This window comes from Ovis canadensis, chromosome 7 (assembly GCF_042477335.2).
Source record: "Ovis canadensis isolate MfBH-ARS-UI-01 breed Bighorn chromosome 7, ARS-UI_OviCan_v2, whole genome shotgun sequence".
Lineage (NCBI taxonomy): Eukaryota > Metazoa > Chordata > Mammalia > Artiodactyla > Bovidae > Ovis > Ovis canadensis.
In genome coordinates, this window is record NC_091251.1 from 73,002,803 (window position 1) to 73,146,981 (window position 144,179).

General features: G+C 40.9%; 1 protein-coding gene across 21 annotated transcripts; it reads right to left on the bottom strand.

Moving 5' to 3' along the window:
• Positions 1-28,592: 28,592 nt before the first annotated feature.
• On the bottom strand, positions 28,593-85,760 carry SEMA6D (semaphorin 6D). Of its 21 annotated transcripts, none has more exons than XM_069596628.1 (20): positions 85,275-85,604; positions 84,189-84,381; positions 43,460-43,623; positions 42,952-43,063; positions 42,324-42,384; positions 42,151-42,213; positions 41,941-42,042; positions 41,617-41,707; positions 40,605-40,724; positions 39,843-39,931; positions 38,905-39,122; positions 38,675-38,806; positions 38,226-38,381; positions 37,965-38,138; positions 36,811-36,951; positions 36,638-36,715; positions 36,116-36,177; positions 35,696-35,752; positions 34,051-34,218; positions 28,593-32,317 (listed from the first exon to the last, which is right to left on the bottom strand). In XM_069596628.1, exons 3-20 carry the CDS (start codon positions 43,566-43,568, stop codon positions 31,029-31,031), a joined length of 3,222 nt encoding a protein of 1,073 aa, XP_069452729.1. In that variant the 5' UTR covers positions 43,569-43,623; positions 84,189-84,381; positions 85,275-85,604; the 3' UTR covers positions 28,593-31,028. The 21 variants fall into 21 exon arrangements, with proteins under 21 accessions (XP_069452729.1, XP_069452733.1, XP_069452732.1 ...); XM_069596632.1 differs by having other exon boundaries at positions 34,063-34,218; positions 85,275-85,464; XM_069596631.1 differs by lacking the exon at positions 84,189-84,381 and having other exon boundaries at positions 34,063-34,218; positions 85,275-85,760.
• Between the last annotated feature and the right edge of the window lie 58,419 nt (positions 85,761-144,179).

A 144,179-nucleotide genomic window follows, 5' to 3' on the forward strand; every position in this document is an offset into this window, starting at 1 on the left:
CATACACACACAAAATGGTAATTATGTGAGGTGATACAAGTATTAACTAACCTTACTGTGGTAATCATTTCACAATATATACATGTATCAACTCATCACCTTAAACTTCCACTGTTATATGTCAATTACATCTCAATAAAGGTGGAAAATTTATTTAACGATTTAGGGATGGTCTGTGTGTTGAATTTCTGTCTGCACAATGATACATGATCTTTCATTGCAACATGTTCTTTGGTTTTTATTTTCACTTCAGAAGCTAGATTAAGTTTCATCATCTTATTTGAGAGATTTAGTCTCAGGAAAAGAGGTAATTGAAGTGATTATTAATATTTTTCTTTCCTATAAAATGTATATACATATACATTGTATAAGGCTGCCCACATATTTGCAGTATCTCAATGTGTCTTCTCTTGAAACATTTAATCATAAGATCATTTTAAAGATTACTTTTAAGCAGTTTTTTCTCTTCTCAGTGCTATAGTTGTCCTCAAATAGATCTAAATAGTACAAATTGCTTTTACCTTTATGAAAAAAAAATCTTAAAAAGGAGAAAAGGAAAAGAAAAGAAACATAGTATTGCTTTAAACACATTAGAAACCATTATTACTATTAGAAGTTTCACCTCATTAAAGGACATTAAGTTACGCTACAATTCAAATTGAAGTTTAAATGAGATCATTGAATAGCTTCTCTTTAACAATTTCTTCCCTTCTTACTAGTACCATTCCTGGTGAAACGTATTATTCACATTTCTGAGAAATAAACTGAAGGAAGGAACTAGCACATGATGATCACAAATGATGCTTCTATGAAGGATGTCCTTGCCTCTCAAGTTTCAGGCTTACTGTTCAAACACTTAGAACCCAAGGGGAAAAAGGACTGGGCTGTTCAGCCCCAGTTTCTAGCCTGAAGCCGGACTGTCCTGTGGATGCCTGAGGACCTCTACAAAAGCCTGTAACTGGAGCTCAGGAGTACCTGCGATTTACCTCTCCCTACTGGGACTGAAATGCAGACTGTGTAAGTGGAGAACTAAGGTAGATGGAGTGGAATGACGATTATTTTACACGTCTTCCATTGTTTTCACCTTTCCTTTTGCTAAGTCGGCTGTCAGTAGTTAGTGGATGTTTTAATTTAACTCTGTTTCTTCATTAAAAAAAAAAAAATCCTACCTGTATAACATGCCCATCTCAGGCTTCACCACTCAGTAAGGACAGACTGAGTTTTAATACCCAAATCTTAATGGCTCCAAGCCCCTCACATACTTAACTGCCCACCCCACTCCACTCCAACCCTAGGGTAACTGGTCCTGTGGCTCATCACCACTGGTTTCGAAACTTCTAATCTGTATTTCACAGGTGTTCTGTATCCCTGCCTTGATGTTTCTGGGGAGGGACTATTCTGATGCTAGAATACAGCTGCTGTCTCTGTGGCCGTCCTGCAGGAATTGAAAATAAACTGTTCATCAGGTCAGGGCGAGTGGAACACTACCTCCTGACTGGGTGCCAGGGATCCTTGTCACCGCTCCGCAGAGTCAGAAGCTGAGGGTGGGGCCAGGAAAACTGAGGGTGGAAAACAGGATTTCCTGCAGAAAGTCAGCTTGTGCCTCAAAATACCACAGCAATTAGTGTTCCGGCTCTTTCCTCCTCCAGGTGTGGGGGTGTGAGCCTAGATCAGCAGCCCCCAGGCCAGCAGAGACACAGTTCTGATGGGGGAACTCGGCTTGCCTCCCTACAGTACCGAGGATCGCCTTACCTGACTGAGGTTGACGTGGGTGCCGGACGTGCTCAGGGCAGCACTTTGGAAGTCAAGGGAGAGAATGACTTCATTTATAGTTTGTAAGAGAGTAAGGTACCCACAGCAAGATTGCATGAGCAGCCCTCAAGTACTTAGAAAATATGCTTTTAATGTATAAACACACACAGAGATAACATAATTGGATATGACAAAATGGAGATGGGGGCAAATTCTTTGACAGGCTTCCTAAGGAGAGGTGGGCTGTTTGTCCTCCCCCGACTGCTCCCCGTGGCTCTGGCTGGCCTGTGCTTAACAAGGAGAATGAGGACTGTGGAAGTGAATCTATGCTGGATCTGGCCCTGGCTTTTAAAAGAATTGGCAGCCTCTGCCTTGACCTCCTGGAGCCCGGCCCCATTACCTAAGAAATCCGAGCACCTTGCTTGAGAAGCCTGGTGCAGAGGCCCTGGGACTTCACGGAAAGGGAAACGGCCCAGCCATGCCTGCCAACGCTCCAGGCATGTGGCCCCTCCAGGTGAAGCCAGTCACCAGCTGAATGCCATGAAGTGACCCCGGTCAACTTGGCACATGGCAGAGACGCCAACCAATTCCTGGCCTATGTAAAACAGTCATTACTTTTAAGCGGGGGGATACTCTCTTACATAGGAATAGATTCCTGGGTTCCCAGATAAGGACAAATTTTCCAGGATCATCTGAGCTGTGTTCAGATCTCTACTCCCTTTCAAGATACTCTGCCCTGTTCCGTGTCTATCCTTCCTCACCAGACTCCTTCCACTGGCTGCAGACCTTCTGGGGCCCTCAGATACACAGTCATCATGACACCAACCAGGGTTCACCAGGGAAATTTCACCCTTTCCCCTACGAGTCACAACTACTATGTATAAAGAGAGATCCTCAAAGCATTGGAGACCCAGCTACTGTCCAGATAGGATACCCACTTATACTTACCATACTAGTTGTCATGAAAGTGAAAGTGTAGTTGCTCGGTCATGTCCGACTCTTTGAGACCCCATGGACTGTAGCCCACTAGGTTCCTCTGTCCATGGGATTTCCCAGGCAAGAATACTGGAGTGGATAGCCATTTCCTTCTCCAAGGGATCTTCCTGACCCAGGGATTGAACCTGGGTCTCTTGCATTGCAGGCAGATTCTTTATAGTCTGAGCCACAAGGGAAGCCCCCTAGTTGTCATGGTTGCTATTTAAAAATTTTTTTTCTTTTTTTAAGGAAGATGAACATGAAACACGAGGAAAAAAGTAAATATTTACAATTCTTTTTCTTCCTAGTTTTTGAGTAGAAAGAAATATTCAAAGTCAGAAAGGTCATGAAAAATCTGGGTGCTTGAACGCTTTCCTATTTGTACCTGGTAATCATTATGTTGTTTTCTCTTCCCCAAACATCAAGTCCTGAGGCCTGTGCTACATTTCAGGATATAAATCCAAATGTTCTCAATTATTATTCTCTGTTAGAGCCATTTCCCCCTCATTTTCTCTTTCTCTTCGCCTGCTAAAATTAGCTTTCCTAGCTGGAATCTGTAGCTCACTCAGTATGTTGCTTTAACTATGAATCAGATGCCAGGAACACCTTTGCAGTCTGGTTCCCAGGGTGTCGGCACTGATGTGCAGTGCCAGGGCATCAGTGTGGTGTTCAGTGATGCATGGTTCTTTCTATTCTAAGGGGCTACATTTGGCTGTTTATAGAACAGCAAAACACAGCCGAGGCTTTACCTGATGACAGAATGAATGTGGGGGAGATGCTTCTAGATTCTGATGGTCACACTCAGGGATCAGCTGAGTTTGCAGGCGGTCTACAGCACCAGTAATTTACTGGATCCTGAACCCCTAAATGGCCTTTTCATTCAATTTGGGCACAAAGAGACCTCCTCTTAGCTGGCTAAAAGCAAGGAGGGTTCAGGAATTTGATGTGCCAAAGTTACCCTGTTCCATTTATTAAGGCATCTTTCTTTGCTGATCCTCTCATGTCAAGTTGTAGGATATTTGTGAAAAGCACAAAAAGAAATCAAGTCTGAGAAAGAAATGAATGGTTTAGTTAGGACTTGTTGCTTCAAGTTATAGGAAAACTAGGGTGACCGTATGATTTATTATCCACACTTTGAGAGTGAAAGGAGGCACTGCTGATAATTAGTCCAGGACAACATGTATCAACTCAAACTGTCCTGGGCAAATGGGCCACCTTCCTATCCTTAAAATACCTCAACTTGAGTTGTCTTGAGCAATGCAACGTATTCACTGGCCACATAATGAGAACTGCAGAGATTGGTGGACTTTGAAGTAGCCCAACCAGTTTCTTCTGATGTCTCCACTCTTCCTTCTGGATGGCAGCTTTATCTTGAAGCTGGTTCTTCGGTGGTCATAGGATGAGTTCCCGGAGTGACTGGGGCTCCAGGCTGTTGCGTTCACAACAAACAACAGGGAGGGCACTTCTGGACTGAGGCTTACAAGTGAGGATTTTGAGGTTCAGACACTAGGGTCATGTGCCCACCACTTATAAATGCTGTGGCCCAGGAAATGAAATTCTTTGATTGGTTTCCACCAACAGAGGTCCACCGTTGGGGCTGTGAGTGGGTCACTTTTTCTTAGTACTGGGACCATTTGGGATTGAATGGCTTTTTTGCTTTTCATTAAGATTTGGGTGATTTGGGGTCTTCCTTGGTGGCCCATTGGTTAAGATCCGTGCTCCCAATATAGAGGGCCTAGGTTTGATCCCTGGTCAGGGAGCTAGATTCTGCATGTTACAGCTAAACATTCTGCAAGTGGCAATGAAGATCCTGTGTGCCCCAACTAAGACCCAGAGCAGTCAAATATACAATTTTTAAAAAATCTGGGTGATTTTAAGGAAAGAAAAGGGGATGCATACTGGACTATAGCAGTAAGCTTCAGTTGTGTTGGAAACAAACCTGAAATTTAACAAAGTGACATTTTGTGCTGTGGGTAGTTAAGAGGGAGAGGTTCTAGATGTAAACCCTACTAGCCATGTGACGTTGGACAAGTTATTTAACTTAAATCTCATTTCCCCAATTCAGAAAATGAGATAATAATGGTATCTGACTTCTGTGGCTGTTACAGGATTAAATGTGATAATATAACCAATTTGCTAGTGACATTGTCAGGCACATAGTAAGTGCTTAAAGACTAGCTTCTGCTGTAATGGTCATTAAAGTGACTCTTCAGAGGGATGTTCATGGGAATTTGTAAAGAAATGCTAAGATATCAACAAAAGAGAAGTCCACTTACTTGGCTGAGAAAGAAATAATGAAGGTGAAAAATAGGAGCTGAAGGAAGCACCAGAGTGAGGACGGCATGTGGGAAAGGGAAAGTTAAAGCATGGCCCCAAATAAGAAGAGGAAGAAAATCGGGTTTCAGAGACTTTTCAATGTTTCCCATCCAAGGTCAATCTGTCATCCTTAAACATTATAACAGACTCTTATAAAAGCCTTTTCCAGTGCTTCATGGTCAAGAAATTCTCCATTATATTCAAGATAAATCCCTCCGGTTGTCACATAAGCCCATTTTATGTCTTCACACAGGATAAAACATGGGTAAAGGTTTAACAGACATGGAAGGCTAAGATGGAGCTTTAGAGATGCTGTAGAGAAAAGTGACAAGGCTTAGTGACATCCATTTTTTAGTGACAGGGAGAAAGGGTAGTGTCAGATGCATGCCTGTGATAGTGGGCATGAAAGACGAGGGAGACAATGGTATCTGTGATGACGAGCGAGCAGGGTGAGGTTGGTCTTCTAGATAAGGAGTTGGATTTATAAGTATATGGTTGTGGTATTAACAGGGCTTTGATAGTAAAATCAAAATGGTGCCAGAATAGTAAAAAAGACATTTTCTTTTTCTTTCTGTACCTTGCTAGATAAATAGGTGGTTAAAAAAGAGAGGAGGAGGAAAATATCAACAATAAGAACTTTTAGCAATCTGTACACATCCTGGCAAGGCTTATAAATTAGAAAATTATCAAAGGTGGGCATTAGTAAGTCCGACTTTTTGGTGTGGGAGGATGGAGGGGGTTGGTGCCTTTTTTTTGCTTCTTGGGGACTTCGGTAACAAAAGTGGTACTTTTTTGCACCTGTCAATGACGATCAAGTGAAACTTCTGCCTTAGAAATTCGGTTTCCAGTCATTTTAGGTTTTGTTTCTCTATGGACTTTCTGGGATATGAGTCATTTGTATTTTAGAAGAAGTTATATTTTCCTATGAATGATTTCAATGAAAGGCCAACCTAAGTTATCCAAATTTTGGCTATTAATGTAATTGCATTAAATGTAATTTCTCCAAAAATTAAGTATATTTTCAGTATAAAAATTATCTGAGGTTTTATAAGTTCTTAATTTAGTTTGCTATTTACATAGCATCTGGTCATCATTTTCCATCAAAAATAATAAAGAATAAAGACCTTCCCCAGAAGTTTGTACTTTGACTTGGAAGTAGAACCATATAGCCATATAATTGTAGACAATTTAAATCCCAAAGAGAATTTTGTCCCATGAAAAAGAAAGAATATAAAAAGAATTTGTATTTTTTTCTTCTGTTATGCTCTCCCAGCATGTTTTGCTTGTGTCACTAACTAGGAAATTTTCTTATATACCTATCTCAATCTCCATTATCAGACTGAGGGCAAACAATGTGCTCTTTTACAAACAGTAGTTGCTCAAAAAATGATTGCAAATGAAGGATGAATGATTCTATCATACTTGAGAAAATCAATTCAGAGTCATGAAATTTTTAATGAGATGCATTGAAATATTTTATGTATTGATACAAACTTAAGGACATAGTAAAGTTGCATTTTATATCTTAAAATAAATCTGGTCCTAATTTACTAATATGTTTAAGAATTTAATTCTTAACCACTTGACCTACTACTGTCCAATAGTCTCAATTATTTAACAACTTAAACTGACACTTAATAAGTATGTAAATGGAAAGCATCCTAACGTGATGCAGGTATCTTCCTAAGTGCCAATTATATGCCTCAACATTCCCTTCAATTTGGATGTGTTAGTAAGAATCTAATTATACTGGTTTATAGCTGATGGAATTACAGAAGAAGATTTCTCTCCTACATACTTATTAGACCTCAATAAGTGTTCCTTTGCAATCTGTTGCTATTCAATTACCAAGTAATAACTGTCTTAATGAATCTAATTGAAATGCTTATTTCAGACTCCTATCACACACAAAGAAGGAGGCTTCATGGAGTGCTTACCCTGGATGGGGCCTGACTTGTTTATTCAGAAAGAAGTGACTTCCTTGGGAAGAGGTTCACAAGGCTAAAGCTTTAGTAGTTTCAAGGGCATTTACTTCTCCATCGTTCACTATCGTAAAACTTAAAGCCCTCCTTTAAACCTTGCTACTCAAGCCCATGCCTACATGAACATTCACAAAATCTTCAGCTTGCATTTTCACTTCTGAAGTGTTGGTTTAGCTTTTTTCAATGAAGTCAGAATAATAATAAAAATGTAAATACCAATAGCTACTATGCACAGGGTACTCCTAGTGCCAGGGCTGCCTAAACACTTTACATATAGGAACTCATTTAATCTCCACAAACTCCCTAAGAGGTATATATATTGTTATTGTACCCATTTAACAAATGAGGAAATCCAGGATGGTTTATTTTTTGCAGAAGGGCAAATTTGCACAGCTTGTTGTTGTTGTTCAGTCGCTAAGTTATGTCCTACCCTTTGCAATCCCATGGACAGCAGCATGCCAGGCTTTCCTGCCCTTCACTATCTCCAGGAGTTTGCTCAGATTCATGTGCATTGAGTCAGTGATGCTATCTAACCATCTCATTCTCTGTTGTCCCCTTTTCCTCTTGCCTTTAATCTTTCCCAGCATAGGCTAATAAATGCCAGTGATTGTGAAACAACCCCAGGTCAGCTGGCTCCACTGCACAAACTCACAAAAGCAAAACTTGAAATAAATGTTAGAGCTTGGTTGATGTAACCTCTTGTTACTCAGGAAATTGAGGGTTCAGCCTCATGCAGCAAAGAGTCTATATCCTGACCTCCATTCCTGTGCTCTCAACCTAAACTATGTTGCATTGTTTAAAAACAACTAAGTAGTTGCAAAACAAAAATAACAACAAAACCCCTTGGGTTAAATATTCTCCCTCCATCTTGCTATAATTTTTGTTTGGATCAGCAACTGGGTTTTAAAACATTTATCTCAGGGTGATGATAGAATTTGTTTGAAAGAATGTAAGAGCACAACCCGAAACATACCATGGTGTTTATTTTCCTTAAAGAAGAAATTTGTATTTATTGATCCAAAGAGGAATGGGAGGTTAATTCAGGGAATTGCACGTCACTGATAATTCACAATTCCTATGCAAGTCTGTGAGGCTGCCCCATTGAATCCACGCTTGTAGAACTGGCTTGGCCACAGAGCTGCTGGCACATGTGTGCTATGCCCAGAGACTCGCTGAAGGTCAAGTTAATCTCAGCAGGATGTGGTCCTTTTCAGGACCACATAATCCTTCTCTGTCCTCATAATCAGAAGGACAGGTCCTTCTCTGTCCTCATAATCACAGTGATGGGCAGCTGTCCCACAACAGGGTCCAGCTTGGGGACACACACTGCATGGATTTTCTCCAAAAACGGCAGTGTGTTCAGGACTCATCACAGTGATCGCCAGGATTTCTGCTGGGACAACATCTCTATAGAATTTACAAAGATTTTAGATATACACACAAAAACTGTTCGGTAAGAATAAGAGCAACACTTTAAATAAATTATCTAGGTTTGCTGAAGCAGCATCTTATACGCAGTTTTCGTCCTTCACCTGTGGTCCATCTCAGTGGTGACTGGCATCACTGCAACAGTCACGAGCAGCCAGAAACAGGACTTCTCAGGCCTGTTCCTGGCCCGCGTTGTCATCTATGCAGTACTCTTCTATTTTAGTCTGTGGTGTTTTCCTCCAGATGTCCATGCTTGTCCATTCTGATTCCAGGGGCTTGCTTTAATCAGGAAGTGCGTAGGGAACAAGTGTCCTCATATTTACACAGTGAACACAGCACCAAAATTACAAAGACTTATATAGTAACAACTTCTTTTCTAGGAAAAGAAAATGGCACAATAGGAGTAAAATATTTACCCTCTTGAGGAGGCCCTGAGTTCCTCAAGCCAGCCAATGGAATCACTCTTGATTTCCATTAATGTGCCAAGCATGGTCTAGTTTCCCTGGCTCAAGGTCTTACAACCTATAGATTTTGGAAAGCTCGCAGGACTGTCCTTACAATGATGTCCGTGGGAAATTCACAGTGGGCAACAGGGAACACAATGGAGAAATGAGAGTTTAACTGAATCCTGTCTTTCTGAATAGAAAAAGCTCAGAACAGGGCTTCATATAGACCTTTAGTAGACAGGGATCAGTTCTGTGCCAGAGAGAGTGGTTTATGAAACAAAATTAAAGAATTGCCAAGAAGTTAAGTACAAAACTGATATTTTTTTTCAAAACTGATTTTTCAGGCAAATGACTACTTTATATATAGAAGCATATGAATTTGAAATTTTTCATTTGAAATTTTAAAATATTTTAAATGTGAAATTGTGTAGGTGTGTACTATAGTAACAAGCAGTAAATTTAGGAGAGTACGTGGAAAACAATTTTTTTTTCATAAGGGAATAGATTGTATAGTATTTACAGAACATGTGCTATAATCTGTGTTCTTATTTTTTTTTTTTTTTTTTTGAGATTGTGGGCTGTTTGGTTTTGAAGTCTTACAAAGATTATTTATTTATTAAACGTGACCATTTTTACTTTGTTGTTGCATTAGGGTACATGGTGTCAACCATCTTTGGACTGTTCACACTATTTTGTGAGTTACCAGAGGACCCCAATCTTAAATGCAATCTAGGGAGTGACTGATCAGGTTTGCGTATGCTGTTTCTGAGCTGCTCCTTTATAAGCGGTCCCCAGGCAGTTGCCCTGGAGAATTTCAATGTGTCTTTTCCCATTGTCTCTCTGGGTCTCTCTCTTCCTCTCTGTGTCTCTCTGTAACACCCTCTGTATCTTTCTTTTCTTTTGCTTCTTCTTGGCTCTTTAATTTCCTTCATAAAAATGTCAGAATTAATTTGAGAGACTCCCTACTTTTGGTCCAAAGAGTTGACAGGGATAGGATTTAATGATCTAAACTCTGGATTTGAAGATCCTGATGCAAACAGAAAGGAAATCCCAGGCTACTAGGAGAGACACAGAGTGTAAAGGGAGCCTGGGCTGAAGGAAGCGACTTTCTCTCACTCATTCAGCACATACTTACTGAGTATCATGTCTATTCCAAGGGTAAAGCCATGAATGAAAGGAAATCTTGCCTCTATGGAGCATACATTCTGGCTGGATAAGACAAGAATATAAAGCACCAACAATTAACAGAATATATGATAGTGAAGAGTATTATGAAGGGGATGAAAAGTACCATTAGGGCTTGGGAGGAAGAGGTTATTCCAAGTAGGTGAGGTTGTGAGCGTCCCAGGTGTCACTAGTAGTAAAGAATCCTGCCAATGCAGGAGATGTAAGAGAGGCAGGTTTAATCCCTAGGTTGAGAAGATTCCCTAGAGTAGGGAATGACACCCCATTCTAGCATTCTTGCCTAGAAAATTCCATGGACAGAGAAGCCTGGTGGGCTACAGTCAATGGGGCCCCAAAGAGTTGGACATGACTGAGAGAGCACAAGGCTTCATGTAAGAAGGTAAGACTTGAATTGAGACCTTACAAGCTGTGCAGCTTTAGATAAATTACTTAACCTTCCTGAATCTCTCAAGGATAAAATTAAAGTACTCAGCTCTTAGTTTATTGTAAGGACAGAGGAGAGGAAATATATATATATATATATATGTGGTTCAATAGATAGTAGCTGTTATTGTCATTGATAAAATCTGTGTCAATTAGGGCCCAAGCAAGAAATCAACAATACACTCAAATTAGGATTATTGGAGTTGAGTTGAATAGAAGAAGAATTCATAAAATTCTTTTGTAGGGAAATGAGTGTAATACCTGGCATCTAATAATAACAGATAGCATTTCTCATCTCTTGACCCAGGAGAGAGAACAGAGTGCAGTTACTGGCACTTGGAGGCGGAGAGAGAGACGTGGGGCAGGCAACCGGGCTGAGCACAAACCTTCAGTTTCTTGGCTTTGAGACATCTGAGGCTGCATTATGCCCTTGTGGGTCAGCTGGTAAAGAATTTCCCTGCAATACGGGAGACCTGGGTTCGATCCCTGGGTTGGGAAGATCCCCTGGAGAAGGGAAAGGCTACCCACTCCAGTATTTTGGCCTAGAGAATTCTATGGGCTGTATAATCATGGGATTGCAAGGAGTTGGACATGCCTGAACAACTTTCACTCCACTACGTGCAGGGCTAGGTTAGGCATTGTCCCGGATTACAAAGATGCACTAGATATGGAGCCTGCCATCAACAGGCTTCCAGTCAAAAAAGTGGGAAATGACTGCACACATGCAGTTTGGCTGCAGCATAGAAAGCAAGAAGGGCCATAAAGGAGGTTCAGAGAATGACTAAGGGGTCCTCTGGTCAGATTACTTCCAGCCAACAGATCAGGGGAAATTCCACGGAGGAGGTGGCTGTGTCTGCCCTGGACCTTTTAAAGGAGGCCCAAGTTTCACACATGCACTTGTGATGTGCTGGGAAAACCCTGCGTGTGCAGAAACTAGGAAGTTTAGCTCAGCTAGAGCCTCTGGCATGTGAAAGGGATGTAGATTTTGTCATGTCTGTGCATCTGTCCTCCTGATGTTCTTTCTTCTTTCAAGCTATGCTTCCCCTTCCCTCTCTCATTGACTTTCTCATTTTGCTCTTGTCCTCCTTTATAAGAGAAGGATTTGGGTGGAAGGGCAAATGGGAGTGAAGAGGGGCTCTATGAGGTAACTGAAAGGGATGCTTAGCCTGGAGTCCCCAGCCTCTAACAGCCTATTCCAGAGATTACATGACAGGGTGGGAACTGATGGAGAAGAACAGCATTGAAACATGTAAAACAGATGGACCAGTGAGAATTCAAAGCATTAAGCAGGGCACCCAAACCTGATGCTCTGGGACAACCTAGAGGGATAGGGTGGGGAGGAGTTGGGAGCAAGATTCAGGATGGGGGGATACATGTATTCCTATGGCTGATTCATATCAATGTATGGTGAAAACCACCACAATATTGTAAGGTAATTATAGTCCAATTAAAATAAATTAATTGATTTTAAATTAAAAAACAAAAACAAAATAACCCCAGAGAAAAGGCTGTTTACTCTATCCCTTAAACCCCTTTCTCCTGCTTCTCTCTGCATCTTACAAGAACCAAAAGCAGAAAACATGGGAAACAGAAGGGAAATAGATTTTAGAGACTGTTAGCATGGGCTTTGTCCTGCAATCTGCCACCCCCAGTTTCTGTGAAAACCTGTTTCATTTCACACCCTTACCATATGCACCCCCAGCCTTGTACTTGACTCAGGTACTTCTCATAGGCTGCAGGGCAGTGGTACTTTCCAATGTGCTGTACAATTCCTCAACTAGAGGCTCTTCTGCACAGGACTGCACTGCTTAGGGAAAGATGGATAAACTGTTCTGGACCTTTATGTGTTGGTTTTCTGTTTCTTCGTTCACCATGGAAGCCCACTTAAAGTGGAAAATTTAAGCTCAGAGCATCCCCACTGGTTTCTTCAGGTGCTTTCATACTGCTCAGCGGTGGACACTCACTAAACATCCATTGAACAGATGAATGTTTGCAAAAAGGTACCTGGGTTGGAAAGCTATCATAATTATCACACTGTGTGAACTCTAACTGCCATTAAAATTTTTATTCCTGGCCCCAAGTAAGCCTTGAATCCACTGACAGGGAGTGGGAGACAGAGGACAATATTTGAATCTCTGGCAACTGGAAGACTATATATGGTCCATAATGATGCTCAATGAATTCTTGTTTGACTAAATGAATGACTAAATTACTGAATGAACAATACTGGTTTCTAGGACTTTCCTGACAGTCCAGTGGTTAAGACTCAGCACTTCCACTGTAGGCGCCACAGGTTTGATTGCTGGTCAGGGAAGTTCCCCAGGCCGAGTGGTGTGGCCAAAAAGGAAAAGAGACGGAAAAAAAAAAAGTGTCTAAACAATACTGGCACGTAAGCATGACTTAGGGAAATGAATGGAGAAAATGAAGACCCATCATTGAAGACATATGGGGAAGGGCTTGTATACAACAATAAGAAACTTGGGCTTTATTACTTATTCTTTTTGTTAAGGTAATGACTGAAGCTTTTTGAGCAATCAGGGAGTAATTTAGTGATCAAAGTTGTTTTAGAAAGATCATACTAATGGTTAGATAGAAGACCTGTGCAAAGTCTGATGTGTAACTAAGCTTTTGTTGCTTTCAAAAAGTGAGTCTCACTCTTGGGACTCTATGGCTTGAAACGAGCTAGAATAGCCTCTTCGAGAGAGAGACAGGGAGAGAGAGAGATCCTGTTACAACAGAGGTCCACTCATCACAGACATCCCGGCTGAGGTCCAAGGTATGTGAGGCCATCAGAGACCAGCCAGCATCACAACCAGCTCCACCAGCTGATAGACTCAGATGCATGAGAAAGCCCAGCCAACATTGTGTGGAGCAGAGGCAAGAAGTCCTGACTGAGTCCTCCCCAAATTGCCAACCTATACAGTGGTGGAACATAATCATTGCTGTCAGCCATTAAATGTGAGATGTTGTGGCAGACAGAATTTTAAAGACAGTCCCCCCAAGATTTTAATTCTCTTCCTATTCAATCACATATAGTATATAGGTGCTGTTGTGAAGGGATTTTGCAAATATAAGGAAAGCCCCAAGCCAGGAATTTCCCTCGTAGTCCATTGGTTAGGAATCTGCCTGCCCATGTAGGGGACACGAGTTCGATCCCTGGTCTGGGAGGATCCCTCATGCCGAGGAGGAGCTAAGCCCATGTGCCACAACGAATGAAGCCTGCATACCTAGAGCCTGTGCTTCACAAGAGAAGCCACTATAATGAGAAGCCCACTCACAGCAACGAAGAGCAGGCTCTGCTCCCCACAACTAGAGAAAGCCTGCACACAGCAATGAAGATCCAGCACAGCCAAAAGCAAAAAATAAATAAAATGTAAATTAAAAAAAGAGAGATTGTATCTTAAAAATTAAAAAGCCCCAAGTCAGTTGATCCTGTGGTAGGAACCTGATGCAATCATTTGAAGTGCTGAAGTGACCACTTTAAATGCAGTGAGTTTTCTCCGGTTTTTCTTAAAGATAGAGGAGGCTACATAACAGAGAATGTCTGTGGCTCCAGCTGACAGCCGGCACGGGAGCTGGGACCTCTGCTGTACAACCAAAGCTGAATTCTGCCAACAGCCTGAAAAAGTAGGAAGTAGGTTCTTTCCCGGAGCCTCCAGGTAAGAGCTTAACTCAGCGGAGACCTTACTTACAGCCTTGTAAGACCCTGAGCAGAGAACCCAGTCCAGCGTGCCCACAACACTAACCTACAGCATCACATGCTAATAAGCTTCTGCGTGTATGTTCAGTCACTCAGTCATGTCTGACTCTGCAATTCTGTGGATTGTAACCTGCCATGCTCCTCTGTCCATGGATTTTTCAGATGAGAATAATGGAACAGGTTGCCATTTCCTCCTCCAGGACATCTCCCCAATCCAGGGGGTTGAACCCACGTCTCCTGTGTCTCCTGCAATGGTAGGCAAATTCTTTTGCCACTGAGCCACCTGGGAGGCCCTAATAATCATCTTGTTTGTGCTAATTTGTTATGCAGCAATAGAAGATTAATACGAGTTTATTTTAGATGACGAATACATGTACTAACATTTTCATGACACACAAGAAACACTTACCATAGACCAGGGAATTTTAACTCTGGCTCAACATCAGAATCTTGTGGAGCACCTCTAAATATATCCATGCCTGGGCCCACCCCAGAGATGCTAAAACTTAATTGATTTAATTGTTCTGGGATGTGGCCCAGGTATTGGTATTTTTGAAGAGCTCCCCAGGTAATTCTAATATGCAGCCAGAATTGAAAACCACTAATATAAAACAAATTATGTACGGGCAAAGAGATGGATGAGAGAGATGTCCATCCCATCACCCCTCCACTGTGAGACAGTTGCCTTGAGCATGTTGGTGACTCTTTCAGGTAGGGTGTTTCAGCTGGAAGAAACAACATCCCGTCCACAATGGGGCAACAAGATCATTAGTCTCTCCTTTAATGGGAAATCCAGATATGAGGGGTTTCATAGCTGGTGAGTTCAGTGGCTCTGCATAACTGTCTTTGCTCCGCCATCTTCAGCACGTGGGCTTTGGTCCCAGTTGCTTCATGGTACTAAGGTGGTAGTTCCTGATTGGTACACCACGTATCACTTGCCACCATCCAAAGGAAGTGAATTCTCCCCATGTATTCCCTTCTAGCAGGGAAAGAAAACTTCCCCAAAGCCTTCCCAGACTTTTGCTCAATTCTGTTGGCAAGAATTGGGTTACATTTCCAGGTACTCACTGTCCAAGAGACTGGAAGAGAAATACCCAGCATGTTCAGCCACTGTAGTGGGAAGTGGACTCTCCTAGCAAAATCTCAGTAGGGGACGATGTATAGGTTACTGGGTAGATGACCAACCACCTTGATTCTTTCGTGTACCTCTTTATGCTCATCTAAAGATACATATTCATGTATCTCTATATATAGCTCCTTATGCTCATCTAACGGAGAAGGCAACGGCAGCCCACTCCAGTACTCTTGCCTGGAAAATCCCATGGATGGAGGAGCCTCGTAGGCTGCAGTCCATGGGGTCGCTAAGAGTCGGACAGGACTGAAGCGACTTAGCAGTAGCAGTAGCAGTATGCTCATCTAAAGATACATATTCATGACTCTGTATATACAGGTGTATGCATAAATAGAATTACATCATAGATGGTCTTTACTGTGGTCATTCTTCCTCTCACATTCTACTATTGTTTTTATAATAGTTTTAACTATTTTATTTCAGCCTAACATCAAATGTTGACACCTGATGTTTATCCTTTAGTAATTCCCTCAATGCCTAATATAAATCATCAAAGAATGTATATAGGGAAGTGGGTAGTCATTCTTTATACACCAAAAGAGGATCATATTATAGCAACTCTGTAAGGTATATACAGAGATTTTTTTTTTATTGGTCTCTGAATATTGCCTGTTATTGCCCAAATTTTCTCAGTTTTCCCTCCACACTCTCCTTCAACTTCTATCAAAGAGTCCAGTTAAAATTGAGTACAGGGATTTCCCTGGCCGTCCAGTGGTTAAGACTCCATGCTTCCAATACAAGGAGTGACCATTAGACCCCTGATCAGGGAACTAAGATCCCACATGCTCTGTGGTGTGGTCAAATAAATAAGAAAAATAATTGTTGACTACTTAAAAACAAACGTGAGTATAAATCTTTTAGCCTTTCATGCTGTGTTGTCTGGGATGTCAGGGCAACACAGTTATGAAATAAAGTATTTTCCAACTAATCCACTATCTTTCAACTAGTTGCTTGTGCTTAGAAAAGTTGTCTGGGTCTCGTGATACTCCCATTTAGCTGTTTAGGTCCTTCAGTCTCTTTCTACTTTCCCAGGGAAAGACAGTAATTATTTTTGTCCCTTCTAAGCCGCTGGAAGATGCATTTTCTCCTAGGGGATGATGTTTTGAATTTCCAAAGATGCCATATTTCCTCATGACTTTTGCTACCCGAATGGTAGAAGTTCCCTATTGCAGGCTAGAGAGAAATCCATTCTTTCCAGACTCCCTTTCTTCTTTTCCCATGTCTATTCCAACATGAAAGGGAGTTTCTTCACAAAACTCTAAAATACAACCATTTTGCTGAGTTTTGTCCTGTTTTGTTATGTCATTGTTTTTAGGAGTGATGGCCTCTTCCATTATCTTTTAATCAGATATGAACAAAACCAAACAGTTGTCAAACAAATTTATATATATAATAAACCTGAATCCATTCTGTATTTCTTCTAAATAATTCCCTAAATATAATGATATCTGAGTAAAGGGGAGAAGAAAAAAAGCAAAACATCTGATCCCTGGAAAAGGATAAAACCATTTATAAAAGATTGCAACAGAATTGACTCCTAGACTGCTTCAGTTTCTTGCACTGGACAATAACTTTATCAGACTAGCACCTGAGCAGATTCTAATAAATGTGAATAAGGCCTAGAGCAGCCGGGATCTCAAAAAGTTTTAATCAATGTATTTTTAGTGTGCCCAGGCCACCCATTGTAGGTACTGGAGATTTAGAAATTAAAATGACTCGTTTGAGGTGATTTCATATGTAAAGATGAGAGAAGTATTCTTCTTCTACAGATAGTTCTTCATTCCCTGGCAGTAGGTGGCCAATCTAAAACTAAAAAACTCAAGTCCAGTTATGCGATTGATTTAAATTTTTTCAACAATGGGGGTAATTTTCTCTTCAGTGGTTTCTCTCCCCCTTGTGCATTTGCCAAAGAATGCTCAAACTACTGCACAATTGCACTCATCTCACACGCTAGTAAAGTAGTGTTTAAAATTCTCCAAGCCAGACTTCAACAGTACGAGAACCGTGAACTTTCAGATGTTCAAGCTGGTTTTAGAAAAGGCAGAGGAACCAGAGATCAAATTGCCAATGTCCGCTGGATCATCAAAAAAGCAAGAGAGTTCCAGAAAAACACCTATGTCTGCTTTATTGACTATGCCAAAGCCTTTGACTGTGTGGATCATAATAAACTGTGGAAAATTCTGAAAGAAATGGGAATACCAGACCACCTGACCTGCCTCTTGAGAAACCTATATGCAGGTCAGGAAGCAACAGTTAGAACTGGACATGGAACAACACACTGGTTCCAAATAGGAAAAGGAGTACGTCAAGGCTGTATATTGTCACCCTGCCTATTTAACTTCTATGCAGAGTACATCATGAGACATGTTGGGCTGGAGGAAGCACAAGCTGGAATCAAGATTGCCAGGAGAAATATCAATAACCTCAGATATGCAGATGACACCACCCTTATGGCAGAAAGAGAAGAAGGGCTAAAGAGCCTCTTGATGAAAGTGAAAGAAGAGAGCGAAAAAGTTGGCTTAAAGCTCAACATTCAGAAAACGAAGATCATGGCATCTGGTCCCATCACTTCATGGGAAATAGATGTGGAAACAGTGGAAACAGTGTCAGACTTTATTTTTCTGGGCTCCAAAATCACTGCAGATGGTGATTGCAGCCATGAAATTAAAAGACGCTAACTCCTTGGAAGAAAAGTTATGACCAACCTAGATAGTATATTAAAAAACAGAGACATCTGTATAGTCAAGGCTATGGTTTTTCCAGTGGTCATGTATGGATGTGAGAGTTGGACTATAAAGAAATTGAGTGCCAAAGAATTGATGCTTTTGAACTGTGGTGTTGGAGAAGACTCTTGAGAGTCCCTTGGACTGCAAGGAGATCCAACCAGTCCATCCTAAAGGAGATCAGTCCTGGGTGTTCATTGGAAGGACTGATATTGCAACTCCAATAATTTGGCCACCTGATGCGAAGAGCTGACTCATTTGAAAAGACCCTGATGAGAGCAGGAGGAGAAGGGGACAACAGAGGGTGAGATGGCTGGATGGCATCACCAACTCAAAGGACATGGGTTTGGGTGGACTCCAGGAGTTGGTGATGGACAGGGAAGCCTTGTGCGCTGCAGTTCATGGGGTCACAAAGAGTTGGACACGACTGAGCGACTGAAAACTGTGCATTTTAGGCTTATTTTCAGTGAACAAGAACTTTACACTGAATTGGCTTGGTTGCTGACACACTCGATATAAGTTAGACCATCAGAAATACCAATGAAAAAACATGATACATACAGCTTAAATGCTGATATGGAGGTTGCATTCTATTTTAGCTGGCTATGGTTAAAATTACCCCTCAAAGTTTTTTTTAATCCCTTTAAGGTGATCCATGCTTTATTTATTTATTTATTTATTTTTAATCTTTATTTTACTTTACAATACTGTATTGGTTTTGCCATATATTTACATGAATCCACCACAGGTGTACATGCGTTCCCAAACATGAACCCCCCTCCCACCTCCCTCCCCATAACATCTCTCTGGGTCATCCCTGTGCACCAGCCCCAAGCATGCTGTATCCTGCATCGGACATAGACTGGCGATTTGTTTCTTACATGATAGTATACATGTTTCAATGCCATTTTCCCAAATCATCCCACCCTCTCCCTCTCCCTCTGAGTCCAAAAGTCCGCTCTACACATCTGTGTCTCTTTTGCTGTCTTGCATACAGGGTCATCATTGCCATCTTTCTAAATTCCATATGTATGTGTTAGTATACTGTATTGGTGTTTTTCTTTCTGGCTTACTTCACTCTGTATAATCAGCTCCAGTTTCATCCATCTCATCAGAACTGATTCAAATGTATTCTTTTTAATGGCTGAGTAATACTCCATTGTGCATATGTACCACAGCTTTCTTATCCATTCATCTGCTGATGGACATCTAGTTTGTTTCCATGTCCTGGCTATTATAAACAGTGTTGCGATGAACATTGGGGTACATGTGTCTCTTTCAATTCTGGTTTCCTCGTTGTGTATGCCCAACAGTGGCATTGCTGGGTCATAAGGCAGTTCTATTTGCAATTTTTTAAGGAATCTCCACACTGTTTTCCATAGTGGCTGTACTAGTTTGCATTCCCATCAACAGTGTAGGAGGGTTCCCTTTTTTCCACACCCTCTCCAGCATTTATTGCTTGCAGACTTTTGGATCTCAGACATTCTGACTGGTGTGAAGTGGTACCTCATTGTGGTTTTGATTTGCATTTCTCTAATAATGAGTGATGTTGAGCATCTTTTCAGGTGTTTGTTAGCCATCCGTATGTCTTCTTTGGAGAAATGTCTATTTAGTTCTTTGGCCCATTTTTTGATTGGGTCTTTTATTTTTCTGGAATTGAGCTGCATGAGTTGCTTGTATATTTTTGAGATTAGTTGTTTGTCAGTTGTTTCATTTGCTATTATTTTCTCCCATTCAGAAGGCTGTCTTTTCACTTGCTTATATTTTCCTTTGTTGTGCAGAAGCTTTTAATTTTAATTAGATCCCATTTGTTTATTTTTGCTTTTATTTCTAGAATTCTGGGAGGTGGATCATAGAGGATCCTGCTGTGATTTATGTCGGAGAGTGTTTTGCCTATGTTCTCCTCTAGGAGTTGTATAGTTTCTGGTCTTACATTTAGATCTTTAATCCATTTTGAGTTTATTTTTGTGTGTGGTGTTAGAAAGTGATCTAGTTTCATTCTTTTACAAGTGGTTGACCAGTTTTCCCAGCACCACTTGTTAAAGAGATTGTCTTTACTCCATTGTATATTCTTGCCTCCTTTGTCAAAGATAAGGTGTCCATATGTGTGTGGATTTATGTCTGGGCTTTCTATTTTGTTCCATTGAGCTATATTTCTGTCTTTGTGCCAGTACCATACTGTCTTGATGACTGTGGCTTTGTAGTAGAGCCTGAAGTCAGGCAAGTTGATTCCTCCAGTTCCATTCTTCTTTCTCAAGATTGCTTTGGCTATTTGAGGTTTTTTGTATTTCCCTACAAATCTTGAAATTATTTGTTCTAGTTCTGTGAAAAATATCGCTGGTAGCTTGATAGGGATTGCATTGAATTTGTAGATTGCTTTGGGTAGTATACTCATTTTCACTATATTGATTCTTCTGATCCATGAACATGGTATATTTCTCCATCTATTCGTGTCCTCTTTGATTTATTTCATCAGTGTTTGATAGTTTTCTATATATAGGTCTTTAGTTTCTTTAGGTAGATATATTCCTAAGTATTTTATTCTTTTCGTTGCAGTGGTGAATGGAATTGTTTCCTTAATTTCTTTTTCTACTTTCTCATTATTCGTGTATAGGAATGCAAGGGATTTCTGTGTGTTGATTTTATATCCTGCAACTTTACTATATTCATTGATTAGCTCTAGTAATTTTCCGGTGGAGTCTTTAGGGTTTTTTATGTAGAGGATCATGTCATCTGCAAACAGTGAGAGTTTTACTTCTTCTTTTCCAATTTGGATTCCTTTTCTTTCTTTTTCTGCTCTGATTGCTGTGGCCAAAACTTCCAGAACTATGTTGAATAGTAGTGGTGCAAGTGGACACCCTTGTCTTGTTCCTGACTTTAGGGGACATGCTTTCAATTTTTCACCATTGAGGATAATGTTTGCTGTGGGTTTGTCATAGATAGCTTTTATTATGTTGAGGTATGTTCCTTCTATTTCTGCTTTCTGCAGAGTTTTTATCATAAATGGATGTTGAATTTTGTCAAAGGCCTTCTCTGCATCTATTGAGATAATCATATGGCTTTTATTTTTCAATTTGTTGATGTGGTGAATTACATTGATTGATTTGCAGATATTGAAGAATCCTTGCATCCCTGGGATAAAGCCCACTTGGTCATGGTGTATGATCTTTTTAATGTGTTGTTGGATTCTGATTGCTAGAATTTTGTTGAGGATTTTTGCATCTATGTTCATCAGTGATATTGGCCTGTAGTTTTCTTTTTTTGTAGCATCTTTGTCAGGTTTTGGTATTAGGGTGATGGTGGCCTCATAGAATGAGTTTGGAAGTTTATCTTCCTCTGCAATTTTCTGGAAGAGTTTGAGTAGGATAGGTGTTAGCTCTTCTCGAAATTTTTGGTAGAATTCAGCTGTGAAGCCGTCTGGACCTGGGCTTTTGTTTGCTGGAAGATTTCTGATTACAGTTTCAATTTCCGTGCTTGTGATGGGTCTGTTAAGATTTTCTATTTCTTCCTGGTTCAGTTTTGGAAAGTTGTACTTTTCTAAGAATTTGTCCATTTCTTCCATGTTGTCCATTTTATTGGCATATAATTGCTGATAGTAGTCTCTTATGATCCTTTGTATTTCTGTGTTGTCTGTTGTGATCTCTCCATTTTCATTTCTAATTTTATTGATTTGATTTTTCTCTTTGTTTCTTGATGAGTCTGGTTTGTCAACTTTATTTATGCTTTCAAAGAACCAGCTTTTGGCTTTGTTGATTTTTGCTATGGTCTCTTTTGTTTCTTTTGCATTTATTTCTGCCCTAATTTTTAAGATTTCTTTCCTTCTACTAACTCTGGGGTTCTCCATTTCTTCCTTTTCTAGTTGCTTTAGGTCCATGCTTTAATAGAGAGGAGAGGCAAAGTCAGTTTCTTCAAAGGGAGTACTTGTTGAGAAAATTCACTTTTTTAAAAAAGGGAGGGGTTCAGTCGGAGGGGTGAGTGGGGAATAACAGGGAATTTCGGAAGGGGTGTAGCTTTCCTGACAGCCCTAATTGGCATGCTGTCTCAGAGGAGAGGGTTTTGCTCTACTAATTATTTTGTATTTTCACAAGTTGTCATCACGGTAACAGTCTCATTGTCCTCAGAGCTACCTGTCCTGCCCCGGCCCAGCCTCTCTGCCTGGGCCCCAGGTCTTCCCTTGGAAGCCTCTGTTCTGCCTTTTGTGATTTTCACAGTTTTCATATTCCATCATGTCAGTCTTAGGATCTCCAGCTAAAATAAAAGTACATTGTTTAGACACCTTAGAAACCAAAGCATACTGAGGACAATCATCATGGTGACATCTTCCTCTCAGCTAAATCAAACCTTCATGGAGTTCGTTTCCAGCAGTGGACAGAAGTCACATTTTCTTGAGACCAGATAACTAATCAAAATCAGGGGCTGTCTCCCGGATTTTTTTTTTCTCCTTTTTAAAGTGAACTCATGTGCGTGCATGTGTGCCCAGTCATTCATCCATGTCTCAGTCTCTGCAACCCTATGGACTCTAGCCTGCCAGGCTCCTCTGTCCATGGAGTTTTCCCAGGCCAGAATACTGCAGTGGGTTGCCATTTCCGTCTCTAGGGGATCTTCCCCTCCCAGGGATCTAAACTGCATCTCCTACATCGGCTGGCAGGTGGATTCTTTACCACTGAACCACAGGAAAGCCTAAAGCAAACTTAGCAAAACCTATGTTTGAATGAAGTACCTTTCAAAATATGTTAGTTTTAATGATTGCAACGTTTTTAGTATTTTGTGTATTTCCTTCCAGACTCCCTTCTATATTTATATTTAAAATAATTTGAATTCCATTGCTTTCTTCAGTTAAATATTTTACTATTTTCATTAAATAAATGTATGATAGTTACGTAAATTAATCCAACATCAAGAGTTCAACAGTTTCCACCTTTCTTGAGACGTGTTGCATAGGTAATTGGAAATAATAGATTAGTAAGTCCTGGTATTCAGATGGGCCTATTCAGGGGACAGCCTTCACTTGGGCAGTCTGACCAGGCTGTCATCAAGTCAGGTTGAATTTTAAGGTTTGATTTAAACTTTGTGAATTGCCACAGGTTTTTAACTGACCAGCAAACATCCAGGTTGCCCAGACCAGCGAATGGTCCTGTCTCTCAACCTGTAATATCCTTGAATTTTGGAACCTATCTCAAACTCCAAACACCTGCTAACACCTGAGGTTTTCAAGTTTACAAATGTACCCCAAAGTTCTGTTTCTTTTTTCACACTTTATAAAACTCTCCCAGTCCTTTGGCATGCTCCATTCAGAATGTTAAAGAATCCTCTAATCCCCTAGATGGGGAACCTGATTTGAAAATATGAAGTGATATATACCTTTCTGCTATCATTTACATTTGCAAATGTCTGGCCAGACCCTGCCACCTGAATTAGAATAAAACCCTCAAGACAGTCCCCAAATTTGATGCATCGATAGACATTTTCTATGGGCTTATTGCAGACCTCACAGAAGGCTAGGTAGCTCATATCATCAGAAAACATTCTCCTTCAGGATGAAGTCTGACTCCTCTAGCTCCACCAACCATAGGGAAAAGTGAAAAAATATAACTGTGTTTAACTCCCAATCTACAACCCCAGCTCAATGTAACAAATTCCAAAATGAGAAATAAAGTGAATTCTCTCCAAAGACTCTCTGACAGTCCAGACGTAGGTCTGGCATGATGCCCAGAAACTTAGATGGGTACAATTTGGTCACATCAGGTTAATTTCTTTTAACATCTCTAAACATATCCTCTTTGGTTGCTTTCAGCCTACAGTACTACATCAGCTCAATTCAGGGATTTTTTTCTTTTTCAGAGTAATTGATTTGACATGTTTATTATGATGGCCAAGCATGGGACTGACTGACTAAATGTTTCATTTTTCACTCCATGTTTGGCACATACCCCCGGACACTGTAATTATCCTACCCTTTTTGTCTCTCCTCATTATACGTGAAATGCAGAGAGAGGCCACCCTTTCTGACTGAAAACTGATATCCTCTTTCAGCGCTTTCATGGAGTGTGCTGATTTGCACACAGGGCCTGAGTGTGAAAATACATGAGTTAGCCCTGATTTGTAAACTGGCTGTCATCTATGTTTCCATAGTTGTCACAGCCCCGCTGATCTCAATTTCTGTACCTTGAAAATGGGAAGGACAAATCTTATCCTTTTCCAACATAAAGCATTACTGTTGTTGTTCTAGTCGCTAAATCATGTCAGACTTTTGCGACCCCATGGACAGTAGCCTGTCAGGCTTCTCTGTCCGTGGGATTTCCCAGAAAAGAATACTGGAGTGGGTTGCCATTTCCTCCTCCAGGGGATCTTTCCAACCCAAGGATCAAACCCATGTATCCTGCTTTGCAGGTGGATTCTTTACCACCAAGCCACCCTATTGGACAGCACAGATATAGTATCTCCATCAGTATAGAAAGTTCTGCTGGGCTGGGCTGTCTAACACTGACAAATCTTCCCTCTCACAGCTTCTCTAACTGGCTTTAAGTCAGTCTTTACAGTAACATCAGGTGAATCCATCTCACACAAATGAACAGCAGTCCAAAGTAACAGTGCGTATATAACAAATGACGTATTATCATACTTTTCTTCACCCACACCCAGCACTAGCGGCTAGAATAAGCCAAAGTACATGCTGCAGAGAGATTTATCAATCAATAATCAATACCTAATTTTAAAAAGAATTATATCATGGGACAGAGTCTAGAAATATTCTATTTTCCTTAATATGTGAGTCCCTGTAGATCCATGGTCTGGATATCCAGGATTTGAGTGCCCTCCCCCATCCTCTTATCCCAATTCCTCTGTGAATTAAATATTGATTTTATTATCTGCCGAGTTTCTCCTTGTTTATGACTTCACATCTATTTGATAAAGAATGCAATGTTAGCAGGTATTTAAGTGTTTTGCATGTTATATATGCAAAATGGTAAGCATCAAATATAAACACAAGCTGATTGACTTAAGATGCATTGTTTTCATGCCCTTATTTTATTGCCAATCTCACATATCTCACATCTAACATGGAATAGGCCTCTCACAGTCATAAAAGGCCTACAAACCAAGCTATTGGAAGGGTAATATTTAAGCACAGCATTCATAAAATAGCTAATGGTATTATAGAGTTGACAGATACCATAGAACTGTCAGAGAAATGGATGTTCAACGATCTCCTTTCAAAAATAAGAAAACAAATCAAGAGAGGGAAACTTCCTGTACTGCTGGTGGGAAAGTAAATTGGTACAGCCACTGTGGAGGACAGTATGGAGGTTCTTTAAAAAATTAAAAATAGAGTTACTATAATATTTTGCAATCCCACTTCTGGGTGTATATCCAGAGGAAAAAATGGCCCCAAAAGATAAACGCACTCCAGTGCTCACTGTGGCACTGTTTACAATGGCCAAGATATGGAAGCAACCTAAATGTCCATTGATAAAGGAATGGACAAAGAAGATGTGGTCCATATATACAATGAAATAGTACTCAGCCATTAAAAAGAATGAGATAATGCCATTTGCAGCAAGATGGATGGATCCTGAGATTGTCATACTGAGTGAAGTAAGTCAGACAGAGAAAGAGAAATATTGCATGATATTGCTTATATGTAGAATCTAAAAAAATGATACCAATAAATTTATTTACAAAGTAGAAACAGACTCACAGACTTATAGAATGAACTTATGGTTGCCAATGGGGAAGGGTGGAGGAAGGAATAGGTAGGGAGTTTGGGATGGACATGTATTCACTGTTAATATTTAAAATAGATAACCAAGGCCTACTGTATAGCACAGGGAACTCTGCTCAGTATTATGTAACAATCTAAATGGGAAGATAATTTGAATAAGACTAGATCCATGTATAATTGAATCACTTTGCTATACACCTGAAACTAACACAACATTGTTCGTCAACTGTACTCCAATAAAAAATAAAAAACTAAAGAAAAGAAAGTATAGCGCTGCAGTGACTTGATTAATAGTGGAGCCAGGATATGAATCCAGCTCCCAGACCTGGACCCTGAGCTATTTTGGATGTCTTGTTCTTTGCCCTCCCGTGACAAGGAGAATGAAGGAGAAGAGCTGGGAGGGCAGGAGAAGAAAGTTGGCTTCTCTCGGCAGGAAGGAGTCCTCCTGGCACCTGGCCAGCACTTAGGTGATCCTTGCATGTGAGGCAACATTTCTTCCTAGCCTGAACCAGTGTTTCATTTGTCCTATTTCCCAGAGTAACCTATATGCCAACCAGTGCGATTTCTGGCACCACCACCACTCTGGTATGTCTTGGTTAATTCATTTTATTTGTTTCTTCACAAAGCTTTCTTTATGAAAAGCTCCAAGTTCTCTAACCCCATTTCTTTCAAATGGCATCTAAGCATTTACCTTGAGGATTCATAGATATGATTTAAGGGCTCTGTAAATATCCTGGAAAAAAAAAAAAGAAATTCAGTTCTCAGTCCATACCATTTATAAGTTATCAAAGATGTCCATGATTGAAAAAGGCTAAAATCTGCCATAAAGGGAAAAGAGAAAGATGAACTTTTTAGAACAAAAAAAAAATGCTGTACCCAGGAAAACTGGTATAATGGCCAGGCAGTATGATAAACACCATCTTAATAGAGACAGACAATGGAAATGAAAGAGAATATAATGCTCAAATAGCCAAGGAGAAACAAGGCTGAAGATACATTTCCCTTATTGTCTCTTCCTTCATTCATTTTTCCAGATCCAATGACAGCAGCTACTAACTCACACATGCTAAGAGAACCAAATGGAATCATGATTTTGCCTCCCATTTCAATAACTGAAGAATACATATCTTACTACCGTCTTATTCAACTGAAATGATGGAACTGAGAAACATCCTATACCAAACAGCAATAAATAGTCACAGGAACTTGATTTACCAGTTATAATTTTAGACTAAAATGATATTAAAAATTTCATGTGAGAATACAAATCACAAATTTTAAAAATGCCTGTTGAACTCTTTGACATAAATCACAGCTATATCCTCTTTGACCAACCTCCTAGAGCAATGGAAATAAAAACAGAAATAAACAAGTGGGACCTAATTAAACTTAAAAGCTTTTGCATAGCATAAGAAACTATAAACAAGATGAAAAATCAGCCCTCAGAATGAGAGGAAACAATTGCAAATGAAAGAACTGACAAAGGATTAATCTCCAAAATATACAAGCAGCTCATGCAGTTCAATACCAGAAATACAAACAGTGCTATCAAAGAGTAACCAGAAGACCCGAACAGACATTTCTCTGAAGATGACATATGGATGGCCAGAAAACACATGAAAAGATGCTCAACATTGCTCATTATTAGAGAAATGCAAATCAAAACTACAATGAGATATCACCTCACACTAGTCATAATGGCCATCATCGAAAAATCTACAAACAATTAACACTGGAGAGGGTGTCGAGGAAAAGGAACCCTCTTGTATTGTTGGTGGGAATGTAAACTGATACAGCCACTATGGAGAACAGTATGCAGATAGACTCCTTAAAAATCTAGGAATAAAACTATCATAATATTACCCAGCAATCCCACTACTATGCTTATACCCTGAGAAAGCTGTAACTGAAAAAAACAGGTACCCCGATGTTCATTGCAGCAATATTTACAATAGCCAGGACATGGAAGAAACCAAGGTGAATGAATAAAGAAGATGAAAGTTTGGTACATATAACCATGGAATATTACTTAGCCATAAAAGGGAATGTACTTGAGTCAGTTCTAGTGAGGTGGATGAACCTAGAGCCTGTTACACAAAGTGAAGTTAGAAAGAGAAAAACAAGTAACATATTGACACATACACATGGAAGGTATAAAAATGGTACTGATGAACCTATCTACAGGGCAGGAACAGAGATGCAGACATAGAGAACAGACTTTGGACACTGCAGGGGAAGGAGAGCGTGGGGAAACTAAGAGTAGCTTTGGAACATTTACATCCTCATATGTAAACCAGATACCTAATGGGAAGTTGCTGTGTAAAACGGAGCTCAACCCAGTACTCTGTGGCAAGTTCTGATGGGGGGTGGGGAGAGGTTTGAGAGGGAGGGGATATATGTATACTTATGGCTGATTCACATTGTTGTATGGCAGAAGTCAACACAATTTTGTAAAGCAATTATCCTCCAATTAAAAATAAATTTTCTAAAAAAGTTAAAAAACCCCAAAAACCTGTTGAACTAATAACACGTGGACAAGTTGAGCCACTGGGATGTTGGCCTGAAGAATATGACTGTTAAATAATACAGTTCACCTGGTTTTCTGTATTGTACATTTTTCAGGGGCTCTGATGATCAGTATTAGCCTCTAAGAAGAGCAATGTGTTATAACCATGACTTGGTGGCAAGTATTCTAGGTAAGAATATTTTGGTATATTTTAAAAGCAGCACTCACTGGTGTTGACTGACTTAAAGATATTTAAAAATATGACATCTTATAAACCTCTTCCACATCTACAGGCAGAATATAATGATTTGTATATTTTATTTTGACTTTACATGCGGTGTTAAAAACCCAAAGTACATATTATTTACACATCCACAATACAAGTTTACAAGATATCTATACATGTTAAAGTACTCTATAAAACAGTATAGAGCCACTTCACTTTAGGGTTACTTTTTATGCCGTACCATTAAAAAAGATACAATCTGTGTTTACCTTTGCACAAATGAATAAAGCATTTAAAAATTAAATTAACAGGATAGAGACTAGATTTTATGTTAGAAATCTCAACATAAATACTGATAGAACTCACATTACAAACTACAAGGCAGCACAATGTTACAAAATGTTATCCGGGTTCACATACAGTTACGGTCCCATTTTCCGCACGCCGGGATTAATATTGGCAGGGTGAATTCAAACAGGTTTGTCGGCGGTGGACTGAGTAGTGTTTATCGTTGGTTGGTTTAATTTATTATCAATCTGTATTATTTTAGTTTCAAAGCTGAAGTGTTGCAAAAACAGAAGTTTTAGCTTTTGAGCTTCCAGAGACCTCAGGGAATCATGTTCTTTATAAAACAATATTCTCAAAGGAAAAGAATAACTGCATCCGTATTCTACATTCTGTATAAAAATGCTCTGGTCTTTTGCAACCCATCCTCCCCCAAGTAATAGATATCATCACAGGAAATCAGTTGAACTTATTTGTCTGACTAAGTCAGGAGCATTCCTCTGCCTTGATACTTTCTAGATGAGGTTCAATAAACCGTGGTGTGCAGCGTATTAACTGAAACAGTCGTCAGGGTTGCACATCGTCAACCATAAGTGGCTTCTGCAAAACTACAAATAAATGACTCTATATGGTTTCTGCAGGTGTCACATTACCCGGGAAACCTCATTTGACTTCACATTATCACTGATTCATCCTTAGTGAAAGCAGGAGTGGAATGTTTATCATGGCAAAGGATGTAATGCGGCTATCTGGATGGATTGCTTTACAGTTAATTGTTCTAGGTTGTTGTTACGAGTTTTTTGAAAAGTCTTTTCAGGTGCTGGTTGAAAAACATGTACAACTGGCACTCAGTAAATGATGTGCTATACTGAAAACACTTGACATATTTGAGTACTTCTATCATTCTCATGAATAAGGCACAAAATGCACAGATTCAGGTAAACTCACATGTAATATTTACAGTATACTGTCGTTACCTGCATGACTTAGGAGAAAATTCTCACATCACACAACACAGACAACGTGATTGCACCACTCAGGTGTTCATAGACTGTTTCTGTTAAGCCAATTATGACCCTCTCACATTCCCTTCTTTTGTCTTCTGTTTTGTATGTGAGTGTGGTTCTTTTTTTTTTTTTTCCCCATTTTGGGGTTAGAGGGGAGTTAAAATAAGAGGAATTTTACTACAGGGGAGAAACCAAACACAATAAAAATAAAACCTTGTTAGTGTGTCCAAGGTTAATAGAGTCACTGGGGCTTGGATTCACAGTGGACTGGTGAATTTTACTACTGAAACTGGTGGATAAATCAAGGACACCTCTTAACGTCTCTTATCTCCTTAAGCTGGCAAGACTGTAATAGAAGTTTCAGTGACTAGCAGCACAAAATTACTTAGTACTCTTACATTCTGGCATTGGGTAACATGGAAGTCGAGTTAATCATTTTGACTGTCAAAATCAGCCTTGGTTTTCTTTCTCAAAGCTGAACCCAATGGACTGCTGTGGGAAGAAATTATTGTCTCTTGTTCAGTCATGCGCGATGTAAACAACTCCATAGCACAAAAAGATGCAATGGGCACCTAAACAAACGCTAGTGGGGACAGAACACACATACACTCACACACACTCACACACACACGCACGCATACATGAACACGCAACACAGTTCCTTGGTGGCATGGAAAAAAATGCCACACGTGAAAAAGATGCTACAGTTTGGGTCAAAGACTGAATTTTTAGCAAAATGTTTGGTAATCTACAAGTTCGTTTCTTTGAGACATTACCTTTTTTTTTTTTTTTTTGACATTTGTGCAAGAGGCAAGGTGAATGCATACATATTAAAATGTTCACATTTAATGGGAAGACCACACAAAATGGCAGTCTAAGTTGAACCCATTTTCAAGTATTTGCTCACAGACAGATTCTTCTGAGCACTATATCCGCTCTTTATACTGGTTACAGGCAGGTAGCCCCTCAGAGCCACACATCTCTTTAGCTTCAAACAAAAGAAACAGAATGACCAGCACCTTCCTTTGTTTCCAAGCAAGTACACAGAAGCCTTGCTGCAGTAGCTACATAGGGCAAGTTCTGATGTTGCCAAAGTTAGGAAGAATTTCTTTGGCCACTTGGTTCTCTTGAAATACGAGCAAGTCTCTTTTCTTAACCATATCATCCTCTCAACAACATGGACATGATAAAGCCACACAAGGAAGGGCACACTTGAGGCCTAGTAAGTGTATTTGTTCAGTGGTCTGACGGAGGTGGTTTGAGGAACAAATGAAGGCTTTGGTGGCACGTCCGGTTTTAAGGACGGTGTCCTCTTTAGTCCCGTCCGGGGAAGGGTGCCATTACTGGTGTAGCTGCTCTGTCTGGAGAGGGAAGGCTGTAGGTGAACACTCACTGGTGCTCCCTGAATATAATCCACCTTTGCCCCTGCAGGCGTGGGCATGTACCCTCCACGGTTCATACTAGGCTGTCTAGATAACAAAACACCATTTGGTGAACTTAAGTTTTTAGGCATAGCCGATATAGAGTGCCTCTGGGAGGAATTTTTATGATAACCCCTCTGTCTTTCCAAAGAAGTCATCGGAACTCCAGGAGTGGTGGGAACATCCACTCGCTTGGTTGGGCTATTTCTGGGAAGAGTCGAGGGAGGAGAGTAGAGAGATGCCTCGCGGTTAGGGACCTTGGGCGGGACCTCAGACATAGGTCCCACGGGATCCAGCATTAGGGTCTGGTGGGCCATCTGGATGTCTCCCATGATGGCTTTGGGGTTACTATTTGGGTCATTTAGATGCTTCAGGAGATCATTGAGAGTATTTCTGGAATCCACAGAACGCCGGTGATCTCTTTTACTGGATGACTTTGTAAGAGGGTGGTCAATGTTTTGAAGCTTCTTTTCAGCTTTGTGAGCATTGGAGTTTGAGAAAGAAGTGTTGTAGTCATGGGTAGCATTAGGAAGAACAATGGCACTGGGGATATGCCCGTGACTTAGTGGGGAATGGGGTGGAGGACTCGAAGGAAAAAACTGGGGGGTTTCTTTCCTGGAAGCTCCATGGCCATGGGCCTTTTCTGAGTGGCTCTTCATGGCCTGCAGGGTCTTCTGGTGAAGCACAGGTGTAGACTCAGGAGTGGGGAGAGCAGCCAACTCAGGAGGTTGGCCTCGATGGTCCATGACCATGGATTTTGTATCTCCATTGGGTGGCAGCTCTTTCCGACTGGTCAGCAGGTTACTATATAATTTGGGAGAATCGATATTTTGTTGATATTCCTTGACAGGGCTGTCAAAGAGACCATTCAGCTTGGCAAAACTTCCACTGGAGTCTGTGCATGACTGGGCAGATTCTGCATCTTTATGGATCTTTCTGTTTTTCCGAACAAACATGTCACGGTAACAGTAGACTGCCACACCTGCAATGAACGCACCCAAGACAAAAGCTGCAAAGACACAGGTGATGAGGACATTCATGTGGACCATCTGGTTGGACTCTCCAGACTGGACTTCCCATCGTACACCTGCAATAGACACACAGGAAAAGAGTCTGAGTGAGGAGCTTCTTTAAAACAGTATTTGCCAGCAAATGGCTTGCCTTGAATCAACACTACCTTCACAAGGTCCATATGCTTAGCTTGGAGAGTGAGGTGGACTCCCAAATCACATATTTTTTTTCTTTAATCACAATAGGGTCCCCAGAGACACTTACAATTGCTACAAATAAGGGATAACTCTTCCATTGATCTGTATTATGTATTAGTCTTTTCCCTTCCAATCCCTCTTAAATAGTCGTTATATAACATACAAAATTTTAAGCGTTTCTATCTAAAATTAGGGCTAGAAATTATATATTTCCTAACTGGCCCATTTTAAATTCATAAAATGTTTTTCTTTCTCATGATTTTCTCTTAATTCATAAATCAGGATTAAAGGGCAGCTACTGGGATTAGGGAAATGTAGGAATCCATATAAATACACATTTTGATAAAATAATTAAGCTAAGACAATTATGCTCTTCTTAATTAGCATGAAAATACATAATTTGTTCACAAACTAAAAGCATCTGCTTAGTCACTGTTAGCTACAAATACAACCTTTCCTGTTTGCTTTTTTTTGCATTCCATCTTGGAGTGAAGCACTCTTGAATTGTCTGCTATGAAAAAAATCCAGATAGTCTAAGGAAGTACACTATGTATTAGAGTTAAATGATATTATCCAATTGTTTTGAGATATTTTAGGAAATATTTAAATTAGACTAGAAGAAAAAGAGTGAATTAGTTTGTAATTATTGCTTTTTTTTTAATGCAACCACAGACATTTAGATATGTTAGTTTAAGAGGTATTCAAGTCTGTTACATGCTATAAACACAGCTATCCCAGAATAAGGTAAGTCAGAGTGAACTGAAGATTCTGTTGCTCTAGGTTAGTACTAAGGCCTTCAAACATTAGTTGTTTTTAATCAATGTTGAGGGCAATGGAATTCAGTGGCAATGTGAAAGACAAAGAAAAGTAGAGAGAAATGGAATCATGAAAGAAAACAAAAGAGGAAGAATGATTATAAAGTTGTTTACAATGAAAACATAAAAATCCAAAATCAACAGACGTAAATCATAAATGACAATGCACTGCCATAAAAACTGATTGGAAACCTGATACCACGGTTTAGTAAGCACTAAAGAATAGATTTCCCCACCCCCCAGAGTCATAGATCTAATAAGGTAATTCAACAGGCAGCTATTTGATAACTGCTTCTATTATGGGCCGAAAATGATAGTTCCGGACAAGTGCTCTGTTATGTTTTATAGCTTGTGGTATTTGAACAACTTGGTGCCTGGCATTTATCAATACTTCTCAGATCACATTGTAAACTGGAGCTAAACAAAAGACTGGGAAAGGCTCCTAAATAAAACAGCCAGTATCAGGATATTTGCAATTAATGAGTTTTGTTCTGGGATGTTGCCTGGGTGGCCCTCGGCATTTTCTGATATCCAGCGGGGTCCAGCTTCTTCAGACGGAAGCCAACATGGATTAGATTGTCCGAGTGGTTGTTTCACCAACCCTTTCAGCTTTCCACCTCTGTTGCTGTCAAGGAATGTACTCCACGTAACCACAGAAAACCAGAGCGACCGCGGCCCGTGAAGGCAGTGGTAACAGCAGAGGGGTCTCCGTCTGGGTTCACCTCCACCCACTCCTCAGAGATATTAGGAATCAGGTTTCCACTCAGTGAGAGATGAGTTCCCTGGTGAGGCCTTACCCTTTGGGATACCTGATAAAGGATCAGTAAAATCAGAAGTGTTTGGGTCATCTTGAACTACAAATTTCCGGGAGCTGGTCAGTTTAGGTCTCCAGGTATCAATCACTTTAGGTGTAATTTCTGGGATACTTGCCATTGCGGTAACAGAAGATGAAGATACCTCCATGTCTGTGGTGGCAAACAGATTTTTATTAACGTGGGTAATGCCAGCCCATTGTTTCTGACTGGGTTGTTGTATTTTCAAGTAAAGTTTAAGCAAATTTTATGAGAAAGCCTGTTTTGAGGATTTCATCAAAACACATCTAAGGAGATTATACCAAATCCCTTTCTTGCAAGGGAGAAATAAAAACTAAAAATTAATCATAAAGACACATTACACAGATTTCAAATTTGAAGACACTCAAAATACTCCTACTGAAACTTCTGGGGTGATTAATGACACTCATGGAAAAGGTAATATGAATCCCACAGACTGTGATTTCCTCATCTTTTTGTGGGACAGCATCATTTCATTTCTTTTTTGTGTATTTTTAAAAAATAATTTTGACTCATGGTAAGAAGCTGTATATCTTTCACGGGGGAACCTAGAGTGTAACTTCATCGGAAAGCACCTGGTTGGTTCTGCATAAACACTCGATTTTGGACTTGACAAACAGGCTGTCCTGCTTTAGCACAGACCTCCCGCCCATCTGTAGATTCCTGAGTGCACTGAGGGGTCACTGTCCATAGGGAAGCACTGAAGCTTTCCAGAATGCCCACGGAGTTTTTTTTCCAAAGAGTAAGAAGCAACTCATGCACAAGAAATGGCATTTATGAGCTGATTAAGGATGTCCTGATACATAGGATCTACCATTCTTTTCTCCCCTCTGAGGAATGAAACAGCTAGTGAATTTTACAACCAGTGATAGGATTGGGAGTAGCTTAACCTCTTAGCACATCTATTACTGAGTTCTGCCAAGCAGATTTTCCATCAAAATGGAAGCATATGATTTTAGGCAAAAACTCCAGAGACCCAAATTCAGACTGGTACAAGGGTCACAGATGAAGACTCCAGAACAGATGAAGACAAGGCAGGGGCAGGGAAGCACAGGGAACCCAGTGAACATCTTAATATATCAGAAACCAGCTTCATTCGATGGGGACCTTTTTCACACCACTGAGATCACAACATTCAAAGGTTCCAGGGATTACCACAAACCATTCCAAAAGAGATCTCTAGAATTTATAAATACACATTCTGGGGAAATGTGTATTTGTTTACTAGGTCTTAGGAAAGGTGAGGAGAGAAGGGGAAATAATGAAGTTCTGCCATCCATTAAAAATAGATGGCTGCAGGGAACATTCACGATGCACAGGGGTGAGAGAAGAAAGCTCAGGTGGACGGGCGTGCAGCTGGAATGCAGCCTATGTTAATCCATTGGATTTTTCTTAAAGGATGTGCCTTGGTCAATGATGGACTATCAACATGCTACACAAGGTGAAGTGCTGAGTAAGAAAAAGTCTTTGGGACCATCAGGGGGTTATGAGTCAAAGCACAAAAATGAGGGGCTGCCAAACTGCGCAAAAGGAGGGGAGAAGGGGCTGAAAATGCTGAACTGAAGGAAAGAAAAGGTTTGTTAATTCAAAAAAATGAAAAAAAACTAACCAGATGTTGGACCGCCAAATATTTTGTAATCTGGTGTAGTTGAAGTAGGCAAAATTTCTAAAAGAATTAAAGGAACAAGTAATCAGTAAGAAGTAACCAAAAGAAAGCAAAAATTTACGAATTCCAATTAACTCAAAAAGTCAAAAGAAAGGACTATAAATTAAAAAATGAACCTACTGGTTAGACTACCTTTCTCTAGATTTCCTATGGAATTGTAAATGGCGAAGGAAAAAAAAAAAAAAAGTAAGATTCTTCTTTAACTTATCCCCATGATCAAACAGCTCAGCTTTTGCGAAGTTCAAGTTAAATGCTAGGTGGCATGTGTACTGAGTCATTATAAAAGGCTGATTGTAAAATAATGTTCACGTGCAAATGTGGTCCAAAAGAAGCATCAGGAGGGAAAGGAAGATTCGGTCTTACCGTGGCAGTCCCCTAGATGGGCCGTGTTGCCATATTCTGTGTCTTGCTCAAATCCTCCAGCGCTGTGGTTATGGAAAGCAAACAAGTCTTCAGTTAACAGCCTTCATAGGAACACAAGTGACAACCAGAGCAGAACCAAGAACACAGACAGATTAGTAAGAATGAGCAGAGAGAGAAAAATGGACATTTCAACATAGCTTGCTAAGATGAATATTTGTATTCAACATTTAGTAACTAGAGTGTTTAAGAGAGCAGAAGAGAATTGTTTTCTTTCTCGCCATCTATCCCTTTCCCTTAAGTATTATGCTGTCTACAATCTCCTTTCCCTGTCATAGCTCCAGATTTTGTTTTTCTTTCTCCCATACAACAACAACAAAAACAGAAAAAAGGCAAGAGAGAAAGAAAAGAAAAATGAAAAGTAGTGTTACTGGAATTTTTCTAAAATTCCTAGTTTTTGAGGCCCTGGAGAAGACAGAAGCACATCTGGAGAAGATCTCCGTTACTGTGACGAAGTGTACTTACAGCATCGCTGGGCTCACTCGGCCACAGGCCCCTTGGCTTAACCAGCCACAGTATGGGTCTCGAGATGCAATGCAAGACCTGTATGCAACCAGACAGAAGGTAACCTGAGTTTTCTCATTATCAAAGGTCATGATCCTGAAAAACCCAGGGTGAGGAAAGAAACACCAGCTTACTTTTTACATGATCCATAACGCTCACAGCGACTGAGGGGGATGCGGATGACGCAGCTGGAGAATGCCACATATAAAGCATGATGGTCTTTATCCAACTGTAATGAGATGACCTTTCTGTCCTCCTCATTTTCAGCATTGCACCTATATTGTGGGAGACATTTTCAAGATAGAGGTTTAGTAAGTCAAGAGCTATAGGAACTGGGCGAGGCAAGTGAGGTTTGGTTTTTGCAATTACTGAGAGCTGGGGGAGGTGTTAAGGAACGCTCTCAGTAGCAAACTAGGCAAGTACGCAGTTTAGGATGTAATAATTATGTGATTCATCTTCTACTGCTTTGCATGGTTAGTTAAATTTCAGGCTGGACAAAGGGTTTTTTAAAGATTGCCTTCCTGTTCTGATGATAGAAGGGAACTGCATTTGTGAAGAGCATGTTAGGCAATAGGGAAGAAAAAGGATAATGTTCTAATGCATTTTAATCTTCCTGTGCTAACTATTTCTAGATCGCTCCTTAGTCTTCCTTGCTCCATTACTCTCATCTATCTCGTTTGTTTTAATGGTTCACATAATTTTGTGTATCAGTGGTTGCAAGAATTATGGGGTATATGTGTGTGTGTGTCTGTCTGCAACCAGCTGTAGCATAGTTCTGGATACAGCATCCTGAAATAGATCTGTAAGGTAAGAGGGGTGGGGTAAAATATTCTCATTTTCCATAGGTGACAAACAAGGGCTGAATTATTTTTAAATGTCCACCCTCCAAACCCTGAGACTCAAGAAAACACCAAATCCGGGTTTTTATTTCAGTGAGAAAAACAAACAAACCACAATACTAATAAGCCAAACCACTACTAATTTGAGGCTTTCCTGGTGGCTCAATAAGTAAAGAATCCACCTGCAATGCAGGAGACCTGGGTTCTATCCCTGGGTTACAAAGACCCTCTGGAGAAGGAAATGGCAACACACTCCAGTACTCTTGCCTGGGGAATTCCATGGACAGAGGAGCCTGGTGGGCTACTGTCAATAGGGTCACAAGAGTGGGACATGATTTAGCGACTAACCACCACCATTTCTACCACTGCTAATATAGAGGGCTGAAAGAAAATGACTAGATGAAACAGACACTGAAGTCCCAAAAAGCGTTCTGGTATAATACACCTACTTTGCATGGTTGTACGCTTCAATCTCTTCCAGTAATACGCTGTCATTCAAAGAGAAAGGGCTGGTCTTCGCCAAAACTTTAAGCACCACGCCAGCTTCTGAGCCAACAAAGATGACTGTGTAGTTCTGGTGGGGTCCGGCAGAATGGTCGACAGCGATGGCTGTCAGTCTGTACCTGCCAGAGGAGGTGAATCAGGTTAGAGAGAGGGCCAACAGGAAGGGGGACCACTGAATGGGAGCGGGCCTGCGTGCCCAGTCTTACCTGATCCGAGTCTTTGTGAACCAGGGCTCGTCAGCAATGGGTGGGACGGCTGAGTCCATCAGGGGGTGGGATTTGATGAATGACAGGGTTTCATCAGGGAAATCGATGGAGGTTTTATAAGCTTCGGCAAGACCATGCTTTGCACAACAGCCAGGCCTGAAAGGAAAATAGTTTTCCCCTCCTCACAATTTGTATCTAGGGAAAAGGTGTCTATTCTGGAAGAAAACGTTAAGAGAGGAAGGAGAATGAATAACATTTCCAAAAACTCGGTGGGCTCTCCACATTCAGGCTCTCAGTCACAGTCACTGAGTTTCTATCTGCAGGGCTGTACAGGGACACCCTTCCTGGAGAGGGAGGGGGGCCCAGCTGCTCTCTGAGGATGCATGCTTCCAGTGACCAGAGGGCTTTGTTAAAGACAGAAATCCTTTCTGTCTTTATTGTGTTCCTACCTTGGCTTTGGTACTTTGTCTTCAGGGACCGCTGTCCAAACAGAATCTGGAGTTTTCTGTTCTTTAAACCGTCCTTTGAATACTTTTTCAATGTCATCCATGCTAAACGCACAGACTGCAGAACCAGGAATGCTGAAAAAGAGGAAGAGCATCAGGGGACAGCAGACCTGTTCTGGGTTCCCACAAACAAGACACAGAGCGCCTTCTGAAGCTCTGGGGTCAGTTCTCACCTGTTGAGCTGTGTGGTAAACACCCCTACCACCGTGGGAATGCCATTGATTTGTATTATGTCCGTAATAGACTGCAGAACATCAAAGTAGAAAAAGGAATCTCCAGGGACAGAACAGTTGAGCCGAGCCTTCAGAAACGAAGTCCAGTGTTTCTCCAGGACCCGCTGGGAGCCACCCATGTCGTTTTTACATATGCGGGCCACACGGGAATAGACAGCCTGCCCAGGGGACAAAAGCAAGGCAACAGGATCATGAGCATGGAGGGAGACCAGGAACAAAAAGCTGCCAGATAAGGGAGGGACAAAAAATGATAAAAGATACATGTGGTTCAAAAGACTCCAGCAGCCTTCCCTCTAGGGATCTGCAGAGTAAGAATGTAAACTATATTTACCTGTGAGAAAAACAAAAAAGGAGGGCCATTTTCCTGTTCTACCAAACAAGCTCCCTAAGAAGTGAGCCATTGGGCTGCCTGGCTGGATGGAAACCATTCCCATACTTCATTCCCCACTTAGCTTCTCATATTGTTAACGAAATGCACCGTCCTTAAACCTGGCATAGAAGGAGATGCAATATTTTAGAATCTTACAGACTTGGACTGAAGTACTCGTCAGTGAACAGGGGCCCTTCCTTTCCATTCTGCCTTTTGACACTAAGAAAGAACAGCTATAATAGATTTCTAAAGAGTTAAAGAAGCACCCATAGCTCAAGGGTGCCTGCAGCACATTCTCTGTAGTAACAGGAAAAAATAAATAAAACCTTCTCAAGGCTGCTGTTCCCACTCTGGCCACTGTTCAGTTATTTCCCAGCAACTATTCTCTTGCTAAGCAACACAACTCTCTGCACTTGGCCCTAAATGCACTGAGTGCTAGAAAACATGCAAAGACCCTACCAAGGCGGGCTCAGTTCCATGCAATACGAGTGCACAGTCATATACTTGCCTTGCCTAAGTTATTATGTTCTACAGCAATTTCTCGAAAGAAGAAGTAGACGTAGTTTCCATATTCTATGGCATGCAGAAAGTGTGGCTCTGAAACAGAAAGTGAAAACAAACTGGTTCCTAAAGGGTAATTCAATTAGCATGATATCCCGACTGCTAGGCATGACTGACAGACATCACACTGCTACTTTCAAGCCAAGCACTTTGATACGCCACCAAGTTTCAGGAGTCCCATTATAGGTATGTTGAAGCTTTAGGGAACCCAGAGTCTTTAATGTTAGCTAATGGACTAGAAAAAGCCTACAGGGAACTGAACTACAGCAAAGGTCTTTGTTTCAACAGATTTATTCATTAACCTATTTAGCTAGTAAAGGAAACTTTTTATGTTGAAAATTAAAAATCTTGATTTCTAGACTCCAAAGAACAAAATAACTCTGAAGATATGAACTAACAATTCCCAGGGTTAAACTTTCCAGGATAGGCAGAAGGAAGTGGGTAAGGAGCAGTACCTGCATTCAGTTAGGCAAACGGTACACAGAATGGTGATCTTTTTTTTTTTTTTTTGAGGTCACCTAAGATAGAAATCTACTTTCCAGATATAGCTACTGGTCTCCTCATTCCCCACTAATGCAGCCAACCAAGGCAGCTTGTTCTGGGCTCTAAATTAACAATATAAAGTCATGCACTGAACTTTTCAATGTCAGGGCTCCTGTTTCCATGTATCCATCCTGCCACCCTTGGCAATATTGGTCTTCAAAGTTACCTTTGATCCATTTGGAATCATATTTTATTGTACGAAGAGCAGATCCATCACCCATGCTTCGATAAATAACAGCATCACTGGCCAAGAAGTCAGCCACTGTGGCAGAATACAGCTTCCCATCTGGAACCAAGGTTATAATTCAAATAAAAATAGCCAGAGTTATCATAAGCGTGTTATCTCATGTGTGTGCTAAGTCACTTCAGTTGTGTCCAATTCTTTGCAACCTTATGAACTGCAGCCTGCCAGGCTTCTCTGTCCATGGGATTCTTCAGGCAAGAATACTGGAATGGGTTGCCATGCTCTCCTCAGGGGATCTTCTCAACCCAGGGATCGAATCTACATCTATGTCTCTTGCATTGGCAGGCTGGTTCTTTACTACCAGCCTCACCTAGGAAGCCCATGTTTTCCCATGTAGTGTGTTATATCCTTTGGAGTATTTTCACTGACATCATTGCTATATATACAAATAAATCTAAAACCTGATGTTCATAATCAACTTGTGACAGGTTGACCCGTATTATCTAAGTTTATAGATGAGAACTTGGAGCACCAAAAAGTTAAGCAACTTATTAAAAAAAGGCTTCCCTGGTGGCTCAGATGGTTAAAGAACGTGCCTGCAATGCAGGAGATCCAGATTCGATCCCTGGATTGGGAAGATTCCCCTGGAAAAGGGAATGGCTCCAGTGTTCTTGCCTGGAGAATTCCACGGACAGAGGAGCCTGGCAAGCTACAGTCCATGGGGTAGCAAAGAGTTGGGCACAACCGAGCGACTAATACTTTCACTTTCAGCTTATTCAGGGTCACTGGCCTAACAACAGAGCCAAGTGTCAGAATACTTAGAGTATGCTCAGTTATAATTCCTCTTTTTTGAAAATCTGTTCATAGCTTTTAGTCTTTGAAACACTCATGTCAAGGTAGCTATTCTGGTTATGAGCTTTTTTCCTTCCTTTAAATTCCTCTTGCACCTTCAATGTCATTAATCATTTATATTCATTACACTAAAGAATCTTACCAGCAAAAAGGGCAACATTAGTTTGTCTGGCATCAAATGGGCATCTTGCCAGGCCACTAATTTCTTCTCCATCATACTCTAAGGTATTCAACTACAAAAGAAAAATAAATAGCTAGTGTCACATCTGTTCAGTGTACATGTTTGAAGGCAATACTGCTTTATTTGTACTGAAATTCTATGGGAAAAATTCTGTCTTTATTCTTTCATAGTGTTAGAGATAAAACAAATGACTGGATTTATAGAAGAAAGGATTCGACGCTAATACCATACCAGTGGAGGAAGAAGAATTGATTAAAAACAGCACATTGTATAAAATATACTTACCTTATAGTATCTACACATGGGATTAAACGCATTGGTGCCACAAACAAAAACCATCTCATCGTTTCTTGGAACAAATACTTTAATAAAGTTGTGGCATTCATCCTAAAGAAAGTAAGAGCGACACTGCCATTAGACATACCATATGCCTACATCGTGGGCTCAAGCCACCATACAGACTCAATCTAGTGATCGCATATTTGTTTTACTTACTTTATGCTTGCCTTTCATAGCACAGTTTTCTCGATCCTGTTGTCTTGACCGCCATGTGAGTTTCTGCATCAATCAAGCAAAACCAAAGTTCAATATTTTAAATATTGAGGGGAGAGGGACATTACCCAAGTTCTAAGGGAATGCAAATAAATTTGCCAACTACAGTTGCTCACCTTGTTTGGTATGACTTCTGTTTTGGGGATTTCATTTAAGTTTACTGTATAAACTTGATCCCTGTTGGAAACAAGGCAGTAAGTCATATCATGTGAATACATAAAAATGTTAAGCTGCTTCTTCTTTTATTTTTACAGAGCTGGTTTTATTGTGTTTTAGAGATCATTTGGATTTTCTCTGTCTCCAACAAAGTCAACAAAGAGTACTTTTTCATTAGTGAGATGCTTTTATATATCACTGTGGTTAGGGAGTGAAGAAAGCCCTTTTCTTCAGGCATGGGTCAAACCACTACTCAGTATTAGCATAGACATACTTTTAATATTTTTTGAATAATTCCAAGTTAAAAAAAGACTAAAGAAAAAATTTTTTTTTCTCCTGCTGCTTTAGGAATAAAGAATGGTGTCTGCCTTCTTGACTGCAGTAATAAAACAGGACCGCTGCAGGCTTTTGCTGTATTTTGTTCCTGGTACACAACGCTGACTCTTCTCAAGTGAGTATTTTTGGCTACTTGCAATTTTTGATCACAAAAATTGTGATCATATTAGTTTTTCATGAACTAGACACATTAATGCAAGCACCACAAGAGAAAAGAATCTTAATCTAATAAACCAACGAGGGGAAAATTACCTGCCAGCAATATAAAGTGTGTCTCGAATTTTCAACATCAGCTGAAAGTCCAGCCTGTGCTGTGATTCATTGCCTGAAGGGCGTCCTCTAAAAACCGGATATTGCCTTGAATCTGCAAGTAAAAGCGGGCTAAACCATCAGTCAGGATTACGGAGCTGAAGAATCGATATACAGCATTGATTAGCTGTATATACTAGTTGTAGAAGAGTTTTAACTAAATTCTTTACTTAAGGTCTTGAATATGAATGAATAAGAGATGGTGAATATCACCAAATGGTCTTTTTCTTTTTAACTGAAAACATTTAACCTATATATAGGTTGCTTTAGAAAAGTGCCTAACTAAATTGTCCCATTTTCTTCAGACACTAGGAAATGATTATGGATAAATGAGGATGTAAAACATTTTAAAGACATAAAATCCTCTTTCTAAAAATGAATATGCTTAGAAAATCAAAACCAAAAAAAAACACCTTCTTTCTTAGAAAAGAGTATTCTTTAGATCGCTTACAGTGATAGTCAACAGTATTAAGGGGCTCATCATCTTCAGGAAAGCTGACTGCCCTCAACCGGGAAATCAGTAGCAGCAGCATGTAGGCACAGAGCAGGAAGAACCTCATGGCTGGGCCAAGGTGAAGGCAGAGCAGCCCCTCCTCAGAGAGTCCACTTAGCTACCTGGAAAACAGAAAGAGTTTGGAAAGATCTCTGCGGTGAACAAAGAGCTTTGTCATTTGTAATCAGTTCAGTTTCCATCATGAGCTCTCTCCAACGTCCCCCTCCCATCAGAAAGATGGCAGTGGTGGAGGAGATACCTCTGAAAACACAGGCCAAAGGTGGCATTCTGCCAAGTCTGATTAAAGCATCTGGTGAGCATATCGAAGTTTTAGGCCCATTTGCAAGAGTTTTTGAGGTAACTACGTATGTCATCACAGCAAAATCACCAGAACCACAAACAGAAATGCTGGCTGCTGACTTGGCAAGAAGATGGGCAAAGTTGGGATTAGAATTTTAATTAAATGCCAATCTGCTTCCCTTCCCCCATCCCTGAAATAAATCCAGTACAGCTTGTCTCTGCCCTCCCCATCCCCCCAAAATGCCCAAGCTGTCTCGAGAGTATCCAAGGAGCTGATGGGCCTGTAGCCCCTCTCAGCCCCTTAAGGCACTGCCAAATTCCCAGCATTATTCAAGCTACCCCCTAAATTCTTAAGTAGAACAGTTCCCTAAACTTAGAAAGAACAGCATGAGAGCAGTGACATGAATGACCTTGAATCAGGGTGAAAGAGAATGAAAAGAAATGAAATGATTTCACGATCAATCAATCAAGCAAAGCAGGGTAGGGATGACCAGCACAGCTGACACCAGGCCACTGGGGAAGTCTATATTTTTACATGAAAGCATTTGGACACAAACCAATACTCTAAGTATGCCTGTCCTCTTAGCTTTATTAAGCTTTAGAGCCATATGGGGCCTTAGGGACCACCTAGTCCAACCCCCTCATTTTTCAGATAAGAAAACTAAGGCCTGATAAATTAAGGGACTCATTGGATTTCATGGAACTATTTAGGGCAAGATCAGAGAGTCCAGACTGACATTACCTGAGTCCCTATCCAGATGTTTTCCATCAAATTAGATAATGAAATTAAATGACTGGGTTTTTCTCCTTAGAGAATAGAGCACTACAAAAATAATAATCTTTGGGGGATAATGAATATACTCATTACCTTTACTGAAGTGATATTTCATAGGTGTAGGTTTATGCTAAATTTTATCAAGTTGTACAGGTACATATATGCACTGTATTGCATGTCAGTATATGAACAAAGCTTATAGCATTAATTGTACATTATTAGCTGTAATTTTTAAATAAAATCTTTAAATATTATTAAGTAATTAAGAAAAGAAACTAAGGCCCTGCTGGGACAATGGATATTTTTGTGAAATGGTAAAAGCTCTGCTTCACAATAGTATCACCCCTTCCTTGACCAAAACTGTCACTTACTGCTACTATACTGTTAGTCTCAGTCTTTATATATCTAAAAACTTTAGCAGGGATCATAAGAATCACTTCAAATTCTTGGGGAGTTCAACCACTCAACTAATACTATATACCTCTTTCATCATCATCTTCTTTTTTTTTGCTGTGCCACACAGCATACGGGATTTTAGTTCCCCAACCAGGCATTGAATCCACACCCCTGCTAGAGTCTTAACAACTGGACTGCCAGGGAAATTCCTTTAATTTTTTTTGCTTCATCTTCTTAATGTCAAAAACACAGATGCACACACATGCATTCTATGTAACATTTTCAATATTTATCTTTTTAACGGAAGTAGAAGCCATTTATGTATATGCAACATTTGGAATCCTAGTTTTACAAAAGGAGAGAATAATATTGCAGTACAATTTTCCTTAATGGACAACTAATCCAGTAGTAAGTTAACACATTTAAAATGTCCTGAAAATAGTCTGGTGGAATGGAACCTGCAGCATCATCATCTCGTACTTGAGTTGAAAGACTGCAGAACTTGGTTATGATGGGATTTGGGCTTGAATGGAACTCCACCACCTACTGGCTTATCAACCTGGGAAAGGTTCTTCAATCTGTCTTAGCATTAGCTTATTTATGAGATGTGGATAATACCACTTTCTCCATTGGGTGAAAAAGAACTAAGTTCCTGACACTTACAAATTCTGAGCAAAGTTAATCCTCCTCTCTCATTTCCTATAGGACACCATGCATATGACCAAGCTGACCTTAAGGACATGGGCAGAGTCTAGAAAAAAGGCATCCTAAAATATTAAAGCTATTTGGTCAACTGTTTACCCAAAGGTTTAAAAAGCTAAAGTTGTTTTTAGAATAAAATTTACAACTTGAGCCTATTTATCAAACATAGAAAAGAAAGCAAAAAGCAATTACTGATAATCCTACCATCCCAACCCAACAACTATGATGATCCAGTTCTAGTTTTCTTGCCACATGCACATATTTTCAGTCTTCACAGAAGAGAACCTCTTTCAGTTGCTACTTCGCCTTAAGTGGCATCTCCCTGTCTTGCTTTTCCACAGTATTTTGTCAATTTTAAAGACTCTAAAGAAGACACGCTCCAAAATCACTGCAGACAATGACTGTAGCCATGAAATTAAAACATACTTGTTCCTTGGAAGGAGACCTATGACAAACCTAGACAGAGTATTAAAAGCAGAGACATCACTTATACAGTCAAAGCTACGGTTTTTCCAGTAGTCATTAAGGATGTGCGAGTTGGACCATAAAGGCTGAGATCCCAAGAATTGATGCTTTCGAACTGTAGTGCTAGGGAAAACTCTTGAGAGTCCCTTGGGCTGCAAGGTGATCAAATCAGTCCATCCTAAAGGAAATCAACACTGAATATTCATTTTAAGGACTGATGCTAAAGCTGAAGCTCCAATACTTTGGCCACCTGATGAGAAGAGCTGATTCATTGGAAAAGACCCTGATGCTAGGAAAGATTGAAGGCAAAAGGAGAAGAGGACAGCAGAGGATGAGATAGTTAGATAGTATCACTGACTCAATGGACAAGAGTTTGAACAAACTATGGGAGATAGTGAAGGACAGGGAAGCCTGGCGTGGTGCAGTCCATGGGGTTACAAAGAGTTGGACACAACTGAGCGACTGGACAACAACACACATTTGTATATACATACGTGTGTGTGCTCAGTCATGTCTGATTCTTTGTGAGCCCTTGGACTGTAGCCTGCCAGGGTCCTCTGTCCATGGAATTTTCCAGGTGAGAACGCTACAGTGGGTTGCCATTTCTACCTCCAGGAGGTCCTCCCAACCCAGGGGTCAAGTGCACATCTGCATCTCCTGCTGCACTGGCAAGCAGATTCTTCCCCACTGTGCCACCTGGGACACTGTGTAAACACACACGATCGACAATTTGCAGCAAAATGAACGGACCTAGAGATTGCATACTAAGTGCAGTAAGCCACCGAGGAAAACAAATACGATATTGCTTACATGCAGAATATGTAAAAATGATACAAATGAACTTATTTAGAAAACAGAAATAGACCCACAGACAGAGAAAACAAATTTATGGTTACCAAAAGGGAAAGGAGGGTAGGGATAAGTTAAGAGTTTGGATTAACATACACATACTAATATATATGAAATAGATAAAATAGATAAGCAATAAGAACTTACTATATAGCACAGGGAATTATACTCAATATTTTGTAATAACCTATAAGGAAAACAATCTGAAAAGAAATATGTGTGTGTGTGTGTGTGTGTGTATAACTGAATCACTTTGCTATATACTTGAAACTAACACAACACTATAAATCAATTATACTCCAAAAAAAAAAAAAAGAGAGAGAGAGAGAGACCCAGGACATATAAAAATATGAAATGTTACCCTAGGAATTAAGTTCTGTTAGGACATCAATACCACACTGGACGTTTCTGCTGGGTATCAGATGGAAAAATGAGAAACACTAATGAATCCTAAAGAAACATAGAAACATTTGCCTGAACACAAAATAATTCTGTCAATCTTTGTCCACTGGGACAGGTAACTGAACAGTTCCCATCATGTGGGCAGAGCCTCCATGCCCCAGACAGCAAGGCGGGGAGGGGCACTCACCAGGAAGAGAGTCTTTTACAGCTGTGATTCCAGCATTGAGATGAGGATGGAATCACTGCTGACTCACTGGCAAGCACCAAGCTGCTGGCTGAGCCATCATTTCCTATAACTCATTCAACTGACACTGCAGAAAGCAATTTCTCGCTATACCCCATTCCCCACCAATCTCATCTTCCAAAAATAAAACCCCACTGCTAATTACTTCCTGTCCCTGCATAAAGCTGTATTTAAAAAACTACTTTCAGATTTGCCATAGAAATTATAAATGGAAATATTTAATGTGAAATACCTATCAAAGCAAAGCTGGGAAGGGAAGAATTTGGAAATACCTGAGAAAAATGGACCAAGGAGAAGATTTATTTGTATGTAAACCATTTAGACTACTTTGTTCTCGCCTTATTTAAGGAAATATTTAATCTCAGGTTTCCAGGGGTAGTGAGATTATCAAACCAATTATGTGGAATGAAGGCAAGACATGAGGCAGGATGAGATGTTGGTAAAGAACATAGACTTTGAGGTTTGAAAGATCTGAGATTTGTTTTATTTTTTTAGAGTTTATTTACTTGGCTGCGCAGGGTCTTAGATTCACCATGTGGGATCGTCTTCAGCCTTTGCTGCAGCATGCAGGATCTTCCAGCGGCAGCACTCGAACAATTAGTTGTGGCGTGTAGGATTTAGTTCCCTGACCAGGATCAAACTCTGGGCCCCCTGCATTGGAAATGCAGAGTCTTAGCCACTGAACCACCAAAGAAATTCCAGAAAGATCTGAGTTTAAACTTGCTTGTGCCATTTACTTCCTGGTTCTGAGACCTTATTTAAGGTGACTTAACCTCTTAAAGCCTCAGTTTCTTCAAGTGTAAAATATGAATAATTACCTTTACTACTTCACAGGTTCTTCTGAGATAATCTATACAAAACAAGTAACACAGAATCTGGTCCATAGTAAACCTCTAGTAAATTTTAGTGAATATTATCATGACTATTATTGTTATATCTTATGAGGCAAAAGGAAAAAGTGTTTACTCTTTCATTTTGTATAACTACCTACAACTGTCTATGTACATCATCGTAACAATAATAGAGGTATTCTTAGAGGATAAGGTACGGCTTCATAGACACAGATGCCTCCAAGGAGGAGGAGGGCACCACATTTCTGATGTGTAAGTTTATAGTAAAGTACATACTTATATGAGGTCATTCCTTTCAGTGAGAGAGCAGGGGTACTTGAGTAAGTATAGCTTGGATTTTCTTATATGGGGTTACCTTTACACTCCTGATTTTAAGCCTAAATATAAAGACAAAAGCTCAGGGTTTGAAATGATAGTGTTTAGGAGAAAAGGGAAGTACAAGGAAATGAGCCTCACACTTAGCAGTTGAGTTCACATTATGGGGTTTGCTAGTTCTTAAATTATATAAAGGTGAGAATGTAGTTATAATGAAATGCCAGATTTTTGGCAGTCTCAATTTAGGGCCCACCAACAAGGTGGGGCGGGGGGGCGGGGATCCTAGAAATATCCAAAGCCTTTCATTTGGACCTCTGAAAATTATAGATCTTTAGAGACTGATCAAGCCTTATAAAAACTCCAATTTGATATCTAATAAACTAAGTCTGGACTGGAGAAATGTAAACTCCTCTCCCTCTAGCTACTTACAGAAAAGATAATCACCCAGAGACTATAATTTTTTACACAAAGTGCTCATTCCAAGAGAAATGACAAGACATTCCAAGAATTAAGACAGAAAGAAGACGACAGAAAATAGGACTCAGGTACTAGAATGCTCAGATACAGTTTTAAAAGCTACGTTTATGTTGTCCAAAAAAAAAAAAAAAAAAGAAAATGACAAAATAAAGAATTTCACCAGCTCCCTAGAATCTACTGAAAAAGAATTACTAAGCAGAAATTCTCCATCTAAAAAGCACGGAATTACGACTTTCTGATAGATGGCTTTAGCAACATATTTCTTACAGCTGAAGATAAGATTAGTGAACTGGAGATGCATTAATAGAAATTATCAGACAGAAACACGGACAGCAAAAAAGGTAGAAAAAACGGACCAATGAGAAAGAGAGACATAAGATCTTGTGAAAAGATGTTACATACGGGAAGCTTTGAGAGTGAGGAGAGAAAAATGAATAGAATCAATATGTGACAAGAGAATGGCTGCAAAGTTGATGAAAGACAATACAACACCTATTAAAGAAGTTCTAAGAACTTATAAAGAAAAAACACACGCATATCCATCCTAGTCAAGATGCTAAAAATAAACATTTAAAAAATGTTAAAAGCTAAGATATTTTACTCTCAAGAAGCAAGAATACTGACAGCTGACTTGTCAATAGAAATGATGGAATCCAGTAGACCACAGAATGACATTTTTTAAGTGCTGAAGGAAAATACTTTTCCAGCCCAGAATCTTATAATCAGTGAAAATATGCTTCAAAAATTAAGCGAGATGTTTATGACAAGCAAAAACTGAGAGATTTATTGTGTAACAGACACAAAATAAAAGAAATACTGAAAGGAAGTTCTTTAAGTACGAAAATTTATAGGGTTGGTTAATACAGGTTCTTTTTATGGTTAAAGCACAGTGGCCACATTTGGAATTAATGAATCCCGGACAGAGAAACAGATCTATAGTCTATCTCCCTTAAAACTATATTAATTCAAAGGAAATGAGAATTCAGAAATAGAGCAGGCCTACTTAATTTTCTCCCCAGTCCAAAGAATTCAGGGGAAAAAAAAAAATGCTGAATTTAGATTCCTGGCTCTCTTCTGGAAATGATCCTTCTCAAACAGGAACTCCTTAGACTCATACTCCCCCAGCCTCAGGATCTGAAAGGGGAGTTGCTTCTTCCCCGTTTCCCAGTGCCTTTGGGAAACCTTGGGAAGACCCACACAAATCAATCTGGAGACCTTGAGCTTCCAGCCTTTTACAGAAAAATCTTGTGTTTACTTGAGGTTCTTTCCCTCCTCCTCTCTTTTAGCTAGTAACTTCCCAGTCACTTTCTCTAAGAAAAACATTTCAAAGACTTTAGCAGTCCTGGTCCATGGTTCCACTCTCAGACTTGGTATTAATTATAGATTCTTCATCCCCCAAATCATAAAGTCAAGCATTACATGCCTTGATCCCAAACTTTTGTCCTTCTAGCTTGCTTATCTGACTGCTTTCACCATGACAACACTTTCTTCTCATCAGGGCCTTCAGGCTACTTTCTTCTCATCCATTATCCATCCCCAGTCTTGACACTTTATCCATCTTTCTTTCAGTAGTCAATCACTTCAATAACACTTTTGCCTGTACTCTAAACTCCCTCAACCTTTGTTTCTGTGTCAGAGGTTCTCACAAACTTTCTACTGTGGAGGAACTCAGCCTTCTGCACCTGTTTCAGAGCAGCTGAGCAATTAAGTCAACCACAGTTTATGGCAGTTTGGTACGTACTAATGTCATAGTTATAACTGTGGGGTCCACTATTTTTCTACTAGATTTGCCCACATCCCCAATCAGTGAGTTTAAACTTTCCCCTTTCTCCTCAAGGCCCTTATCTCTTCTCCCTCCTCACTCTATAAATTCTTCCCTCCTACCTGGAAGCTACTTCACCTAGAAAATAAAGCCTTAAGATAAGAACTTCCTTATTCCTTCCCCCTTCCCATTACCGAGAATACCAACCTATACGATTCTTCCTCTAGTTTTTCCTCCTTTTCTCTTGCTTTACGAGGATTTCACTCCCCAACTCCTCTCCCTCTGCCTTAAATCCAATCCCTGCTGTTTTCCCAGGAACAGAAAAAAAAAAAAATATGGAATGGATTATGTTTTTCTCTACTGGCATATTCTATAATTTTTTATTGCATAAAAACTATCCATCAGCACTTGAATTTGCTCAAACTGCTCTCATCTCAAGAAAGAAAAAAGGTGAAAAAGCTCCATAACCTCAGATCTTTCTCCAGCCGCAACTTACCTCTTTTCTCCCATTCATGGACACTGACATAAAGTTCTTCATTCTCACTGTCACCATCTCCGCACCCTCCACTCTGCTTTCTCCTTCCTCTGTTCTAGCTCCTCTGTCCATGGTTCCTTTCTAAAAACACTGATGACCTCCAGGTAGCTCAACACAATGGATGCTTTCTGGTTCTCTGGATCCTTCCCGTCCCTTCTACCACATTCTTCTGACCTTTTACCTACTTTCTGGCTGCCCCTTGTTTATTTCCCATTCATTCTGTAGATGAAGTGAGAATGAGCTTTTCAGAAAATAAACCCGATCACAGAATTTCATAATCCTCCAGGAACTTCTTATTACTCCTAGGACAAAGTCCAGATCTCTGCCATGAGGCTTTTCCTGATCTGAGTCCTGGCTCCCTCTCCAGCCTTATCTCAAGCCTCTCTCCCTCTTTACTTGTGTTTCTACCACCTGACCCCGGAATGTGTCAGATACTACCTAAATGCCACCAAGTCTTTGCTCCTCTCTCCCTCTGGATGGCCTTTCCTGCCTCCCATCCTTGACCTAATTAAGTCCCCCTAATTTTTTCAGAGCTTGGAGATGAGTTTTCCCAGTCCCTTGGGACAAGCATGTCTCACAGTTGTCAACATCGACACAACTGTGAATAAAGTGTACAGGAAGGAAGAAAACAAAAGAACTAATCATGTGCCCTGAATACCACAAGCTCTGGTAAATCTCTCAGGGCAAGATTAGCATTTTGGATTTCTGTCTGATTTAGATTTATCTAATACTGTGAAACAAAACAACAACAATGAGAGAGAGCAGCAAACGCAGGGAGGATAGGCACCCCGGTTCTGTTCCCAAACAGCATTTATTCTTTTATTTGAGAGTGCTGTGAACAGCAGGAGAGAACAGGGGTGGACCCTGCAGCATAAGGGGTGCCATTCATTCCACAGTCTGTGAAATTCCAGGGGGCACTGTCCACATGGCAGTCGATGAGAAAGACAGCCCGCAGAGTTACAGGAGTTATGTCTATGGCTTGACAGCCTCACATGACAAAACGGAAAAGGAGCAATGGGTTTAAGCAGACTGAAAAAGAGCAAAGAGAAGAAAGTTAATTGCTATTCCTTGGAGTCTACCAACACACAGAGGGTTGTAATTGAAGGTCAGTTACAAAAGAGAAGTTTATGTTTATAGAGCACTCACATTTCTAGATTCCAGGCAGTTCATTCTGTGTAGGGCTATGGCTTTTAACTGGTGCTCAACATCAGTATTTAATGAGAATGGTATGGCAGCCAGGCTGACAGCATAGCCTCTGGGGTATAAGAAGATGAGAAGAAGGGATGATGACATGGATTTCAGAAGACCCCTAAGCAGAGTTAGGGGTTCTCTGGGTCCTTCTGAGCAGCGTAGGTAGCTTCGTACATCCAGGCTCACTTAGTGATTCTTGACTGATGGAGTCTCTCGGGAGAGCATTTGCTCTCTCACTTAAGAAATTCTCAATTGACATTCCACCCCATACCCACCCAGTCCTCTTCTGCACAAGGGCTTTGGGACCATGACCAGGTATGAATAAATGTCTTCCCTGACCCTGGGGCGAGAAGAGACGTCTGAAAGCCCCCCGGATTTTGAGACATGGTTCCTCCCTGCACTGTTATGTCAATGACACTTTATGATTAACAACTTAAAACACTGCCCCCTGGCATGCTGAGGAAATGGCAAAGCAGCTCTCTGACTCACCCTCCCCCCACCCCCCACCCCCCGCCCCACAGATGAAGCCCTGCCGTATGTCAGAAGCTAGAAGGATGTGCCTTCTGATGGAGCAGGGAAGAGTCGGTCTGGAGGACTGGGAGCTTGGGACCGGAAGGCGCATCAGGGCTGCTTCTCCCACGGACACCAGCAGCGGGGGCGGAAAGGGACCAGGCACCAGGTCACTTCACGTTTGGGGCTTGAGTTTCTTCATGTAATAAACGGTAGGTACATTCAAAGTGTAGGAGCACTTTTTCTCAGAGTCTGTGAGCTCCTTTTACGGACTGGAGGGCAGATTCTAACTTTCCTGCCTGCCCAGATAAATATCCTGGTGTAACACCCACTGCTCCACATGGTCTTTCCCTGTCACATACCAGCATCTCAAGTGACTCCATCGCAAACTGGGTCCCCCTGATCCTAAGGCTGCCTCTGTTACCTCCCCGTCTCACCCCCTCTCCAGTCAAACTTCTTTGATAAGAAGTCTGAGCTCACTGTCTCCCTTTACTCACTTTTTATTAAAATTTTAATCCCCCCCAGTCTAACTTCAACTCTTGCCCATCAGCTACCATATGGTCAAATCCAAGTCAATTCTCATTTCAAATCTTCTTTCATATCCCTGAAGCATTCAGTCATGTTGGTCCCTCCATCAGATCTTGAAACTGGACCTCTGGATTTCCTAGTTAACTCCTCACCTCTCTAGCTATTCCATTTCAGCAACCTTCCCAAACTCGTCCAAACGTGCCCACCCTTAGATGTGGTTCTTCATGACTCCCACTGGCTCTTTGGAGACTCACCCACATCACACCCACCTTCTTCACTACCACCAGTTAACTGATGGATCCTCAGCTCCATGTGCCCAGCAGAGACCATACTCCTCAGCTCCAGATCCAGTTGTCCAACTTTCTTGCTAGATATTTTGGCTTATGAAATATAGGCAACTTAAATTTGGAAGGTGCAAGCCTGAAATTTAGGGACTGTGCCTTGACTTGTACTCTTGTTAAATTCCCTACAGAGGGCAGGCTCTGAGCTTCAAATGCTTGGGTTCAGATTCATGCATCATCACTCATCAGCAATGTGACCCTACTTTACCTCTCCAAGTCTCAAGTTTTCATGCCTAAAATGAAGATAATTTAGCACTAATATTACAATGATTCAATAAAATAATCTACTCAAAGCACATAGCTAAACTTTTGTACCTGATATAGATCCAACAATTACCACTATTATTGTTGCAATTACTGTTACAACAGTATTGTTATTATTTGTATTTCAACATCCTACTCAGTCACTGAAGCCTTAAACCTGGGAGTCACCCTAGATCTCCCCTGCCCCATCATCCCATTTTCAACCTGTCAGTACGTCCTGTTGATTCTCTTTTTTCCACATTCTAGAATCCACTCTGGGCTGGTTTCTGCCCTTCTAGACTTCTAGATGATTCACCACAAAGCCACCAGAATAATCTTCTCAAAGTCCAAATAGCATCATGTTAATTCCTTGTCTAAAAACTATTTTATGGCTCCTGAAGGCCTATATAATAAAGTCCAAATGCACTTCCAATATGTACAAGGTCCTCCACAGCCTGATTCTTGCTAGCTTCTCTGTTTCAGTTCTAGATGCTTCCCAGCCTTGATCCTAAAGTAGTGTCTTCTATACACAGTATACTCCCTCAAAAGCTCTTCCTGGAAATTGTCTACTTACCAGCTCAAAATGTCCCTGGCCTTTGCCACTTTCCCATTCTTCCCATACTCCAAATCCCTCTCTCCCCAGGCTACTCTGTTTCCCTCAGGATGACTAATCATATGATGACACTGTGTAAATACTTCTAACATAGAACTTACCACTCGTCATAATGTTACTTATTTCCACATTTTCCCCACTAAACTAGGACTGCTTGAGAAAGAGTACATTGTATTCATCCTGTTTATCCTTTGCATCAGGCACAGAGCCTGGCATGTAAGGAGGTCCTCAATGAGTATGTAAAGGATAGAGGAAAAAGAGACAAAGGCTGCACATGTGATTGACTTAGCAGCGATGGCACAGGCGCCTTGGCTTGAATGCTTCATCACCATTGCCACAAACACCAAGTCTCGGGTCTACCACTTTCCTCTGACAGTACTAGTACATGAGCCTCATCAGCCCCGGGCACTTCCAGGTGCTCCCAAACCAACAGGTTTACTAATAGCAACAGATGCCTCCTTTCACACCTTCGCATCATTAAAAACTGCTCTTTAATCCAGGAGGGATGGGCAACACAGGCCAAGAGAATAAGTGATTTCTGTCACCGCCCTTCCACCCCCACACTGAAATTCCTCCTCCTTTTACAGTCTTCCCAGTACAAGAAAAGGAAAGCAGAGATATTCCTGAGATTAAAGAGCAGGGTATATAGAGGCAGAAAAGGAAGTCTGTGTGACTCCCCACTACCCAACAAGCAAAAATAAAAACCAGCCTGCCTAATGGCTGCCTGATGCTGGAGACTCTACAATGGGAAATTATGTTCTTTGGCTGACAGCCTTTTTTTCCAGGTATAAAGTATGCAGTGCTAGAGCATAACATAAGCCAGAAATCAGTATGAATACATTTATAAGATCTTTCCTTGGGGCTAGATTCTGATAGAAGAGAAAGAAAGGTGGCAGCAGACGCCGCAGAAGGCAGGAAAGTACACACTGCGGGGTATGGAAGCCTGTTGTGCTCTTTATTAATGCTTTGCTTTTATAATCAATGTCTTCCTAAAAGCTGGGCCAGTTTTGTTTATTTTAATTATGTTTTACATGCATGAGGAAAGCTGGCTATTTAAAGACGTTTTCTGAAAACTAAAGCAGCTCTTACGTAAGATTTTCCCTTTAAGCCTAGATTTTCTTAAAGCAAAGCATAACAATATCTCCATCAGTAATGCTTCTGGTCAAATATTAATAATTCAAAAAGGAGTAGCACTTAAAAGGAATTGAGCAGGAAGGGACAGAAAACAGGATCTAACCTGTCTTTGCCAAATTCTAAGCAAATCTGATTAGGAATCCCAGAATTCAACCTCTGATCAGAACCATGGCTCTGGGGAGCATAATTCCAGTGACAACTTGCCTGCAAGATCCTGCCTGTCCGTCCTAACTCCAATTGGGTTACACTTTTAAAAGCTAAACCACTCTAGAAACAATCTTCATTTAAAGTGAAATTAACACAAGAAACTAATGAGAGGATGAGCCCCAATCTAAGCAGAGACTATCTGCTAACCAGGCAGATGGCAAAACACATCAGCTTCTTAAGAGACCAGGATGAGAACTAGCTTTGTGAAAATGTAAAACACAGGAATCATCTACAATCGAAAAAAGAGAAAGAAAGCAGAAGGTTGCTGTGGCAGAAATGAACACAACGGTGTGTCCTTTCTTCAGGGAGGACCGCAAGGCTTTTAGGGCTGACTAGTGACAAGACATGAAAAGCTTTTCCTTTGCTATCTCCTCCAAATGTGTGGTCCCAGCCCGACTTGGCTGTTCCCCTTTGGCCTCCACGAAAGGAACCATTCTAGACAAAGGAAGGGCTCAGGGTTCCCAGGGATGACTGAGATGCCAAAGGGACTCAGCCTGTCTTTGGAACATTGGCTTCTTCTAGCAGCTGACCTGCTGAGGCTGCCGTATGGCCTGCGCCATGACATTCAGTTCAGTATAATAGGGCCTGGGTCCGTGCCTGGTTCCTCCCTCCAGGCTGGGATGGCAGAAGTAGAGCATGTCTGCTCTGATTCTACTGGCATGTCTGATGCCGCCTCTATGGAGACACAGCTTTCAGTATCCTCCACAGTGCCTTTTCTTTTTATTTTAGGATTTCCAAAGGACCTGAAAAATACCCAAGCAAGGAAGGACTGAGGATGGGTTGCTGCTCCTATTCCTAGGAAAGAATGAGGACATAAATTAAGGGACTTAAGGTCCAGGAGTCGTGAAACTAGTGTAGAACCCGGATGTCACTGGAGTCTAGTGATCTACGTTGCTCAGCCCTGCCCACGGCAGGGATTCACTCTAACATGAAGAAGCTCTTGTCTTCCTGTTTCATCTTCTGCAAGGCCCCTCACCAGAGGTTCCTAGGTGATGTCATGATTTAAAGCAGTTGCTGAAGGGTTTATAGCAGGGTTAAACTTAACAACCAAGAGAAAGAAAAGTGCGCTTTAAACTTATTTGTAAAGCCAAAAATTTCTGATCCAAGCACTATGGCTTCCAGTTGCCTTTGTATCTGCCCTCCTATTTGAAAACACAGTTAACAGTTGCTTGTTTATGGGAAATGTAGAGAATGATGACTAACTGTTCAGAAGGATCTAAAGCATAGCACTACTATTATCTGTATTCAAGAACTGTGACTTGTTTTTAAAAATCCACTTCCTGGGTGAAAAGTACACGGTTCTCTGCTACTGTTGCAATTTCCTGTTAGTTTATAGTCGGTTCAAAACAACTTCTAAAAAATGTTCTTTTGTTCTACTGATGCAAATTAAGTCTTCATTCAGCCAGAAGTCCTGGACTAATACATGGCCCAAGTGAATTTTATGGCCAGAGAAAGCTTTGTGAGGGCTCAGTCAGGGCCAGAGTCAGTTTACCTGGGAGTCACCTGGAGCCCTTTGTCTGGGCTCTGAATCTATCAGCTTCAGAAACCTCTGTGTTCACAGAAGCAAAATGGGAGTTTATGTAAACTGATGCCAATTTTTGATTTTTACCAAATCGATTCAACACCCAGAGGGTATGAGCAGTCAGGTCCTTCCTCCTCTGGGCTGGAGCCTGAGTGAGTGCTGAGCAGTGCAGTACCAACTTGCGAACATGACTCTGGAGCCAGAATGCCTAGGGAGGAGAGCCAGCTTTGCCCCTTAATTAACCTGGGGCAAGCTGCTTAACTGCTCTGTGCTTGTCTCCCTGTGAAGTGGGGAGAACTAGCAGCTCCTCTCAGGGAAAGATGCTGTGAGGACTGGATGAGTTCCCTAGGAGGTGAGGTGCCCTGAGCTCCTTTGATCCTGTTCTGTGGTCAGGTGAGTACCAGGAAGGTGCAAGGCTAACCGCACAACCTTGAGGAAGGGCTGTGTGGCTCAAGCTATTGCTGGAGAGAATTATGCCTCAAGTGTTATATGACCTTTATTTACATTTATTCTCGCCTCTTCTTATGACTCACCTGAGGGGATGTTAACCTCACCCCAAACATCAAACATATCAAACACACCTGGAGATAACAGGGCCTTGAGAAATCTAGATTCTCCTCTAGGAGCCCAGAGGCCCCACCTCCTCTGGCTTCAGTTTCCTCATCTATAAACAAGGGGTTGGGCTAGAACATCGATGATCCCTAAGGTCCTTCTAAGTCGCTAGATTTTATTGATTCTGACTTAGGTGCCTGAGTTGAAAAGGGCTCTTCACCAAAAGGAACAGAATTCCCAATTCACACTTGTAAATTTTTCCTATAGCATTGGCGTTGCCTAGGATACAAAACGCACATGCTCCCTCTGAACCCCGAGACAGGAGAGCTGTGATCGCTGGCTCTGATCTGTAACACCAAACCACAAACGGGCTCTGTAGTACAAACCGACAGATGTGTTCAACACAGAACGCGTCTCTACACACGCTGATGTGTGTGGATCTGGCATTCTGACTCTAAGCCAGATGGAAAGGCAGAGGGTGCACTTTTCCCCCTCACACTCACGTGGTCTTAGAAAAATTGCCTTTAGATGCTGATCTCTAATTTCTGGACCCAGGGGTGAGGTGGTGCGGGCCCTCCCTATGATCAAAAAGATCATTTTCAATTTCTTCTTTAAATTGAGGGACATGCTCATGGGAAGTTCAGGTCACATACACCAGGAACCACTAAGTTTCTTAGCCCTTCTCTGTGTTCTAGAGGTACTTGGTAGCTGATCTGCTGGAGGTATTTCACTAACTTCTTCTGTGTTTAGGCAGGGATCAGGAACTCCCAGCTCTCAGTGACAGTCATCCCAGACCAGAGACCACGGACAATGGGCTGTTCACTTTTATAGCGTCCTGCACTTTTTAAAGCAGATATATCTATTTTGGCTCTTAAAGGTTTAAGACAGAAATTATTATCTCCACTGAACAACATGTCAGCTTCATGAGGACAGAAGTTACATCTGTTCTGTTCTCTGCTTTATCTTTACAACCACAACCACTGCATTGTCTGGTACACAGTGTCTACTTAGAGAATGTTTGCTGAGTGAATGAATGAATCTTTATTGTAGAGATGAGGAGTTCAAGAACTGCTGCAGGTCAGGCTTCTAGGTCATCTGTCTCCAGGCTCATTGCTCTATCACCTTAGTGGCTAATGTCAGAGAGGCTCAAAGTGGATTTGCATAGAAAAAGAAAACCTAAGTTCCACAGTGACATTCAGTGGTGAATTTACAAGCTGTTGTTGTTCAGTCACTGAACAGAGTTCTCCTGACTCTGCAACGGCATGGACTACGGCACGCCAGGCTTCCCTGTCCTTCACTATCATCTCCTGGGGTTTGCTCAAATTCATGTCCACTGAGTAGGTGATGCCATCCAACCATCTCATCCTCTGCCACCCCCTTCTCCTTTGCCTTCAATCTTTCTCAGCATCAGGGTCTTTTCCAATGAATTGGCTGTTCGCATCAGGTCGTTAACGTATTGGAGTTTCAGCTTCAGCGTCAGTCCTTCCAATGAATATTCAGGGTTAATTTCTTTTAGGATTGACTGGCTTGATCTCCTTGCAGTCCAAGGAGCTTACAACTATGAGGAACCAAAAGGTTCAGAGGTCAGCATTTGGGTCTCACTTCTCTTAGAGGACACCTCTTTTAATACCCCAATTCTGGGTGTATGAATTCACTGAATTCTAAAAACAACACCGTTTCTCCTGTCTCTTGGCCTTGCACATGCTGTGCCTACCACTTCAGGCACCCTTCTTGTTCTCCCTCTTGCTTCATGGTGGTCAGTTTCTAATCAGAGATCACTTCCCACCAGGCTCTCCTCTTTTTTCCTCCACTTGTTGCCAAAACCTGGGCTCACCTTTTCTCAGAGTACATAGCATACAATATGCTATATACATAATAATAAATATAGATAAATATATCTATATAAATAAAAAATATAGAAAATAAAAATAGAATAAATTCCTTATTTTCTCAATATTCTCTCCCCCCACCCAGCCTCACACTGTGAATTCCTTGAGTGCGAAGACTATGTCCTTTACATCCATAAATATATTCCTTAAAAAGTGGTGGGTACATAGTTGTTTTGCTTTTAATTGGAGTATGATTGCTTTACAATGTTGTGTTCGTTTCTGCTGTACAACAGTGAGTCAGCCACCTGTATACATATGTCCCCTCTCTCTTGTACCTCTCTCCCACTCCCCCACCCCACCCCTCTAGGTCATCGCAGAGCGCTGAGCTCCCTGAGCTATACAGCAGCTTTCCACTAGCTATCTGTTTTACACATGGTATTGTATACATGTCAATATCACTCTCCCAATTGGTCCCATCCTCCCCTTTCCTCACTATGTCCAAGTCTGCATCTCTATTCCTGCCCTACAATAGGCTCATCAGTACCATACAGGTTGTTGTTGTTGTTTTTTTAATGGCTACTGGTTAGATGAGTTGATAGATGCAACTCTGTATCTTTTGGAGAAAAAAAAGAAAACTTACAAAATCTCTCAAGAGCACCTTTCCCACTCATGGTGAACTGCTAGCAATAGGTTACCCCCAGTCACCATATAACAGACACACAGCAACACTGAATGATGTTACAGTATGTGGGGAAGGTGGTCTCTTAAAACTGCTGATCTAACCACAGTTAAGACTTGGACTTCCACTGATCTTACTATTGCTGGGATAGATATACAGGACTTTTAATGTTCCAGCAATATGCTCTGACCTATTTCCTTTAATGATTAATGCCTTGGACCTGGGGCCCACAATTCTACTGCTGTCCCAGGCAGCATCCTGGGGAGGTATAGAAAAATAATTGGTGCTTTATTCATGCAAACAGGCTGAACACTGTTGAAATTACCTTTGGAGGGAAAGTGTGGCTTACCTTTGGAGGGAAAAGTATGGCTGGCTTTCCTTTTTATCATCCACCCTTATCACAAACTCACAGCTCCTTGATAAAAAGGAAAGATTAAAAATTCAGGGGAGATGGAGGGTTGGAGGTCTTTTGTATAAAGGATACGGGGACAAAAGTGGGCTTACAAGGAGATTCAGCAGAGAACTGGTAAGTGGTACTTGGAGAAGAAAGACAGGAGGAACCTCAGAATTTCCTCCAAAGTTGTGTCTACACCAAGCTGGGGGATGGAGAGCTGCCTCTTTCATGCTTTACATGCTAAGGTCCTAGTCAGCCCTCAGGGTGGCAGGAAATCAAGGAGCAGAAGCCACCAATAGGCATGACCCTCAAGCCAAGGGAGGTGGGGGCATTCCTTTCAGAGGTGCCCTAATCCAAAATTCCCAGGCCCTAAGTTCTGTCTCGAGTGATCCTTTACGCCTTCTCTGCTTACTGTGTCTTTTGCAGCATCCAGCCTGCCCAAGGGAGAAGAGATGGAGGCCAGAGGAACAGAGGGATCCCAGGGCAAGGTTACTATTCACATGTGCTGGATTCTTCAGCCTCCCACGCTCTTAGGCCGGCCCAGTGCTTCTATGGAGGTGAGATAAGGAAGCATCACTGCTGACTAACTCACCATGGTTTTTTAAAGGGACAAGTGAGAAAATGAGAGTAAAAATACTCTGTAGATTGTAAAGGTGCTATACGTGTGAAGTAGTAGTGTTATTATCAGTGCTTTATTTGGTCCCAGTCTGCAACAGGACAGTACACGGACATTGCTTCTACTTTGGTTCAGATGAACCTTCCCGTTTCCCTGGATGCAGCTACTCTGCAAGCTGAGGGCGCTGATGGGCTGTTGACTCTCGGCTCCTGCTGTTCTCTGGACCAGGGACCGTTTCCATGACTTCTCTGATGGCAAGTTCCTACTCATTTCTTAGGACTTTTCACCAATTTGAACCCTTGTCTGTTTCTCTCTTTTTGCAACATTCCATCCATTTTGACTGTGGGTTGACCACGGTAGGTTGCACTGACCATCTACAAGTTTGTCTTTCTTTCTGATGAGAGTGAGTTCCTGAAAGGCAGGATCTGAGACTTCTTAGTGGAAATAAGTTCATGGGCCACTACATGAAATATTTCCCATGTCCACTTCTCTAAGACAGCAGCGTTTGCCGAGTAACATACTCCTCTTTTATTTTCATGGGACATACCTGGAGTTCCCAGTAACAGGCACATGCTAGAAACGGGAAAAGTGGAGATGATTCTGAGCACAACAAGCCATGGTTGAATGCTAAGGAAACACGAGGCACTGTGCTAATAACACTCCTTAGGAAGCCGGTGCTATTTTCCCACATTTTCAGATAAGAAAATAAAAAAGGTAATCTGCCTCAGGTCACAAAACTAAATAGCAGGGCTTCAGTCAGTTGGACTCCAATGTCTGTGGTCTTAATCACGACACCAGAAAAAGATAATGCAGAAGAAACGGAAAGGAGAAGAGAAAGGGGCCTTTTTAATTTATTAAGAAAAGCATAGTCATATTTTTAGCTTGCTTTTATTATTGTTATTTGAAGAGATAAACAGCATTCATGTCTTCTAGTCTAATGACCTAGCAGGTAACTGCAGCAGACAAATAAATAAATAAAAGATTTTATGAAACAACAAAATAATAAGAGGACTTTTATGCAGGAAGTGAGCAAAGATCCTGTCACCCTAAGTCGTGGGAGTTGGTTTCCACCTCTTCTTCCTACCTCCACCTTTGAAGTGGCCAGGGCCTCTTCCTTACCATCTCTGACCCAGCATCAGAGTCTTCGAGCTGTTTCTGGTGTGTGTCGGGGTGGGGGGGGTGGCGAGGTGACAGGGCAGGGGTGCAGTGGGGACCCACCTCCAAAATCAGGGAACCTTCTTATTCAGGTGCTCCTCCTGTGTGGACACAAACTGAGGGTGGAAAGCCCACCAGGTCCCTCTGCTCCTGGGTCTCCAGAGTTAAAGAAAGCTTTCCTTGAGAATTCCTTCCTGGAAATGTCCAGCAGGCCAGGCAGCATGGATGTGGCAGGGAGCACATAAGAAGGAAAGTCTGCGCCTCTGAAGGCTCATCTACTTCTTTTCTTTCTATTATCAATGACCAATAAGAGAACAGCAGAGAGGAAACTCTTATCCATACTCCATCTCAACCCTGAGAAACAGCTGGAAAAAGGGGGTCAATATGGAAGCCCACAGAAGGAGCCATGAGACGACAGCCCATCTTCTCACTGTGCCTGAGAATAAACACCCCCATACAATTCATTGAGGAAATGGGGTTTAAGGATATTCTGGTTCTACTACCCATTAGCTATGTGACCTTGGAAAACTTACTTTGCCTTGTACCTGTAAAAAATAGAAAACAAGTAGACTATCTTAAAGGAATGTTTAGGACTGGTTACAGGCTTAATATTCAGAAAATCTTGAAAAGTGTGCAGGCAAATAAGTGAAGTCTTAGCTATCATGGTTATTGCTGTTAGTATCATTATTGACATAACTCTGGGTTTGTCAATAGAGTTTCTGTCTTCCCTGCCCTGTGATAATCTAATCTTTCCTGAAGACCACCTCTGGTGATTTCAGCGTCTTCTATGGTGTAAATTCTGTCTTGGAATCTGCCAGCACACCAGATGATACACATTTTACTGGTGTAAATGCACCAAATATACTTAAAGTTGTTGTGTTTTTTTTTGAGATGTATCACATATTCAGGCCCACTTCTAATAGCTGTCTTGGAAGAAAAGAGCCATGACATAGATGATTAAAAGCCCTGAGACCTGGCTTCCTAGGGAAGGGTGGGGAATGGACAGAATGCTGCTAGTGGAAAAGTTAGTGAAGAGACACAACCCAATGACTGAATTCCCTGCTGTGGGAAAGGTGAGTTAAATAATTGGAGAACTCATTCCTGGAGTATTCTAGAAAGCAAGGGTAGAGATCAATGCTATAATACCTCCCAGACTATGATGTTTCAAATATCTAGATTCTTAGCCTCTCAAAAACATGGCCCCCAAATATCATCTACTGCTCCCATTGAGAAGTGGGCACATAGATCCCTCCTTTGAGTCTCGGATATGACTTGCCCGAACAGAGTAGAATATGGTGGAACTGATGTTTTGTCGCCTGTATGTCCAGAAGGTAATGAGTGGGCAGTTTCCAATTTCTGGTTCTTCAGATACTTTTTCAACTCAGCCACCATAATATGGGGCTTCCCAGGTGGCACTGGTGGTAAAAAAATAATCTGCCCGCCAAGGCAGGAGACACAAAAGACTCAGGTTCCATCCGTGGGTTGGGACGATCCCCTGGAGTAGGAAATGGTACCCCACTTCAGTATTCTTGCCTGGAAAAGTCCATGGACAGAGGAGTCTGGTGGACTACAGTCCATGGGGCCACACAGTCAGACATGGCTGAACACACACACACACACACACACACACACACACACCATAGTACGAGGAAGCCCATGCTGTTTATCAGGTCTTCATGAAGAGGCCCACGTAGAGAGAGACTAGACTGTGGGTTAGTCTCTGAGACTAAGGCTCAGCCCTAGTTGACCTCCCAGCCTACAGGCAACACACATGGGCTTCCCACATGAGTGGGCCAATTTTGAAATGGATCCTCCAGCCCATAAGTGAGACACCCTACTTGATTTAAAGTGGACCAGTGCTGAGCTCTGCTCAAATTGTAGATTTTTGAGTCGGATGAATGATCGCGATTATTTTAAACACTCAGTTTTGCAATGATCTCTAACGAAGCTAGATAATTGATATACTGCATGTTTTGGGGAGAATCCTCTCCTAGATCCTTTAAGGTACTCTCTGGGGCCTGAAATACTGCTTTGTTTTGCTTTTTCCTCTTGGTCCAGCTGAAGACTGAAATTAGCTGTCAGAGCTGAGTATATGGCAGAGGCACAGGAAGCTGCTGGTCCGAATGTAGATGCTCACACAATTCCCAGCCTGCAGATTGTCTAGGCATCAGCAGGACTAAACTTGTTCCTAAAAGGTCTTGTCTCAGTTTCTAAAGAAACATCAGGCTTCTTGTTAATAATCAGGAATGCAAATTATATCACCAAGGTGCATTTTACAAAAGGCAAATACATGTCTTTTTTCTCAAGGATGATATATAATGTTAATTGGAATTGATTGATATATTACACATGGCAGGGTAAAAAAGTTACAACATACAGAAAACAATTTGTCAGTGTGTACACACATGCTCCCATCCATGTATGCTAACAATACTGACCCTGATTCAGTGATTTTTGCTTCTTATACTTTATCCTAAGCAAAAGATCTAAAGAAGAACAAGGAAGATGCTTATTTAACATGGAGAAGTAGTAAAAATAAAAGTACATTATACCAGGCTCATGGAATATCATGCAACCATTAAGATGATAATAATGAAGACCAGTAATCCTTAGTTTATGATGTAATACCAAATGGGGAAATCAGAGTATAAAATTATATGTTCATTAATTACTACTCTATAAAAACAGAGATACATATTGACAAATGTTAAAAGGGAATAAAAGTAAAATAAGCTATTTTAGGATTTTTCCCTTTTAAGAATAATACTTTTAACATTATAAAAGGAGAGATTGAGCGATGATCCAGAAAAGATATAAAATCACTCTCCAACCCAAATAAGCTAAACATTTTCCTGATGAAGGCAATTATTGACCTGTTGACCAAAGCCAAGAACTAATACTTGGATCCTGTGGAATCTGTCTCTTAAAACATTATTTTAGATGATAATGTCTTAGAAAATAAGTCCTCTATAGTTTTATATATCATTTTTACACTCTGGGCATCTAATAAAAGAAAATGGAGGTAATTCAGAGATTTCAGTTAAGTCAGCATATCATAATTTTGGCTTTGCTTCCCACCCCGCACCACCCCCGCCACTTTTAACCTTCAATTTTTTCTTTCCTAGGCTTCCAAAATATAAAGTGCTAAAATAAAACCAGCAACAACAGTTTCTACTTTTAAAGTGAACTTTAATCTGATTTTCACAAAGATCCACCCCAATTCAAAATCACTGCTGTACTCCTGGTGCTAGTAAGATGGTGTTTGTCTTTTGCATTAAAAATTAAGAATTCTAGTCACATAGGAGAAAGAAAACCTGGTTTAGACTTCTCAGTGATCAAGTGCATGCCAGTAAAAGCAAAAGGTAATTGATTGCAATTGTGTCCTTGGATATTTAAAGCCAAACCCATTTTTACCCTGGTTGTTTAAACACTGGCTTTAAGGTCTCCTTTCTCTATCCTAAAAACATGCACAGGAAAATGGAGAAGAAAGACCTGGCTCACTCAAATTTCAAACTTCCTCTTATAGCCCGGTGAGCGGAGTGGCAAGAAGGATGACTTCTCTGCCAGCCTTCTTGCTGGAGTCATCAACCTACTTCACCATGAGCCACATAAGTGCCATTCTAAGCATTAAACATACTTTTATTTGTGTGTGTAGCCAAACATTAAATACACATTTTCCTAAGCTAATGTCCAAGCAGAGCTGTTTACAATTTACTTTAAAAGATAAATGGCTGCTGGAACATTGAATCCATTTCAGAATTTGGTTACATTGAGCCATTTTTCTTAGTCATAAAATAAATTCCATAGCAGAGAAAGATAATTCCATAAATCTGCCTCTAGGTATTAGAGCAACAAGAAGTCAGACATCAGCTCTATCTGTAGCCCTTTTTGAATGAGCCCACTCAACACTAATATAAATGTAAACACATCAGTCAGCCAGTCATTAGGGGCTCAAGAAAAGTCTTGGGAGCTAAAGTACAAAATCCTATTTGGTTCCAAGGCTCCTAAGTTAAGCATCTTATTGCACACAGACAATAAAACAGGCAGAAGTCAAGATGTTCTCTACCAAGATAAACTAAAATTAAATGAGGTTAAATTAAATTAAAATAAGTGAATAAACAACCGCTAAACTGAGTAACTTTTAGGAGGCCCACAGAGATGATACTTCCAGCTCTCAAAAGTCAAAAAGATTACTATTCTTTTTCTCATATACACACCTTAAATTGAGTTGTTTAAAAGAATCTACATTAACACCTCTTGATTAGTGTCAAAGTAAAAACTGCTTAATATTTAAGTGATGAAGTCTGTAGCATCAAGACTTTGATTTTAATTGGCCCGTGGTACTGTGGCTTACACTGGAGATGTTTGTGGGCTTTAACATTACAGAACAGCCTCCCATCTCTGTACTTAAACAGGCCAACAACATGTTTGGAAAGTGGAAAAGGTCCACTTAAATGATATAAATGTTTAGATGGGTGATGAGAGACACTTGGAGCATCAAATTCTCTTGCGGTCTAAAATCTGCTCAAGTGGAAGGTGGCTCCAGGCAGAAATGAAGATCTATCTAAAAATGATAATTGCTACATCTCAATTAAAGTTGTTTTTCTTTGATAGTCTTTATTTGATACATATTTACTTATCAAGTTGGTAGCTCAACTTGATAAAAAACCTGAGTATACCTGAAATCTGTGCTTCCCATTAAACAGCTATAAGTTTTAATACAGAGTTTGCAAGTGTTCCAAAGTGTCATAATGACCAAACCAGAAAAATCATGGTTCTCACACAGAGTAAATGCAGATTCATTATTGGTGCCTCTTTCCTGAACCCTGGAGCGACTGGGTCTCCACAGAACTAGATATTTGGGCCACCATAAGTAGAGTAGCACCTTTTCTAAAAGTTAAAACTAAGTTTAAGACTACCCAGAAATTGGGTCATTTGTAAAGACATGGATGGACCTGGGCTTCCCAGGTGGCACTAGCGGTAAAGAACCTGCCTGCCAATGCAGGAGGTGCATTAGGACACGCATTTGGTCCCTGGGTTGGGAAGACCCCCTGGAGGAGGCCACAGCAGCCCACTTCAGTATTCTTGCCTGGAGAATCCCATCAACAGAGGAGCCTGGAGGGCTACAGTTCATGCAGTCACAAAGAGTCAGACACAACCAAAGTGACTTAGCACGCACACATGGATGGACTCGGAGACTGTCGTCAGAGTGAAGTGAGTCAGAAAGAGAAAAACAAACATCGTATATTAATGCATATATGTGGAATCTGAAGACAACTGGGAGAGACGATCTCACGTACAAAGCAGAAATAGAGACACAGGCTTAGAGAACAAATGTGTGGATACCAAGGGGGAAAGCGGAGTGGGGGATGAATTGGGAGGCTGGGATTGACATACATACACTATTGATACTACGTATAAAACAGATAACTAATGAGGACCTGCATAGCTCAGGGAACTCTACTCAGTGCTCTGTGGTGACCTAAATGGGAAGGAAATAAAAAAAAAAGAGGGGATATACATATGCATATAGCTGATTCACTTACTGCACAGCAGAAACTAATACAACATTGTAGAGCAACTATGCTCCAATAAAAATGTTAGAGAAAAGACTACACAGAATAGACCCAGAACCAGCATTCACTTGGTACCACATTGTGGGGTCTGTTTTAACTGGTCAGTGGCCCATGCCAGTGGGCTGGCTAAATAGTTTATCACCTTGTAATATACAAAACTGAGGCAGTAAATTAGAGAACTCTCAAGGATGCCAATATTTGTATATTAGAGTTTTAAAGTCTCAGATATAGATTTTTTTCCTAAGCGTGGCAAAAGTCCTGGAGTGAGTTACATCTCCTCTGGGATATCAACATAAAATCTATAGAGAGGAAAGGACAGATCCAAATGAAATGAGCAGAATAATTCCAGCACTGAATCAATTTGATTCTATGTTATAAAATCACCATACGGCATGTAGGCCTAGTCTAGAGGTCAAAAGTTTCAGCTATACAGCTCAACTTCTCAAGAAGAGTCCTTACTTCTACTTTTTTTTTTTTTTTGATCTCATATAATCCCTATACCATAACTTTAAGTTTTGAGAGTCTAGTCACCCCAGTTATAACCCAAACCCAGGCCTGATGTCATCTGACACTCATGTCTTACACTCTCTTGAAGTGTGCAGATTATTAGCAGTGGCCCTGAACACCATGTCTATTCTGCCTCAATTTACAACTGAGAGAACCAAGGCCCAGGGAAATTATGTGCCTTGCCTGAGTGTGCAGACCCAGAAAACGTGCCTCTTTCCAACGCATGTCTGTCCACTCAGATGCTACAGAATAAATGGCATTGGTAAAAAAGGAGCAATCAGGAGAGGCTACATAAGCAGGGACCAGTGCAAAATGAAAACGGGGGCTCCTTATTCAAAAATTATTAAGAATTTCAAGACGGCTAGAGGAACACATTCTAGGCACGGGGCCAACTGTGACTGCACAAGTAACACATCCATGGAACCGATCCTAGCTGCAGCTATGCCAGCACTTACTGAACTGAGACTCTTTGAGGCCAAGGGGAAGAACGTCCCTTTGAACACTGAATAAGCTAGAAAATGATCTATCATGTGGAAAAGTGAACGAATGTGTAGGAGAATGAGTGAAAGAATGCAGCTAGAAAATTACACCTCAGACCCAGGGACAGGTTGAGTTAATACAGTAAGTCACCCTGAGAACTTGGTCCATTATTTAAGCGACACAATTCACAATCTGAAAATACTTCACAACACAAAAAATTTCCTAGCCCCAGCATAAGGGAGTTGCCAGTACCATGTCCAAAATGTGAACATCGAGGTTTACATGTGGTAGTGTTACAATGCTTTTATGTGCTCAAGAGATGCCAGCTTCTTGGCAGAACTGGTCTTGTGTTCTTTTTCTCTTTGTGTTTAGAAGTAGCTATCCAGATATATTTTACAGAACCTATCCGTGTGCAAAACTACAAAATACTTCAGATGCGAGTATTTCATATATTGCCAAGCATCCCTGATTTGAAAACAGTAGTAACAATAACAACATGACAATTTGTTGAGTTTTATTATGTCAGATACCATGCTCAGAGCTTTGCATTTATTTCTCCTGAAGAAAGACCTCAAAACATCAAACTGTGAATGAAGGAGATATATTATCCTGATTTTCCAGTGAGGAAATCAAGGTTCCAAGAGGTCGAGTGGCACATTAGACAGAATTTGCCTTTAGGACCATCTGGACTCCTGAAGACTGATAGTTCTTTGGAAGGTTGGCTATACACAAAATAGCAGAGCAAGGGCTACGGCCTGCCTTTAAGGAATGAGACTTTTATCTGATAAGGACTGAGTGAAGTTTCACTTTGGTGAGCAAAAATGCAGTCATAAAACCCTGAAAGTAGAAATTTCTGATATTGAAAATCTAGGTGGTTAATTTTATAGCTTATTGCAAATTTGGATAAAGACAGGAAAAGGAGAAGCCTCCTCACCTATCTTTTATGGGGCTTTAGAATCTGATTCACTGCATTACTGTAACAGAAAAAGAGGCTGAACTGTATACTCAAGAGCGAAGGAAGACTTCGCCAGGCTGAGATTTCCACTCAGGTGGTCTGCAATATCTTTCATGAAGGGACAGAAAGGCAAAAATGTGGGTGACATTCATGATGACAGACTCACGTGTGTCTCAGAACTGAGGAGAAGAGAGTTAATGTTTCTCTCTCTACCTCTCCAGCGTGGCTTCATAATTATGGCTTGTATTTATTGTGATGTTTCAAAGTATAAATCTAGCAGGGGTATCTTACGCCTCATTTAAAACAAGCCATAGGGAAGAAAAAGAAAAAAAAATATGAGAGCAAATTCATTTGATATATCCTGTCCACTTTTTTGTAGCATTGCCCACCAATGTCATAATTTTTACATTTTTTAACTGCCTAATTATATGAAAGTGCTGTTCCAGGGATGCAAAATTTTTTCATAATGGCAGAAAAATATTTCTGGCCAAACGCCAAAGTTTTCTAGCTTGTAAGCCCTCATGAACATGTTTACGTGGGGTGTATATAACATGCATATATAACAATGTATAAAAACAAATTCTGTTGTTGTTCAGTTGCAAATAGTTTGTAACAAAATGCTGATTTTGAACATGTTTTCAATAATAAACCAGTCTCTTCCCTGTAAGTTGATCATAGTGGTCCCATTCTCTGCCCAAGACTGCTGACTCCTTGGAAAATACCCTGATGCTGGGAAAGATTTAGAGCAGGAGGAGAAGGGGATGACAGAGGATGAGATGGTGGATGGCATCACCAACTCAATGGACATGAGTTTGAGCAAACTTTGGGAGATGGTGAAGGACAGGGAAGCCTGGCATGCTGCAGCCCATGGGGTTGCAAAGAGTCGGACATAACTTAGTCACTGTACAACAACAACAAAGAAATGGAAAGAACTGGCAAAAGTAATCATTATCAAGTTTACTTATCCATTGAGTTACTTATTTGCCTTCTCACAGGTCAGATGATTCAAGCTCTGTTCTGAGACATCGCGCCAGATGGCATCTGCACTAAATACTCGTCAACCTATACAGAGATCATTAATGAGGATGGCTTCCAGGTGGTGCTGGTGATAAAGAACATGCCTGCCAGTGCAGATGTAAGAGACTTGGGTTCGATCCCTGGGTAGAGATCACCTGAAGGAGGGCAAGGTAACCCACTCCAGTGTTCTTGCCTGGAGAATCCCATGGACAGAGGAGCCTGATGCATTTCCAGTCCATGGGGTCGCAAAGAGTCGGACATGACTGAAGCGACTTAGCATGCACATATGATTGTTTTAAGGGAGATAAATGTCTCAAAAAATTAAATTAAAGATGGCAAATGTACTGTATTGGGACTACCGTGCACTCTATTTTGCATAGAAGACTCTGCAAATCAGTCAAGGTATCCTTTTTCTCCCTGACCTTATATGCAGCCCCACACATTTCTACAACACACGATGCAAACAGCCTACTACCAATCAGGCTTGGCCTCTCTACTTTGAAACTCATTTTCCCTGCCTGTCCTATGTGTTCCATGGGGAATGGCTCTTCAGGGATGTAACTGAAAATTACAGGGAAATTGTGCCATGGTAGCGTATCAACCCCTGAGAGCTGAATGAGGTGCAATTACTGCTAACTGAAAATATTATCTATATATTTCTGAAAATTGAGTATAAAAACTATATTAGCAGCAATGAAGTTTTAAGTGATCTTGAAAGAAAAGGGCAAAGTGTTATAAAATGTAAATGGCAATAATAAATTTGAGAAGTGGGGCTATTTGTGTGTGTGTGTGTGTCTTTGTACAGATGGTTATATGCACATTCATGAGACAGGTTCATATTTTTTGAAATCACCAATAGATGTGATACTGTGTGGCAATTAAAATACGAAGATAAATATAACATTAAGGAATGCTACTACTAGAAAGAAACTTGGACGTCATTTAGAGTCTGTTTGATGCCCATCCCAACCTCACTTTGTTCTAATAAGAGCACTAGGGCCACAGAAGGCCTGGGCTTTGTCCAGAGATAGCTGGTTGGCTAGTAGTGTTGCCAGGCCAGGCTTCCAGATTCCCAGCTCTGTCCTCTCACTCCTTTTTAAACTGCTCTGATGGCCTTTTCAGTGATGGGACCATGTTTTGAACTTTAAAATTACATTAAGCCTCACAAATTAGCTATTAAGCGCGTGGCAGAGAAGCAGAGAGGACAAGGAAAGAGTGAGGGAGAGATCTCTGATAACTTCCCACACTTTCTATCAAACACAGCATCTGATTTCCTGATTGACCTCTGAGGACATGAAAGCCTCACAAACTGGACATGGTTTTGGCTGTGAGTGGGCAGGGTGACTGTCACCTGAGGAACCACATCCGACGGGCCAAGAGACAGTGTCAGAGCCAGCAAAGGAGAGCCTGGTTATCTCCATCACCTCTGATCGTCCATCCTCTGCTGAACCAGTAGCTTCATTAAAACCCCTTTGTACAGTCCTCCAAAATGGTCCCCTGGTCCCCCACTCCTTCTTTGTTTAGTCACCCCATGAAAGACAGCTGGATTTAGGAACCCTTCGATTCAGTTATTCAGGTAAATAATATTCACCCTCCTAAGAAAAAAGTGAACAACTGCTCACAGAATGCTTAGGACAAAGTAGGACATGAAGACCAGTAAGGTTAATATTTTTATTGTTACTATTATAATGATTTAAAAGCCCCCAATTGACATTATAAAAGTAACATGGCCCTCCTCACTACTTACATTCTATGATTTTATTTCTTTCACTGAATGAATCAAGGAGATTTTATAGTGAGTGGTTTGACATCATGGGCTTTGGAGTCAGACAGGTTTGGGCATGAATTCTGACTCTGCCACTGTGTGCTCCTAGCAGGTACCTAATTGTACTGGACAGAATAATGTTCCCATTCATCTCCAAAGATGTCCATGCCCAATCCCGAGAATCTGTGAATATACTATAATATATGGAAAGAGGAATCTTGTATATGTGATTAAGTAAGGGGTCTTAAAATAGGTGGATTTATCCTGGATTACATGGGTGGACCCAATGTAATCACAAGGGTCCTTAAAAGGTGGAAGAGGAAGGCAGAAGAATCCAAGGAGACATGACTATGGAAGAGAAGTCAGTTATAGGATGGCTAACTTTGAGTTTGGAGAAAGGGGCCACAGCAAAGAAATCCAGGAAGCCTACTAAAAGCCGGAAAAGGGAAGGAAATGGATTTTTCCCTTGAGCCTCTGGAAAGAACACAGCCCTGCTGACACCTCGACTTTGGCTCAGTGAAGCCCATTTGGGACTTCAAACCTCCAGAACTGTCAGGTCAAATCCCTGTTGTTTAGACATCTAAGTTTGTAGTAATTTGTTACAACAGCAACAGAAAACTAACTGATGCTCCTGGAGCATCCATGCCCTTATCTAAAAAATGGGAGTAAAAAAAAAATATGTGCCCCAAAGGGCTGACATGAGGATTAAATAAGAGAATGTAAATAAAACTCTTTAGTGCTTGGCAGAAATGAAGAACTCAATAAATGTTCACTGCCATTATGTATGATATCATTACACAGAGATGAGTTGGCTATGTTATGATTGTGATAAATGGTGATTCCATAAAGTGTAATTCATTGTATCATAATGATCCTTTACTTTTGAGTGGCACTTTGGTTTTTATGAAGCCCTTTTATCAACACTGTCTTATTTGATGCTCATTTTAACTGCGAGTCCAAGGATGAGGAGCCAGAGCCTCCGAGGGGGACAGTGCTTCCCTTAGGTCACTCAGAGAGCCCACTATTGGCCAAAGTTAGGAGTCTGTCATTCCAGACACAGCAGGCTGCCGATTTCATCATGTGGCTTATAGAAATGTACACAGAGGGTATGGAGACTCTTGAAATGAAACAAAAATGATAAGGCCAAATGATGACAGGGTTGTTCATCCCACACAAGGCCATTTCCCATGTGGTCTCATCCAGCGGCGTTTTTTGCCCACGCCTTCTGCCCCAACTCTAGCAAGTGCAGCCTGCGGCTTGTCTCAAATGCATGTAGTCAATTGTGCAAAGCACAAGGGAAAAGATCTCATCCTGACCGCAGCAGGCAATCACCTGATGCCCTGAAGCATGAAGTTTGATTACCCTTATCTCAGTTTATCATTAAATCAAAGACTGTTGCTACGAATACTGGACCAGGACTCCATTTATGAAATGATATACGCCAGTCAGCAGAAGTAAGTGAGTGCCCTTTTTCTCTCTTAATTTCTGCTTACCGGGAGGATCCTTTGCAAACTACGAAAAATAAAAAGTCTCTTCAGCTTTGAGCAGATTTTATTACTCTCTTCACTCTTTCATGAGCTGGCCGGGTTGCCTTTGGCTCCTACGAATTCTCCCTGTGTTGTGGGCAAGAGGTTTCTGACCTACTACCCAGTGGCCTGCCAACACTAGTCTTGAAGTCTAGCACCTTGCTTGGATGGGAATCTGAATGTTACAAGATGCTGGGCAAACTGCAGGTGCTCTGAGGTTTGAGAAACTCTGGCTATACCAGAGCATCATTTCCCCATTTGTGGTCAAGGTACCATAGAATGTGAGTCACTTGAGGAGTTTGTTGAAAATGCTAACACTGGGACCTCATGCCTGACCCAACCACACAGACCCATTGGTGCTGGGGCCCTGGGAATCTGCATGTAGCCCTAGGTGATTCTGATCAATTTTAAAGTTTGAGGACCACTGGTAGAGATCAAAGATGTGGGTGATGACAGCAATGGGCCTGATTTTCCATGATGTTATTCACACTTTAATTGGCCTAGAGGGCAAATAGCATAGAACACGTGCCAATCACCTACATTTTGTCCTTCAGCCCAACCATCAGTGGAGCCAGATTTCTGACATCATGGATCTGAAATGGCTGCTATCTGGGTCAGGGCTAGGCAACTAGGCATCAAGGTCCGGGTACATCTCTAGGGCCTTGGAGCTCTCTTGCCAAATTCCCCTCTTCAGTCTGGCTGAATGTGTGGCAAGTGTGTGGGGGTGGAGGAGAGCTGGTTGTAAAACTGGCTTCAAGGTCTATGTATCAGTCAAAGAGATATGACAACCATGTGTGAAAAGACTGCATAGTATAAGGGCTAAAAGCATGGGCCTTGGAGCCAGACTGCATTTACTTTTACTTAACAGACACTGAGATAAATATAGTACGCACTACAGGCCAAGCACTAGTCTAAGTGCCGTGCAAATATTAATTCATTTATGTCTCACAAACACCCTACCAGGTGGCTACCACTCATCATCGTCCACCTTTCATATCATGAAACTAAGGCTCAGAGAGGTTAAGTAATTTGCGCAAAATCACACAGTTTATTGATCACATAGTCAGGACTCATACCCCAGTAAGCTCGTGCCAGAGTTCATGTCCTTAACCACCTTACTAAGTTGCTTCTCATGGGCCCAAGTCCCCTGGTTCTAGTACTCATCAGTTGTCTGACCCTGGTAAAACTACTTAATCTCCCATCCCTGTTTTCCCCTGTGCAATAGGAGTAATAAGAGTAGCACCCACCTCAAAGAATTCTGACCAGAAGATTTAATATATTTACTTAAAAGAGTATCAAGCACACAGTAAGCATTTAATAAATGCTAATTCTGAGTTAGCTATTCATGCATCCTCCACTCTCAGGGGCAGCATGAGGATTAAATCAGATAACATACGTAAAGTACTAGGCACATGGCCACAGCACCCGGTAAGCATACGGTGAGGGCTAGCTGTTATTATTAGGCAAGTTGAGCCAGGACGGTTTATTTTAGGTTTTGTCTGGAAGGCAACTGTGTTCTATGCAAGGGGAGGCAGCATGCCCTTCACTTCAGAAAGTAATTGGGTAGAAGCCAGCCTAATTATTAAATCCAACAGGTTCTCTGCTTTATGTCACTGGAATATTCCTGAAAAGTTCCTAATACTGAATTGGTATATGCTTAACCCTTTTTCCCCATTGACCTATCTTATCATTTCTGATTGATCTTTCGTTGGCAGTGATTCTTCAGACTAAGAATCTGCTCTCAGACTGTCATGTAACCGTTAACTTATAAAAGACTTAAATATACCAAGGAAAATTGAACCACTGGAGCATGTCTTGGCCACGCAATTGGCTTAATCATCCCCTAGTGTAATTGTTTTCATTTTACTTTCCCTTTAGTAGGTGTTCTCGTGCTTATACTACTGAGAACTTCTGGTATTTCCTCTCAGAAAGCTTATGTTGTTGTTTAGACACTCAGTTGTGTCCAGCTCTTCGCAGCCCTGTGGACTATAGCCTGCTAGATTCCTCTATCCATGCAATTTCCCAGACAAAATACTGGAATGGGTGGCCATTCCCTTCTCCAGGCGATCTTCCCAACCCAGGGGTCGAACGAACCTTGGTCTCCTGCATTGGCAGGTGAATTCTTTACCACTGAGCCACCAGGGAGGCCCAGAAAGCTTATCACCTCCACTGTTTAATGTAACTGTGGGCTGATTACAATTTATGGTAACTCAAGGGGTTAATAACGGCTTGGAAATCCTCATACCCAAACAGCCCCACATAGAGGAGGGATGGGCATGGGGGGAAGCAGGGAGGAGGTAAGGGAGTTGGGAAGGCAGGATCAGGGGAGCCAGTAGTCGGGTGGTGAGTTTATCCTCAAAGCTCAGACTCAGGAAGGGGTGCTGGATCCCCAGGGTCACTCAAGGATGGGGTCTTCCAAAGGGAAGCATTACATTAGTAACTCCAAGTTGTTTGCTGCTATTGTTTCACTTGTTCTATCAGGAGAAGGTTGCCAGAGTTCCAACCCCGTTGCTTGCACACTTCACCAGGCATGATAGATTATAACTACAATCGAATAAGAAGTTAAGACTCAATTAACACGTTTACTACAATATTTGCAACATGTCTACTATGTGTCACACACTCTGCTAAGTTACAGGGATGAATCAAGCAGTCTAAGCACCTGGGGGCTGCAGTTGAAGGAGCACCTGGAGTCCAACTCATGCTTTTCTTACGGTTTCAACAAGTTGCTGCTCTCTCTCTTCCACTTCCTACCTCCACATCCTCCCCAAACCCCTATCTACATATGCAATGTGTTCTTTGTTAAGAGTCTACACCTAGTCTTTTCAAGTTAAACCAAAAAGCTGAAGCCCATGATGCAGCAAACTTCTAATCTGATTCTTATAAACCCCTCTGCGGGGGAAACTGGCTTGCAGGGTAATATGAGGCAAACCACGTGATCCTTTTGCCATGCCCTGTGTAACACTGAACCAGTTGGCAGTTGATGTGGGGGTTTTAGCTCTGATCACGAAGCAAACTCCTGAATCATCACAAGATTGATCCCATCCATTCTGATGGCTTAAGCTGCAGGGCCATCTGCTGATCGGCTCAGTACAGTAGACCAGAGACACTCAGTAAATATTTGTGGATTTGCCTGGCAAACTGCTTCTTCACACCTGAAACACAAGTCTAGGTCAGGACTCAGAAGAGGGCAAGTGAGCTAGACCCCCGCCCCCATCCCAGGGCCTTTGCCTAAGCTGTTCTCTATGCCTGGAATGCCCTCCCTCTCAGCACCTCGCCTACTGCGCCTCAGTGTCCACCTGTCCAAATCCTACCTAGTTCAAGGACCAGCTCAAATATCAGTGCTCCACAAAGCCTTCCCTGACCACCCTAGCCAGAAATAACTTCTCACTGCTCTCAATTTCCATAGGTCCGTGTGTGTTCTGGCACTTAAGACACTGGCCATTTTATTTTGGCTATGTGTTTACCTCGTCTTCAATACACCACTCAGTAAGGGCCTTGAGCTCTGGATCCATGTCAGTTCTTCTTTGAACTGTTTCCCCACCCTGGCACCTCCTTGTACAGAGTAGATACTTGGTAAAAATTAGCTGTATGAACAAATGGTTACCCCAGCAATGATAGAAACAGAAGCAACTGCAACATTCTTTATCCCTCTTTTTTCTATCTCTCCTTCTTCTTCTTCTTCAACAGCTTTTAAAAATATATTTACTTGATCTACCAATTACCCAGGGGGAGGTTTGGGGATATATGTAGACAACTCTGCGGACCAAAAAGTGTTTCCAGAGACCCTTCTAACAACAAAGGAGGCCTTGACCAATGTAGGCGCTGGGGGGAGTCTGCGTCCCTGGTCTACTGACAGCTGGCTCCTGGGAATGGAAGTGTTATTTTCTCAAAGAGCTTCATCTGCTCTGGTTCATATGTGCCAGTTCCTCGCCTGAGTAGAAACTCCTGACTTTATTTTTAAATACAGACTCCAATAATAGGCTAAGTAATTGCAGATCTTCCCAAGGACTTTTTATACATGTACCAACATATTGGACTTTTTAAAACCCGTATTTCCTTTCCATAAATAAATGTTAGAAACCTTAAATTTCAGCACTATAGGTAGTGGTAATGTGTATTTTTTTTCCCTCCCATAGGAATCCTGAATCAAAAAGATCAACCAAAAATGCTGATGCATGGGTGATGATTTCTCAAACAACATATCTGATTACTCACAGAGGTAAAAGGATTCTCCCTCAGCTATAGGTAAGAAAAGTGTATATTATAGTATAATATGCAGTCAAACTTCAGTAATACACTTTTCATCGTCATGCCACTAAAGCTTGAACAGCTGCAGCTCTCACTGTCTTTGCTGATGGGGCCCATAAATACTCCTGGGAAATGGGACAAAGATACATAATGGATCTTCACCTGCCAAGATGAGGGAAATGAATGTCAATCGCACTCTGACGCAGAAGCACTTTTTGGTAGACTGATGAATATTGCCATTTGTCCTGTGCCATGCAATTTTGGACAGGAAAACCTAACAGGGAAAAAATGGTGGGAGAAGATGCTACCCTAGGACACTTGAAAAGAAGGGTATGTCATAATTATTTGCCTAACAGGAATTAAAATGAAGACGAGTGTGTCAATACAGTTTTGTTCAGAGAAAGGCCAAAAGTTAAGAGCATACATATTCTGCACATATCATTTCAATCAATGCAAAGATTTCCCTCAAAATAGAACTCTTTTATTGAAAAAGAATGTCAGAAGTATCAAGGAGTCAGAAAATTGCCTGGAGGTCCAGATTCCTGAAAACAATTCAGTGCGGTGATGGCACAGTGGGCTGAGATGTCAGGCAGACCTGAGTTCAAATACTGACTCCACTACTTCTCTGCTCTATGATCTCAGGACAATGACCTGACTTCTCAGGTGCTTGAGTTTCTTTTTCAGCTTTTTTGATAAAGCAGTGATAATAACAGAACCAGCCTTAATCATCCCAGCTGTCTGTTATATGACATAATTAAGATAAAGATCTTAGCGTAGTACCTAGAAATTAGTAAGCAGACTAATGATAAGTGATAGTTGTCAAGGTTGCTGCTTTCTCCTCTTTCTCCACCGTCATCATCACATCATCCCAGGTATCTTGTAGCTGATTTCATTAGTTCAGTTCAGTTCAGTTCAGTCCCTCAGTCGTGTCCGACTCTTTGCGACCCCATGAATCGTAGCCCGCCAGGCCTCCCTGTCCATCACCATCTCCCGGAGCTCACTCAGACTCATGTCCATGGAGTCTGTGATGCCATCCAGCCATCTCATCCTGGGTCGTCCCCTTCTCCTCCTGCCCCCAGTCCCTCCCAGCATCAGAATCTTTTCCAATGATTTCATTAGTAAACATTAGAAAAAGAGGTGAGAAGACTAGCTCCCACCAAATTATGAGACCCTTTTCCCTTCCTATCAGTTCAGTTCAGTTCAGTCACTCAGTTGTGTCCGACTCTTTGCGACCCCATGAACTGCAGCACGCCAGGCCATCCTATCCATCGCCAACTCCGGGAGTTTACTCAAATTCATGTCCATTGAGTTGGTGATGTCATCCAACCATCTCATCCTCTGTTGTCCCCTTCTCTTCCTGCCTGCAATCTTTCCCAGCATCAGGGTCTTTTCCCCTTCCTATATCAAACTCCAAAAGCAGTACTCATAAAATCTTTTTCTTTTAAAAGCTTGGCAACATAACCTTACAAACATGTCCACCTTATTCATGCCATTCTCGCTTTAATAAGCAATGGCTACTGTAACAGGTATCTTAACTGAGTAAAAGGAAGATTTAAAAAATGTTATAGAATGCACTGGGTTCCATTAGGCTTGGGTCTCAGATTTTAGGTCCATTCCACGTTCTTTGTGATAGAGATAAAACAATGATACGTTCACTTCTTCAAACAACCAGACAGGGTCTTTTTCTGTTTCAGTCATTTGGGATCACCAGCTAAAGGCACTTCATTCTTTTCTTCCCCTTTTTGATAGACTGAGTTTTAAAGGTCTAGGATGAGAGATGACTGAATGACTCTAATTCTGTAATTCTGGTGATTTAATTGTATCAAGTCTGAAGAGGCTTTTCTGTGAGTCCTGTGAGGTTGAGGCAAGCCTTCTCTTAAGTGGAACAGGCCACGGCAAGCCAGCAGGGTCTTTCTGCAGGTGCCCAACCCCCGCACCACCCCTAAAGTGGGTGAGGGGCCCAGCACAGGTTGGCAAACAATGGAAACTTCCTGTTCTGGGTGTTAACTTTAGTTACCACAGCCAGACAATGCTGCCAGTGGTGTGGAAGAAAAAAATTGCTGTAGCCAGCTGTGCTGTTCACAGTCGGATGGATTCTGTGTAGCTCCAAATGGTGATGGAGCCAGCAGCCTGTTGTAGCCAAGGACAGAATGATGGATGATCTACATACTGTGTCCAAGTAGAGAGAATGGCAGAAGTTCACTTCAGGGTTGTTAAAATGCTAATCTGGGTGAGTTAACAAAAGCTTAACAGAAAAGAAAAGTTTGAGAAATAAGTACACCTCATGTGGTACCTATGTGGAGCACTGATTTGATTGCTCTTGGTTACATAAACAGTTGCTTTTCAAAGTAAGAACATTTCCTAGTTTTCCTGTTGGGATGAATGGAAGCAGATTCACTTATCAGCTGCATTGCCACTGCTGTCAGGTCTGAGGAGAAAAAGTCAGCCTGACAATAGCCACCGTAACTGAAAAGGTTATGATATGCTTATATGATCTGCATTCTCACCACGTGTCATGGGAATAAATCAAAACACACTTTTTTCCCCCAACTGGAAGTTGGCAGCTGTTCACAAAATAAGCTACAACCTAAGACACTGGCTTTGGTAGATTTTAACGTTAAGTCTCCATTCACAGGAGCTACTGAAAGCAAGATCTCCAGCTCCATTGACAGTTTCACCATGTGAATTACACTACTAGTACATTGCATTATTACTGTTGAAGGCAAGAAGATTGGCCCCTTGTACATATCTGGTATGGACAATCTTGCCTTAAAACCTTTAGGATGAAATAACATGCTTCAGAAAAAGATGCGGATTTACATTTCTTGCCAAATGATCCAGTTTTGCCATTCTCTGTTTCTTTAGATTCTTACTAAGTTTAATGAAGAGAAACATGTCTGCCTCATGTGATGCTGGAACATTGGCTAGCATAGCTCCTCGCAAACGACAGGGACTCAATAAATGCTGACTGCCTTGCATACCCCAAGTGCCTCTTGCTTCCTCTAGGAATGAATCTAGAATGGGCAGGCTTAAAGTCTATTAATTGAAATAAAAGGTAATATTTTATCTTGCAATATGCTAAGGAAGGCGTTCACCTCCTACTCTTACACCAATAATGGTTAGGCATTCAGCCAGGCTCTTAACTCTGCATAAAATGCCTCAGAAGGGTGAAAAATGACCCTGTTTCAGATGCATTTTTCACTCTTTGTAACTTAGTGAAACTCAAATGCAAGAACAATGACTAAGCTAATTACCAAGGTTTATTATAATGGAACAGCAAGAAGTGAAGAACTTCTCCAGTTTCAATAAGTCCTTAACAATTATGGGTATCTTCGTGAATCCAAGCTCTGATTCCTGCTTACTCTGCTTGTGCGCTTTAACGAAACAGAAATCACCACACAGAATTCAGGGGCCTACTTACCCCAGAACAGGTACTGGACAGATCCTTCCTGTTTAGCAAGCATCGAAACTGGGTTTCTAAGTAAGTTACCCCCACTCTATCGTTTACGTCACAACCATCTTTCAAATCCATTAAATGAGGGGAGACAAGGCCAGATGGTGCTATTAGAGGACTTCAAAATAAATAAGTAACTAAGAAATAAATAAAAGAGGACAAGGGCAGAATGCCCACAAATCTAAATCAAAGTCAGGTTAACAAGCTGTTTAGTGAAGGAGAAGCCACTAGAATCCTGACACACTGTCCTGAATCACAGAAATGTTTCTCAAAAAAAGAGTTCACCTACGTAGCATCAGACAGGTAACAACTAGAATCCAGTCCGAGCTAGGTGCTGGCTGTCAAAATCTCACCAAATATACCACTGGAAAAAAACAGTCTGCTAAACAACACATTTGGAAATCTCAGGGATTTTTTGACTTAACTGTCTTTCTAAGGGAACAATCTAGGCACCTAAATCAAAGCAGACACCAACTATAAAATACAAAACTCAAGTTACGGCTGGGCTACAGTTTACTTGTTCAAGTTCATGGTAACATAGGCTTACATCTCAGAACTTGTTTAGCAATTTCTATTTATCTGAGCCAGCTAAATGTCTGTAAAGTACTCACCAGCCTGACAGAATATGCCTGTCACTTACTACATTAAACATGACTACACACAACTTAATTTCTTGAGTTAGATACCAAAGAGAGGGAAGGGATTTTTCAACCACATGAATAAGCCAGCATCAAAACCTATTGTTAAACCACCAAAAGAACAGTAAAATCCTCACCTTGAGCTGTCTGGGATAAGATTTCTCAATTCTACAAGAAAGAAACCTTGAAAAATTTCTCCAAACAAGTATCTGTCCAATTCTGGGCAGGGAGGGGAGACCAAAGCAGATTAGAAAAATGGTAAACCTTTCCCTCGGACTTCAGCCTTGAATAAAAGAATCCACTTTACTGGCCCAAATATCAAGTAGAGGGAAGGATAATCCTTAAAAAGCAACTCAACATTTTACCGCAGATTTAAATTCTTAGGATCCAGAAGTTCTTGGGAAAACTGTCCCAGTCATTTCTTCTCCCAAGTAACTGGAAACACTACGGTTATTTTTAAGGGAAAGCAGTCGCCCATAGCAATGGACATAATAGCCAATGACTGTTTACCAAGTCTGTATATCTATAATAATCCTTCTCTGTGAATCTCCCAGCTGAACGCGGTGAGAGGTTGGGATGCTGGAACTTGGGTTACTGACTGGTCCCCTCGGAACGGAGAGCATTACTGTGTTTCTCTAACACTGCTGCCTCACTCATCTCTAGCTCCTTGGCGTTTAGCTCTTCACAAGTTCGGGATTTAAAGAATCACCTGACACCAGTGGTCCCAAGAGTCTACAGGGCAAAAAATTTTCAAACCCAGTTCTCATCCACACCTTCAAGTTTTTATGACCTTTTATTTCAATCCAAGCGTTATACATGATAGAGGAAGCTTTAAGCCCTTCCAAATTACCCAAGGCAGCTGCAGTATCAGTTTCTGCACACCAGGAACAAACACCACCCCTGTCAAGACGGGAAATAAAAGTTTCCCTACCTTCTCCTCACCATCCCCCTGCCAGCGGCTGCCGACGCGCGCGGCGGCTCCCTCCCGGCTGCGGATGCCTCTGGCCGCCGGAGAAGGAGCTCATGCAAAATTGACTCTTCCTTATTTGTTTCCATCCATAATTGATGGGTAGATGAGAATGTAACACATCTCAGCGCTGGGCTCTTGCCGCCTGGCGGAGACCCTGTCCAAGACGCTTCCGTAAATCATTTCCAGCGGGAGAACAAAGCGCGGAAAGTTGCGGGGGAGAGTGGCTGGGAAGAGAGACCTGGGCGCCGGCTGCGAGGCGGGGGTGGGCGGTGGGCAGCTCCGGGCCCCGGAGCCCGCCCGCGGTGTGCTCGGCCAGCAGGGGGAGAGGGAGGGTGGGAAGTGGCCGCCCTCCGGGCAGAAGCCTGGGGGCTGGGGAGGGGCCGAGTCCCCCGAGCCCCCGCCCCTCGGCACTACCGGTGGGCCGTCCGACCCCGAGGCGCACCGACAGGTAGCCGGCGTCGGCCGAGGGCTGCACGGGTGTCGGCGGCTGCGCTGCGCCCCTTCTCCTGGCGCGGGCGAGTGCTCGCCCGTCCACTGCTTGCCTGGCCCGGCGATGCCGGAGTCGGCTCCGGGGCTGCCGGGCGGGCGGAAGCGGGCGGCGGAGACCGCAGCCGGCTCCTTTAGCCTCCGCTCGACGGTGGCGAGAGCTGGAGACGTGGTGCCCGGCACCTAAGCAGCTCGGGTTCCCGCTGATAAGGTGTGGGGGAGCGCGGAGCTGGCGCTGCCTGGCAAGAAACTTTTGCTAGCTCCTTCCTTCTCCTTTTTTTTGGGGGGGGGGTGCACAATGTTGAAGGGCCCCTCCCCCCAAGCCTCCAGCAATGCCAGTTTTGACGCGTCCACCAAACCTCTCCAGCCTTTTGCGCGTCCCTTGCACGGCAGGCGGAGAGCTGCTTGGAAAACAAATCAACTCTCCAGTGCCAACACACACACATCCGCACACGTACACACATATACACACACATTAGAAGCGATTCAGGCTCTAAGGATCTGGGTCCGATCCCCACCAGGCGCCTGGAGCATTAGCAAATTTTTATAGGGCTGTCTTACCTCATGGGGGGAGGCTTGGTTTAAAAAAGTAATGAGCTTGTTACGCTCAGGGAGAAATGAAAATTAAAAAATTTAAAAAAATATATATATATATCCCTGTGTCTCTTCAGGTTTTGGTTTCTTCGGTATAATCCTGAAACTCGCCGCCACCAGTCCTTGCAGCAGCGGCAGCGACAGCAGCAGCCGGACCAAGCGGGAGCAAAACAAATCGAGGCACGGCAAATGGTGTAATTCGATCCATCTCCAAGTCAATCCATCAGGCGAGCCGGAGTCTCGTTCCCTCCCCGCACTCGGCAGCTCGAGGCGCGAGGCCCACCCCCGGGCGCGGACAGCAGGAGGCGCGGGCGGCCCGGCGCGCTCGCTCGGTCGAGCGCCGCGGCCAGCGCCGCCTGGAGGCCCCCAGCCCGGCGCCGCGGCCAGGCTGACCCCTCGGTGGCCTCCGCGTCCCTCCTCCCCGGCTCTCGGCTGCGCGCCCTCCCTCTCGCCACCTCTCAAGAGCTGCTCCTTCCAGCAACTCCCAGCGCCTCACTCATCCGGCTCGCGGCGGCTGCTGCAGCCTGCGAAGCAGCCTTTTCGCTTTCCCCCCTTTCCCTCATTTTTCTCCCTCTGAAAGATTTTTCAGAGCTTTCCTCCAGACATCTAGAGGACAAATCATTGCAGCCCAGAGGATCTGCAGGCATAGTTGTTCCGTAAAGTTATGCCTTACTTTCTGATCTAAGATTTATTTTTTTATGCACATCCTTACAAGCCCGCCCCCATATTACCTTTGTCGCCCCCCCTTCTCTTTATAACCACTAAGCAAAACAGCTGAGGAGAAGCAATCAAACATTGTTTTATCTTTACAAAATACAAAAATTGCCTACTAAAAATCCCATTTCTACTTTGAATGAAAGCCATTCAGTACAGTATAATTTTGCAGGCTAATGAGCCGGTTTTACAGGCAAGTGTTTCGTGTAATATGTTGTGGGAGAAATGAAAATGTCCTTGAAGTGACATCATTTAAAATTGACTGTCACAAAGGAAAGGAAAAAAGTCACACATTTAAAACGAGAGGATTTTAATTCAAACTTCATATCCAAGAACGGGCTTTATTTTATTAAAATTTCCAGTTGAATTATGACTCACTGAGGGCTAAATGGCTGGAATGAACCATGATGCCCTCATTTAAAGAAAAAGACGACAGCTTTTCCGCCAAACTTTTAATTTTCATTTGAGTATGGTTAATTACCGGGAGAGAAGGGAGCAAAGTATTTTCCTTTCCTCAATGGTTTTTGCTTCTCCCAAGCACAGTTACCTGTTTACAGTTAGAAAAAAAAAATACCCGGTTCTGAGTTATTTCTGAAACTTCCACGGACAGCCTTGAAAAGGAACTCAAAAAAGACACCCCAAGGAACTGCTGCAGGACTCATCCGGAAAACTGTTTCCTTACTAGTTAACACTTTGTTACCAAAAGGAAGAAAGAGGATGCACCCGGAGTCTTTTAAAATATAAGCTCTCTTCCTGCTGTTCTTCCTATTCCAAGTAAAGGGTAGGGGGCGGAAAGAACAGCTTTGGCAACACAGCTTTGTGATTTTTATGTTGTTGTTAAGGCTTTTGTTGGCTGGCTGGCTGGTGTTTTCGGGTTGTGCTGGGCTCTGACATCATTGCAAGTTACTTGGCAGTCAGGGCCCTTCCCCAGCCAACTTCTGACCCAGAAAGCTCTGCCTCTTTAACTCGTATCCAGTCATTCTGTCCTTTCTCCATCAAGAGAGCAAGCCCCCCTGCAGGCAGCGGGCTCTGTGCACTGAATGAATATGCAAAGGGGTGACCAGTGGTTTGATGAATCCTATCGCCACCCACCTAGAGGCAGAGAGCTTACACGAGTTGTCCTCTGTCTGCAGTAGCAGCCAAGAAAAAAAAAAAAAAAGTTCAGTTCTCCAGATTTGTGAATTCTTTGTTGAAATTCTGCGATGGCCAGCTGTAAAGAGTACCACCCCAGAGAGTGCCATTTACCTTAGACTGAGTTTTATATTCAAGAATGAAAACACCTTTTAGGTTGCAGAAGAATATGCTGATAGGTCATTTCGAGCCAAGGGTTAGACATGTTTTCAGACTAAGTAACAGTGTACACCTCAGAGCCAATCCCCGTGTTTGGTCCAGTATGGGAAGAGAGAGATGGAAGTGGACAATTTAGTGACACCGAAAGAATGGTAAAGAACACTTTTACTGAGTGTTACTTTTACCAAGTAAAATGCAGACTTAGGAGAGTTATTCAGGCCCTATATTCAAGGTGTAATTTGTAAGAAAAAGAACTTTTCAAACAACTAGAAGATTAAAGGCTGTAACATTCATATGCCCACCACTCAACTTCAATACATTTTAACATTTTATGTGTTTGTTTCAGATGTATTTTAGAAATAACACATTATAGTGGAAATCTAAAAAAAAAAAAAGAATCACAATATTACTTTTGCAGATAAAAATATTATTCTTAAAGATTAGTTTAAGAGACTCTGGTTCCGAGTCTCGAATGTCAAGAAAATGACGCTCTTTTTTTGTTTGGGTTTTAGTGGAGAGAAATCTAAGGGAATTGTTCACTCTGTGCAGTTTATTAGCATTTGTCCTTTCAGTTGATTTTACACACTTAACCTCTTAGCCCTGTTTACTTCTCCAGTCAGACTGGACTTTCTCTGCTCACTACAGTATGCTTTAGGCTCTAGCTGCTGTGGCGTTCTCAGTCGTCTGACTCTTTGCGACCACGTGAATTGCAGCCCACCAGGCTCCTCTGCCCCTGAGATTTTCCAGGCAAGAATACTGGAATGGGTTGCGATTTCTTACTCCAGGGGATCTTCCCAAACCAGGGCTTAAAGCCGAGTCTCTGTCTCCTGCATTGGCATGGATTCCTTATCACTGTGCCACCTGGGAATCCCTTAGGCTCTAGCATAGCCCTGCTGAGTAAAGCTCCCCCCGTCACACTGTCTCTTGTCTCCGTGTCTTCACTTTTGTCTACTTCTTGGGGTTCTCTTTCTCCATCACTTCAGGTACTTTAGTTTCTGCTTTTCTTGACTTTATAATTTCACTTAGGTGTCAGAATTTCCCTTATCCCACTAGCCCCCAAGATGGATATAAGCATCTCTCTTCTGTGTTCTCCTAGGAAGTTCACTCTCTAATTTACTAAATGGAAGGGAAAATAATTGCCCAGGATGTCTTCCTTACTGGGTGCTTCTTAACTGCGAGGATCTTATTTACCCGAATAACCCCAGTGCCAACTAAGGTCCGTCTAGTCAAGGCTATGGTTTTTCCAGTGGTCGTGTATGGATGTGAGAGTTGGACTGTGAAGAAGGCTGAGCGCCAAAGAATTGATGCTTTTGAACTGTGGTGTTGGAGAAGACTCTTGAGAGTCCCTTGGACTACAAGGAGATCCAGCCAGTCCATTCTGAACGAGATCAGCCCTGGGATTTCTTTGGAAGGAATGATGCTAAAGCTGAAACTCCAGTACTTTGGCCACCTCATGCGAAGAGTTGACTCATTGGAAAAGACTCTGATGCTGGGAGGGATTGGGAGCAGGAGGAAAAGGGGACGACAGAGGATGAGATGGCTGGATGGCATCACTGACTCGATGGATGTGAGTCTGAGTGAACTCCGGAAGCTGGTGATGGCCAGGAAGGCCTGGCATGCTGCGATTCATGGGGTTGCAAAGAGTCGGACACGACTGAGCGACTGAACTGAACTGAACCCCAGAGCCTAGCACAGTGCCTGGCATTTAGTGGACACTCAACAAGTACTTGTTAAATAGATCTGGCAAGGGAAGCCACAACTTTCCCAACATACTCTTTTATGTGCTGAACCAGAGAATACAATCTTCACAGTAGGGATTGATTCATTTGTATCCCCAGGGCAAGCACAGTATCTGTACAAGGGTGTTTGTTGAATGAGTGAAGAATGAACAAATCAAGAAAGAAAGAAGGAAGATATTTGGCTCTTTTAACACCTAGAAAGAATGGTCTGTGTTTTAGATAGTTAAGGATTATGCTTTTGTGTTATCTGTATACATCTGCCAGCAGTGATGTGATAAGTAATAACTGTTTACAATCTATTTTTTTGTCTGTTGGCTTTAGGAAAAGTTCAACATTTTGTTTCTATGTTTCATTTCTAATACAGCTTTAACAATAAAATTCATCTGAAAATTATAGAAAATCTGTGTAATTGTAAAAGTTTATCAATCATCAGAGAATACCACTCCTTAACTATTACAGCTATTAAATAAAACAATAGCGTTTACTGTGTGTCAGTCTCTTTTAAGCATTTTAAAAATATTAATGTGCACAACAATTCTATGAGTTAAGTATTATTATTATCTACATTTTGTAGAAGAGGAAACTGAGGCTTAGAGGGTTTAAGTGACTTGCCTAAGGCCACACCGGTAGTAATTGTGTAAGAGAAACCTAACCTCTTACTTAGTTATAATAGTGGTTAATACTGAGGTCACCGTTAACAGCAGTGGTAAATAGTGAATGCTTTGGAAACATTAGACAACCTGAATTCAAATCCAGACTCCCCCCTCTCCTGGGATAATTTATTTAACTACACTGTGCATCAGTCTTCTTATCTGTGAAACAGGAGTCATAACAATACTTCAAATGGATTTTATGAAAACTGAATGTGATAATGCGTGTGAAGTGTTTAGCATCTTACCTGGAACACTGCAAGCACTGAATAAATATTAGCCAATGTTATTATACATGCCCTGTAGGCAGAGCAACCTTGGAATCCTGCAGAATTGGATTAGAAACTTAATCCAACCTCATACTAAATGTGAGACTTAGGGTAAAAGCACATGATACACAATAGGTTTGCAATAAATTTTTGCTCCATTGCTTTAATTTCCTCATCTATGTGTGTGTGTGTGTATTATATACATATTTATGTAAATTCAGATATACCACTTACTATCCAGTTGATATGAAATAACATTTTGCATGAATTTTCATAAATCATAGTTTAGAATTTCATGTTTCAAAATAAAAAGCTAGAGGTATTGAAATTTCAAAGGTAGCTATAGCTTCTGTGATTACTTTAATTTGGAATGCACATATAGTATTCCTTGCGTTCGCACATTATAGAAAGTGCTTTTGTGCCAAGGGATTGCTTTCAAAACTAATCTAAGCTCTCCATGACATGATAAATCATTAATAATATAGACCCAAATCTCAGCATCTGCATAGGCACAGCTGGTCTCCTGTGTCAACAGTCTGCATATGAAAGTGACTCTGCCAAGATATTTCACTTTAATGAAAAATATTTATCATGATAAATCTTAAACCTCAAGATTTTACTGACATAATTCATTTCTATTATTATGTACTATGATAGCATACCACCACAGTTCTGCTTATGTTTGGAATGGATAAAAATGTGCTTTTTTAGTCATTGTGATTACTCCATCTTAGCATGACTAATTTTACTGTGCACTCCAAAGGAGGGGGAATGCACCATGCATTTATGGAAATAATAAATCAGTTACTTAGCTAGTTTTGCTAATGATTCCTCAGGTGCCACTGTGTGGAAGGACACTGAGTTCTCAAGACAAATAAAAAGAATCAGGCTTTTCTTTTTCCATCAAGGATGAACAGTAAACAACCTTTAATAATACTAGCACTTTTGAAAACAGGCAAGAGGCAGGATGCTATCAACATTTTATCAAAGATCTTTTAAACAAACAGAAGCAAAATAAACTTTCTGAAGGAAAGGTCAAATAAAGAGGTATTAACTCAGTTTGAGTTGCTTAATTTTATTTATACATACGTTGAGGAGGAAAGCTTAGGATACAGGGAGGTCAGCTTATGAGACTCTGTGTAAGTTCCTGACAGCCTTCTCTCCACAAATCTACAGTAACCAAGCCTCTGACCTTGAAAAATTGGGACCAAATAATACCTAATAAATGTTAGAATGTCTTAACCAAGGACAAAGACAACAAAAATAATCAAAAGTGGCAGAGAATTAGAAAATTTCATGTTTCAAAAATATATAACTTTTGACTTTGTTTTTAAAAATAGACCTCCTTTCCTATTATTATTATTATTATTATCATTGCTTAAGTCAATATTAAAATTCAAATCAACAAACGGAGAAGAAATTGTGACTAACCATAATAGTATCACTTAATTCTGACACAGCTCTTGGAGACAGGCATCCTTTAGGAACAAAGAAACCCATCCTTGTTTAAGTTAACCATTTTGTCAGGATTTTTAGCCCCAGTAGATGATGGAGCCTAGAGTCTAATAAGGTCTGTTTGGCTCTCAAGCCTAATTTTCTTTCAAGGACACTATGTTCTGAAAAATGGAAAGAGCATAAGTTTAAAAAAAAAAAAGTCTTGAATTATAAAGGAAATAAAAACATTAAAAAAATCCTCAACTAGATACTCAGAGTAAGGTTAGAATGTGTGCTTCAGTTTCTAATTCTTTGCCAGTTTTTGTTTGTTACCTATAAACTAGTGTCAGGAACCATTTGATGGGGCTCTTGCCTGGAAAATCCCATGGACAGAGGAGCCTGGTGGGCTGCCATCTATGGGGCTGCACAGAGTCGGACACGACTGAAGTGACTTAGCAGCAGCAGCAGTAGCAAAACATAGCTTAAACCTCTATACATTATATGTATTCTATTACCCATGAAATTCCCCTGGATTACTTGTAAATAAAGAGAAAATAGACTGGTTTAGCAGCAGGTCTATTCATATAAATGTGAATTTATATTAAAATCAACCTTACTGGTTAGGTTACAAATGTTTCAGTTAGTGGTTAGGGTTATATCATCAAAGCTTTGACAAAATCATCATCATCATGACCCTCTAAATACTAGAACTTCTGCATGTTAGAGCGACAGAGCCAAGGTATTGACAGCAAGCACTAGTGCCACCTATTGGTTAAAAAAAAAAGGAATAGGATTCTGGGTAATTCCAGTCTTTCAAAATAAAGGCACACAATACATTTTTTCTTTCTTTGTTTCTTTTCGCTTTCTCAGATAGGATGCTTACTATGGCAGGCATTTTGTTAATATTTAATATATTAAAGTCATTTAAAAATTACACTGCTGATATGCAGGGGAGTGAGCATAGTATGTGTACAGAGGATCAGAAGAAGTTGACATTGTGGGATAAAAATCAATAGCAAACACTGTCAGTGCTCCCCTGTAATTAGAGGAGTTGTCTCAAATCCCCAGTGCCCTATTAGACCGTGATGAAGTGGCAAGGCCCAGCAGCACACAGGAGATATATCTGGGTAACAAGTGTTTAAATCCGGGTGTGGGATATGGTGTCCACTGAGTCAGCAATGGCACAAACTAGGTGACAGGAGGTAATGCTCGCTCCACAGCCCCAGCTACAGAGGTTTCATTTAAGCTCTAGAATGAAGTTAGAAGAAACCTTCAGCTTATCTAGCCTTTGCTTGGTTCCACAGGGTATTCTAGGGTGATTTGGTGGCTCAGATGGTAAAGCGTCTGCCTGCAACGCGGGAGACGCGGGTTCGATCCCTGTTGGGGAAGATCCCCTGGAGAAGGAAATGGCAACTCACTCCAGTACTCTTGCCTGGAAAATTCCATGGACAGAGGAGCCTTGTAGACTACAGTCCATGGGGTTGCAAAGAGTCGAACACGACTGAGCGACTTCACTTCTTCTACAGGGTATTCTGCACTCATGTTCTCCTTGTCCCCAGATCTCTCTGGTCTTCGAATCTAGAACCTATCACATGTTGACAGTCAGCAAGGAAAAACAACTAGGCCTATTTCATTTTTATAACAGAATTTCTAACCAGGGAGGCCCTAGTAGCCAAGTTAGATTTAAATATTATCTGATTCAGTTGACTATGGGCCAGGATGGACTCCTGCATGGCCGTCTTTTAAAAGTGTAAATTGTGATGGATGCTGAACAATCACTTCAAATGTATTACTAAGGAAAGCTTTAAAAAGGAGTCTCACAGAATACATTTGAATCAGTTCTGATGAGGTGGATGAAACTGGAGCCGATTATACAGAGTGAAGTAAGCCAGAAAGAAAAACACCAATACAGTATACTAACGTATATATATGGAATTTAGAAAGATGGTAATGATAACCCTGTACGCGAGACAGCAAAAGAGACACAGATGTATAGAACAGTCTTTTGGACTCTGTGGAAGAGGGAGAGGGTGGGATGATTTGGGAGAATGGCATTGAAACATGTATAATATCATATAAGAAATGAATCGCCAGTCTAGGTTCGATGCAGGGGGCAGGATGCTTGGGGCTGGTGCACTGGAATGACCCAGAGGGATGGTGTTGGGGGGAGGTGGGAGGGGGGGTTCAGGATTGGGAACACATGTACACCCGTGGCGGATTCATGTTGATGTGTGGCAAAACCAATACAATATTGTAAAGCAAAAAAAAAAAAAAAAACAAGGAGTCTCACAGAGTTTTCAATTGTCTGAATTTGTATTTCAGTTACAAAGCTAAAATAAGAAACTATTAGCTAAGAGCCTTTCTGGAAAATCCAGAGAGGTCCAGAAGTACTGAGATTTTTAATAGTATCACACATTATTAAGTAAGGATATCTCCATGCTATATTAATAGTTATATTCAACAGTTGATTTTTCAAATATTATTGCATCTGAATCCATGCATACACATGCTGTGCGTCTTTGTATGTGTAGTTTTCCTCCAAGAGTCCCTATTTAAAGGCTTTGTGAGTTCTTTTATTATATTAAAATTTGGGGATTTGTGCTCATAATCTATCCCAATATGTTCTGAATCTCTGGGTCATAATTACAGGATAAACAGATTCATTTCTCACCACAAATTTTAATTAAGAATTCTAGTTATGCAATTATTTGCTAATGAATAATACCTGCTCATTATCAAAGTATACCATTAAATATGTTTACTCAAAATTATGTTTTTAAAGATAGCTTCCATAGGTCAGTTTCACATTTTTAAGTCATCCACCTAATGCTAAAATAAGAGGAAATGTTTGTCTCTTATTGTATTGAGATAGGTGAGGATTAAGGAAAAAAAGATAGTCTGTAATTGCTGTAAATAAATTAATTTCATATTAAAGCCTAATTAGTCATGATCTCACCTCTTCATAAATATCAAGATACTGAATTCTGAGATTTATCTTTGTTTAGATCAGTTGGTGATGATACCCAATTGTCCATTCATTGGCTAGGATTTTACCTAGAAAAGGGGTCAGTGGAGGAAATCATTTACCCCACATTTATTTATTGTGCTTTTGAAAAAAATTACCCCAGTCTGGGTTACTGATTCCTTAAATATGCTCTTGGTTCTCAAGTGATAGGAGAACAATCAGTTTGTTTGCTTTTGACTTATTTGCCAACTTTTACGTTGATGAACAAATAATACAAACAAATGAACAAATAAGCAATCCATTTTGATATCAGGTAAATGTGCAGCCTATTGAAGGCAGATATTTTAGAAATTTCAGACAAAGTTAACACTTCTAAGTTAAACCACTAGGAACATACAAAGCCTGAGTTAGACTATCTGCAGAAGCGTTTCACCTAAGAGACAGTAAGTTCCAAGGAGAACAGAAATCAGATCAGGGCATCACCAAATCCAATCAAGGTGACAAGGAGATGTTCTCCGGAGAAGAACATAAATGAAGTGGAAGAGGGTAGGATCATCCACTCATTCATCCTTGCAAGCATTCATTTTACCATTTGTTATTAATAGCAGCAATCTGCTTTGTGTAAAGCTCTGTGCAGAGATAAATGAGAAATAACTTGCATTTAGACAGCAACTTCAAGTTTGAAAAGCAGTTTTATCAGTCAGAGTCCTGGCAGGGAACAGATGGCACATTCGACTTGGGTAATTTGAGGAGCCTTTAATAAAGAAATTATTTGCAAAGGTGCACGGAACCCACAAGGGAGAGTTACTCGGGGCCTGACTACCCCGAGGACCTGAGCAGCCAGAGGAGGCAGCAATTAGTGGAACCTGGAAACACAGTGGTGATGTGGAGGGGAACCCCTTGCTTAGAGGTCAACTTCTAGAGGCAAGGAGTAGAGGAAGAGGACAGAGAGTGAATATGGTGGAACAAATGGAAATGCACTACTTAATTTTATTTTGAGCCTTCAAGAACACTAAGTAGTAGGGATCTTAATTTTACAAATGAAAAAACTGAAACAAGGAGATTCATTTATCACAACTTACACAGCACAGCCAGACCTTGAACCTGAGTCTTCTGAATTTAAGTTGGTGCTTATCACAGGGCCTCCCTATCCCCTGCCCTTTGGACTTCCTTATTATACTTACTTCACCATATCACATTACTGACCTGTTTTATTACTTACTAGACTGAGCTTCTGGAGAGAGAAAAGTAGCTCTTTGTATCATTATTGTCCAGAACAGTGATGAGGACTGGAACTCTGGATGCATCTGATGAATGGAATGAGTGACAGAGTGTGCATCCTAGCTGGAGAAACAAAATATGCAAGAGGCTAACATCATATGTGGCAGCACGCTGGAGATGCTACATCCAGAAGCAGAGAAAGAGCACTGTAGATGGAAAAAGAAGGCTCAAATAACAGTGAGGTTGTGAAAGACTTAATGATGTGGGATCATATGAGCTGAGCCCAGCACTCTGAGAGACAGGTGTCAAAGGGAGAGGATTATTTATGGCCAAAGTACTGTGGACCTCGAAGACAGCAAAAGTGGAAGTGGGTGGTGGGGGGCATGGTGGAGTTGGGGCATGACTGCTGTTTCTGGAGGCAAAGAAGGAGGAGATGTGACTGAAAGCACAGAATAGGATCATTTTATGGTATTTCTGAATTGGCACTTGCTGGAATTTGAAAATTTTACTCAGAGAGTTTTGCGGAAAAGGTCATCCTAATCTAGGCTGTACTTTTGTGAGACAGCGCTCAAGAGGGAAGCACAGCTTGGAGAAACAGGAGTCATCAGAGAAGTCAGGGTGCTATTAGGGGTCATGACAGAAGACAACTTCAGTGGTGGAGTCAGTAGAAAAGCAGGATTATATATACGGGAGGTGCAGCACAGTGGGCTCATCTTTGAATGTCAGAGGTGGAGATGTGGGAGATTCTTCCAAGTTCCTCTGTCTTCCTGAATTTAAGAAAAGTTGAAATATTAAAAGTGATGGAGATGTAGGAAGTGGAACAGGTTTGCAGGGGGAGTAACTAAGTTTAGTTTTGGCTAAGTGGAGCTTAAAGTGCTGGTATGGTGTTCCTGAGGGGATATCCAACAGAAAATTGGAAACTGTCCTCATAATTACAGTTAGTGGACAAGGGCACTTCTATCGTCCAGAGAAACACCAAAATCTAAAAGAGCTAAATACTTACAGAGAGTAAGAGGAAATCACTGAATGACTGAAAGTAAAAGTGATAGTTGCCCAGTGTGTCCAACTCTTTGTGACCCCATGGACTGTAGCCTGCCAGGCTCCTCTGACTATTGGACTGCTTCAGACTAGAATACTGGCCTGGGTAGCCCTTGGTTTCTCCAGGGGATCTGCCTGACCCAGGGATCAAACTCAAGTCTCCTGCACTGCAGGCAGATTCTTTACCATCTGAGCCACCAGGGCAGCCCCTGGCTAACGAATATACTCTGTGAAGTCACATGTCCTCAGACGCACTGAGGTGAGAAACTTTTACCCTTCCCACTTCTGGACTGTTTCCTCCAACACAGAAACCACACAGTGGAGAATTATGGGGTTATTCCCATTTCTCACTCATGTCTTGCAAATATAGAAAAAATAGATATGGCAATTCATCATATTTTATCTAGTACTTTTTTTGAGCTGACTGTTTGGTGATATCTTTTCAGCCTGATACTTTTACAAAAAATGCTGATGGATACTTTAAAAACTTTCTGTGAAACTATCCAAAATCATTATGTTAGGTTTGCTAAGGGAACTTCTGTCTTTCTCAGTGTCCTTTCTCATCTAATTCTTAGATGAGGAAAAATGTCCACAAATTAGCTTACTTAAACCATTATCACTCCATGTAAAATTAGGCATCTGTAGGCTCTGATTATCAATACTTGCTGCTAAACTCTAAATGAACTTAGAGCAATACATTTCAGGGGCTTCTTCTCTAAATTATCTTGGACAACATGAACATCACCATTTTACTTGATTTGAAATGTTAACATGAAATATAATAGAGAGTGGATCATTTCAGAGTAAGAAATCACATCCTGACAGTTAGGTGATGAAATGCTATAACGATGAAGATTAGATCACTTCCAATTCTCCTTATAAAAGTTCTAGATAAAATAGAATATGACTTTAATTCTTCAAGGACAGTTTTCCTTCTTATTTAGAAAAAGAAAGTTTATGAAAAGTGAGTGTGGTAGCCATGATTATTGTCATATTATGTAATGATCACAGTGAGCTTTGAAGTAACAGTATTTTCAAGAAAATTTATACTGTCAAACTTAGAGGATTAGAAAAACAGCCACTTTATTTTTTCTTGTAGTGATTAGTTTTCATTTATATTATGTAGGTCACTTAAAAACATATAGTGTTTTCCTAACATTTAGGGAGGAGAGAGAGGAGAGAAAAAGGAGAGGTGGGCAGAAAAGAAAAAGTAGAGCAAAAGAGTGAAAGAAAAGGAAGACAAATAAGGAATCTAATTAAATTTAATGACACATTTCCAAGAAAAAGTCTTTAGCAACATCTGCAGTTTCAATTTCCAAAGTGTAGGTAGTTACATAGGCAGGAACTTACTTGTTTTCTTTTTGTTTTATTATTTGCCATTAACAGAAGAAGAAATAAAATAGATATAAGTATTCATTAATTTCATGCAAACTATTTCAAATTACACAGAATGTCACAGAATGTATGCTTAATTACATAAGCAACCTTTGCATTAAAAACATCATTTTATTGCCCTCTATAAACATTTTATGAATCCATTTAGTTTATGGTTAAATTAAGAGGAAATGAAAGGCAGGGATAAACTACAAAGGATTCTTTCCTTATCGTTTAAACTGACTTCATTAAAACTGTAGTTTAGTGTGATGTATATCTGATCAACACAAGAGTAGAGATGGGACAAAGCTACACTTATATTAGTCAAATGTTGAAAAAGTAGTGTTTGGCTTTTGATGAATATTTAATATGCCAGAGAGCTCTCAAGATTCCACTTTAGCTGTGAGATCTGGAGCAATTTTCACCAGGGACTGAATTGCTGATCTGGCCTCCTGAGCTCCCTCTACCACTTTCTCCCTCTGATGTTCTTTAAGTTGGAGAAAAGCAGAAAAACACAACATCCTGTTGCCCAAGCAGCCTCTTATGTGCGCTCTGTCAAAGGAGAGGACTGGAAAAAGGGCTCTGGGACTGAGGCAACTCCCACTTTGCGGAAGCAGGTTCCGCTTGGTTTGAGGAGCATGGCTACTCTGCAAAGGTTTCTGACTCCCTGCTAATGGCCTTAAGCCTTCAGGGCTTGATGGAAAAACCAATATCTTTTCATACTGCAGCAGAGCATCTGGTCCTGATTGGAGCACCTCCTCCCTCGCCTTTTGATCAGCATAAGTCAGTGTGGGACAAGGACATAGGACTTTCACAGAAGACTGGCCTTAGAGATTCCTACAATTCAGAGGGATTGGGAAAAGCAAAGACTGGGAAGCCTGGTGTGATTAATAAGTGATTGTCTGGTTGAAGTGGGAAATGGGGACTTTGCCGGGGGGAGGGGGGTTAAAAAATCAGGGAAGAATGAATTCTAAAACCCTCTGCCAAAGATTATGGAAATCATTAAACCATACATTATTTTATTCAATTATTTTACTAGAGTGATTGCAAAGAGCACAGATTTTGTTTTTTTGCTTAGCTTTAGTATCCCAACAATTCCAAGTTTCAGTTTCCTCTTCTGTAATGCTGGTATAATATGTAACATGAGTAGGAGTTAGGAGTAGAGTAATTTTGTGAGAATGCATGCAAGTGTTATAGAGTGAAACTGTAAACTATATATTAAGGATAGGCATTACTAAAGTCCAAAGACCAACATGGTGGTCATATAGCTCCTAGGGTGTATTGATAAATGTTATGCACTACCCCTCTCTCTTTTCCTTCTCCATCAATGACCTATTTCTCCAGTGTCTTTCTCTTCTCTCTCATGGACACCATTGCTTTAGTGATCCACTGTTATATTGTGTCCCATTAGCTCTTCAGAGTATAAAGAGAGTAAAAGAAATTGTCTTCAGCAGTGAGTGCTAGAAAGCAGGTACCATATTTGTATTCCTAATGCTTAGGTCAGTGTTTGGCTAAATACAAATTTATTGAAAGGACAATTTGAGTAATAACACAGAGATTATTACCAGAAAGGTGAACGTATTCCTATTACTACAGTATAGATATTAAAAATTTTAAATACATCTTGAGTACAGCTCTGAAATAAAACTAGAATAAGATAATTCTCTACCATGGTGAAAATGTAAACTGCTCAAATCAAAATCCAATACGGTTCTTAGTGTTAAAATCCAAGAATTCCTCTTAAAGTAAAAAAAAAAAAAAGCCATGGATATAAGTCATCTATTGCTACTACTATATGCTATGATTTTGAATGTGCTGCCCAAACAATAAATCAAAAAAGTAAAATATAATTATAAATATTAGAAAGAAAGAAGCAAACATGGTAAAATTTATAGAAGGATAAGAGAGTTTAGCAAGATCAATAGTTCATAAAATAATGTAAAAATCATCAGTTTCCTATAAGCCAAATACCACACAGATATTGCCATGTTTAATGGGAAAATATTGCATTCACAAAGGAAAATTACACATAGGTTACCTGAGGACACACTTGAAGAGAAATGTGCTGGATATGTATGAAGGAAACTGTCATGTCCTTTTGAGGAGCATAAAGAGAGATGGCTAAATGAAAAATGAGATTTAATTCCTATATAAGAAGTCTCAATGTGATAAATATGTCCAAGAGGTGAATTCTTTACCGGCTGAGCCATCAGGGAAGCCCAGGAAAACTGGAGTGGGTAGCCTATCCCTTCTCCAGAGGATCTTCCCGACCCAGGAATTGACTGGGGAGGGGAGCGGGGGGTCTCCTGCTTTACAGGTGGATTCTTTACCAGCTGAACTACCAGGAAAGCCACTAAATACAGTCTGGCTTTCCAGGTGGCCCTAGGGGTAAAGAACCCGCCTGCCAATATAGGAGACATAAGAGATGCAGGTTCGATCCTCCGGAAGAGCAAATGGCAACCCATTCCAGTTTTGTTGCCTGGAGAATCCCAGGGACAAAGGAGCCTGGTGGGCTACAGTCCATAGGGCAGCACAGAGTTGGACGCAACTGAAGCAGCTTAGGACTAAATATAGTGTAATTGCAATTAAATTCCCAATGCTTTTTTTGTGTGTGGAGGTACTGAAGGCTACTTTAAAGAACGTTTAGAAGTACAGTTTCAGACAGAAGATAACGCTTGCTTACTCATGCGAAAATGTGCATATTAAAGCTACAACAACTGAAACAGTGCTTCAGTGATGCAAGAAGAACCATTCAAGTCAATGGACCAGAGTAGAGTATAGGGATAGACACACATTTTAAAGTACAAATTAAATTCATCTTAATATGCAAATTGGATATAAATATAGTAGCATGTCAAACAACAGCAAAAGGATAAATTATTAAATAACCAGATTAAAAAACTGGCCATCCAATTTGGGAAAAAAGCTGGAATCCTATTTCACACTTGATTGCCTACCTCCAAATAAATTTCTAATGGATCAAATATCTAAATTTTAAAGAGTGTAAATAATTGTTTTCACATACCTAAAATAGGGATAAAGTTTCTACATATGACACAAAATCAAAAATCAGAGAAAAAGATTAGTTTTTTTTACTATAAAAAGGCAAAAGTTTATATACAGTGGAAAATACAATAAAACCTGAAACTATTACCTGGAAACTGAAAGAACAAAAGGATTATTATTATTATTTTTTTAAAATAACAGCTGTATTGAGATATTATTCACAATTTATAATATTTATTCTCTTAAAGTATACAGTTCCTTGTTTTTTTTAGCATATTGACAGAGCTGTGCATTCATCAGCACAGTCTAATTACATCTCATCGGCCCTAAAAGAAACCCTGTACTCATAAGCAGGCATTCCACATCCCTCCTTCCCCTGTCCCTGGTAACTATGAATCTACTTTCTGTCTTTAGATTTGCCTGTTCTGGACATTTCATGCAAATGGAATCATGCAATATGTGGCCTTTTGTGTCTGGCTCCTTTAACTCAGCACAAAATTTTCAAGGTTCATAGTCCATCCATGTTGTATAACGTATCAGTATTTAATTATTTTTATGGCTGAATAATATTCTCTTCTATAGGTGTATCAGATTTTGCTTATCTATTCATCAGTTGATGGACGTTTGGGTTATTTTTACTTTTTGGCTATTATGAATAATATTGCTGTGAAAATTGATATATAAGATTTTGCATGGACATATGTTTTCATTTTTCTTGGGTATATAACTAGATGTTGAATTGTTAAGATAACCCTATATTTCATTTTTTGAGGAACTGCCAAACTGTTTTCCACATTGGCTGAATAATGTTATATTCCTACCAGCAATGTGTGAGAGTTCTTATTTCTCATGTACTCACCCATGTGCTACCGTCTTGTCTTTTTGGACACAGCATCTTAGTGGTTGCAAAACAGAATCTCACTGTGGTATTGCTTTACATTTTTTTAATGACTAAAGATGTGGAATATTTTTTCATGTGTTTATTGGCCATTTGTGTATTTTTTTTTGGAGAAATTATTCAAGTTCTTTTGTCCATTTATAAATTGGTTTATTAGCCTTTTAAATTAATGAGGCATAAGGGGTCGGACACGACTGAGCGACTGAACTGAACTGAACTGAAGGAGTCTTTATATATTAAGTATGAAAGTCCCTTAAAAGACATATGATTTGCAAACATTTTTTCTCATTCCATGGTTGTCTTTCACTTTCTTGACAGTGTCCTTCGAAGCACAAATGTTTAAAATCTCAGTGAACTCCAACTCACCTATTTTGTATTTTGCTGCTTATGCTGTAGTGCCATATCTAAGAAACCACTGCCTAAACCAAGGTCACAAGATATTGTATGTTTTCTTCTAAGAGTATAATAGTTTTAGCTTTTACACCATGATTCATTTTTGAATTAATTTATTATGGTATGATATAGGGGTCTATGTTCATTCTTTTGCAAATGAAAGGGCTAATATTCTTAATATATTAAGTATACTTCAATAATTAAAAATACTAATATGCCAATAATAAAAAGGCAAATGATATGAGCAGGTAATTTCAACCAACTGATCTATAAAACGGGTAACATTTTCCTTAGTAATCAAAATGCAAATCAAAATGAGCTATCATTTCTCTTCAATAAGGTTGACATTAATTTAAAAGAATAGAATGTTCAGTAGGTATGGGAACATAAGCATTCTTGAATGTGTTGATGGGAACAATTTGACACTATATATTTGAACATAAGATGTGCTGACCCTTTTAACTATACAGTCCATCTCTGTGAACTACTTTTAAAAAGAATTAGGCAACTGCCCATGGATATACATATATATGTACGTATATATATATATATATACACACACATACTTCAGTCTGTTTATGATAAAAATAAATTTTAAACAACCTAAAGTATCTATTAATGGGAGAATATTTAAATTTGGGTTGCATTCAGTCACTGGAACACTATACAACTATTAAAGTGATAAAACATGTTAATATTTTGGGCATATAAATATATCTACTATATACTAATATATAAAGATAAGCTGTAGAATCTCTTATTTTATATGCTTTCATTTTTGAAACACAAAGCCAAAATGAGGAGAGTGTCTGTGTATACATCAAAATGTTAAAATTCCTAAGTTTTTAAAACGTAATTTTCTTTCTTTAACACACTTCTATGTACCATCAGAATTTTTCTTCTTTCATTGAGCAGGGATTAATTTTATTAGCAACAAAGGCTTCATGTTGATAAGAAAACCTAAAACCTTGTAAAACTTTTCAGTACGTTCTCACATAATGATACACACATAAACTCACTCCATCTTCCCTCCTCTCCAAAATGATAGAAAGAAAACTGGGCCACTTATTCTTATCTCTATTAACGGATTTGGATATTTCATGAAGAGTCTTTTTTGCCAGATGTGTCTATGTTATTGCGGGCTTCCCAGGTGGCACTAGTGGTAAAGAACACACTTACAAATGCAAGAGACAGGCTTAATCCCTGGGTTGGGAAGATACTCTGGAGAAGGAGATGGCAACTCACTCCAGGATTCTTGCCTGGAGAAACCCATGGACAGAGGAGCCTGGTGGGCTATAGTCCATGGGGTCACAAAGAGTCGGATGTGACTTAGCACACGCATGCACACACATCTATATTACTGTATTAATTTTCTACTTTCTTTCATGAAAATACAAGTTCAAAGAGTAAAAGCCATCTTACAGGCATCATTGTTCCTTCCAGGAATTCTGGAAGTTGTCAGAAAGTGAGCTGTTTCATGATGGGCTCTTTTTTCTTTTCCATAAAACTAGTGACATACATGAACAGTTGCATAGCAGACCAAACGTGTTGTTATCGAGTATGATATAAGTTACAGCAGTAGTCAATGTCGTAAATTCAAATATGCAAATGCAAGCCTTTATACTTACTTTAAATAGCAAAATTATATTTCTGTTCCTATAAAAATAGCATGAAAATATTTTTATTGATTACACAAAAGGCTCTGAAGCACCATAAAATGAACACATAGCCTATAAAAACTACAATACAGCAGGTTATAAATTACAGTTAGTTAAAGCTAATGGGGTAACTACAGTAAACATTAAATACTTGATTAATAATATGTATACCTGCTTTAGAATTTATAAATTCTTTTAGGGTATTATCTCAATAGATTGTGTCTTTTTCAAACATGTAAATGCAAATATGAAATAAGAACATTTTACTGTTAATTCATAGAGCCATATTCAAAATCTTCCCATCTGTCCTTCTCCTTAAACATACACACACATCGCACCATAGTCGTTTTGGGGAAGCACTGACAAACATTCTGCTATAAGAAGGTGATTGGAAAGTAGGAATATCTTGAATTGGGTATTCTTGTTTTTCCAGTGTTGGCTTTTCTCTCCTGAATATTTCCCTTCCTTTCCTACTGAGCTGACAGTAGATATACGACGGTAACTTAAGCAACATGTGTAGGCATAGCTTAAGAGACAGCCACTACTCTCTGTTGCTGCTAACTTATGTTTCCAGGATACAGTTTGCTGATATGTTAATAAAAAGAGTGCCAAATGTTTCAGGTCTTTTTAGAGGTAATTTGGTATAGTGGTAAGAACATTGCATAGAGACAGATAAAGCTGGGTTTATATCCCAATTCCTTGCAAAAGTCTGATATGGGAAATGTTACTTTACCTCAGTGAATTTTAATGTTCTCATGTATAAAACAGGAATAATGCCAAACCTCATAGGGTTGTTAGAGACTTAATGATATCGCATTGGTCAAGCCCTTAGCATAGTACTTGGCACACAGCAGATTTCCAGTAATTATTGGGTCTCATGTTCTTTCACCTAAATCCTATTGAGGTAGGCTTCAGTAGTTGCAGCTCGCGGGCTCTAGAGGGTGGACTTGGCAGTTGTGGCACATGGACCTAGTTGCCCCATGGCATGTGGGATCATCCAGGACCAGGGAACAAACCCATGACCCCTACTTTCGCAGGTGAATTCTTAATCATTGGACCTCAAGGGAAGTCCTGAATAGTGCTGAATTAAAGGACAAGTGAAATAAAGGCCTTCAAAAGGCTGGCACAGGCTTACCCTTCTCATCATCTCTGACCTGGGCACAGGGTAGATGTTCAATAAATTATATAGATAACTGGCAAAAAAGCAATTTACTAATTACATTTTTTCATGTTTTCCCTCTTTCATAATTCTAGTGACTTCCCTTATAACTGCCTTTGCTCTCACAGCCATTTTTAAACTTTATTGAATGATATGATGGGCAAAGCTACTACTGTGGGGGTGGCATGCCTGGAAAATCATACTGCTAGGGACCTAGTTAGTCTCTAGTTCTTGTTGGGCAAGTGTTATGCATTATGCCAACTCTGAGAGTGACTGCATGGGGATGCTGCATTGGCAAATATGCTATGACTGCAGAAGAAAGCATGGGGAAAGAGGACTATGATCGATTACTTATGCCTGCCATGGGTACAACAAGGAGGACTGGAAGCCTGTGTGCCATGTATTTCTATTTCACACGTGTGAATCAGCTAAACCAGAGGAACAAACAAAGGAAGAGAGAAAGTAACAGGTGATTTACAGACATGAAGAGAATAATCAAGTTTATAAATGTTTCTCGTTTAGTAGATTCACTTGTTTAGGTTCCATCCACATCAAAAAATTTTTCATTTCTCTCTTGAGAAGTTTTCCTTGGTAGGAGGATTTTAATAGCCATGCCTTAAAGAAGTCTTAAGACAGTTTTATTTTTATTGCTAGAGGTTTTAAAGTAGAAGCAAAAAGCATTTATAAAATTTTGTTCTTGCCATCAGAGAGTTTGATCATTTTGCCTGTTAAAAAATACCTCAGCTTACTCTGGCCCTTTTTTTCTCATTTTCTCATCACTTCCATTGGTTACATAAAGACAAAGGCAAAATACCTTACATAGCTTGCTTTTAACTGTTTATTGCTCATTCCTCCACTTCATCATAGGCACTGTCCAAATATTAAATTTCATGGATTATGCAAAAACTATGTAATTCCAAAGGTATCTCACCAAACCCATAGTTTAATAATAAGCGGTAATTATTCTGAGGGGAAATGAAAAGTGCACATAGTTTCTCCATGCATATGTTAAAGGTCAAGTGATTTTTGATAGAATAGACTAAAATCTGAATGGATTCTAGACTATCTTTGACTAAGCTTTCTGCTTCACTTATGGGAAAACTGAGGCTCAGGGAAGTTACTGATCTTTGGGCTTTAGTGAGTGAGGGAAGCCCCATGTTGAAATAGAATCCAAGTTTCTTGGCACTCAATCATAGCATCTGCTACCAAACAGGGCTACCCCTAAACAGGGCTGTGTCTGAAATAAGATGATAAGTATATGCAGTATGATGCTAGGAGGCTTATGTAAAGGAAAGGGTAGATAGGTTGAAGTGGAAAAATGAGAAAGGTTTAATAATTGTTACACATAAAATTAGATTAATTAGAATAAACCTCAAGTCAGCAAACTTCTTGATATAGGAAAAAAGATTTTGAAAGAGACTGAGGAATACTTGAAAAGTGATGGGCTAAAGGGATTTTGGAGTCTGAATTCTAACAAGTATAATTTATTGTATTATTATCTGAAAATAAGCAAAAATAGGATCAACCTTGGAATCAGTCAACCAATGGGACAGATTGCCACAACCTTTGCTAGTGGGAAAGAAAAGGCAAGAGGTTAGCTAGGACAACAAGCCATCACTGTGGGCTCTCTGGGTGTCCTGGGAAGTTCTTCCAGAGAGTTCAGAGGGCAAGGCGAGGCAGGATTCGCTCTTTTTAGGACAGCAGGTATCTGCTAATCCTCAGAATATATACCAGGATACTTCCGTGAACAGTCATGGGCTTCCTGTGGCTCTCGGCTCTGGCAGCAAGGAGGTCCCTACATTCTGTCCTCTTGTCTAAGCCAGCTCACACACATGCACGGCCCTTACCCTTCCTGCACAAGAGAAGTGCTACTGACACACCCTACATGCGTGCTCATGCTCGGTCATGTCTGACTCTTTGTGACCCCAGGGACTGTAGCTCGCCAGACTCCTCTGTCCATGGAATCTTCCAGGCAGGAATCGGGAATGGGTTGCCACTTCCTTCTCCAGGGGATCTTCCTCACCCAGGAATCGAACCCATGTCTCTTGAATCTCCTGCACTGGCAGGCGGATTCTTTACCATTGCCCCACTGGGGAATCCCTTCCTGACACACTCTAGCATTTTCTTTAAAACCTGGGTGTGGTGTAAGAGTGAAGAGAAACAGGAAATATGTCTTTTTTCTATTTGGTAATTAGATAATTTTATAAAATTTACTAGACACTTTGAAGTGACAAGCACACCATCACATAGTAATAGGAACCTGGGTAGTACTAACAAGGTGATAATGGTGATTATGATGATGATAATAATAATAATAGCAGTTTCCATGGATTGAGCCCCTATTGTGTCAAGTGCTTAAATAGATACTTTACAAATGTGAGTGTTTATAGCAAATCCATGAGAGAGGCATTATTATCATCATTATTGTATGAATATCCATGAAATGTGCAGGCCATCCCTAGAGCAGTGGTTCTCATGCCGGGTCCATCACTACTCGTGTGACTCAAAATGACCAAACCCTTGGAGTCTCAGTGTCTTATGTGCAAAATGAGAGTATTAATTCCTACACGGTCAGGCTGGGGGTGAAGTGCTTTTGACAGTGCTTGGCCTCCAAGAAGCTGCAGAGCAGATGTCAGATCCTTAGCAGGCCTCCGTCCTCTCTCTTCATCTTGGCAGCAAGAGAAGTCACTAGGAGCTTCTGCCAAGTTTTTCTCACCACAGAGAACCCCTCTGGCTCCCCCTTCCCTCCCCTACTTCTAAAAATAGCTGTGGAGAGCTGCAGTCCCTGGGAGCAACATCCCAGAGAGCAGTGTGTTGTTCAGGCTGAGAGAAACCGCTGGAAGGCCTTCCTCCCTCCTGAACTGAACAAGTGGGCTCGTTGCTCCGGAGATGTTCAGAATTTCAGTGGCAGGTCAGGCAACTTTGACTCTGGGGCTGGGTGGAGATGGTAGAACTTCCAACCAGTACCTGGAATACGTGATGCAACCTGGTAGATTCGAAGGCTGAGTCATCTAAAGAGACTCAGGACTGAAAACAAGTGTTTAAGTCCCTAATAAAAGTCTGGGAAAAGTGAAGTTTAGATCACCCTCTTAATCCATCAATTGACATCAAGGAAGCACATTGGAAGTGAGAGAAGAGAAAACTTATGCTAAGGAAAAATATATTTCCTAGTAGGTAGAGAAGAGAATAAAACATCGTAGATACACATGCACACTTGAAAATTTGTAAATATGGGGCTTTCCTGGTAGTTCAGATGGTTACGAATCTGCCTGCAACGCTGGAGACCCAGGTTCAATTCCTGGGTCAGGACGATACCCTGGAGAAGGGAATGGCAACCCACTCCAGTATTCTTGCCTGGGAAATGCCATGGACAGAGGAGCCTGGCAGGCTACAGTCCATGGGGTTGCAGAGTCAGACACTACTGAATGACTAACACTTTTACTTGTAAATATGTATATGTGCTCTTTTGCAACAAATGTTTGCAAATGCTTGCCAAAACTACCAATGACTTGATCCTAATAATATATTACTGAAACTTGCGCTTACTGGATATAATGATGGCATACTGGGTTACAAAAATGTCAGTTTACTTTATCACAGATCAATAACTCATTACAGGCTCTAAAATATACAAAAATCCAATATGAATCAACTTTCTGTCACATACAGACATTCAAATCCCACACCAATATGGACTTTTACTCATGTGACTTCAGTTTTTTCTTCCTGTACTAGTTTTGGGGATTAAAATACATTATATATTTTATTAGATAGAAAAATAATAAATGTTATGTTTAGATTTTACATTCGGAAAATTTGACAGTTGAAGGGAAGGCATCAGATGATGATAAGAATTAAGAACTTCATTTAACAAGATCTACACATCTCCATGTGTGTGTGTCTGTGCACATGTGTGTACATGACTTCTCTTTTCCTAGTTAGAAATTATCAGGGTTTCCACGTTCAAATGAGCGAATCTCTTCTAGCTGCTTTTAGCTAAGACCATTCATGGCACCTTGCAAGGGAATCAGGATGCCAAAACTGTCTCTCGGAGAAGGCAATGGCATCCCACTCCAGTACTCTTGCCTGGAAAATCCCATGGACGGAGGAGCCTGGTAGGCTGCAGTCCCTGGGGTCGCTGAGGGTCGGACACGACTGAGTGACTTCACTTTCACTTTTCACTTTCATGCACTGGAGAAGGAAATGGCAACCCACTCCAGTGTTCTTGCCTGGAGAATCCCAGGGACGTGGGAGCCTGGAGGGCTGCTGTCTATGGGGTTGCACAGAGTTGGACACGACTGAAGCAACTTAGCAGCAGCAGCAGCAAACTGTCTCTACATTTTTAAACCCCATAATCTACTAGGGCCTGAAATAAGGCTTCACTGAAAGGTACATAATTTACATGGCTATGATCACATGATTCTTAAAGGCAAGGGGAAAAGGAACACATTTCTTTCATTTTTTTCTTTTCTCAGTTTTAAAAAGTAGAATTGGATTTGGCCTTGGTATCACAAACCAGCTTGAGTCCACAGAAGTCTGATTTACATCTGGACTCAAGACAAGGGACTTCCTTGAGAATGGCCACCAAACAAGCACTGACCACCAGTGGCGAGGCAATTTGCCTGTCTGTGTATGTGTGTAACTTAGGTTTTAAGCCCTGGGGGCAATGTCAGGCACTATGCTGCCATTTAATGAATAAATAATCTCCATCAATATTAACTTAATTTTTGCCTAAGGCAGTGCCCTGCTCAAAAGCCCATCATGATTGGGGTTCTGGATCCTCTCTCTATAACTGGCAAACTTCACGATCTCAATAACTGCAACACAGACTCTAATTGGTTACAGATTTATTTTAATTACCAACCTCCTCTGCCATGAGTTTTGATCTTTGCCACTTTCATATAAAAATGATTCTGATTTAAGAAAAGCTGCCGTCTTCTTCCTGTGCCCTGCTGCAAACAATAACTTGCAGCTCATTGACCACAACAGACAACATGCGCTGATCTTTGCACAGCTGGGTTGTTTGTATTCATGTGAACCTAGGAAAAATATCACCATTTGTTATCAGGTGAGTGAATGCACAGCTCAGCTATAGGCATGCAAACCTCAGTATGGAGATCGATGGCCCAAAGAAGGAGGCTTAGGTTTCTGCCAAGCAGCCCTTGAGTTAGCTGGAGAGGGACATGTGAGGGGGGCAGGGGAGAAGATTTTTTCCTGGAAGTCTGCTTATTTTGCAATTATTGTTGCTGTTGTTTAGTCACTAAGTCATGGCTGATTCTTTTGTGAATCCACGGACAGTAGACTGCCAGGCTCCTCTGTCCATGGGATTCCCCAGTCAAGAATACTAGAGTGGGTTACCATGCCCTCCTCCAGAGGATCTTCCTGAATTAAGGATTGAACCTGCATCTCTTGCATTGGCAGGCGGATTCTTTACCAACTGAACCACTAGGGAAGCCCATTTCGCAATTAAAAAGAGGGTAACAAACTCTCTTGTCTATGGTTCGGTGGGTTGGAGGTAAAGAGAAAAAGTCTCAAGTTCTTAAGCTGGGATCTTTTGACCCTGAGACATCCACGGAACAGATAGGCAGATTGTGCATTATCTGATATTAAACACAAAGTTTTGTGCATATATACATTTTTGTTGGTGGAAAACTTGCATAATTTTTCAGATTCTCATGAGCTACCATCATGCAAAATATCAAAGGACTGGACCAGTGTTTTGCAAATGTGAGCATTCATTGGCATCATCTGGAGGTCTCATTAAAACACCAATTCCTGAAACCCAACTCCAAGAGTTTTTGACTCAGTAGGTCTGATGTGTAGCCTGAGACTCTGCATTTCTAACAGTTTCCCAAGTGACTCTCATGCTTTTGGCCTGGGTGCCACACTTTGCACTGCATGAAATTAATGCAAGCTTTCTAAACCTATCTGCATATGGGGATCATTTCGGAAACTGTTTTAAAAGCACCAGATCCCAGGCTCTGCTCCAAGACATTCTATTTCAATTGGCCTGGGGTGCCCAGGCAGTCAAATTTTCTTTCAAAGCTCTCCAAGTGACTCTAATAATGTTCAGGCATAACCGAGAATCACTGCGTTAGAGCAACAGGGGGGTCCTGGTGATGGTGGGGGTAGGGAATGTATTTGAGATAGAAGACCTATTTCATTTTCAATGATTTCTCCCTCTCATTTTTCTTCTATCCCAGGTGATAAACAACTGCATTCGTTTTCTAGAACTGCTGTGACAAAGTACTACAGATGGGGAGCTTAAACAACAGCAATTTATCGTCTCAAAGTTCTGGAGCCCAGAAATCTGAAATCAGGGTGTTGTCAGGGGTGGTTCCTTCTGAAGGATCTGTTCCTTGGATTGTAGGTGGTGGTGTTCTCCTTATGTCTAATCATACTGCCTTCCCTCTGTGCCCATCTCTGTCTCCAGATGTCTCTCTATAAGGATGCCAGTTGGATTAGGGCTTCCCTGGTGGCTCAGTGGTAGAGAATCCGCCTGCCAATGCAAGAGACACAGGTTCGATCCCTGGGTTGGGAAGATGCCCTGAAGAAGGATATGGCAACCCACTCTGATATTTTTGCCTGGGAAATCCCATGGACAGAGGAACCTGTGGGATATAGTCCATGGAGTCACAAAAGAATCAGACACAACTTGCATCTAAAACAACAACATATTGGGTTAGAGCCCACCCAAAAGGACCTCATTTTAACTCGATTGCTTCTATAAAGACCTGCTGCTGCTAAGTCGCTTCAGTTGTGTCCGACTCTGTGCGACCCCAGAGACAGCAGCCCACCAGGCTCCCCCGTCTCTGGGATTCTCCAGGCAAGAACACTGGAATGGGTTGCCATTTTCTTCTCCAATGCATGAAAGTGGAAAGTGAAAGTGAAGTCGCTCAGTCGTGTCTGACTCCTAGCGACCCCAGGGACTGCAGCCTACCAGGCTCCTCCGTCCATGGGATTTGCCAGGCAAGAGTACTGGAGTGGGGTGCCATTGCCTTCTCCCTGTTAAGACCTATGTATCTCTAAATAGGTCAAATTCTAAGGTCCTGGGGATTATGACTTCAACATGTGAATTTGGCTGGTGTTGGGGGTTTAAACACAATTCAATCCACACAACACTAATACTGTTCTTTATAAGACGGCAAATATTCTCAGGAGGGAGACTCTTTTAGCAAAATTTCCATTCAAATCAAAGCTTTTTGTAATTGTAGAAAATCAGTCATTGGTAAATATAGTCTTCTTTGTCAATGACTGCAGACTGCACTTTTCATAAGATGCTTTTGAAGCAGAGCAGTGAGATACCAGAATGAGGTCTCAGGGTCATTGCTACATAATGAGAAAAGAGATGGTCATTAGTATGCATTGCAATGGTCACATCTGCAACCAGACCCCAAGAAAACTGAAACACCCTTTCCAGCTCAGCCAGCCAAGAATTTTCTGACAGGTTTACATGACTCTGCTTTCCTCTGAGCATTGGAGAGTCAGGTATAATGTGTTTTTAATGTAACGTGACAATATTTAAAGAGCTAGACAACCTTGTTTTCACAGCTTAACTCTCTGTGCTGAAGGAATGCTGCTTGCAGCATGCCTAGGGACTTTTTTAAGCAGAGGAACTGTGTGTAATCAGCAAGTGGACCTAGGCAAGATCATTACTAGGGCAGCAGAATAGCGGTTGGCATGGAAGACACAGGAAAGCAGAGACGGTAAGTGGGTGTACATCCAATATTTTTATATGTTCACAGCGGAGGAAGGAAAACTCCTTGGAATAAATGACACTTTCAGTTATGAGAATTAAGGTAAGGACTGGGTGGGGCGAAAAACTCATTTCTAACACCACCTGTGACTTAGATAAATGCCCAAAGCTGAGCAGAACTCTAAACAGTCATTATCTAAGAGGAAAAAATATGTGAATACGTTTCTGAAGAGTTTGGGCTATTTTAGTGCAGTCAGTTAGTTCAGTTGCTCAGTTCAGTTTGGTTCAGCTCAGTTGCTCAGTCGTGTCTGACTCTTTGCGACCCCATGAATCGCAGCACACCAGGCCTCCCTGTCCATCACCAACTCCCGGAGTTCACTCAAACTCACATCCATCGAGTCAGTGATGCCATCCAGCCATCTCATCCTCTGTCGTCTCCTTTTCCTCCTGCCCCCAATTCCTCCCAGCATCAGAGTCTTTTCCAATGAGTCAACTCTTCACGTGAGGTGTCCAAAGTACTGGAGTTTCAGCTTTAGCATCATTCCTTCCAAAGAAATCCCAGGACTGATCTCCTTTAGAATGGACTGGTTGGATCTCCTTGCAGTCCAAGGGACTCTCAAGAGTCTTCTCCAACACCACAGTTCAAAAGCATCACTTCTTTGGTGCTCAGCTTTCTTCACGTTGCTCAGTTGTGTCTACCTCTTTGCAACCTCATGGACTGCAGTACTCCAGGCTTCCCAGTCCATCACCATCTCCCAGAGCTTGCTCAAACTCATATCCATCGAGTCGGTGATTCCATCCAACCATCTCATCCTCTGTTGTCCCCTTCTCTTGCCTTCAATCTTCCCCAGCATCAGGGTCCTTTCCAATGAGTCAGTTCTTCGTATCAGGTAGCCAAAGTATTGGAGCTTCAGCTTCAGCATCAGTCCTTCCAATGAACACCCAGGACTGATTTCCTTTAGGATTGACTGGTTTTATCTCCTCACAGAATGGACTCTCAAGAGTCTTCTCCAACACCACAGTTCAAAAGTATCAATTCTTTGGCGCTCAGCTTTTAGTACAGGTAGCTGTTAAATTCTTTACTGTGTTCCAGTCACTTTGGCCATCTTTCCTTTTTGCAAACATCCCAAGCATCTTAAAGAGTTTTTGCCTTTTCTATTCTGTTTACTAGAAATGCTTTTCCCTGTCTCTTTGCACAGAGAAATTCTGCTACCCTTTGTGCTTCACAGCAAATGTCAGCTCCTGAATGACTTTTTCTTTCACCATTCCATCAACATATATTCCCTCTCCCAGTTTTCTAAGAGTTTCACATTTTATGTTTTCCATTTGTTTACTGTCTTTTCTTTCAGTAGAGAGTAAGTTCCATGAAGGCAAAGACTATATGACCTGTACCTAGCCTCTGGTGGGCACTCAATATAAATTTTTCTGAGTGAATGAATGAACAAACCAGGCTAATAAAGGTTTCATGAAAATGGACAGCTGACCAACATTCATGACATCCACCCATCTCCCATCAGACATGGCTAATAGTTTTTATTAAGTACCTACTGTGGGCACAGCCCTACATGGAAACCTTGAATTTATGTTGTCTAATATTTAAATCAATCCTGCAAGAAAGATCTTATTATCACTGTGTTGTAGATGAGAAGGTTAATAACTTGTCCAAAACCACAGATTTATGATTCAAACCGAGGGGGATCTGACACTTCCTTCTCATTTTACCACGAGAGTAACAACTGCTTCTGAACTCAGTGTATCACCCTGCAATTGCAGACAAAAGCATTAGTGACAGGGACAGGGACAGAGTGAGTCTTTACACTGCCTACCACCTTCAGTGAGTATAGATACAGATGAGAAAAAGCATGCTTCAGCTCTCTGTCTTCTGTTTATTTCAAGCTCCCTGAGGTGCACAGTGTTTACTGTGATGGGTTACATAGGTTTTGAGTGTTATCTTGAAAGTCTAGCTTTAAAAAATAACAGTTCAAATGGAAAAACAGTAACTTCTACGTTGGAGAAACCTGGGAGATACCACTTGAACCAAGAGCTCAAAGTTAATATCATAAGTAATAAGACATATTAACTTCAAGCACTTTCTGATAGGATGTTCTGAGATGGGTTCAATATTGTTTCATTGGAATTTTTGGAAAAAAAATGCATCACCTCATTTCAATCAAGAGAAAACATAGCTAACTTCAAACTGAGGTGAATTCTAACAAATAACTAGTCAGTACTCTTCAAAAGTGGCCTGTAGACATGAAGAACCAGTCTCAGATTACAGGAGACCCTGGACTGTCTGCTGAACCTGAAGAAGGACATTAGAGGGATAACTGATGAAATTCAACTAAGTCTACAGAGTAGTTACTGATACTAAAGTACCAGTGTTGATTTCTAGGTTTGGATTATGGACTATTTATTCCATGGTTATGTAACATGAAGAGGGAAGTTGGATGAAGTGTATAATAGAGCTCTGTGTATATTTCTGTAACTTTTTTAAAGTCCAAAATTATTATGAAATGAAATGTTAAGAAACAGCACCGTTTCTCCAAAAAAAAAAAAAAATTCCAATTTCTAAAAACTAACTCTGAAACAAAAATCTACAGAGGATGTTTGGAACAAAGTTTGCTTATGATTTGGGAACTCTTAAGTTTGGTGCCACTGGGACTCACTCTGCAGTGCCAAAATCTGTTGAGTGGATTTTGAAGGTATACCATGTTAATGCTTTGTTATTATTGTGCCTCCTGGAGGAGGAATCAGAAGAAACAACTTGTGGAGTCTACAGGATGTCTGTACACACATGAATGGAAATGGATAGTCTTTGACCCCTCTACTCCCATCCCACCCCCGCCATTCTTGGGAAAATGAGGAATTCCTTGTGGAGAATGTGGATAAAACCCGAAATCAAGCTAGGAAGTGGGTGCTGTCTGTGTACCAACTATAGCATTTCTAATGTCTGCAGTTCCTCTTCTTGCCATCTATCATGAAAGACTGACTCATTCGGTGGCCACTCCTTCCCTATCTGTACCATACACAGGAAGCTTGAAACAGGTCAAGAACAGGTCGACAATCATTTAACGATGGGCCAGGTGCTAGAAACAGTGACTTCAAATCCACAAGGGAGAACTGCCTAGGTTTTGAAGCTTCTGAGCTTTGCATTAGATGCAAGTCGTTTCCTATTGTAGCTGGTCTATAACTCATAAATGGGCAAAACGCCATGCGTGCAGATGGGCAGCACAGGGTGTAACTGATGGAGGGAGCCGGCGCCTCTGTCTATATGACAGTAACACTCCACTTAATAGCAGAATGGAGGCATATGGCTGTGGAGGAGCTTTTAACAGCAGAACCAGCCTGCCCACGCAGTATGTTTCAGGGAAACACTTTACTCTAAATCCCTGCTTTCCCCGCCCCGTATCAAATCTCCTGCTGCCCAGGAAACCCCCGAGGAGCTGTGAACAGGAAAGAGATGATGAGCAGATTCATGCATACAGAGAAGCTGTGTGCCCCAGCAAGCTCATGTCTTCAGACATTGTGGAAGCCGAGGCTTTGAGGAGAGGCCTGCCAAGGAGATGGGGCAGGAATGGAGTCAGGACCTTGCTCTGAAATATGCAGTCAGGCTACTTCCCAAATAAGTTGGCAGAGTGGCTGTGGGTTGGTGGTGGGGCCAGAGAAAATTAGGCTTTGTAGAGGCCATATCTCCCCCTTTGCTAGAGCTTTTGTGTTGATGGGAGTTCTTCATTGAAGGCTCTTCATTTTATTCAGTGCCTAGGGCAAGCCTTTACATTTTGATACTAGGGAAAAGACACTAAGGAAAGCAATCCAGCCATCTGCTTACCTTCTAATGTTCTTTCCAATTACCACATTGAACTAGAAGCTGACTTTATAAGGCCAGAATCCCCACTCTAAGATATAACCAAATGGCTAAGCCTTTTTGTGACCAAATTCTCTGGGAGTTGCCATCTGATTGGTATAATTTTACATCCTCATTCAGGAAGGAACCAAACCAATTTTTATTATGGAATTCAGTCACATGCTGTCTGAGACTGCCTTCCTAGAGCAATGTCCAAGTTTTCAGCCTTTTCTGAAAGATCAGCAGGGCCTAAAGATATTCCAACTGTCCATATAAAAATGATATGCAAAGGGGTGACTACTTTAAAAAAATCTGAATATAAGTGTAACTGTTGAGGAAGATGAATGTGAACATATACCATCCATCTACCTTGCAATGTCAAGTCTAAGCTGATATTTGCCACCATATTGGAGCCCTTCCTTTTCCTGGGTCTTTGAGCAGTATTAAATCCATTAAAATATTTGAATCAACTGTCATGATTCAAAATGGCTTATCTATGACTCAATCAGTTTACACCATTTTTGCCAACGTGCACAATCAGCCAAGACTCATTTCCTTTGCCTCCCCAGAAGTCCTCTTTTTAAAAGTCCTTTCATTTCACCAACACATGTGTGTGATAAACGTGAATAACTGAGGGGTACAGCTTACATATGGGGGCTTCCCAGGTGGCTCAGTGGTAAAGAATCCATCTGCCAATGCAGGAGATGTATGAGACGTGGGTTTGATGCCTGGGTCTGGAAGATCCCCTAGAGAAGGAAATGGCAGCCCACTCCAATATTCTTTGCTGGAGAATCCCATGGACAGAGGAGCCTGGCAAGCAACAGTCCATGGAATTGCAAAGGGTTGAACTGAGCCACTGAGCACACACTCATTAGTTACATATGGATAGAAAGTGTAGCCAGGAATGTTAGCAAAATCTTCCCAGAATTTAAGGATCTTAGCAAACATTTTGTCAGTTTCTCATATTTCACTGCGGAAACTCAAGCACAGCCTGGTGAAATTGCCAGATTACACTATTAAATGGTCAACTCAAAACGAGAAAATAAGTGTTTGTTCAGGCTGCCCACTAAAATTATGTTGCCTCATATGTGTCTCTCTGCCATCCCCAGTCAGTGTAAACCATCTCAAGGTTGGAAAGCACATTAAAGGTTGTCAGCCTACCCATCTACCTGATCTTGTCATTCTAGCCACAAAGTCCTTTCCAGGTCCTCACTGAACTGATGTTTAAATGTCCCCAGTGACAAGGAGTGTACTATCTCCATGACTTTAATGAATAATTGTGAAAAAAATGAATATTTTTACTGATATTATTTTTATCATTATCATTAAAGTAATTTTAATTCGGCTTCTATATGATTGTATTTCTAATATTTGAAGAATCAACTTTTATTTTGACTGAACATTCAAGCTTGCTTCTTATTCTTATAAGTAATTCTTATGTTTTAGCTTGGTTTTCCATCTCTTCATCACCACCACCTCTTCTGAATCTGCTTGTAGTGTGGTACCCACCAGTTAACATGATGCTCAGCATGGCCTGATCACCCCCAAGAAGAACAGAGCTCTCCACTGTCTTATTTTGGAGCCAAATGGTGCCTTTATGCATCCTATCATTACTTCACATTTGCTAGCCACATTGTGTTGTTGACTCTGTGAACTTAGTGAATGTAGAGTCAAGCCCTATTTCCTATATATTCTATTTCTAATACTCTGGCCTCATTTAATCCAATAGTTTTAGTCGTCATGTATATGTTGACTCTCATAGACATAGTTCAGTCAATGAACTTAGACCTCATTCACGAGCTCCAGACTCTTATGTCCACTGTACTTTGGTCATCTGTACTGGGATGGCCCGTAAGAATGTCAAATCCCACATGACTCAAATTTCAGTCATTATTTTCTTAAACTGCTTAAACTTCTGTCCCTCTGATATTTTCATCTCACTGAATAGCATAAGCATACACACTCAAGCTGGAAAAGTCAGAATCAATGACTTTTGAACTCAAAGTCAATGAGTTTCCCCACCACCTCATATCTCATATTCAGTAACTTGGCAAACATACCAATTGCTTCAACCTAAGTCATGTCTTCTCTCTGTTCCTACTGGTTATCAGACTCTTCTGCTTGGATTTCTCCTACATTTGTCTATCTTCCACATGCTTCCCAGGTTGATACTTCCAAGACTCATATCTGATCATATTACTCCTTGCTTAAAACTGTTCAGTGTGCTCCCACTGCTTTTTTAGTAAAATGGAATCACTTATTGTAGCTTAAGAGGACTTTCATGATCTGACTTTTGCTACGTTTTCCAATTCTTTGAATAACCATGACACATGCTGTTCTAAATCACGCTACAGCTCTGCCTTACCTACTAACCCCCAATCTTTTTTAGATTCTAGCCTAAATGTCACTTCTTGGGATTTGGAAGATATGTACCAGATAAATTGGGTATCCCAACACTGTTTCTACTCCTATAGCACTTAGCCACACATTTTAGTTCTGCTAAATGATCTTCCTTCCCTGCTCAGAGTCTCTCCTGGACTGTAAGATGTTTGAGGGCAGGGAAACGCTCAGTCTTGCCCGTCACTGTATCCATAGTACAGACACAGTGGCAGGCCTATAGCAAATGTTCAGAATTATTTGTAGAAGTTCACCAGTGTAGGAGCTTCCACTTTATCTCTGTAAAAAAGGTATTTCTAGGTCTGTTCCATTGCTTAAGTCTTTCAAATTATTTTGGGGTGATCTGTCTGTCATAATTAACACTACTTTAGTTATGTCACTACAGTTTTGATAAGACTATCTTTTATGTGTTCATTCAAGAAATTTGGCACACATATGGAAATAATGAGACCATATGCCGGGAGACAACTGTGAAAGGGGAGTTGGAGGGGGCTGGGAGGGTGACTGACCAGGAGGACGAAAAGAATGACAACGGAGCTACCCTGGGGCCTTACCACATTTGGCAACAGGGAACTTGTGTGCTACTTTTTCACTGTTTTACATGTCCACGATGTTAGCAACCTAGGTAAATGCATTATTACTGATATAACTTTTTTTTTTTTCAGAATCTCATATCATGTAATCTATGTGCATCATTCCTCTGAAAATTTTTTGAAGTTAGTCAACTATGTTTAGATAATAATTCTTCATGTCTATGGATGAAACTGTCACTGAAGCACTTTCAAAAGTTTCAGAAGGTTGGAACTTACTGAAATGACTCTTCTAAAACATGTAAACACTGAAAGTTTTTCTCTTTGGCCCCAATTCAGGACTTGATTTCACTTGTGAACCATTGCAAATGATTTTATAATATGACTTATCCACCTAAGAGCCAAATAGATTATAAATGACTAAAGTCCTCTTAATAACATATCTTGCCACTGTGCAGCAATGTACCATCCACTTCTTATATCTGGACAGTGGCTGAGAGTAAATATTCACGTTTTCATTTAAATAAACAATATCTAATATTGTCATTTCTATTCCTCTCTATGAGCCCACCTGTTCTCCAGTGGGCTCTGTGGCAGTAAGTATGTACTTTTCTTCTGGCCCATTCTCAGATCTGCTCCCCATAGTCAGGTTGTGCTTTTCCTCTGGTTACTAGTTCTCCTAAAGATGTTGAGTGGAGTCTAAAGCAGATGCAAAGCCGTAACAGGAACGTGGCATTCCCTGACGTCAGTTTTTACTCATGAGTTATATTAGATTCCTCATATGGTCAGCCTCAAACCCTCTGGGCCTCACCTATCTCTAGGATCCTAGAGATTTTTTGGTCTGAGGCTCCCACTAGTGATCTCAGGACCTTCCCCCTACTTCTGGACTCAGATAAAGAACCTCCACACCTATAGGAGATACGGCTTGCTCCATGGTTCCTTGCAGGGTCTATATGGTCCAATCCAGAGTGCAGGGGGGTTAATTCCCAGTGGGACAGATTGTAATAAATATGGAAAGGGACCAGTAGATAAATTCCTCTCTATCCCCTCCCTCCAGCCCTTCCAATGAACTTTTCTGCAACGCACTAGTCCCCATATTGCCTTAAAAAAGACTCCCATCAGATGAGCACATTAGTTTCCTTTGCTATAGGTAATGGCTACTTTGGCAATGTCCCCCATTTTACTTTCTCTTCTCTGCTTCATGCCCTTTCGCCTTCCCTCTTGCTCCCTGGGATTGCATCAACAACACTGATGTTAACGTGAGAGAACCTGCCTAAAGGCTCTGTCTTCTAGGGATTCTGAGAAAACTTATTGGATGATATTGCACAAAACTGTCATGAATTTTATGACAAAACATGACTCACCAAAAATAGTTAATGCTTTCAATGGGTCTTTCATGATATACAACAAGACCCCTTGAAGAGAAAGTTTCCTTCTCATCTGATCATAGGGATTCTTCAGTAGAATCATTTGAGAAGGCCTGGAATAAGGTTGTGAGTCTTTCAAAACATTATTTAATCTCAATTAATATCATGGGAATAAATAATTAAGGAATTCATCATTGAAACTGATTATCATTGTGATACATCTTCAAATATAAATTAAAAAAATAGAATCCTATTAAATGATCTTACAATTTGCTAAACATTTAGCTTTCAATTATAATTGGATAATTGTTGCCACAGTAGCCTTAGACAAACTATATTCATTCATTCATTCATTCATTCAACAAGGTAGGTTTCAAACATTATAAAAGAATAGGAAACAGCAGTGAACTAGTAAAAAATACCTGCATTCATGGAGATTACATTCTATTTCATGTCTCTGTGCTTCCCTACTGATTGTAAAATGGATATAGTCCTGAGCTCAACTTTTTAAAAAGGAAAAAAAAATGATAATATATAATATGGTCATAAAAATATATATAGTCATTAAATACATGTGTGTATATATATATATACACACACACACATTTATACCCATAACTTCTAGGACAGTACCAAACAACATATAGTCAACACTGAATAAATGTTAGTAGCTGTTATTATTGCTGTTATTTTTATTATTAGACTGGGAATACTCCATAAAACTGCATAGCCCACATGAAGCTAATGCAAGCATGACTCTTCTCTGAATGCAGGTGGCATTTGATGCGGCTGCAAGAAGGTATCAGCATCTTTTAGGAAGAGGGGAATGGGGCCTGTAATGCACTTCTTTTTGCTGAAACTGCTTAAGTGTGAAGACTATTGAGTCTGTTTTCCTGAGGATGACTCTGTATCAACTGAAACAAAAGATATCCACCCCTTTAAAGAATTCTACCTCTTGATCATCTGTCCTCGGCATCTCTTGGATTTTGCTATTGTTAGGTATTAACAGGGTCACTAAAAAATAGTAAGTGAAAAATAGTAAGATTAGTTACATGCTGCTTGAAAAATAGTAAGATTAGTTACATGTTACCAGAACTAAACTCAGTGAAGACACAATGCATTTCTTCTGTGCAGTCAATATCTCCCTCAGCCATGGCCCCAGTGCCTCGACTCAAAGAGAAGAATGAATCATTCATGTGCTAGTACAGCTATGCTAATACTGGTATGCGATGTTAACACTCATGTAACACTAATTGTTAACACTAATCTATTATTATAATACATTAGATGTATATTGTCTACTTATAAAAGAAACAAGGCAAATATCAATACAAATAAAATGTTCAAGGTTGATTTTTTCTGAGAAGAATGAAGATATACGACTAGTATTGCCTTCAGTGGGTGCTAAATACCAAAGTGCAATGCTTTCCTAATGCTGAGTTTATAATACAATGCAAATTTAAGAATTTTTAAATTTTTGTAAACTACCAGCTTTTCTATTTTCAGAAGTTAAACATGATTGCTTTTAGGTGGAGAAATTGACATAAAAATATGTGCACAGACTAATCATTTCTCTTCATGGTCTGCTGTTTGGAGTCTTGATGTAGCCATGGGAATTAAACCTGAGTGTGTTCATTGTGTTCAGGAAATCAATCAACGGCATTTATGTGCTCAGCATTAGTGTTGAGCATGATCTGTTGCTGGGGGAATCTCTCCTCCTCCTCCCCAATGGTGTTTGTGTACTGTCTAGGGTTTCCATCTTCATTTCTCTCAATGGACATTTGTGAGCAAAGTTTGTGTACTGCTCAGGCCATATAAACTATACCAAAACTGATTTCATTTTCAGCTTAACTAGAATATTATTACTTGACAGAGTTGTATCATTCTTAGAATACAACACCAATTGATTTGCAATACTTTAATTGCCTTCTTGCTTGCATAGAATGATATGGCTAAGCCATCCTGGTAAAGAACCATCCAAGACTTGATATATGGCATAAGAAAACTAAGTCCTGGAAATGAGGGAATAAACAGGGAATCAAGTCACTGGGGTCACAAATTCTTCACATATTTTCTTTTGATATGATTTAAAATGATGTGAATACTGCAGATGTAACTGACACAAAAATTTGGGTCAGGCTGCAGCATCTTTGTCTCCTGACATATTAACTGGTTGAGAAGAAACCCAAGAGCTAACTTTACCCTTTCAGGGCTTATATATGTCCCCTAAATCACACCTTACTCAGTGACATTTAGTAAGATTGATGCTATGGAGCTGAAACTTGGCTTCTATAATAAAAATTGAATATTATTTGAAACAAGTAGGCCATTAGACCTAAAAGCTTTTTCTTAGAGAGTATTTTTTATGCTAAATACTTTTATTACTGATTACACTTGAAAAATTTTGCCAATATCAACCACATCCCCAAGACAATCTCTTCTTCAGGTGGGGAAATGCTAATACAATGTATGATAACAGTAATAAACTTATCTTTCATTTTATAATCCTTTACAATTAATAATCATTTCATTTCAATTTCATATCACCTCTTTTAAATTTTTAATTTAATTTTTTATTGAAGTATATTTGACTTTACAATGTAATGCTAATTTCTGCCATACAGAAAAATAACTCAGTTTTACACACATATGCATTTTTTAAATATATTTTTTCCATTATGGTGTATCTCAGGAGATTAGATACAGTTCCCTGTGTTATACAGTAGGATCTGACTGCTTATCCATTCTAAATATAATAGTTTGCACTTACCAATCCCAAATTCCCAGTCCCTCTCTCTCCTCCCTGCTTTCCTCCTTGGCAACCACAAGTCCAATCTTTAACACATCATCCCTTTTAAAAGAGATGTTACTATCTAACGATTTGTTGTTGTTGTTGTTATTCAGTTGTTAAGTCGTATCTGACTCTTTGCAACCCCATGGACTGCAGCATCACAGGCTTCCCTGTCCGTCACCAACTCCCAGAGTTTGCTCAAACTCATGTCCATTGAGTCGGTGATGCCATCCAACCATTTCATCCTCTGTCGTCCCCTTCTCCTCCCGCCTTCAATCTTTCCCAGCATCAGGGTCTTTTCCAATGAGTCAGTTCTTTGCATCAGGTAGCCAAAGTATTGGAGCTTCAGCTTCAGCATCAGTCCTTCCAATGAATATTCAGAGCTGATTTCCTTTAGGATTAACTGGTTTGATCTCTTTGCAGTCCAAGGGACTCTCAAGAGTCTTCTCCAACACCAAGTTCAAAAGCATCAATTCTTTGGTGCTCAGCCTTCTTTATGGTCCAACTCTCCCTTTGGAGAGGTTAAATATCATGTCCAATGTCATACAGTAATTGAGTAGCAAAGGCTGATCCGAAGCAGGCATTCATTCACCCATTTATTCATTCATTCAAATGGTTTTCTTTTTTATTTGTGATAAATAACACATAATATGAGATCTACTCTCTCAACAGACCTTGAAGTACTGTTAATGATAAGTACAGGGTTGTACAGCACATCTCTCTAAAATTTTTTCATATTTTGTAACTGATATTACTTAATTTAATATACTCAAGTTTCCCTGGTGGCTCACAGGGTAAAGCATCAGCCTGCCATGCAGGAGACCTGGCAGTTGAGACCCTGAGTTGGGAAGAACCCCTGGAGAAGGAAATGGCAACCCACTCCGGTACTCTTGCCTGGAAAATCCCATGGAGAGAAGCCTGGTAGGCTATAGTCCATGGGGTTGCAAAGAGCCGGCCACGACTTCACTTTCACTTTTCATACATGTTGTAGCATGTGTCAGACTTTCCTCCCTTTTTAAGGCTGAATAGTACTTCATTGTAGGTATATACTACATTTTAAAAATCCATTCATCTGTCAATGGCTATTAAAGGTTGTTTTCATCTCTCAGCTAGGTGAATAATGCTGAAATAAGGACGGAAATGCAAGTATCTTTAAGAGAACCTGATTTCATTTTTTTAAGATAAATGCCCAGAGGTAGGATTGCTGGAACATATGATTGCTCTATTTTTAATTTCTTCAGGAATTTCCCCACTAATTTCCATAGATGACATACCATTTTACATTCCAAACAACAGTGTATGAGGGTTCTGCTGCTGCTACTGCTGCTAAGTCGCTTCAGTCGTGTCTGACTCTGTGTGACCCCATAGATGGCAGCCTGCCAGGGTTCTAGTTCTCCATTTTCTTGCCAACTTCGTTTTCTGCTTTTGCTTTGTTTTCTTTTTCGTTTTGATAATGGCCATCCTTATGGATGTGAGGTAATATCTCCTTGTGGTTTAGATTTGTATTTCCCTGATGATTAATGATGTTGAGTATTTTTTTTCACATATCTGTTGGTCATTTTTATATCTTCTTTGGAGAAATGTCTATTCAAGATCTTTGCCCATTTTAAAATCAGGTTATTTGCCTTTTTGTTATTGAGATACATGTGTTCCTTGTATATTTTAGATATTAACACCCTGTCAGAGGTATATTTTGCATATATTTTCTTTTTCTATTATACCATCTAGCAGTGGTCTGTACTGAGTCATTTGAGCAGTGGGCAAAGCTCCAAATTACCAATAAATATCCAAGTTTTGATGTGAAAAAGTAACTTTCATTTATGCCATTGACCTCAGTTCTTTGAGGTAAGAACAGAAAGTCCTACATAAGATATGAAATTATGTGTAGGATTAAATAAACTATAAAAAATAAACTAATACCAAACCCAACACATAGAAAAGACTTAGTAAATCTTAGCGATTAGAACAATACTTAGGACTAAAAGGAAAGAGAAAGTGAGCTGGAATAAAAGTCAGTATGTCACTACCTCACCTGAAACACTTTGCTGGTTACTAGCTCTGTGGTTTTGGCACGTCTCTTCACTTACAAGTATCCATTTCCCTCAGCTGTAAAATGTGGACAATAGTATTTAGCACCATCATAGTTGGTGTAAGGATAAAATGAAATAATTTAGGTAGCACTTTCTGATACATAATATATTAATAAGAAAGAATAGAGAAAAACAGGAAGGAAGGAAAGAAGAGGAAGGAAGGGAAAAAGGGAGGGAGGAAATAAAAACGTCTTAAAATCATAAAGGGGCTAAGAAAGGGACTTCTGCTAGTCTGTTGCTGAGAAGCTGGGAACTTTACCTTCTTGACACAACTCAGCCACTGACTCATTGTTTGATGCTGAGGAAATCATCTAATCTCTAGATTACGATCTCAGTGGGTATATATAATTTGTACTCTTCCGCCTGTATCACTCCATTGGCTAAGATGACCTTGAGGTCCCCCTCAGCTCTAATTTTCTATGATAAAATTACTTTCTTTGTGCCAGTGGTGCGTCTCCAATAAAAAGAAAATAGTAAAACCTTAGGCTAGTGAATGTGTCAAATGCTTTGAGATTTGCAGGAGAAAATTAATGTTCACAGGGTGGTTCTTGTTGAGAAAGGATACTCCCCATTTTCACACTCCCTTTTTCTACTGAGGCTTTTTTAATTTAGTAGAATTATAATGCTTCTTTGCTGCTCTACAGCTTTCAAACATGGTGTGCTTTTGTGAAAAGTCTTTAATCATCTAATTTCTTACATTCTCTGTCTAAAAGCTACATTATGAGAATTGCTGGCAATTTAAGCTGTGCCTTTTATACTATTTCTTGGTTTTCAGAGAGATACAGATGTCGTCTTTCACAAGGAGCCAAACGCTGGATGTCTTTAGTGTGAATAAACTGTAAAGTGTGTCTTGTTCAATTCTTTCAGTTAAGAATTGAAGCTCTGGGACCCAGAGAGGGAAGACATTGAAACTAAAGTCACACAGAAATGGACCCCAAACTCTTGATTCTTAGTAACTATGACAAATTACATTTTCTAAAATGGCTATAGCTTATTATCCATTTCCACACATGTGTCTGTAGTGTGATTTTGGCCGCTTTCCCACTAAGCTATGGGGGCTGATTCTTCTCCGCTTGAATCCGCTTGCCCAATAGCATGCAGCAAACTGACATGGGAAATTTGCAAGGCTAGGTTGTGAGCGATCTGAGCAGCTTCTACCTGAGCCTCTAGGGGCGCTCTAGTGCGCCTCTAGGACCCAGTTGTAGCGCTGTGAGAAGTCCAAGCCACATGGAGAGGCTATGCATAGGCTGTACAAGTCCATAGTGCCAGCTCAGCTCCCAGCCCATGACCAGTACCTACTTCTAGCCAAGAGTGTGAGTCTTCTTGGATGTCCAGCTCAACCAAACTTCACAAGACTGAAAGCCCCCAGTTACCATGTGTAACTCCATGAGACAACCTAAGAGAGAAACACCCCATCTGGGTCCAGCCTATCCACAAATTAATATTTGTTTCAAGATAAAAGTTTTGGGGTGGTTTGTAATAGGGCAATTGAAATTTTAATGCCACAAAATACAACTCAGATAATCTGAATAGTTCTCTATCCTTCTTTGGTTCTCAGATTCCCACTAATAGCTTGTTTGTGAATAGTTACTTGGCATTGGGAGAGTAATCTAATTAGCCCTCCATCATTTCATGGAATTGAAAGTGAGAGCCTATTTGCCTTTGACTGGAGGAACAACTCAATGTCAGAATTCCTGAAGTTGCACAGATTGTAACTTCCCATCTTTTGTCTGCATGGAAAACTTGAAATATTGGGCTATGTGTAATTAAAAGTATCAGATTTCATAGAGCTTAATAAGAAAGAAATCAACTTTGGAGATGCCCAAGTACTTTGACATTTTCGTGACTCCATAGACTGTAGCCCGCCAGGCCCCTCCGTCCATGGGATTCTGCAAGCAAGAATACTGGAGTGGGTTGCCATGCCCTCCTCCAGGGGACCTTCTTGACCCAGGAATTGAACCTGGGTCTCTTATGTTTTCTTTGTAGCCAGGTTCTTTACTGCTAGCATCACCTGGGAAGCCCAAAAGTTGCTTTCAGTTCAGTTCAGTTGCTCAGTCATGTCCGACTCTTTGCGACCCCATGAATCACAGCACGCCAAGCCTCCTTGTCCATTACCAACTCCCGGAGTTCACTCAAACTCACGTCCATCCATCAAGTTGGTGATGCCATCCAGCCATCTCATCCTCGGTCGTCCCCTTCTCCTCCTGCCCCCAATCTCTCCCAGCATCAGAGTCTTTTCCAATGAATCAACTCTTTGCATGAGGTGGCCAAAGTACTGGAGTTTCAGTTTTAGCATCATTCCTCCCAAAGAAATCCCAGGGCTGTTCTCCTTTAGAATGGACTGGTTGGATCTCCTTGCAGTTCAAGGGACTCTCAAGAGTCTTCTCCAACACCACAGTTCAAAAGCATCAATTCTTCGGCGCTCAGCCTTCTTCACAGTCCAACTCTCACATCCATACATGACTATCTGAAAAACCATAGCCTTGACTAGATGGACCTTTGTTGGCAAAGCAATGTCTCTGCTTTTGAATATGCTGTCTAGGCTGGTCATAACTTTCCTTCCAAGGAGTAAGCGTCTTTTAATTTCATGGCTGCAGTCACCATCTGCAGTGATTTTGGAGCCCCCCAAAATAAAGTCTGACACTGTTTCCACTGTTTTCTCATCTATTTTTCATGAAGTGATGGGACCAGATGCCATGATCTTCGTTTTCTGAATGCTGAGCTTTAAGCCAACTTTTTCACTCTCTTCTTTCACTTTCATGAAGAGGCTCTTTAGTTATTCTTTGCTTTCTGCCATAAGTGTGGTGTTATCTGCATATCTGAGGTTATTGATATTTCTCCTGGCAATCTTGATTCCAGCTTGTGCTTCATGCAGCCCAGCGTTTCTCATGATGTACTCTGCATAGAAGTTAAATAGGCAGGGTGACAATATACAGCCTTGACATACTCCTTTTCCTATTTGGAACCAGTGTGTTGTTCCATGTCCAGTTCTAACTGTTGCTTCCTGACCTACATATAGGTTTCTCAAGAGGCAGGTCAGGTGGTCTGGTATTCCCATCTCTTTCAGAATTTTCCACAGTTTATTGTGATCCACACAGTCAAAAGCTTTGGCATAGTCAATAAAGCAGAAATAGATCTTTTCTTGGTACTCTCTTGCTTTTTCGATGATCCAGTGGATGTTGACAATTTGATCTCTGGTTCCTCTGCCTTTTCTAAAACCAGCTTGAACATCTGAAAGTTCACGGTTCACGTATTGCTGAAGCCTGCTTTAGGCAGGGTCTAACCAGGAAAACAAAACTGCAATTTGTATTTAATATTGATGGAATTCAAAGCAGGGAACTGCTTCAACAGGTATTGGAAAAGCTGAGAGGCAGACTTTCCTGCCAGTCCAGGGGTTAAGAACCTCCACTTCAAATGTATGGGGCACACGTCTGATCCCTGGTTGGGGAAGATCTCACATGCCCCATGGCATGGTCAAAAAAAAAAAAAAAAAAAGAAAGCATACGGAAAAGCCGAAAAGCTTAAACAGAATGGTGAGAAGACCTAAAGATTAGCAAGAGAAGGTAATCACTACCAGTGCCACAGTGGAAGGCAAAAGAGGAGATAGTGTTGCTAGAGTCAGAAAGCAGAATCATTCTATATCACCTGCAACATCATGGACCTGCCCTGCTGGAGCTGCAGCCCCAGGAAGACACGGCTGCTTCAGAGGGGCAGCCCAAGGCAGAAAGTCTTCTTCCTTCCTCCTGTGCCCCAAACTCTAGCCAGTGCCTCTCACCGGCTCAGAAATGCAGCCACAAGTCTATGGTCCCAGGAACCAAGCGAACTCAAGCTGCAGAAGTCAGTTTCCCTACAGCACAGGGAAGAGCAGGGAAAGGGTTAGGAAACTCTGAGACAAATGATCCCAGAACCATCACAGATGTCAGAGCTGGGAAGGAGAACAGAAAGATAGAAGGTGACTGACCCCTGATGATCACAGAATCGCCATACAAGATAAATATTGATTGCCTTGTAAGTTGCTATTTCCCCATGGACAGAGGAGCCTGGCAGGCTACAGTCCATACGGTCACATAGCATTGGACACAACTGAATTGACTTAGCGTGAAAGTTGTTATTTTTGGAATTCTTCTGATATACAGCAAAACACAATGCTAAATGACATCAATTCTTCTTAGGGAGGGAGTATATTAGTTTTCTTTGGCTACAGTAATAAAATACCACAGATGAGGGGTCTTAAACATCAAAAATTTATTTTCCCACAGTTTTGGAGGCCAGAAGTCCAAGATCAAGGTGATGGCAGGTTTGGTTTCTCTGTGGCTTGCAGGGGGCTGCCTTCCTGCCCTGTCCTCATGGTATCTTTTCTCTGTGTCTGCACAACCTAGTGTCTCTCTGTGTGCCCCAACTATAACTCTTATAAAGACACCAGTTAGACTGGATTAGGACCCATCTGAATGACTTCATTTTAACTCAATCACCTCTTTAAAGGCCGTATCTCCAAACAGTGTCACATCTGAGGTACTAGAGGCTAGGGCATCAGTGTATGAACTTTCATTGTCGTTGTCTAGTCGTTAAGTAATGTCTGACTCTTCTGTGACTCATGAACTGTAACCGCCAGGCTCCTCTGTCCGTGGGATTTCCCAGGCAAGAATACTAGGGTGGGTTGCTATTTCCTTCTCCAGGGGATCTTCCCCACCCAGGGATCGAACCTGCAGCTCCTGCATTGGTGGCTCAGTGATTCTTTATCACTGAGCCACCTGGGAAGCTCATGAATTTTTAGGGGCACACAGTTCTGCCAATAGCAGTAGGTAAGGAGAAGAATCAGAAAATTGGAAAATTGAGTCAATTAAACTATATCCACTAACTAGGAAATAATAGTGTTGATAATACCGAAAAGCAAATAATCTAAGAAACATTTTTACATGGCTTTACTATGGTCACTCCTTGATCAAACCCCTCTTAATCCTGCTCTGTATTTTGCATTGTTGATATGCTGTTAGGTACTCAGCTTGTTTGATTTGCTTACGTGCAGGCCCACCATTAGTTTTTCACTTAGATCTCTGAGCCAGGAGATCTTCCAAGAGACCTAGAATTTGGCAGGTGTTCATTATTCACTAACCCCCCCAAACTAGTAGGAATTTCAGCTTCTGCTGGTGAAGGGCTACAGATGCCCTGTGAATCTTCAATAAAAGGGCAGCTGCAAAATGGTGTTGTTTCCATAGTTTGCTCCTATGATTAGCTCTACCTTAATCCTCATGTACACAGTTCCTTCTGAGACTACAAAAGCCCCAGTCTGGTCCAGCTGCCATCCCTCCCCTTTAAGCTTGCTTTTGGCTGGACTGTGCTGCTTCTGAAGATGTATTATAATTTAGTGTCCTGGTTGAAAAGGCAAAGTCTAATCAGTGATCTGAAGTGATGATAAACAGAATCCTCATCCTACCAACCACCATGGCTACAAATAGGATGAGAGAGAGTTGTGGCAGTCAGAACATCAGTGAAGGAGGCAAAGGTGACCCAGTAGGTGGGAATTTCAAGTTATCCTTTTTAAATCAAACAATAGTAAATCGATGATATTTTCATCCTGAATCAAGCTTTCTCAAAACTGTGTTTTATTCAAGTAGAATCACAAGGGTCTAACGTGGCCTCAATGACTTCTGACGACAACGATGATGCAGACCAAGCAATCAGATGAACTTTCCACAACCTACTTTTCTTCCAACCCTTCTTTGTCACTCTCCTTTCCACTAGGAGAAAAAAACAGGCTTGAGGATATTTCAGAGATTTGAAAATTACCCTTAGACTGACTTTTGAAATAGACGACACTGAGTTCTTATTTGGAAATGATTCTGCTACCAAATTTTCCCAATTTCAAGGGTTCAAGTCAATGTGCCTTGGTGACACTTTGCCCAGCACAGGGTACCGGGAGCCAGAGCTGGTTTGGTGTGGAGTTGGGGCTGTCCCGTAGGCTGCAAAGTGTGGTGGGAGAGCTACAGAGAGTGTTCAGGGACAAAGTTAGATGAAACTGCCAAAAGGAGAAGATGCAAAGATTGAACCAAGTGAGACAGATGTGTTACAAAAAAACGAGCTTGAGAAAGTATCTCACCGAGGGCCCAGCCCAAAGATGTATCCAAAGGGAAGGAAGCACTGCACTGCTTCTCCCAAGGAGACATCTACACACTACGCCTGCCAGTTTTCCTATGTGGACAGAAGGGCATTTTTGCAGGCATCGGGTTAGTTGGGAAATTAGAAATCAACTCCTTGGTTTCTTTTCGTTCTCTTTCTTCTCCCAATTATCCTGGTGTTCATTTCCCCACCCCCACCCTCCCACATCCTCACATAACAGCTCTCCTTCCTTTCTCTACAGCATCATGGCAAGCTCCTGAGCAGAGCTGGCTTTGCCCCATAGTACTGGGCTGGTTTTCAGCTGATTATGAAGCTCACAGTGTTGCCATTGCATCAGAACAACAAACTTTCCTCCAAACCTTATCCCTGGATTGAATGTGACATCTCCCGCTGAATGCTTTCTGGACCAGCCCAGTGGTTGTGTGACCGGAGTGCAGGCACCATGCCCAGATGTGGATTCTAGTAGACAGCCATTTGAAAGCAGGGGTTAAGTTGCAGAGGAAAAGGGGGAGGGGGAGGGAGTGTTCTCTGCTCCTGTTGTTTTTTGTCAGATTTCAGTGAAGGTTTGTGAAGAGATAATTGTGTTATATTTTCTCATCTTTCGTAGCCTAGTGGTTTCCGTATAATTATATATGCCCAAGCTTAATATTATTTTAGAAAGGAGAAAAGTATACAACAGATTTTTAGCCTCAGGCATCTTATGATTGGGTACAGATTTTACTCTTGTAAATAATTTAGCTCTTTTTTTTTCCCTTCACAAAGAGTAATCGTGGGGATGTGGCTCAAATGGGTATCTGGCCACTGGGGGATCTTTTAGGGGTAGGAAAGAGTGCCAGACTAGGGGCATAGCTGTTCAGGACCTGATGAAACACACAGAAGTAGTCCTTTTCTATTCTCAACAGCAACCAGAAGGATAATGGATCTTTCTGTCTCTGACATCAGAAACTAAAGGAGTTGTCTTGCAATACAAGCCCATTTGAAAAAGTGCCTTGCCTTTCTGATAACCCAACTGATTTGTTAAAACTGTAGGAGCATTTCCGAATGTCATTTAATTTTTGCCACTTACATTATTAATGTGATTAAATATTATTCAGTCCACTCAGTTCAGTCACTCAATCGTGTCCAGCTCTTTGCGACCCCATGAATCGCAGCACGCCAGGCCTCCCTGTCCATCACCAACTCCCGGAGTTCACTCAAACTCACATCCATCGAGTCCGTGATGCCATCCAGCCATCTCATCCTCTGTTGTCCCCTTTTCCTTCTGTCCCCAATCCCTCCCAGCATCAGAGTCTTTTCCAATGAGTCAACTCTTCACATGAGCTGGCCAAAGTACTGGAGTTTCAGCTTTAGCATCATTCCTTCCAAAGAACACCCAGGGCTGATCTCCTTCAGAATGGACTGGTTGGATCTCCTTGCAGTCCAAGGGACTCTTAAGAGTCTTCTCCAACACCACAGTTCAAAAGCATTAATTCTTTGGCACTCAGCTCTCTTCACAGTCCAACTCTCACATCCATACATGACCACAGGAAAAACTATAGCCTTGACTAGACGGACCTTTGTTGGCAAAGTAATGTCTCTGCTTTTCAAGAGGCTATCTAGGTTGGTCATAACTTTCCTTCCAAGGAGTAAGTGTCTTTTAATTTCATGGCTGCAATCACCATCTGCAGTGATTTTGGAGTCCAAAAACATAAAGTCTGACACTGTTTCCACTGTTTCCTCATCTATTTCCCATGAAGTGATGGGACCAGATGCCATGATCTTCGTTTTCTGAATGTTGGGCTTTAAGCCAACTTTTTAACTCTCCTCTTTTACTTTCATCAAGAGGCTTTTTGGTTCCTCTTCACTTTCTGCCATAAGCATGGTGTCATCTGCATATCTGAGGTTATTGATATTCTCCTGGCAATCTTGATTCCAGCTTGTGCTTCTTCCAGCCCAGCATTTCTCATGATGTACTCTGCATATAAGTTAAAAAAGCAGGGTGGCAATGTACAGCCTTGACGTACTCTTTTCCTATTTGGAACCAGTCTGTTCCATGTCCAGTTCTAACTCTTGCTTCCTGACCTGCATACAGATTTCTCAAGAGGCAGGTCATGTGGTCTGGTATTCCCATCTCTTTCAGAATTTTCCACAGTTTATTGTGATCCACACAGTCAAAGGCTTTGGCATAGTCAATAAAGCAGAAGTAGATGTTCTTCTGGAACTCTCTTGCTTTTTTGATGATCCAGTGGATGTTGGCAATTTGATCTCTGGTTCCTCTGCCTTTTCTAAAATCAGCTTGAACATCTGGAAGTTCATGGTTCACATATTGCTGATAAATATTATTTAATATAAAAATAAATATTATTAGGTCATATTTATTATGTTGCAATGAATTATTCTAATAATTATTAATATACTGCCTACAGTGGAAAAATGAAAATAAGCAACTCAAGTTGAGTGAAATTTTCATATCGACCTTATATAATTATCATTATTTAACCAGAAAGAGAAGCTGATGCAATTAGGAAAATAAAACCTAGTCCAAATGTTTTTTATTGAAATCATTAATACATGTACTCACAGTTGCCAATAAACATTTTAATACAACCTGGTAATAGAATAAATTATATCAGTAATGTAATTATTTCAAGTTAATTAAAGTATTATTGGCATATACTGTTTTAAAAACTCAAGATTTAACTCTATGTTTCTATTTCCACTACTTTGAGGGTTCCAATTTCCATGTGGTTGACTTTTCCATAGATCTTGGGTTTTGCCTTCTCTCATAATTGCTGGGGGTCTACAGATAAAGTGGCTCCCAGGTGGCACTGGTGGTGAAGAACCTGCCTGCTGATGCAAGAGATGCAAGAGACGTGGGTTTGATCCCTGTGTCAGGAAGATGCCCTGGAGGAGGGCTTGGCAACCCACTCCAGTATTCTTGCCTGGAGAATCCCACGGACAGAGGAGCCTGATGGGCTATAGTCCATAGGGTTGCAAAGAGTCGGCCATGACGGAATCACTTAGCATTCTCGGACAGTCAATAGAGTATTGGCATTCCTCACAATACTTCACTTTCTAAGAGTCAGTTTTTGATAAGTAAAATACGAATGATCAAAAAAGCCATTTCTCACTGTTGTTTTTCTCTGTCCAGTGTGATGAGTTGAGGCATGTAAAATGCTCAGCAGCACAACAGAGTGGTTAAGAGTTCAGACTATGGAGCCAGGCTACCTGGTTTTGAGTCCTGACTTTGTGTGTGACCTTTGGCAAGCCACTTAACCTCTCTTACTTTGGTTCCTTCCTTTGTAAAGTGAAAGTGAAAGTGAAGTCGCTCAGTCATGTCCAACTCTGCCACCCCGTGGACTGTAGCCTACCAGGCGCCTCCTGTCCATGGGATTTTCCAGGCAAGAATACTGGAGTGGGTTGTCATTTCCTTCTCCAGGAGGTCTTCCCACCCCAGGGATTGAACCTGGGTCTCCTGCATTGTAAGCAGACCCTTTACTGTCTGAGCCACCAGGAAATCCTTTGTAAAAGGGAGATAAAAATATCACAGAGAATTATTATAAGGATTATATGTGATAATAATATCACATAGGGATTTATTTAAAAGTCTTCCATGAATTCATATAGGTAGCATTTTTAGAACAGTGTCTGGCACATAAGACTTAATGTTTGCCATTATTAGTAGCAGACTACCTGGCATGCAGTAAATGCTCAAATAATAGTAGTAGTTATTTTTACAAGCATACCCACATATGTTTGTCCTCGAAGCAGGATGTCTCAACTCCCTACTCTGTTGTAAGCACTAGTATTTTATTCCTCTCTCCTCACGTTTTCTCTCTTCTTGCCCTTACAGCGATGCAGTCACCAAGCTGTATAGCTTCTTCTTCTTTTGCATCCCTTCAATTCTATTTTATTGCTACCACTACCAGGTTTTCAAACTTAAAATATTGTAATAGTCTCTGAACGTCTACTCTTGCTTCCATTCTTCTCCAATTTCAATCCATCCTTTGTGGCAGTAAAAGACATGTTTTTGCTGCTCACTTACTACTTGGATCCCCACTGTCTGGATTCCTTACTTGGTCAACCCAAGCTTTCCATCCCTAAAGTGTTGAAGTGTTAGTTGCTCAGTCATGTCTGACTTTTTCAAACCCCATGGACTGAGGCTCACCAGGCTCTTCTGTCCATGGGATTCTCCAGTTGCCATTTCCTGAAAGTGGGTTGCCATTTCCTTCTCCATCCCTCAGCCTCAAATATATTATTCCTTCCATTACCCAGTACTCCAAAAGGACTGGTCTATTCCTTGTCCTTCCCAAAGCTATGATCACTTTTCTTCTGTCTGAAGTCCCCCTACCTACCCATTCAGCCCTACCTGCTCCCCTGCTTAAGCTTCTCTTTCTAGTTCTCAAAAGTTTTTCATTTGGCCATTTCCTGTGGATTTCATCTATACCTCTATAGACACTTGCTATAGGAATAAATACTGTATTGCATTCTTTCATAATTTGACTTGTGCCTACATTTATATACACCCTTGAGAGTATGGGCCAGTACTGACAGTTCTCTTGTATACCCTTCATTGCCTAGTATAGTGAGAAGCCAAATGATAGGTATTTTTTTAAATTCTTGGAACAGCTATTATATCTAGCCAAAACTACTCAGTTTCATTTTTCAACTCAATTCAGCAGCTTTTTCTACTTCTTATGCACTGTGTATAATAAGATTTGCTTTGAGTTATCAACATTGCAGGGAAATGTTTAAATTAGAAGAGAAAAACCCATCACCAATTTCTTTGAAAATGGAATAAAAACATAAGGGTATATTTTTCTATATTCTATTATCAAAATATAATCTAAATCCAAAGCTATCATCTTGACAAAACCATTGTTTTCTCAGGAATGCTAACTTGGTTTACTAAATGTACTTACTGAAAGTAATTAAATGGAAACCAAAATTCGTATAAAATACTGCTGTATAATATTTCTTACTACCAAAAAAAAAGGAGATAGGAACGGCTATTGCTGGGTAACTAACACAACAGGAGGAAAAAGCAGATATCTACAAGGAAAGCACTGGATATGGGAATTTAATAGCAGCTTTTTAAAAACAAGTGAAAGAAAAGGAGTTGGCTGGGTTCCTAGGTGCTGAAGAGTGTATGTTCGTCTAGGAAGGATGCACTGGAGATTCCTTTTGTTCTTCAGTTCCTTCATCGTTTTCATCCCTTAGAAGATTTTTCTTGCACTCATCACAAGAATAGAAAACTTTCTAAGCATTGTTTCAAGGAAGTGTACAGTAATAGGAAGACATTGCTGAAGCATAGCTTCCTTAGATCTCTTCCTTAGATGGCTTTCTACTGTGCACTGGCCAAGACTTCCCAGGAGCCTTCACCTTGGTTTTTCAGTAACGCACTTTGCTAACCAAGCAAGAACCGACACCCAGAAACTGTACCCTTCTCACTCAAGACACTTTGTAAAATATAATTGTTTCTCGACTAACAGACCATGTTCCTGGTGCTGGGGTTAGCACATGGGTGTGTAAGACAAACGAAGATAGGGACAGCTCACAGAGAAGTGAGTGTGACAGACCCTTGGCAGGTGTTCACAGTGTAACATAGAGAATATTTTGCAAAAGTGTTTACGGAAGGTTAAGAGAGTATAGAAAAGGATTGACCAAGTCTAGTGTTTGTTTCCTGATGTTCAAGAAGAGAGAGGGTTACACTCCAGGAATGCTTTGTAGTGACTGTGCTATTTGATCAAGATCTTGAAAGATGGCAGAAACTTCTCGAGGTGGAGAAACGCTAGGGACACTTCAGACAAAGGTGACATGTCCAAAGATACCCAACAAGAAAAAGAACTCGATGTGGTCTGGAGAACCAAGCAAAGATGAGAACTAGTGCAAACTCACTGGCTAGCGCATGCCAGGTAGTTGCTTCACAAGAGCAGCTAGTCAAACTTACAGTTACTTATGATAATGATATAATTCCCATATTCTGGAAGAAGAGAGGCTGGAAACAGCTGCAGAATGTTAGAGCTAGGACTCAAGCCCAGGTCAGACCCTGTGGCAGTTTGTTCTACACCACATAGAACAGGACTTGATGAAGCACAGATGCGAGTGTCTGCAGGAAAGGAAGAAAGATGTCTTTTTCTCTGAAATAATTGAAAAGAAAGCCAGACACAGGCATTGGAGGAAAAGGACTTTGACGGGAGAATTGACAGACATATGTGAAATGAGAGGCTGGGTCATCTTTTGATAGCAAAAGAAGCAAGGCTTAGGGTGAGAGAGTGATGAGAGTTCTGAAGAGTAGCCCTGGGAATGAAAAAGGCAGTCTCCAGATTGTCAAGGCAGGAATGGCTGATGCCCAAGGAGGTGAGGAGTTTGGAGTTCTGGGACAGGAAACCAAGGGAGGATGACCTTCTTTCAGCCATTCATTTATTTGACTAATAGGTAATAAACATGTACCATATGCTAGGCATTAGGCTAGGCTCTGAGGAGACAGAGAATAATAAGAAAAGGAGCCCCGCCCTTAGGAGCTTCCAGCTGATTAAGAGGATATAGGCTTAAAATCTATCAAGTATGAGTTACAGATGCTAGAATCAAGGTGTATATGTGAATAATGGGGAGAGAAAAGGGTAGCGGGAAGGACTTCAAAAGATGGTGCTTTTAAAAAGTCTTTGTTCTGAGGAGCTCTGTGCCCAAAGAATCAGGGAAAGAATGGCCTGACTGCTCTGTCCAACATATTTTCAACCCATCCAGAAAAGGGAAAGGCAGAAAGATACAGATGAAATCGGCACAACATCATCGATCAACCACACTTCAATAATGTTTAAAACAAAGAAAGATGTAAATGAGGCCAAAGGTAGCGAAATAACAGTTGGTGAATCTATATGGATGTTCACTGTAATATTCTCCAAATTTTCTGTATGTTTGAATATTTTTTTAATAAGAAGGAGTGCTTTCGCTGCCAACGGCCTGGGTTCAATCCCTGGTTGAGGAACTAAGATCCTTTAAGCCATGCAGCACAGCTATAAATAAATGAGTTACAGTGAGAATGGAGCTGACTGCGAGTAGGTGAAGGCTGAGGGTGGAGGGAAGGCTGAAGATGCAAGAGTTCTCCAGCAGAGGAATAGCATGGAGGCAAGACTCTGCCTGGGTTAGAACTGAAGGAAGAGCATTCAGAAAGGGTAGCACCTCAGTGCAAAGTGGGGAAGTTGGGAGAGATGAAGCTGCAGTGGCAGACAGAGGCTGGCTGTGGTAAGGAAGAGGAAACTATTCATTACGTCTGGGAACAATGATGTTAAGGTATTTATTGGAAGAGACTATTGCTTCCCAATCTTCAGAGGGTCTCACTCTGCAGGTTCAAATAAGCTTTTGGTTTCTTGAAGTGGATCATGCAGAGAGGGTAGATGGAAGGAAGGGAGGCATTTGTCTCATTGATTTTGTAATTTCTGAGATGTATGAAACCAGAGAAAGCAGCCAGAAACAGAATAGAGCCTATATATTACCCAGCTCTTTATACATAAGCTGTTGGAATAGTGTATGTGTTATAAACAGCAGGGTGGGAATTAGTTGGCCAAGACCAGGCTGGAATAGGTCTGGCTTCATTTCAGTCTAACGATCTCCAGTGTTAGATCAACAAGATGTTTATAGTATGACACAGAACAAACTGACCCAGGTTATTTCAGAGCCATTAATACTGTGCCTTGTTTTAGATTACTGTTCTAACAGAGTATATTCTAAGGTACAAGGTATATCACAGGGGAAATAAAATCAGTGACACTTGGAAGTGGGCTTGGAGATAAAGAAATACTGCACAGTAGTAATACTAAAGCTTTAATTTGTCCAAAACAAATTACATGAACATTTTAATTAATTGTGTATATTAAGATTTTTAAGCAGAGAATTAAGACTATTTGAAGTGTCAGAACAGAAACAGGAGTAAAAAAGAGAAGGCAAAACCTTCCTATCTGGGATCCTGCCCAACTAGGTCCCCAAAACCTGGATACCTCCCTCAGTGTCACAGTTTATGGAACTATCTGCATTTTCATGGGGATCGCCCAATCTGATCTTCGTGTAGCTTTTTAGGAAGCATGAGGTCTAATGCTCTAGAGAATGCTTATCAGTCAGTTCAGTCGCTCAGTTGTGTCCGACTCTTTGCGACCCCATGAATCGCAGCACGCCAGGCCTCCCTGTCCATCACCAACTCCTGGAGTTCACTCAGACTCACGTCCATCGAGTAAGTGATGCCATCCAGCCATCCCATCCTCGGTCGTCCCCTTCTCCTCCTGCCCCCAATCCCTCCCAGCATCAGAGTCTTTTCCAATGAGTCAACTCTTCGCATGAGCTGGCCAAAGTACTGGAGTTTCAGCTTTAGCATCATTCCTTCCAAAGAACACCCAGGGCTGATCTCCTTCAGAATGGACTGGTTCGATCTCCTTGCAGTCCAAGGGACTCTCAAGGGTCTTCTCCAACACCACAGTTCAAAAGCATCAATTCTTCAGCACTCAGCCTTCTTCACAGTCCAACTCTCACATCCATACATGACTACTGGAAAAATCATAGCCTTGACTAGATGGACCTTTGTTGGCAAAGTAATGTCCCTGCTTTTCAAGAGGCTATCTAGGTCGGTCATAACTTTCCTTCCAAGGAGTAAGTGTCTTTTAATTTCATGGCTACAGTCACCATCTGCAGTGATTTTGGAGCCCCCCAAAAATAAAGTCTGACACTGTTTACACTGTTTCTCCATCTATTTCCCATGAAGTGATGGGACCAGATGCCATAATCTTTGTTTTCTGAATGTTGGGCCTTAAGCCAACTTTTTCACTCTCCTCTTTTACTTTAATCAAGAGGCTTTTTAGTTCCTCTTCACTTTCTGCCATAAGGGTGGTGTCATCTGCATATCTGAGGTTATTGATATTTCTCCCGGCAATCTTGATTCCAGCTTGTGTTTCTTCCAGCCCAGCGTTTCTCATGATGTACTCTGCATAGAAGTTAAATAAGCAGGGTGACAATATACAGCCTTGACATACTCCTTTTCCTATTTGGAACCAGTCTGTCATTCCATGTCCAGTTCTAACTGTTGCTTCCTGGCCTGCATACAGATTTCTTAAGAGGCAGGTCAGGTGGTCTGGTATTCTCATCTCTTTCAGAATTTTCCACAGTTTATCGTGATCCACACAGTCAAAGGCTTTGGCATTGTCAATAAAGCAGAAGTAGATGTTTTTCTGGAACTCTCTTCCTTTTTCCATGATCCAGTGGATGTTGGCAATTTGATCTCTGGTTCCTCTGCCTTTTCTAAAACCAGATTGAACATCAGGAAGTTCACGGTTCATGTATTGCCGAAGCCTGACTTGGAGAATATTGAGCATTACTTTACTAGCGTGTGAGATGAGTGCAATTGTGCGGTAGTTTGAGCATTCTTTGGCATTGCCTTTGGGATTGGAATGAAAACTGACCTTTTCTAGTCCTGTGGCCACTGCTGAGTTTTCCAAATTTGCTGGCATACTGAGTGCAGCACTTTCACAGCATTATCTTTCAGGATTTGAAATAGCTCTACCGGAATTCCATCACCTCCACTAGCTTTGTTAGTAGTGATGCTTTCTAAGGCCCACTTGACTCCACATTCCAGGATGTATGGCTCTAGATGAGTGATCACACCATTTGATTATCCGGGTCATGAAGATCCTTTTTGTACAGTTCTTCGGTGTATTCTTGCCATCTCTTCTTAATATCTTCTGCTTCTGTTAGGTCCATACCATTTCTGTCCTTTATGGAGCCCATCTTTGCATGAAATGTTCCCTTGGTATCTCTAATTTTCTTGAAGAGATCTCTAGTCTTTCCCATTCTGTTGTTTTCCTCTATTTCTTTGCATTGATCGCTGAAGAAGGCTTTCTTATCTCTTCTTGCTATTCTTTGGAACTCTGCATTCAGATGCTTATATCTTTCCTTTTCTCCTTGGCTTTTCACTTCTCTTCTTTTCACAGCTATTTGTAAGGCTTCCCCAGACAGCCATTTTGCTTTTTTGCATTTCTTTTCCATGGGGATGGTCTTGATCCCTGTCTCCTGTACAATGTCACGAACCTCATTCCATAGTTCATCAGGCACTCTATCTATCAGATCTAGGCCCTTAAATCTATTTCTCACTTCCACTGTATAATCATAAGGGATTTGATTTAGGTCATACCTGAATGGTCTAGCAGTTTTCCCTGCTTTCTTCAATTTAAGTCTGAATTTGGTAATAAAGTTCATGATCTGAGCCACAGTTAGCTCCTGGTCTTGTTTTTGCTGACTGTATAGAGCTTCTCCATCTTTGGCTGCAGAGAATATAATCAATCTGATTTCGGTGTTGACCATCTGGTGATGTCCATGTGTAGAGTCTTCTCTTGTGTTGTTGGAAGAGGGTATTTGCTATGACCAGTGCATTTTCTTGGCAAAACTCTATTAGTCTTTGCCCTGCTTCATTCTGTATTCCAAGGCCAAATGTGCCTGTTACTCCAGGTGTTTCTTGACTTCCTACTTTAGCATTCCAGTCCCCTATAATGAAAAGGACATCTTTTTTGGGTGTTAGTTCTAAAAGGTCTTGTAGGTCTTCATAGAACTCTTCAACTTCAGCTTCTTCAGCGTTACTGGTTGGGGCATAGACTTGGATGACTGTGATATTGAATGGTTTGCCTTGGAAATGAACAGAGAATGCTTATAGCTCCACACAAAATTTGATTATGCTGTACTTGGGTAGTGTTTTTTTTTTTTAATTTTTAGTGTTACTTTATTTCACTTTACAATACTGTATTCGTTTTGCCATACATTGACATGAATCCACCACGGGTGTACATGAGTTCCCAAACATGAACCCCCCTCCCACCTCCCACCCCATATCATCTCTCTGGATCATCCCCATGCACCAGCCCCAAGCATCCTGTATCCTGCATCGAACACAGACTGGCGATTCGTTTCTTACATGATAGTATACATGTTTCAACGCCATTCTCCCAAATCATCCCACCCTCTCCCTCTCCCTCAGAGTCCAAAAGTCCGCTCTACATATCTGTGTCTCTTTTGATGTCTTGCATACAGGGTCATCATTGCCATGTTTCTAAATTCCATATATATGTGTCAGTATACTGTACTGGTGTTTTTCTTTCTGGCTTACTTCACTCTGTATAATCGGCTCCAGTTTCATCCACCTCATTAGAACTGAAAGCTGTGGTACATATATACAATGGAGCGTTTTTGTTTTTTTTTTTTTACTGTTTTATTTTATAAACTATTTATTTCATATTGGAGTATAGTCGATTAACAATGCTGAGATCATTTCAGGTGGACAACCCAGGGTGAACAACCAGTGAAAACCCAGCAGTGAAAACTCAGTCATACATATACATGGGTATATGTTTGAAGAGCATTTTTAAATACCCCACAGTGTTCTGTACAACCATTTAGGGCTTCAGAAAATCAAAACCTCAGAATGACAATTTCATTAATGATAACAAGCCTGATCAATTATTCTTGATTTTAACAAACCACCCAAGATATAGTGTCATAATACAACTCTTTGAATATGCAGGCTGACAGTGGGCTTTAGGAGTTAGGAGAGAGCACAGTGGGGATGGCCTGGTTTTACTCCAGGATTTTTGGTGCTTCAGTTAGAAAGACCTGAAGGTTGGAGTTGATTGAACAGCTGGTGCCGAAATAATCTGGCAGCTTCTTCACTCCCATGTTGGATGACCAGGCTGTAGTGACTCCAAGGCTGAGCTCAGTTGGGACTGCTGATTGGACTGCCTGGGAGTGGCCTCTCCATGTGGCTTGGGCTCTCTCCCAGGATGGCAGCCTCAGGGTAGCTGGACATCCTACTTGGCAGTTTGTTTAGGGCCATTTAGGACCAGGTAAGCGTCACTGACTCAATGGATGTGAGTTTGAGTGAACTCCGGGAGATGGTGATGGACAGGGAGGCCTGGCGTGCTGCGATTCATGGGGTCACAAAGAGTCGGACACGACTGAGTGACTGAACTGAACTGAACTGAACTGAAGGGTCACGATGATGAAGATGATGCAAAATGCATTCACACTGTAAAGCTTCATTTGCTAATTGTAGAGACTAGGGAGCAAGAACCAAAAAGAGCAGTGGATTCTTACAAGTGGGTCATAGTGGGAGTAATTTAGCTGCTTTTTGATAACTCTAAGAAAAAAAAAATTCTATGAGAGCAGAAAATATTCACTACTGTTTTCTGTACTGTACTGTACTCTGCTTACTAAGGGTTGTGAA

Excerpts from the sequence above, each read along its gene's own strand:
- SEMA6D (XM_069596626.1), bottom strand. The coding sequence starts at position 43,568 with ATGAGGTTCTTCCTGCTCTGTGCCTACATGCTGCTGCTACTGATTTCC. Across the intron at positions 39,932-40,604 it reads TGATTCCAAATGGATCAAAG|AGCCACACTTTCTGCATGCC; the intron begins GTAACTTTGAAG and ends TTTCTGTTTCAG. Across the intron at positions 38,139-38,225 it reads TTCACAAAGACTCGGATCAG|GTACAGACTGACAGCCATCG; the intron begins GTAAGACTGGGC and ends CTCCTCTGGCAG.